The 115,565-nt window shown below is 35.9% G+C and overlaps 1 protein-coding gene across 1 annotated transcript; it reads left to right on the top strand.

Annotated features, from left to right (window-relative positions):
- Positions 1–29,866: 29,866 nt before the first annotated feature.
- Positions 29,867–98,718, top strand: LOC120627720 (ATP-binding cassette sub-family G member 4). Its single transcript, XM_039895743.1, has 8 exons — positions 29,867–30,054; positions 67,160–67,335; positions 88,523–88,828; positions 90,679–91,253; positions 91,607–91,792; positions 92,025–92,429; positions 92,774–92,874; positions 94,245–98,718. Exons 2-8 carry the CDS (start codon positions 67,187–67,189, stop codon positions 94,743–94,745), a joined length of 2,223 nt encoding a protein of 740 aa, XP_039751677.1. The 5' UTR covers positions 29,867–30,054; positions 67,160–67,186; the 3' UTR covers positions 94,746–98,718.
- Positions 98,719–115,565: the final 16,847 nt, after the last annotated feature.

Here is a 115,565-nt window from a genome sequence, read left to right as displayed (position 1 = left end):
CGCCTGCGATATTTGGCAGGGCGATGGATAAACCCGTGCACGTAGTCCTTAAAAATAATCTCACACAAATTATAATTGTAAAAATTTATAGTCAACTCCCATATGAAGAATATGAATTTTTATCGACTTTGCCGACAAAAGAATAGAGATCTAAGTTAATCTAAGGGGTTTCAATAAATAAACCAATAAGGCTCTAGATGGTTCGTGTAATAAAACACACGGTTGCTGCGTCGCCAGTTCCTCACTCAAAAAATTCAAAATTCATTTATTTCAAGTAGGCCTAATACAAGCACTTTTGAAACGTCAAGTCTGTCTGTTTGTAGTGACTCTACCAACGGTTCGGAAGGCAGATTCTACCGGGAAGAAGCCGGCGAGAAACTCAGCAGTTGCTCTTTTTCAACATAAACAATTTACATTTTACATTTTAACATTCATTTTTCTATCTTGTGAGAGATGAAACCAGAGCCGTATGCTTCCAAGCAATCTTGTCACACAGAAATTCATCAACTGTATAGTTACTGTATAGTATACTGTAATAAAAGTGTTTTAACACATTCTTTAAACTTATGCATTGTGGTAGGTCCAAAATTACCTTAGAAATCATATCAATCCCACGAGTTCCAGCCAAGAGTTCTACACTTTTTTTTATGTAGAACTCTTGGCTGGAACTTGGCTGACACGCTCCGGAGATAGGTACTTCAGTTTTATTCATTTGTATCGATTATAGATTGCAGAGTTTACGTCGTTGTTTCGTCATCAACTGACGTTTCAGTGTGACTCCATTTATAATCTACTCTATATCAAAATAACAACCCTGTTAGTAATAACAAAGTAAGTTTCGCCTGTTATGTACGCAGATAGTAATTTGATCGCAATAAATAAGTTTTATTTAAAAACAAAGAACTAATGTTTGTGAGGAAATAATTTTTCTAATCTAACTTCTTGCTTAAACAATATCTGAGGGAAAACATAAATGGTTTACAAATAAACTCTTTCTCTGATGACACAGACACAGGGAGGAAATTTGAAGAACGTGTTGCATGCTTTTTTCTTACCCTGAGATGGGCGATATGCTTGGGATGCCAATTATTAATATAAAAAAAATTGGTGAAGCGTCACGGGACGCCTGGCCGATTTGAATCAAAATTTGTTTTGTATAAGTTATATGCATAAAATAACTGATTACAAAAGATGTGGCGTAGTAAAAAGATAAAGCATTACATTGATTTCACTTCCTGTGTTATCCCTGACAGGAATATTTTATTGTTAAAAGTTTTTTTTAAGTAAGAACAGGCTATCCTCTCATTACTTCTCTCATACTGTTTCCACTAAACACACTGTCGCGTACGCAGTGGCGTGCATAGAGGGTATGCAAGGTAAGCGGATGATATAAAAGGAAAAAAACCTCCAGTACGAGTTATAAAAAACTTAAGGATATGCATTGTAAGAGATATAAAAGGCCTACCCTTATGTATTTAATACTCGTAATCGAGATTTTCTTAATTTTATATCATCTGCATACCCTGTGCATACTCTCCATGCACGTCGCTGTACGTATGGACTATGTATATTACATATAGCGTGACGATGGTTCATGTATAACCACGCCAACAATCAGGTTTACCCTCGCCTATAGATGTTTCACATAAAAAAACATTAGGTACTTTAATCAAGAAGGTATAGGCTTCAAAACATAGAAGTCGCTATCAGTGGTTTTTCGCGTAATATTGTTCAGTGCTGTAGTGCATTTTAAGTGCAAACGCACTCTAGGGGGGCGTTTCTATTAATCATTAGATATTGTAACACTACGTTCTGTATGACGTCATAGAGTAGAATAAATGCACCCGAACTGACGCAAGATGACGCCCATTCATTTACCAGCTCCTCAGTAGAAGCTGTTTTCTCAGCCAACAAAACAGCTTCCATATAACTTTATTCAACATCGGCTTTCGATTATGTTTAACTGTTCGTTTTCATTTTGTTAGCAGTACATGTTATGCTACTTTGGGAACTATGTGAATAGAAATTTGAAGAATCACAGGTACCGCATTGGCATTTACTTGTGCGGGGTTTGTTTTTACCGATTGTAACAGTAGGTACAAATTAATCAAAAGTGCAAATACATAGTTTCATTGGAAACTTGAAATCAACTATCAACCGATAGATCTACGTCTTATGAATGAGTTCTTAATTCAACGGTTTAGTGCCGCTTGCGTCCTGCGGCTCCCTGCGATGCATCTGATGTCGTCTGTCCACCTCGTTGGGGGTAGACAAACGCTGCGCTTATAAGTGGGGGGCTGCCATGCCAGCACCTTGGCACCCCATCGTCCATACAACGTACAACGTTTTATATCAACTATTTAACTCATTTAGTGTTTGAATTAAAAAAAACTTTCTTAATAAGTACAGCTCTTGGGTGTACAAAGAAGATCTAAAATTTTTAATGTTTTACGTTCAGCTGTTTGTGCTACAGTTGTCTGTCAGTCAGTATGGGCAAATACTACTTATATATATTATTATTGATTGGGTTTGAGGCCATTTTCCCGCTTGTATCAAAATCAGGTACTGTTTTATCACTTTTCCAAATGATAATTATAAAGCGTTTTCTATTAACTACTTCTTCTATTCTCTCTGTTGAGTGTCTTCGGCCTCGGCTAGTTACCACCCTACCGACAAAGACGAGCCATTAAACAATTTAGCATCGCTTGGAAACCGATTAGAGGTGCGGTTTAAATAAATCTGGCATACTCCCTAAAATAGGCTAGCCCGCTACCATTTTAGACTGCACCATCGCTTATCATCAGGTGAGATTGCAGTCGAGGGCTAACTTGTAGTGGAATAAAAAAGAAGCAGTAAGGGGCTAACTTGTAATGAAAAAAAACTTGAAAAAGAACTTTGTTATGATTGGATAGAAGCAGGCGGTACTTTGCAGAATTCCATGATGCATTATGAAAATTAAGCTTAATTAGCTATACTCCGCGAAAACAGTATAGAGTAGAGTAGAGCATTTTCGCGGAATATAGCAAATTAAGTTTAATGTTTATAATGTAGTTTGTTACATTATTCTCCAAAACCCATTTACATATCGACACATAAATGTAACATACTATCTTATATGCAACATTTCATCAATGGATTCCTATCAAATCGATACCACTACGCTATCTTAAGAACTAACGTACTAACGTAAATAAAATTACGACACAGTTCAGTGCGATCTGAGTGCATTAGCACTGAAAGGGTCGTCTACCCATTTAAGTGTTATTAAATAATATGTAAGCGGGTATCCTTTGTACATGGCGGACACCCGCATTGGAAAATAATAAATAATGAAAAACTATGGTAATACAACTTTGTCATAACATTAATTTTAACTAAAAACTGTAGTACTTTTTCTAAAATTACGCAGTGACAACCAAAATTACGTCACCGTTAACTATGGCAGCGGCAAAAAGTTATGGTCCTATATAATATTTAAATAGACTTGAATTTATTTAGAGTAGGTATTTTTATTCTAAAGTCTAGTAATTAACGATCGAGGGACCTCAGATTGCAGTCAAAGGCTAACTTGTAGTGGTTAAAAAGAATAGGGTTAAAATGGACGCCTCCTACTTCCTACTAATACTATTAATGCGAAAGTTTGTGAGGATGGATGGATGGATGGATGTTTGATACTCTTTTACGTTAAAACTACTGAACCAATTTGACTGAATTGGAATGAAGATAGATTATACCCTGGATTAACGAATAGGTTGCTTTTTATCCCGGAAAAATGTAGAGTTCCCGCCGGATTCATGAAAAACCATAAAACAGCGTACAAAGTCGCGGGCAACAGCTAGTTTAAAAATAAAGAACGTATTATGGAAACTTAATCGAAGTAAAGCGGTTGTAGGGCTACTAGCAACTTAATCATATTATTCGTAATTCACGTAATATTTTCATATTGCGGTAATACTTTATAGGCTACGAGGGCAAACGGAGTAAAAATATCTCTTCAGTCATCGAATCAGAAACCAGGATCAGATTTTCGAGAGCACCTAACTGACAAAACTATAAATTCATCATATCAACTCATTACCAGCCTACGACACGGGTTTCCTCCCTCATTTAAAAGGGGTTAAGGCGGCCATAGTCCACAACGCTGGCCCAGTGCGGATTGGCAGACTCCACACATTATGGAGAACTCTCAGGCATGCAGGTTTCCTCAGGAGTTTTCCTTCACCGTCGAAGGAAGTGGTATTTAAAACGCACAAAATAGAAAAGTTAGTGGTGCGTACTGGGATTCAAACCCAGCCTCCGCCTATCACTGCTTTTAATCTTAAATTATTTGTTACAAAAGTAATAAATATATTATCAATAAATTTTCTGACGATTGCGACATTCTATAATATTCAATGGCAAGGTTATATACGCTGATCTAACCTTCAATTTTCTACTCTCAATTATTCTATTAACAAATGAATTTTTTTATAAAATGTGAAGGTGATATTAATAAACTTTATTAGAATAGAAATAGTGATTATTAAATGAAATGTCGGAGTCCCAGGAACATTTTACTCTGTCATCAATAAATTACACGCACACAATTTGTTTTTTGTTTTTGTTTTTTTGCAGCAAGCGCTTGTCCGATCCGGACGCGGGTCGGCTCGTTACACGCGTCTCTGCGAGCTCCATCGATCCCGACCATGAAATTTACCGATCTCCGGGGAAATTACCGTCAAAACGCCGATAAAACGCTAGCGAGCGCAGTTGGTTATTAAGGTTTTCTTCGGGTTTTTAAAAATAGTGATGAAAGACTGGCCTAGCAGATTTCACGTGACGGTACGTGGAAAATCATCGCCTATAAACGGGGCAACACTTCGAAGGACTTGCAAGGAACACGTCCTTCATAGCTTCCCTGTGTCAACAATTACATGTACTCATGTACATTAAGCGGTGATAGGTGATAGGTACATAATGTTCTGAAAGGTGTGTTTAGTCCACCAATTTGCACTAGGCCAGCATGGTGGACTGCGGCCTTAACCACTTCTCATTGTGGGAGGAAACCCGTGCCATGTTGATAAGCATCAACATAAATCAAACATAATAAATTTTTAGATATAGTGGACATGTAACAAAAGTATCGCCGTGTCGTAAAAACTACTTTGCGCATATGGAATGCGACCTCTTTAATCACGAAGTTCTTTGTCCGTCGATACCGATACCGCGTGGCCAGATGTGCTCCTATTAGAACCATGTTAGATGCATCTCTATTCTGAAACTTTTTTCCTTTTTTTTTATTATTACACTACAAGTTAGCCCTTGACTGCAATCTCACCTGGTGGTATGTGAAGATGCAGTCTAAGATGGTAGCGGGGTAACCTATACTACGCGACATCGCACCGGAACACTAAATCGCTTAGCGGCACGTCTTTGTCGGTAAGGTGGTTGCTAGCCACGGCCAAAGTCTTGTAGATAAACATCAAACAATAGCGCATTTTTTGTAATTAATTTTCAACATTTTTTAATTCCGAACAACAGTGAAGTTTTAATTTTTTCAGTGTCATATTATTATTTACCTAACTCTTTATTTGTATACCACATCATTAACTCATACAAAAATAGAATAAAAAAAGAAACATGAAAAAAGAAGTATATTCTACTTCTTTCAAGACTACAAGAGGCTACTTCTACAAGGGGTAGCCTTATCGGTTAATCGCGATCTCTGCCAGGTAACATTTTAATTAGGAAAAAAGAACGAATGAATGGATACACTTTTATTGTAGACCAAAGAAAAAAAAAGTAGTTACAGAGATATAAATACATATCAAGAGAGTACAATTTGGTACAAGTAGAAGCAGAAGAGAAGAATCATACTTGGCATCCTCAACAAAGTTAAGTGCTAGTTCACGCCGGAACAGCTTCTTACCCTGTACCAAGCTCAAGTTCGGTCGTGCATGGAGTACTACAGCCATTTATCGGATGTCTCTGCCAAGTACCAGCTCGATGCTTTGGTTTCGGTGAATCGTCGTGCTAGGAGACTCATTGGCAACGACCTTGTAATCAGTAGACTTCACAGACCGTCGCTTGGTTGCTGTCTAGCTGTGTTCTAAAAGATACATTTCGGAGAGTGTACTCAGGAGCATTCCTTTTTACTATCGATCTGCGAGGCACCGAAAGTTAGATCTGCACATGCCAATATAACCTTTTCATTGAATATAATAGAATGTCGCAAGCGTCAGAAAATTTATTAAAAATATATTTATTACAAAATATAAATAGACAAGTATATTTAGAGATTTTCGAAAAACTTTGCAATTTAAAATCTATTTTTTAAAACTGTTGAATTTTTATTCAATTTGCTATTTACAATTGATCTATTTGAAAATATAGGAAATAAATAATCCTTATTGATTATGATATTTGCCACTAGCTGGCGTATAAGTCAAGAAGCGTGGAGTATATGATATATACTTACGACCAATCCAAATTATTATTTTTAAATAGCGGAAACTACACAGACGTCTGACGTAAGCGTTACTTCCGTCAGAAAAAAAGATCTGAGTTACAGTTACTCCCTAGTCGCGCCTAAAGAAGTTTTACTTAAAAAAAAAAACTTTTAAAGGGGGCGCAAATACGAGCATACCTCGTTCAGCTGCGTTTCAATTGAACTCATTGCTCGCTAACTGATGTTAAACAAGTTAACGAACGCCAATTGGAGCACAATTCGTTCGAGTCGCATAATAATGAGTCTATCGTGAGATTTTCAATTAAGATACTGAACTCGTGAACCAAGTCTACTAGTAGGAGTTGGTCGTCATCAACCCGTATGCAACTTCAAATTATCTTCAGTTACCAACCCATTACTATTCGTATTCTATTGCGTTCGGCTGGTTGCTACCTCAGAGTCTACCTGCCAGAGTAACGTAGACCAAGAGTATACTCTTTGTCCATACATTATTGAAGAAAAAGTTAAAACATAGTGTTTATATCCTCATTGCTATCAAGTGTTGATTATTTTGTGAATTGTATTTCGAAACAGTCGAGTAAAATTTAAAAGAGATATCTATTGTAAAGCAAGCCTGCCTTTCGGCTTGTATGGTAGTACTGCCACTGGTAATTGTTTACTTTATGTATTATAGTTTATGTTAATAATGATAAAAACGGCCTTTTAAAATTCCGCTTTGACATGATAAAATATTATATTTAGATATATTATTGCTTAATTTTTAGTAATTATAATTTAGTATATTGTAACTTTATATGACCTATACCACAATAAAATCATCTTACTCACATCCTGGAGTAGCTGGAAGAGATCTCTTATAGAGATAAGCTTTCATTTGCTTTCCTATGGTACATACATAATAAATAAATATATAAAATTTACCCCAACTTCACTCTCAACAATAGCATGAATATCTTTTTTCTTCCTACTTTATTTAACTAACTTTGCTTGACTTTCTTGTTGGTCTAGTTTAGTACTACAGTTATTAGAAGTTTTATTCGTGAATGGGAGCTCGCCATTCTGCTTTATAATATTAGTAGTAGTTAATATAAGTAGTTATCATGAACGCCTACATTGAGATATATTTTCCACAGATATTTTTAGTTAACCATCTAAATATTTTAAGCGCCTTCAGCGAATGTTTGCATAAACGACCTGGGTAATTTCAACAAGGATCGTCATCTACTTGCTACACTGAAATACGATTTATTTCACTTAAAATAAGTTTTAGTATCGCTTGTAGCGGTAATTATGAAAATGTATACAGGACAAGTTCATTTCTTCATCAGCATTTAAAACACATTTTACTCCTCTTGTATTCGTATTCCCGCATGTCTAAACCTACTTACGTAGCGACGTGTGAACGGCCGAGTTACAATTTCATGTATACAGGATACAGTTCCTCGCTGAACTAGTGGTTGGCATTTTAAGTATGGATATCAAGGTCCTGGGTTCAAATCCCGAGTCAAAAAATATTAAGCTCGGAGCTAGGAAGTTTAGCAAGAGAACTTGAAGGTTATTATCACTAATTTGTGATGATAGTCGTTAAAGTCCACCGTCCAACAATCCTCATTGAGCAGGTTAATGGGTCTATACGAGAGGAGGCCTCTATGTATGCCCAGGCGTGGAACGTAAATAGAATGAAGATGATGATGATGAATAAATAGTTATTTATGCAACTGTTGTATAATAAGGGGTATTAAAAAACGAATGTGGGTTTATTATATAAATATAAATAAACGACGACAGTACACAAATCGCAATCTAGCCCCAAAGTGAGCGTAGCTTGTGTTGTGGGTACTAAGATGACTGATGAATATTTTTATGAATAATATTATAATATACAAATAAACATCCAGACACTGAAAAACATTCATGTTCACCACACAAACATTTTCCAGTTGTGGGAATCGAACCCATGGCCTTGGACTCAGAAAGCAGGGTCGCCAATCGGCATTCGTTATAGGTCGGTAAAAGTATCACATGCGTGTTTTAATACCTATTTATCAAAAGTTGAATACTAGACTTTATGTATTGAACATTATATTCTTTATTTAGTTGAATACTAACTCAGTAATATCATCGAATACTGAGTAGGTGTACAAAATAAATGAAGTATTAATGAAAGTACTGTCTGTTTGTGGCATCATATTTCAAAAGCAGATGAGCCGATTTTGATTTTGTTTGTTTTTGTTTGAAAGGTATGGTAATGGTTTTTGTTTGAAAGGATGAAAAATGGTCCAAGATGGCCGCAACTACAAAAAAATAAATATACGTATTTCGATTGAAATATTAAGAAATCGGTTTATATGTTCGGTTTGTTTATTTCCTCAATACTACAAACTCACGTGGTTTGTGTCATATAAATATTTAATACATTACCGGTCCGAACCTTGACTTTTCCCAAGAACTCATCAGAGTCTGCTTGAGAATCAATTCAAACTGTACGTTGAATGACTCACAATAATTCTGTTGACATTGTATCGATACTCATTACCCAGAATTAATATTATCTCATTGTTAATATGTAGGTATGTTTGTTGAGAACAAAGACAGACTGAACAGTGGTACTTTGTACCTATAGTCTTTTTAATCGTTTAGAAGCGGTGATAGAGCTCGTAGAAGCTCGATTTCACCGTCGGGGGGCCGAGTTCGAATCCCAGCTCGCACCTATAACATTTCTAAGTTATGTGCGTTTTAAGTAACTAAAATATCACTTGCTTCAACGGTGAAGGAACGTCGTGAGGAAACCTGCATACCTGAGTGTTCTACATAATGTTCTCAAAGGTGTGTGGAGTCCACCAATTCGCACTAGGCCAGTGTGGTGGAATATGGCCTTAACCCCTTCATTGTAGGAGGAGACCGGTGCTCTGCTGTGGGCCGGTAGTGGTTTTATGTGATGATGATGATGATCGGCGCATTGCGGTCTATCATAGGCAGTGGCGTGCACTTCATACATGCACAACAGCACTGCATACCCGAATTATTTTATATAACCTGTATTGGAGGGGAATTTTTCCATTTTATGCCATGTACCTGCTTTACGCATACCCAGGTCAGAAACCCTGTGCACGCCACTGATCATAGGTCAGAATCACACAGGTTTGGGGTGCTTGGTAAGTCAAAGTCAAAGTCAAATATTTCTTTATTCAAATAGGCACATAGATGGCACTTTTGATGCGAACATTACATGTAAAATATGACATAGGAGTGTGTTGATGGCGACAAATAAATACGTCAACTTAAAACTAAAGCTACGAGGGTTCCAAACGCGCCCTGGTCTAAGAAGAAGCCCACAACAAACTTAGCCGGTTGTTATTTTATTTTTGCTATCACCATCTCACATTGTCCTTTAAAAACTATTAGGGTAGGGTAACCTCTACGTGAGCCTGAGTGCTCTGGGACCCGTTTAATTCGTCTGTAGAGAAGCTACTAAGGAAGTGCAGTGTTATGGCTGGTGTAACCTATACGGGTGTATGGTTTGACGGTCGGTCGGCGCCGTGGGCAGCATTTTATTTCAGTGTCTGGGTGTTTATATGTATATTCTAAGTAATTATGTATATTATTCATAAAAATATTCATCAGTTGTCTTAGTACCCATAACACAAGCTACGCTTACTTGGGGGCTAGATGGCGATGTGTGTATTATTCTCTTACTATATTTATATATTTTACTAGCTGTTGCCCGCGACTTCGTCTGCGTTTGATTTTGTATTTTTAAAGCATTCAGTATCGCTAAGCCTTAAATTAGTATAGTAGTATTATATATATATATAACATGTGACTGTCAATTAATTATAGAAAAATAATTTGCAATAAAATAAAATTGCGACTATAATTAAAAATCTAAATTATCCTATCTCTTAAGTTGGAACAGACTACTCACGGTGTGCCAATATAATTTAAAATCGGTTAAGTAGTTTAGGAGTCCATCGCGGACAAACATCGTGACAAGAGATTTATATATATTAAGATTATTTATTTAACCCTGGAAACATCGGTTAACGTGTTCTCTTAAAGATATTGCAAGCCGATGGCTAATGATCTGACGAGGTGGAAGGTATCTCTGCGCGACCCTCGGTATTTGAGCAGAAGGCCGTATAGATGAACTCAGGGGATCTTTGGTCTCCGGAGGTGGATAGCCCGGACAGGAATGGGGCTGACTGTAGTCTGTAGGTGGAAGCTTAACCTCCGGAATCCGAGATCCTGGAGTGCCTGGAGTATATGGCCGACGGAGGTATAGTTGCTCATACCTCCTTAAAGTATCCATGGGGATCTCCCACAAAAAAAAGGTCACCCTGGTCTATGTTTTCATAGCAAAATAAAGGCGGTGCTTACTATTCCGTCTTACTTGTATCTACCTGAATAATGCATACCTGTAGACGTTCGCAAGTTGTAATAACAGTCTTGCTTGAAAGTTTTAGGTCACAAAAAGGCCTATATGTATTGGGCCATATTTCTAGGACGGGAATCCTCATGGATACCACCGCACGTTGAGGTGTGGCTTTTATGTAGGACGCGTTATATTAGGCTAAGTTAAAATAAAACAAGTTTTAATTTTGAATTTCGAACAAACACAACAAGTAATTACTGGGAAAACTAGCTTTGCTAGGTTTTTCTTTTTGTAAATTCTTATTTAGATAAACTAAAAACGCATTATAAAGTTTCTGCGGGCTTAAAGAAAAACGACAGTTAACTCGTATCACGTGGGCAACAGATAGTAATATTGAAATGTAGCCAATAAAAACAACAGATGCGATAATCGCAGTGTACGCACTAATCAAGATGACGGCAAGGTCCCAGCTGTGAGCGCTACATTGTGTGATTCCGCCGAGTACTCTACATTGTACGCACTAAGGACATTGCACCGTGCACGTGACATTCTATCCTTTATGAGATAACTGTATGTAACCGGTCACGCATCCCTGTATTTAAAGGTAAATCTTTGCTAAGGGATTACGGCTAGGACGGTAGACAGTTTTTTTTTCATAAGAACTTCTAATTAAAATCAAAAATTTAAAGCACATACTTATGAATCCGCACACACACTCTCTGCCACACACCCATACACAAAACACGCACACACACACACACACACAAAAGGGTGTAGGCTTAGTGTGGATTGGTAGACTTAGCACGCCTTTTTATAATATTATGGAGAATTCTCAGACATGCAGGTTTCCTCACGATGTTTTCCTTCACTGAGTGATATCTTAATTAGTTAAAACGCAAATAACTTGTATAAGTTAGAGGTGCGAGCTGGGATTCGAACTCGGTCCCCCGAAAGTGAAGGTGAAGTTGAATAAAGACATTTTGAATTTGAATTTGAGCTCCTACCCAATGCACTATCACTGCTCCCCCTTCTACAATAACCCACTATATTATATCTTTAGTATAACTGACAGTCCTCTATGCAAAACGTACATGGAGTAGAGGAAATACAAACACACGTAATGTGGAGCATACAGCGGAGAGTCCGGCCAATGCAAAGCATACCTTGGTTCTCCAGCATCACTCTCTACGCTTCTGGAGTGAGCTCGGTTGGCTAGAGTGACCCAGCCTTTTTTATGTTTTTAGACGAGCGCTTGACTGCAATCCTACACCTAGTGGTAAGTGATAATGCAGCCTGGAAGATGCCTATTCACTCTTGATTTGAAGGTACTCATATTTTGGGTACTGGGTAAAATGAAAGCTGGAAGGGCATTCCAGATCCTTGCGAATCAGAAACGAAGATGCAAAGTGCTTCGTACTCGTTGCGGATTGTCAACAACGTAGGGATGCAGATCCTTACGGTGCCTAATAGTTCAATGGTAAAAAGGTGAAGGTGGAAACAGATCAAACAAAAAAGCCGCTTACGGGCTCTACGTATTACGCATGGACGGCCAAGTTAGGAGACAGGCCCAGAAGCTAGACGATTATATGGCCCTCTCTTCTCCAGGACAGGAATCCTGTGACCAGCAGTGGGACATAAATGGGTTGATGAAGCAGGATGTATTTACAGTGTAACAGTGACATAATATTGTTGTTTACAAAAGCAAAGCTATGTTCGTAGTTAAGATATGTTATCAGCAAGACGTAATGCCGGTCGTGAAAATATTATGATGATGACGCCTTCATCATCAGTGTGTTAGGTGACGATGAAAGTTTACAAATGTCATTATCATCGTCATTAACATTACCCCCTATCTCGTATAAAAATGACGGATATAGATCGGAGCGTATTTTTGAAGTTATACTTCTTTTGGCGCGTTAGGGAAAAATTATGAGAGTAAACCTTTACGATGCGCGCGCACATCGTCACAAAAAACCGACATTCTAGTTAATCAACATTTTAGTGTTCCAAAAAAAGGTTTGATAGTGTACACAAATATTGTTGACCCGACACAGATAATAAGCGATCATGAGAATAAAGAGAATGAGAATTCACTGAAACTAAAACTAAACTAAAAGTCTGCGGGCTCATTCCGATGATTTAATTGATTCAATTGTTAAGTGTATCTTGGTTGTCAGATAATGCGTTATAGTAAAACTTTCATTGTATTAAATACCTTTTTTCTATTGTTAGTGTCGTTTTTTCCACAAACGTAGAATAAGGCGAAAGTTAAATTTTTGAAAGGATTTTTATCTTGTTATGCCAAAGAAGTATAACTTCTAATGCTTGTACAAGCAACAGAGCAATACTCAAAGAACCCGTCCTACAAATATACGAATGTGGTTATCGCCATCATCTCACTACCTTGTAATTCTTATGTACGCATCAAAAGTGCCACCTATGGGCCTACTTGAATAAAGATATTTTTGACTATTGACTTTTGACTTTTGATCCTCGCCTTTACTAGTAGGGGATATTACAAATTTAGTTGTGATAGAAAAACTCAAATTTTGGCTAGTCGAGGGAGTTGAATCCTGGATTACCTCCGATCCGTGGATCATGATAACCCATAGCCAATCAACGCAGGTAACAGATATGGATATGTGACTTCCTTCATGAAACCGTCTTCAAAATATCATGACAGGGGTATGACAGCTACTTTCTAAGAGATGGTATTATCGTGATATTACCTGTTAAGGTTTTTTTAAGTCGGAAAGGGCACAAAAGGGGTATTTTGAAGACTCTGTAGTCTATACTATATACTATAATATTATAAAAAAAGATTTTTTAGAAGAAGGTTAATTGTTTGTTTGTTTGTACCTTATAAGCTATGATACACCTGTACTGATTTTAATAAACTTTTTTACACATCCCTACTTATATTATAAATGCCAATGTAAGTTTGTTTTTTAGCTTTCACGCAAAAACTACTTAACCGATCCTCATGAAACTTTTTACACATATTCTTGGAAGTGTAAGAAGTAATATAGGATACTTTTTATCCCGACATTAAGCTTGGTTCCTTTGGGAGAGGGGATGAAAGTGTTTGACGATTTTACACAATAACTCCGACAAATTATAACCGATTTAAATAATTATTTTAGTACTATAGAGGTTATAATATGTGTTTAATTTTGCCCAAACTTTGTGAAGATCTGATGAATGTGGTTGGAGATAGAGGACAGAACTCATCAGTGGACAGCAGCAAACCCCTCATTTAAGACTTAGCGTTACTGAATACTTTAAAAACAAAATCAAAAGCAGACGAAGTCACGGGCAACAGTTAGTAGTAATATAAATTAACGAAGTATTACAGGATAACTGCTTATACAACTCATTATTTAGCGTGCGCTGAGAAAACTATTCATAATGCATCATCATCACCATCATCACCATATCAACCCATTACTGGCCCCCTACAGGGTACTGGCCCCACAATGAGAAGGGGTTAGGGCCCTAGTCCACCACATTGGCCCAGTGCAGATTGGTGTACTCCGCACGGCCTTGGGGATATTATGGAGAACTAGAGAAGCATGCAGGTTTCCTCACGACGTTTTCCTTCACCGTTGAAGCAAGGGATATTTAAGTTATGCACTACAGGATTAAATTACTTATAATTGCCTCCAAAAATCCCCGGAAAATCCCAAGGAATTCTAGAAAACGGTAATTAACGCAGACGAAGGTCTTCTTCTACGATAGTCTATACTCCGTACTATAGTCTACCTCTATAATCTATATACTCTATAATCTATGGTCCATAAAATTAATTATGAAAAAAAAAAAGATTTCTTTGCTATCCTTTATAAAACTCTAATGAATAAAATGTGTTAATATATACATGGAGTACGCTATAAGGTTCGCTATTGAAAATGGCGTGAATGGAGTAAACCGATTCAAGTACGGAATGCAATAGCACGGTCGTTACGAACGCTTCAAAGCCGAGGTCAATGACCCCCGACGCTTGCTGCCTCATAGCTAGCACACTTTTCATATTTAATTTCTTTAATATTGGGATTTTTTTGCAGTTTCACAATATATCCATAAATTTTTTAGCAGTAGTAGAGGATAGAATAGAATAGAAAAAACTTTATTGCAACACAACACAATAAGAAACACACATGGAAAACAGTAATAGTACTTAGTGCTAGGATGCAAAGGCGGCCTTATCACTAACAGTGATCTTTTAAAGCAACCTGAGCTAAGCCGTTAATATATAATAATATAATAATAATATTTGTTTATTGTTCAATAAAACATAGGTACAATTTACATTACATCTGCACAATAGGTATAACTTATATTAATGTTATAATTTACACGGATATACAGAAATCAACTGTCCCTAAGCTAGGTATAAACCTGTGTTATAGGCGACAGTGCTCTCCTTATAAATATGGCTCGTTAAAAACGAAAAGGAAAAAAATGAAAGATATGAATTCGCGGGTAACGCTGGTAATCATATTTGTACTAGGTTTCATATTTCAAACGTTTTATACATATCAGTGTGTGTGTCTGTGTGTGTGTACGTGTACGTATGTGATAACATATATATATTAATTAATTGTATTACTTACTACTAGTAAAGAGTAGTTCACAATGGGCCAGCGTGGTGGACTTCGGCCTTAACCCCTTGGTTGTGATGGTTTTACAATGAAGCAGTATGTTTTCTCACAGCTGGTTCATTCTTTGGTGTTTTATTCTATCTAATTAAACACCTAAAGTAATCGTTGCGGTTAAGCACCGACGACGAAGCCCTGCGGTTTTTTCGGTGCTTTTATACGAACCCTTTTGATGTGTTTGTTTTATTTGATAAATAATTAATATTAAAAAAAAAAAAAATACCTTCAGTGGCGTGCACAGAGTTTTTGACCGGGGCATGCAAATAAAAAAAATATTCTCCTTTATCAGACAAAAATTTTAGGTCAGGCAGTGCAGTGTATGATGTGCACGCCACTGCATACCTCATTGGAACGGCGTAGCGGGTACTCTGCAATAGAGTTTCTCATTTTCTTACTATGCAACCACTTTTCCGAAAATCAGTTGATTTGAGTGTTCTTGTAAGTTTATGGTCACTTATTTCCATTTTCACTAACGGATATAATATTGTGCGAAGTTGTATGCCCTGACCCGAAATCAACAAGGCACGCTCCAAATACCATTCAAGATAGCCTCCGTAAGACAGGATGCACGAACCGCAAAAGTAGGTATAATTCTATTCATTATTACCTCTGAATTATACCATAAAGGGCACTTATAATCACTATAAGGTAGGTGAAATAAATATAATACGATTTCTATTATAGTTATAAAACTACTTAAACGGTTTAATATCTATATGTGGACCTATCTTCTAAGAACGGTAAAGGTGTATTGGAAAGAAATAATAATAATATAAGAAAGAAGAAAAAAAATAATAATAATAAATATACTACGACAATACACACATCGCCATCAAGTCCCAAAGTAAGCGTAGCTTGTGTTATGGGTTTTTTTTTTTGTTGCGGTGGAAAAGTAAAAACCACCACGGCATGTCCCTCTCGTTGGCTTTATTGGACGTCCGGGGAACCCGTTGTATACTTCCCAGACTGTGTTATGGGTACTAAGATAACTGATGAATAATTTTTATCAATAATATACGTATAATATACTCATAATATATAGATAAACAGAGTCTGGGCACTGAAAGCATTCATGGTAATGACACAAATATTTTCCAGTTGTGGGAATCGAACCCACGACTTTGGACTCAGAAAGCAGGGTCGATGCCCACTGCGCCAATCGGCCGTCAAGAAGCAGGCGTTACTTTTTGGAAATCCATGAAATGTTATGAAAATTAAGCTCAATTTCCCATACTCCGCGATAGTACTTCCCCGGACGAGCTCTGTCACAAAAACCTCTAGTACTATTAAAATTACAAAATTCACTAACCAGGTGTTGAATAGAATAAATAAATACACGTCCACTAGTAGGTATTATTCTGTAGAAATATTCCAACTAGGCATATTATATGAAGCGAAGAGAAAAATCGATTTGTAACACCGGCTTGGCAATAAGTAATGGTAATCACAGAACGGTCGATGCTATCGGCTACGGGTTATAAAACGGTCTTGATGTAACTTATGGTTTTATTTTTAAATAACTATACAACACGCTTTCGTTTACCAACAGTCAGCGGCGTGCACTTCGTACATGCTCAAAAGCATTGCCTACCTTAAAATAACTCTAATAGGAGGAGGATGTATGGCATTTGTTGCAATCTTTCCACTGAATGCATACCCAGTTTGCGCCACTGCCAACAGTAAAACTAAGATGCCCTTAGTACAAAAATTGTTCGCCCGCAACCGATAACAATTTTTCGAGTATTATAATCTGTAACGTCAAAGTAAAATGGGACTAAAGTAATCCGTTTTACAGTCGCACATCCTCAGTAGCGTGTATAGTAGGTATGTACAAGGTATGCAGATGATACAAAATGATGAAAATCTCCAGTGCGAGTCACAGATACTTAAGGATAGGCTTTTTGTAATTGTTACAAAGCCTATCCTTATGCATACCCTGGTCAAAAACCCTGACGCGACGGGTATCTCGCCTTCTTTCATATGAGAGCAGCAGTGGAACTCTGTAAAGTAAAAACCTTGAAGTCCTTTTGATTCTAAATCAGTCATATCTAAATGGATATCGATCTGCAGACGGTTCGACGGAAACATGAAAGGGGCCAGTGTGAACAAAATAAAATTGGGTTTCAACTTGCGTCCTTAGCTCAGTTCAAGTTTGCATCCAGCGTGGGACCAATCAAGAGAAACTCACTTTCTAGCAAGAGTAAGACTTTTAGTGTTCCGGTGCGATGTCGCGTAGAAACCGTTTAGGGGTACCTACCAGGTAAGCCCGCTACCAGTCTTAGACTGCATGGGCTAACTTCCTAGAAAATACCTATGTCCAGCAGTGGACTCAGGTCTTTTGTAGGTAACATCGTAAGGAAACCTGCATGCCTGAGAGTTCTCTATAATGTTCTCAAAGGCGTGTGAACCAATACGCACTTGGCCAGCGTACGGCTACGGAGAACGGCTTAAACCCTTCTCATTCTACGCACGCACATACGTTCACACACACACACACACACACACACACACACACACACATACACTCATGCACACACTCATACACACCCGTACGCACATACATCCACTTACTGCATTACCCTGTTAAATCATTTAAATCACCATTTAATTACCCAATCTCCAAAAATAAACATTTTATTTATTTTTCTTTTATATTTTTGCATGTTGCATGTTAGTTAAATCTATATCCAAAATAAAATATACTTGTCGTAGTCTTATGTTGTTGTATCAAAAATTATATAGGGGAGAGCACTGATATCTATAGTACTTGTTTTACTCAGTTTAGGTACCAGTGATTCAACCATACATAGTACTAAGTTATGATTTCTGTCATAATTTAAAAATCGTGTGAATAAATGATTTTATTATTATTATTATTATTATTATTATATTCTGCGAGGATACCCGTGTCTTTAGTGGGCCAGTAATGGCGTGATAATGATGACCTACTAAATAATCATATTTATAAATAGGAAGTAAGTACCTACCTACTTAAAGCGACCTTTTGCCTACTCAAAGCCATCTTTCAAACACAGCCTAATTATGTAAATAAAAACGATAACCTTTCATTAATTATACCTAGCTAAGATTCTCTTTTCATTCAAACCTGTTTATAGGAAATGTCATATTAACATGTGGCTCGTATACCTATGTAATGCACAAAAGTTTTCTTAAAATAGGGCATTCTTAAGTTCGAAAACAGGGCTACCATCCGTAAGAATTTTTGCGGATCTATCCCAGTTTGAAGATCGTTTTTTTTATTTTTTTTATTTCACTACAGGTTAGCCCTTGACTGCGATCTCACATGTGGTAAGTGATGATGCAGTCTAAGATGGTAGCGGGCTAACATGTTAGGGAGTATGGTAGTCATACCCCCTTATCGGTTTCTACACGACATCGCACCGGAGCACTAAGCTAAGCGGCACCTCTTTGTCGGTAGTGTGTCTAGCCACGGCCAAAGCCTATCACCCGACTAGACCGGACAAAAATTAGAAATAATAAATTCCCAAATTGCATCCGCTGGGAGTCGAACCCGGGACCTCCTACTTAAATTCACAGCGCTAAGCGTTGCGCCAGAGAGGTCATCACACCGTTCCGAGAACATACTTGAATCTTTACTAATATTAGAAATGCGTAAGTTTGTTTGTTTTTTTGTCCTTCCTTTTCGTTCTAAATAAGCAACTAAGCATCTTGATTTTATCAAGATGCTTATATATATATGATAAAAAGTAGCATGTGTAATTGTGTATATATACATGTTACTTTTTATCGCAAAATATCAGGATATCCCAAACAAGGTATAATCTTTGCCAATTTTCATCCCGATCTGTCAAGCCATTCAGATGTGATTAAGTAAAAAACATTCACCCAAACTTATATTATATATATATTTAGTGAGGGGACGCTTGCCATTGCCAGACGGGTGATCAGTCCTCTGTAAGGACTATTCCACCTTATTCCCCATGTTTAAGACACAGGTTTACTGGAGTCCCGGCAGCATCGCCCCCTAAAACCTGCCAGTCCCTTTTGTGAACCTCACGATATCCCCTATATCGAGAGGGTTTGCCAGGTCTTCTTCTCTATTCTATCCTTACCTTTTAGTTCCCATCTTAGCGCGTACATGGGGCACTCAGCTATGAAATCAAAACTGGTTTCCACCTCACCACACTCTGGACAGGATGGATCTTCTACAATTCTCACTATCGTTAGGTGTCTATTTAACAGGCAATGTGCTGTGGTTTTGTCTGCTACCAGTGCTATATTGGTTCTGCTCTGTGACATTAGTTGTTTTGACTTCTTCTTGTCGAATGACTTGAGAAACAATTGCCTATATTGCGTTGAATTGTTTCATCTTGCGTTCGATTCTCTTTCCGTGATGCCTTCTATCACTCTTCTTATGATGTTGTATGGAATTGGTAAACAATGCTCAGGCCCGTAAAATTGGATGCTTCCGCCCATTCTTGCTTTCACCCAAACTTTCGCATTTATAGATTTTCGTAGTGAAATAATTTGATATATCAAAATGAACTATATTTAGTTCAAAATTTAAAATGTTTGGATAATTTTTGTAGTTCAGTCATTTTGAGATCATTTGTCCCATATTTTTACTCTCCTTCATATCAACCCTAACCGTACCGGGTTTACCCCCATGTCTGCACTGCGCGCTACGTTAGAGCGAGACCGGTTAGCGCGAGAGCGAGATAGCGGGAAGACCGAAATCGATGAAAACGAGCAGCCCTAACACAAATACCCGACTGTTATTCCGACTTACGATCCAACCTTATTACCTTTTTGTGTTGTATGTATGATTTCCTCCTCGATATATCCATCAACAGCGGCTTTGACTGAGAATGGATATATGAACGGATTTTACTTTCGAAGCTTTAGTTCCGGACCGTTCAAGACCGGTTGTACTGCGCACAATGCTATTGGCCATCCTGAAAGAGATATACTTTAAAAGATCCTGAAAATGAGCAAATGTTATGCACGAAAAACGTAGAAGTCAATATAATTATAGACTCTTCATAGGCCCAAATATTCTCAGGTTATTGTGATGGGAAGGATAAGTATTTATTGTATTATCAGGGAAGAATACTTCAGGCATCAAACTGGAAATCAACCAATTGGATGTACTGGTTAAAGCCGTGACGATAAGCCGCAAGAAGTACCAAGTGACATAAGAGGTGTTAGTGGCAGCTTTTGGCTTTTCCTAGATTACTTAGCCAACAAAGTACTATTTAGTGTTAAAGTAACATTAAATCTTTATTAAATCGACAACATATTTTTACAGACAAGATTTGCGACTCATAGATAAAGTTATAAATACAAAAAAAAACATAAATAGGGGCTTTTTTGAACGCTTTTCGAGTAATTTTAATTCTAATAATTATTCTTAAATACTTTTTTATACACTTTTACATACATTAAATTCTATTGTATTGTATATTAAGATAGTACAGAGATAGTGTGTGAAATAAATGAAATAAAATGACTTTAGATTTTTTTTATTGGTGATTGATGTAATGTTGGCACTTAAGTTGGAAAAGGAAGTGTGTAGAGGCATGTACGGCTAGTGTAACACGATATATTGCTCTCTCGCTCTTCGCCAGTGCACGCGTACCCAATGCACTGGGCTGTTATCAATCGTTGAGGTTCGCATTCATAAAAGCGTAATTGGCTTGTGAAGTCTGATCGCCATTATTACAAATGTATTTCATTATCATTAATATTATATTTTTTTAAGGATGTATCATCAGTAATTACAGAGAATAATAGTTTTTTTTTGCCGCTGTAATATTATATTTTAGGGTATGATATGATAAAAAATATATTATGTATTCATATTATCACTTAACAATTTTTCACTTAACAATTATTCATTGTAAAGTCAACATCTCCTGATGATGCTCCGGTTTCGGAGCGAAACGTGCGTAGAGGGTATATTGCCGAAGATCTGTTTGGTGTGGGGTATAAGGATTGAAGAAATTATAAATTACACCACACAGATTCTCCTGCTTTTCGCGGAGTATAGCAAATTAAGCTTAATTTTGATAATATATCATGGATTTCCGCAAAGTAACGCCTGCTTCTATCCAATATTTAAAAACGGTGAGCTTGACCGTGCAGGCTCGACTTTACATAAAATTAACTAAATTACATGGAGTCGCAGTTCAAAATATTTGGTTCAATCAACAATGTAAGCAGTTAAATGTCATTCCAAATTATATTAATATCAGATCCAACACTCGAAGTCGAGCATTTAATATTGCAATAACCAAAGCCCAAAGAATTTGGTTAAATGAGGAATCGCGTCTCTGGTTTACGGTTAGAGACAATTTGAAACTCCATCTTAAAATACTTTACTCAGAACTCACCTTTAAATTACACAATATTGAATTTGATTTATTAGACAGTAAAGCTAGAGATTTGGCATCTTTCGAAGTCCACAAGAAATTTCTTTCCCAAAAGAAAAAACTCCAAGTCTTAGTAAATAAATCCTGCCAATATTCTCCGATACACTATGATACGATGAATACTGCAACTATAGACGCTATGACAAATATGCCCAATCATGTTTTTCATCCCCGTGTTAAGAATCTTACGGATACTATTCTTTCAGAAGACGAGACAAAGCTTCTGGAGAATGGTTTAAAATATAATATTCCCAATAATATTTCTAAAAAATCATTGGAAACACTGGCAATTGACGCAGAATTAGCAGTGTCTCTTAGTAAAAAAGATGACATAGTTAAGAATATAGTTGCGCATGAAATTAAAACTACGCCTTTAGCCCCATTATATAATCCAGACATCGGAGTATTAAGATCTTTAAAGAACACCATTGCAGATAATGATCTTATAATTTCAAAAGCAGATAAGGGGAATGCCGTTGTGATTATGGACCGCAACGAGTATGTAAACAAAGTTAAAGATGTAATCACAGGGGATGAATTCTCGCAACTATCTTCTGATCCAACTAAACATTTTGCAGCAAAAAATTCAAAATTCAAAATTCAAAATTCATTTATTTCAAGTAGGCCTAATATAAGCACTTTTGAAACGTCAAGTATGCATGTTTGTGTGACTCTACCACCGGTTCGGAAAGCAGATTCTACCGAGAAGAGCCGGCAAGAAACTCAGTAGTTGCTCTTTTCCAACATCAACATTTACAATCATTTTGCTATCTTGCGGGAGATGAGAGCGAGGCTGGCTGCTTCCATTCTACCTTGTCATTGAGGAATTCATCAAATGTATAGTAACCTCGCTGTACTAGATGCGTTTTTACACATTTTTTAAATGTATGCATTGGTAGGTCAAGAATTTCCTTAGGAATCATGTTGTAAAAGCGTATACTCAACCCCACAAAGGAGTTCTGTACCTTTCGCAGACGATATGCAGATATCACTAATTTATGACCGTTTCTGGTAAGTCGATTGTTAATTTCAGCTTTTGATTTATAAAGAGTAATATTTTGCCTCACAAAGACTATATTATTATAAATGTATTGCGAAGCTACTGTAAGAATACCTATTTCTTTAAATTTTTCACGAAGCGATTCGCGTGATCCAAGTTTATATATTGATCGTACGGCTCTTTTCTGTAGTATAAATATACTTTCAATATCTGCAGCTTTTCCCCACAGCAAGATCCCATAGGACATAATACTGTGAAAGTATGCGAAATAAACAAGCCTAGCTGTTTCAACATCGGTAAGCTGTCTAATTTTCCTGATTGCATATGCAGCTGAGCTGAGTTTACTCGCTAGGCTTTCTATATGGGTACCCCACTGTAGTTTACAATCTAAGGTCACTCCTAGAAAAACAGTGGAGTTTTCTATTTTAAGTGTTTCTCCATTTATTATGATGTTTTTATCAATTTTTTTTACGTTAGGCAAAACAAATTCCAAACACTTGGTTTTTTTTGCATTTAAAAGTAAGTTATTAACAGTAAACCAGTCTGACACATGTGACAAAGCACGGTTTACGTCGTCAAAATTATCTTTGTTTCTATCAGTCTTAAAAATGAGAGATGTATCATCTGAGAACAGTACAATCTCACAAGTGCCCCTGACATGGTGTGGCAGATCATTTTTAAAAGTTAGATTAGCTATAAATAAATCAGAATACATATTCCCTAAAACATCATTAAAGCAGAAAGTCATTGAAATGAATCCTCGGGCCCCAGCATTGTATGGCTTACCAAAGATACATAAAGGAAATATTCCTATACGTCCAGTGGTTTCATACATTGGAGCCCCAGCATATAATTTAGCCAAATATTTAAATTATATTTTTAAATTGAAGACTTCTTTTCAGCCAGAATTTGCAATCAAAAATAGTATTGAATTAGTAAACAAAATCAAAGATATAAATCTACCTATCCGTTGCAAATTGCTGTCATTGGATGTGGACAGTCTGTTTACTAATATTCCAGTTAATGAAACTTTACATATTTTGACTGAATTATTAGAAATTAAACGTCTACATCCAGGAGAAGTATCAGAATTAATAGAATTAACACAGATATGTATGCAGCAAAATAATTTTAGATTTAATGATATGTTCTATCATCAAAGAGAGGGATTAGCTATGGGATCTCCACTAAGTCCCTTAATGGCTGAAATATTTATGGATTATTTTGAAAATAAGAACATAGTAACTCATAATAATATTTTGTATTACTATAAATACGTAGATGATATAATTATATGCTGGACGGGGACAGATAGACAGCTAGATGTTTTTGTGGAAAAGCTAAATAAAATTCATCCAAAAATTTAATTCAAATCAGAGATGGAACGAAACAATTCATTAAATTTCTTGGATTTGGTAATAACTCGTAGTAACAATAAGCATCGATTTGAGATTTATCGTAAGCCTACATATACAGATAACACAAAACCAGCTTCATCGTGTCATCCTTGGCAGCATAAACATGCAGCATTTCTTAATTATGTTCATAGATTATTATCTATTCCATTAACTAAGGAGGATTATAGGAAAGAGTTATATGTCATTTATCACGTGGCAAATGCAAATGGTTACAATTCAGGTTTGGTTGATAGCATAATTAAAAAGAAACAACAGAGGCTGATTGCTAAGGAGTTATACGCCGTACCAATGGACAAACTGAATATAAGACCAGGTATAAGACCAGTCTGACTTACTTCGGATCTATATCAGAGCGTGTAGCAAGGATACTTAGATCACATGGAGTTCATGTGGCTTTTAGAACAAATAACCAACTGAGAGCTATTTGTAACGGTAAGGACAGATTGGACAATAATCACAGATCAGGGGTATATAAACTCCAATGTTCTGAATGCCACGCCACATATGTGGGTCAGACCGGACGTAAATTTGAAACACGTTACAAAGAGCATATGGCAGCCTTCAATCATAACCATCCTGAAAAATCTCATTTTGCAAAACATCTTTTAGACAGTGGACATAACGTAACCAGTAATCATTCATACGAAATATTACATGCTTGCGACAAAGGGTTGAGACTTGATTTGAGGGAACAATTAGAAATTTTTAAACATAGGAATGGGAGGTTCGAATTACTAAACGAACAAATAAACTTATCAACTTCACCTCTATTGAACATATTCAGAGGCACTAATGAGGTGGGAGGGGTTTAGATAGTTTAGGTGGGGGTCAGAAAGGTATAAAAGGCGACACTATTGGCGAATTTTTCACTTAACAATTATTCATTGTAAAGTCAACATCTCCTGATGATGCTCCGGTTTCGGAGCGAAACGTGCGTAGAGGGTATATTGCCGAAGATCTGTTTGGTGTGGGGTATAAGGATTGAAGAAATTATAAATTACACCACACAGATTCTCCTGCTTTTCGCGGAGTATAGCAAATTAAGCTTAATTTTGATAATATATCCGCAAAGTAACGCCTGCTTCTATCCAATATCCAATATCCAATATTATGTATTCGTTATTATTTTCAGTTTAGTTATCATAGTAACGTGACTATTTTATAGGCATTTACAACCTACTTGGTTTGTGTATTGAGGACTCTATATTTGTTGTTAATTTATATTTTATCTCTGAATAAACTGGGTTATGGGATAATGTCAGGAACGTACATACCTACATCTGTTTTTGGTTCGTAAGATGTTACTGCGGTTGTTTACCTCTCTGGGGCGGTGGAGATTGCTTGGTGCAGTGCTCCTGGTTTCGAATTCGAAATTGTCTCTGGTCTGGCCTGTTTTAGGCTTCAGCCTTCGCTAGATACCATTCTTCTGACAAAGACATGGCAGTCGGATTAGCTTCTAGTGTCGAATAGATACAATATCGCCTAGAAACTGATTAGGAATACGGGTTCCATAAAACTGGCATACCCCTAACAGGTTAGCCCGTTATCGTAGACTGCACCTTAACCACCAGATAAGATTAAAGTCAAGGACTGACTTATAATGGAATAAACGAAAAAAAACTCTTAGCGAATGGCACGACCCTTGCAAGGAATTATTATTTTTGATATAAATACTGAAGACTTTTCTTATAATGTAATCAGCTACTTTGTAGCGTAAACTTAATTTTATTTTTATTTTAAAACACATCTACATAAAGAAAATCTCATTTTAATTTCAAAAAATGTATTTTACGATAGTGAAAAGATTGTTTACAATATAAGACAAGTTAGATAAAATATGATGAATTTTCACAAGTTTCCAAAGAGGATACAAACTCAACGTTAGAATGATTGTTTATAGAACACCAACAGTGAGTCACGCGAGCTGAATCTGAAAGTAAAACGCTCGCATGTTGTCTCAATAATTACTAACGATAAACTGGTTGTGACTTGTGATGGAATTTCTTCCGCCAGTTTCGCGAAAAAGCAATAAGATGACTATTTACTCGACATGACGTGTCTGTACAATCATTTAAGAAGAAAATGATGATAAATCCCCACTAGTCATCTAATATTATAAGCCCGTCAACCCATTTTGGAGCAGCGGGATGGGTCTAAACTACATCAATAATTGTACTTCATTTTATTTAACTTTTCATTACTCTTTAGCGTAAAGTTTGTTTTAAAAATACAATAACAAGAGATTTTATTTTTATCATTTACGTAACAATTTTAAAATAAACTTTACACTAGAATGTAACATAAAGATAGTTTACTTTATAAGACAAGTAAGAATAAATATACTTTTATTTATAAGTAAGTAGGTTAGGTCAAGTTTAATGTCTGTCTTTTAACTATTAACAAGTAAGACAATCACACAACATTTTTTTAAGCATTTTCAAATCCTTTTTTTCTAATGGATTTTTCTGCCATAAAACTCCATATCGGAGCATTGAATTAATTCGTGAAAGATGTTCGTGAGTATTTACCATATAAAAAAATATCTTTTCTGCAGAAATTAAAGATTTTGTTGCTCAGAAAAAGAACTTAGGATTGCCATCAATAGGAAAGTTGACAACTAACCATATTACCTATTACCCGTGTACACGCTGCTGTCACTTTGTTTATTTCTCCGAATGATTGACGCCATCTTGGCGCTGTAAGTGTCACAATTATTAGTATGTGAATTAATAATATATCCTATGATCAAATACCATTATTTGTATGAGCTGTTTGAATTACAGCTCCATTACCTTTCTTTACCTTTACCAGGAGCTATTACCTAAATTTATAATTTTAACTGATCGTAATCTAAATACTTTATTTTTTTAATACACGGGAGTCCAAGTAACATAATGTAATGCTTTTAGCATTACATTATGTTATTGATATATGTACACTCGTTGCACACAAGCAATTCAAACATCACGGCATGCCTAAGAGTTTTCCACGACGTTCTCAAGGGTGTGTAAAGTCTACCGTATTTATCCAATGTGATTGACTAAGCTAAACCAGCTGAGCCGAGATGAGCCCCGTTGTCGACCGGTGATGACGTTCGTATGTCACATGGGGCTAAAAAGGCATAATAAAGCAGTTATATTAAAACCAATCGGTTTCTACGCAAATCATACCGAAACGCTAAATCGCTTAGCTGGACGTTTTTCTCGGTACTGTGGTTCGGTAGCTAGCCACGGCCGAAGCCTCCCAGACCAATCCAATGAAAATTCAGTAATTATAAACTATCAGTTTTCTTAGGAAATGCAGTCCAGTTAATAGAGGTCAGATTGCAACAGATTGTATTGCGAAAACAGTTTCTTTGTCTAAAAGCGCTTTGATCTACATTTCCAGACAAAGAAAAGTATATAAGGTAAGATAAAGATAGGTTACGGAAAAAAAATGTCTGTGAGTAACCATTTGAATTTATATTTAGATTGTACTGTTTGCAATTCGTATTAATTAGGTTATCTGAATTTGTTCGGATGTAGAGTTCTTATGATAATGTTTTTTATCTGTTAGAGCTGCGCTGAATGGCGTATTAACTTCTTTTATGCTATTTAATTGACTTGTAACTGCCTCGTTGAACTGGTAGTCTGTATGTTTTACTTCGGATAGCGTGGCCCTGGGTTAGATTCGGGTCGATATAATTTTTAAGTGTTGGTACTCTCAGTTAAAAAAAATTATTGCAAACCCGGAGTTTGGTTTGCGCTGTCACTCTCGTAAAGGCTTAACACTCGTATACGCTTATATAACGTTTTGTTCAAAGTTACGACCATTAAAAAAAGTGCTGGATTGAGCAAGATTTCTGATTGGTTGGTTTGGCACTTAGATATGAAACTTTTTTTAAAACGTATGTTGCTAACATATGTTGACAAAGTCGCTTGCAACTGCTACCTAGTGATTGATTAATGTGTCTCAGGCAGCCTATTGGATCACAAACGTAGCGACAGCAAAATAATTTGTGACGTCATGTACAGTGTACAGCAATTCTCAAAGAGCGTCAAAACTTATTGATTTCAGCTCTGTACCTTGTAAGGCTTGAAAGAGTTATCTCTACTATCTGTACCCCTAGTAACTATAGTTTTAATTTAATTACTTGTCTTTTCATGTAAATTATATTTTCATTTATTTTTTGTGTAAAGTATCTTATAACAAAAATATACCTGCTTTACACTAAAATAAAACTCATTTTTTTATTTTGTATAACGCATTAATTTTTTTTCGTTCTTCGTTCTTATTTTGAAACATACAACATATATAGATTGTTTACACGGACAAGTTCACGATCGCAATTTTAGAATCGTTTTCGAGTATTGAACCACTGCAGCATCGTCAGAGTAAAATGGATCTTACGATTTTCGTTTTAATGTTCATAATCCGCATAACTGAATTTTGTTTTCTAAACCTTTCGTTAGGGGCGCTGACGACGTACACCCATACGATTTTCAGCTTTAAGACAAAGTCAATTAGGTCAGTTTTACACTGACGTTTACAATTCATCGATACTCGAAAGCCACTCTACAGTCGTGAGCGTACGAATCACATATTAAGGGTACTATGCATTACGTCACAATATTCGACAATCGATTCATTCGCGAGACGCGAGTCTCCCGAAAACATCAAACAGCTGTGTAGCTTCGGACAGCGTCGCCTTTGTTCGGTGGAAGCCAGAGGCGTACGCAAATAATACACTTAAGACTTTTAGTTGCGAAACTTTTTGTCTTTTTAATATTGACACACACTCGCGATGAAGAAAAAAACTGATGTAGTAGTTTGTAGTAGTAATAGTAGACCTAAATATTTCGTTTCGAAGTACCTTTCGTACTTGTACATAACGTAAGTATACGCACAGACAGGCACGTACATATACATACTATGTAAAATTTAGTAAATACTCAGAAATACGCACATAATACAATTATCACTATCCCCGCACAATAAAAAAATAAAGGTTGTTTAATGAATATTTGAACGAATATAATATTCTGATTTTGATCCTGATAGAAACAATGGCCTGTGCAATATAAGCAAGCAGAGAGAATATAATCAACAATAGATTTTATCTAGCTTTTTACATTCCATATTCTTCTTTTAAAGAAGTCATAATATTTGGACGACCTCCCAGTGGCTGTAATTACGTCCGAATTTTCCCTAGTCTAGTCTGGGCCGTGGTTTTGGCTTTGGCCGTTACTCTTTTCCCCCCTACCGACAAAGATGTGCGACGAGATTAAGGCGTTCCTGCACGATGCCACGTAGAAAACGACTAGGGGTATGGGTTCGGTGTAACTTTTACACCTCCAACAATCAGGGGCTGACTTTTAGAGGAACAAAAATAAACCTAGCTGTAGCCTGTAGGGTTTTTTTTTCGTTTCAGGGGCCAGAATTGGATGTACTCTAGAAACATTTAGTCAAACGACATGTCGCTCATGTGAGCTTCGCTGATAAACCGCCGCGTATAGTATACCTATGGTACAGAGTACAGCCAACACAGACCGTGCCGAGTTCGTTGTCTCGCGGACCAGAATTGTGAATTCAGTAGCATATGACTTGTCGAGTAGGGTGGATGTATATCCACCAGTCCGTCGGTTACAAATAAAATAAAGTCAGGGCTTCCAGTGCGTATTTTTTTGTACTTATTGGGTAACCGAGTAACCCAAGGGTTACCAGTGCCGTTTGTGATTCAATTTTGGATTTAACATTGCAAATCTGGTAAATATCTATTATTTAATTTATTATTTGAATTGCTTGCATGTACTCAGTTCTGTTTGTTTTATTGTACACGCATCTATTGTTTGTTTCGTAATGAAAATATTTGATGAACCATTGAAACATTTTTGACAGAAGACAGTGATTCAGAGGCTTTGTTTAATTTAAACCATTGATTTTAATATGTTACTACCTGATTTAAACAAATTCAATCGTGCTAAATACGGTTCTTTGTTTAATTCTGATAGTAGTTAATTATTAACTCATTATGCCATTTGGTTTGAGTGAAAATTATTACAAATCGAATATAAAATTAGGATTATTCATATATTATGTATTACTCAGCTTTGTTAATTTGCAATAATTCAGTAAGTGTTATATTTTTGTCGATTTCCCAGTAAGTTCCTAGACCAATTCATTGGAAAATATTCCTGGTAATTTTCTTTATATCGGTTTTATATCTACTCATGGATACTATTGAATTTGTTAAACTCAGCGTTTCAGTTTATATCACGTTTCATTCTATGTCGAATTCTGATAGTTTGGCAATTGAAATAGATTCAATTGGAAATTAATTCAGCTAAACTGGAAATTTGGTTGGTTTCATTTCAACAACTGAATTTGAAAATTCGTTCTGTTATGAATTGTAATGGCGTTTTTTTATTTGAATTCAATAATCTTTACAGAAATATAGTATAGGTGTCCATGATTTTTTATTAAATTCTAAAATTCTTGTTGTTCCAACTTATCCACAGTTTGGATTTGCAATTCTGCAGTGATCATCATGTTGGTCCTACATGTTTTTTATTCACGATGAGACCATAATGGTTTTCAATTGTGTTTGAGTATGTGTAAGTGTGAGGGTTTCTTTATATTTGTTTTTTTATCATTTTCTTTAACAACTGCTGCGATTATTTTATTGCGGACAGGTTTTTAGATCTTAGATCTTAAAGCAACTATCAGTAATCTGTGGATATTTTTTCAATGGAGCATTTTATTTTTAATTTTATTATTTAGGAATCTACTGGCTACTCGTTATTTGACTGGCGTAAAAAGGATAGAGGTTAATAAATTTCCTAATTTGTGTACAGTCTGATTTGTACCAGTGGTGCCAATTCTGTCAAAGCATACACATCAATAACTAAAAAAAGTTTTGCTGTCCTTTTCACAATGCTTGAAAATTGCTTAAAAATTGTGCTCATTTCGAGCACAATTTTTACACATGCCAATTTAGTTATAACAGAAAGATTTAGGTTATAACAGAAGAAGCACCAACTTTCTCATAAAACCCACGAATTTTTATTCAGAAAATTACTAGAGTTCGAAATATTTATTCTTCTTTTGTTTTAATTCAAATAGGCCATAGATGGCACTTGTGATGCGTACATTTCATAAGCATTATTTACAATGGTATTAAGATTATGGCAGTAACTACATTCGTGCACTTAACACTAAATCTAGGTAGGACTAACTACGGTTTTGAACGCGCCGATCTAAGAAAAAGTCCATAGAACACTTAGCTAATGTTCTTCTCGTTATTACTCTTTGTCATTTAAAAACATTTTTGAAAACCAATCGGTTTTAACACTTTAATTTTACCCAAGTTTTTATTGATTTTTGATAATTTTTCTATTAGCTTACGATACATACTGAACTTTTTAAGAGACATCGCCGCAATATTTACAACTGGTAGGTAGTTTATTGTACAAATGTATTCTTTTTCGTACTACAAACATTATTTTTTTAGCCTAATTTAAGTCTAATTTATGTAGCCTAGTTCACTAAACTGTTTATTTTGCCTTCAAATGTTCCAATTATTACAGAAGTATTTATTTCTTCTCTTAATATACAAACTTTAACTAGATATACCAAATCCCACACTTGTGCGGGGAATATTAAAGGTTTAAGTACCTACCTACTTACGAAGTTTTCTCTTCACGCATTTGTAGATGGTTGGATGCATAGCGAAACAATAAGTGGGTACTTACTTCCTAAGCTATGTTAATTTATTATAGAAGTTGGGACTACACACATGATTTGAATACTAATCAATTATGCCATGAAAGGTCTCCGTCTTTACGTATCTTTGTATCTACTGATCTTTAATCTGTGTCTGGGGTTTTAGTTGGCTTTGATGAAATTTAAGGGGATATTTATTGCTTAACAATCGTGCAAGCAAATTGCTTAGTTTAAAAGCTAAGCAATTTGCTTTTATTAATTAGGTAATTGCTTAGCAATTGTGTAAAGTTGTGTAAAGACATTACAATGCGCAATCGGTAGTGTCGGAGCGAAACGTGTGTAGATAAAACATTTAGGAATATCTGCGTTGTGTCATGTGTCATTCCATAATTTCTCCCATCTTTGTAGAATTGAAGAAATTATGAAATCCACCGTGTAGATTTGTCAGGATTTCATTTATTAAAATAATGTTTATTGTCTTATATTATAGAATTCCTACTTCGAGATTGCCTAATTCTGTAATTTTTTTTCGCTGGATCTTTGCAATTTCCAACAATTATAATATATGTAGTGGAGAAAAGTTTGTATGGGATACTTGCATTGATGCAAGCGGAAGTTGTGGGCGACCTCGTCGTTTGCATCTAGTTTTGTAACAGTATAGTAGTTGATTGTCTTCTGTCACCATCAATCGCGAGGTAATGTTTGCAAGATTTTGCACTTAGACTCCATGGCCCCAGGGTCACCATGGCAAATGGAACAAATATAATGTTAGGTTAGGCTTTTAGTTATACTCTTTATTAGAGGGGTATTCTTACACCTTTTGCCGTTTTCACCTAACTTTTAGGTTACTTAATTTTTCTGAAAAAATATGTTCTAGTTCAATCAGATGTTTTTATTTTCCTTATGTACGAGTATATATATACTAATAAAAATACTGTAACAGGGCGATTCCGATACTTTACTTTGTTTAAATCGATAAATAAACCAAGAAAGGTTTTTATTTAAATTTTGTTTGTTTATTCTGACCTTTTGGTATATTCAAGAGATAAAAGCCTAGTAGGTAAGGCTACGGCTTTCCTTCCGTGGATACCGACCTCGATCCCTGGCTGACCAGTTACTTTTTGAAGATAGGTACCTATCTGCGTTGTTTAATTTAAGCATTATAAGAAAAACATGGTGAGGTAGCCTGCATAAGAGCTCTCTATAATGTTCTCAACGGCGTGTGAAGTCTACCAATCCGCACTTGGACTTGGTAGACTACGGCCTATGTAAACCCTTTTTATTCCGAGAGGGGGTAACCCTGCCCTATAATGGGTCGGTAATGGGTTGATGAAGATGGTGGTGGTATATTTACATACATAAGTGGCACATACGTGGCACTTTTGTTGCGTTGATTGCAAACAAAATGTTTACATAGTAGTGAGATCTGATGGCGTTAACTACATTCATAAACTTAAAACTAAACTGGTCTAAGAAGAAGCCCACAACAAATTTAGTCGTGTGTTTTTTTGTTATCACCATTGTCATTAGAAAATATTTAGGAAGCAACCTGTTTAGATCAATAGTTCACAACCAAGCTATTTTATCGTTTACGTAATCCTAATAATCCTTTAATTAAGACGTTTTCATCCATAGATTGTTAGTATATTAGTTACAATTTTTCCTTAACCACTAAGTTAGTATTGATTAGTTTAAATAACAAAAATATATAAAAAATAAACAAAATTACACTCGCCCGATTGCTACTCTCACACAGTTAATAAAAACTTTGAACTTTTTTAGAGACATCCCCAAGATATCAAGTTTGGGAATGTCTTTGATGATGATACATAGATAATACATGTACATGTATAATAAGTATACATGTACATGTATAATAAAATGGAAGATAGTATCATACAATATTCTATATTTAATGTAAATCGTAAATTATTATCAAACTAATGGTTCTCCATTATACTTCTTACCATTATTACCTAACCGTAATCTTGTTATTATGTTATTAGGTAAATAATTTAAGGTAGGTACAAAACGTCACAAATCGTCGAGGCGTAACGGAGAGGCGATGTTGAGTGCTGCTGAATCAGGATGTATAAACTATTAATAATCTATGTTTCTTAGCAAAAAAAAAAAGGATATAATGTTATTCTTGTCCATATTTCTTGTTTAAACCGCTTTGCTTTGAAGCGTCATCATCATTTCTAGAAGGGGTCAAGTTCAGTATAAATTTAAATTCCATAAATTTACCTGCAACAGCAACTATAATGTATCACTAATTGAAAGAAAGAAAGAAAGAAAGAAAGAAAAACTTTATTTGGATATACACACACTAGAATTAAAATACAACTTGATAGTCTACACAACAATTATAGGAACGGTGTGATCCCAAAATGGTCTTCACTCAGCATGTTTGCAGTGCCTGTTAAGACACAGCGCTGATCTTCCGTGAAGCCAGACGTGACGTTTGGACGGTAGGCACTGTCAGAGCGACGCTTAAAAACTATGGGTACAATAATACAATTTAAAAGTAATATAAAATTAAAAAATAAGAAGTGTAATAATAAATAAAAAATAATATAAAAGATTTGTATACATATATAATATTTTGTTACGATCGAACCGATAAAAAAAATAAAAAATAATAATAATAAAAAATAGAAATAAAAATAATAAACACCCACATTGGAAATACACATAATTGGAAAACGTCGTGTCTGCATGCCTAAGAGCTCTCCATATTTTTTTTTATTTCTTTTTTATTAACGAAAGCAATGATGAGGTCTATGTTGGAGCACGCTTGTCTAGAAAAAGGCCTATTGACTGTAGCCTTGAAGGTACTCAAATTATACGAGAGGGTGTACACATCCTAGCAGTACTTGTCAGAAACGTGGATAATAAACGTTTCGTGCGTGTTGATGGAATATCAACCACATAAAGATGCCACCGCTCACGGTGTCTCGCTGTTCTGTGGTAGAACGGGGAAGGAGGAACAAAATTGTGAAGTTCCTCAGCACACTCACCGAAGTATATCCGGTAATAAACCGATATTATTCTCAAAGGAATGTGACTTCTTATAATCCGCGAATGGCCAGCGTGGTGGACTCAGGCTACTTTTCTCATTCTTGGAGTTCATTCCAAGTGATCCAATTCCAATGGATTGACAAAACAGATGATGACTGCACCAACATCATACGTTAGATAATCTAACAACTTAAGTCGATTTCCAATAATCAATCTATCAGTGACCTATAGATTTATTTCTTATCAACGTTGTTATTGCCAAACAAAAATCCATATATATTTTAACAAATAACATCTTTGCTAAGCAACGTATTAAAGATAGATTTAAAACGGACGCTAGTGGTATCTACTGTTAATAGTATTAATTACCGGCTGTTGTCCTTAAATCTTTGGCCCTGATTTTATCTATAACATTCTAATCCATGGACTTATTATATGACTATTTACTCTAATCACTGTTACATAACTGTAACTGGTAAACATAAAGGACATATACGGCCGATTGGCGCAGTGGCCAGCGTCCCTGCTTTCTGAGTTCATCCATGGGTTCGATTCCTACAACTGAAAAGTGTTTGTGTGACGAACATGCATGTTTTTCAGTGTAAGGGTGTTTAACTGTATATTATAAGTATTTATTTATAATATACATAAAAAAATATTCATCAGTCATCTTAGTACCCATAACACTGGTGGTAATGTTTGTATTGTAGTAGTATATTTATTTATTTATAGAGGTGTGATTTTTTTTAGTTTGTTTATCGTAAAGAATCAAGGCCTTTGACAGTTTGATAACAAATATGTCACTTAAACACAACAATTGTATATCTGTCCTTATGAACGTTAATTCAAAGTCGAATTATTTGAAAGTCTTTGTGTAAGTAACTTTGATTTTATTTTTCTTAATTGTAATTTCGTTAGCATTCGGTTTATTTCTTCTGCGCATGTCTTAAACATTCCATATTCTTCGGCCTTCGATCCCCAGTCTTGCTCGTTTTCGGCCTTGTAATCCCTTAGTACAAGATTTGCCCGCTCGAAATTTAGGAGTCGTTTTCGAGCATCGAAATACTTTTTTATTTATTCAAAGCACCACTAATAGATTCACATGTAAAACATTGTTGTATAATAATAGCCTAAGATAGTAGAAACACAGTATGTTTCTACTTATAGGTAGCTACAACATGCATAATGAGTATTCAAGTCAGCGCTAAATAAATAAGAAAACTATATCAATACATAAAGTAAAACAAAAAACTTAGTATAAAAAAGGAAAAGAACCCAAATCATATGCTATATTAATTTTAGTGTGTTAGCCTAGCTTATTTTGAATATTGGGCAGTTTGTCTTTAAAATATACTGATAGACTTATCCATAACAAGAAATATTGGTATGAACTGCTTAATCTGGGTAACAAAGAGTGGCGACCAAGATTGGTAAAAAAAATAGTTCTACTTGAAGATCAAAGTAAAATGTTATTCATATCGGATTCAGCTAAGGCTTTTGGCGCAACGTTTATAAATCAGAAGTACAGAAATTGCGACTCTATATCGAGTGAAATTAAGTCCATTTTACTCTGACTATACCATGACCTGACCTGACTATACCCGAAAACATCTCCGCGATTCCGAGCGAGAAAATTTTGTACTAAGGCAACTTTGAGACGTTGTCCTTACAATTGCGGGTAAATTATTTTCGGTGTAGCTGGTTTATTTTTATGGTTCCGTGAAAAGGAACCCGTAATGAGGTGGGCTTACCCGCCTATCACTATAATTTCAGTAACTACAGTTCGTACTTGGCAAATTTAATCTCGGAAGCGGTCGCTCGTGTATCATCATGTCAAGGTCTAACTATGCATGTTATATATTTCATTCATATACCACGACTGTATAGACAAAAAAAAATTAAAAAAAAAAATTCGCCATTTAGCCCTAAAGTTGACTAAGATGGTACTAAGATGACTGATGAATATTTTTATATACATAAATACATACTTATAATTTACATGCAAACACCCAGTCACTGAAAAACATTAATGTTCATCACACAAACATTTTCTAGTTGTGGGATCCGAACCCACGGCCTTGGACTCAGAAAGGAGGGTCGCTGCTTGCTGCGCCAATCGGCTGTCAAATATGTCATCTTTGACTACTCTACGAATTCCTTAAAACTATACTTTCCAATTGCAAGTGGTCCAGTGTTCCAGTAGTAAGCATGTTTATTACGAGTACTCTATTGTGGTATAATTAATGACTTATTTTATGGTAATATGAACAGTGTAAGTCGTAACTTAGTAGATGAACTGTTGCATGCTAGGTAAACTTAACACAGTTATAGTGTGCTGCGTTTTTGCTGGGTTCTATTAGGTACCCTTGTTTATATAAGACTTATCTGTGGAAACCTGATATTAGTTTAAAGTCAACCAATTTGTTAACTATTTAGTATCTTCAACTGTTGGTTTTCCAATTAAAGAAAAATAAAATAAAATAAATTAATTGCACAGTCTTGAAAGGGTTTAGTTTCAAATATTTCTGTCTCATCACTGAAGTTTGCCATGTATGTAATAAAAAGTTAATAAAGGTATATTGTTTATAATTTAGGAAAAATTAAGCATCCCCGGATAAAATTTTCAAAATATATTAAATGTACAGAAATCTTCCAATTACAGTTTTATTATAAGTATAGATAGCTGGGATGTATTTCTTTTTTGTCCTGATTTATAGGTTTTTCTAAGGTACGGAACACTAGATGCGCGAGTAAGACCCGCACTTTATCGGTTTAAGTTTTTATTAAGTCTGGTCCGTCTTAACTTGAGATGTGTTAAGGGTTAGGCTATAAATTGAATGCCTGCCGTTGGTTTTTGTGCACTTATTTGGGTCTCTAGTACTTATTAGTCGACGGTGTAGAAGGTCGTCGGTCGTTGCCGTCTACCTTTTCTTTATAGTTATATTAGATGTGGACTTGACAATGAATAATTGTTAAGTACTTAACATCATCGTACATTGTAAAGTTTACATCTCCTGAGGATGCTCCGGTTTCTTAGAGGGTACATCGCCGAAAACCTGTTTGGTGTGGAGTATAAGGTTTGAATAAATTATATTATAAATTTGACGGCCGATTGGCGCAGTAGGCAGCGACCCTGCTTTCTGAGTCCAAGGCCGTTGGTTCGATTCCCACAACTGGCAAATGTTTGTGTGGTTGACATGAATGTTTTTCAGTGTCTGGGTGTTTATCTGTATTTTATAAGTATTTATGTATACTATTTATAAAATTATTCATCAGTCACTTCGTACCCATAACACAAGCTACGCTTACTTTGGGGCTAGATGGGGCGGGGATAGGGGCGGTGTGTGTAGTGTCGTAGTATATTTATTTATTTATTTAAATTACACCATACAGATGTTCCTGCTTTTCGCGGAGGATAGCAAATTAAGCTTAATTTTCATAATATAACATGGATTTCCGCAAAGCACCGCCTGCTTTCTTTGATAACGTGATATTTATTTATTTATTTAAATTACACCATACAGATGTTCCTGCTTTTCGCGGAGGATAGCAAATTAAGCTTAATTTTCATAATATAACATGGATTTCCGCAAAACAGCGCCTGCTTTCTTTGACAACGTGATATTTATTTATTTATTTAAATTACACCATACAGATGTTCCTGCTTTTCGCGGAGTATAGCAAATTAAGCTTAATTTTCATAATATAACATGGAATTCCGCAAAGCAACGCCTGCTTTCTTTGATAACGCGAAATTAAATATAAGACTTGTCTTTGTCGGTGGGTTGATAACTAGCCACAGCCGAAGCCTCCCACAAGATCAGACTAGGGAAAATTCAGTTATAAATTCCAAATTGCCCCAGCCGGCGAATGAACCCAGGACCTGCCTCTAATAAGACAACAGCGCTCACCTCTTCGCCAGGGAGGCTATGATGCTAATAAGCTCGCATTATGCTAATGTGACTATTAAGGTGCTTGTATTTTGCCTTCCGTAAGATTTATACATTATCCGTAGGTATTTAAATTAAAATACTATGTTATATAAGGTGCTATGTTGTACATAAGGTCAATTATTTGAGTAGTTTTATGACTTGTTTTATTTCTTCTTCCATAAACCGATGGAGAGTTGTCAGGAAATGCAGAATGTCAATTTATATAACGTATTCAGTTAAATAAGTATTTTAATAAGCGTAGAGATCCGAGTTCGAATCCCAGCACGAACACCTTACCTTTTCTTAGTTATATAATACCTGCATATATTATTGTTTTAAGCAATTAAAGGATCGCTTTCTTCAACGGTGTAGGAAAACGTCGTAAGGAACCCTGCATACCTGAGTGTTTTCCATCTCAAAGGCGTCTGGAATCCACTTATCCGCACTGAGCCAGCGTGGTGGACTACGGCCTAAATCCTTCTCATAGAAGGAGAAGACCCAGAGACCGGTATTGGGTTGAGATGATGATGATGATGAAACTAAAATTCTTATAGTTATTGACGTGACAACGTCTTATAATTCGATGGAGCCGGCTGCACCCACGAAAAAACATGACGTATGCGGCGTTACCTCGCTCTGAGGCGTTCCACTCAAGGCTCGAAGTGCAAGCGAGAGCGCAGAATGAGCGACAAAGAGGCACAGTCGGCCTCCGCGTTCGACATCTGTCTCTCTCTTCTTGAGTGAGCGATGCCTCCGCCTGGACAGCTTCTATACAATAATACATTTACATATTTTCGGCAAGGATGAAGTGCAGTGAAAAGTGAATGTGGTGTCAATTGCTTATAGCAACGATAATATCTATCAAACAAATAAAATTAAAATTTTCTTTTGAAAAATGCAACCATTCCATCAGTATTTTCATACAACGCGACGTTGTCACGTTCAACTATCGTCAGTAAGCCGACTTTACAGATAACAAATTTTTTGTCACTATTTTTGTATCACGAAAAAAACCATGGTATTGTCTGATACTTGTATGTTCGGGAACGTGCTAGTAAAATGATACCCACTACATTTATAACTAGTTAGAAAAAGGCAAATATTGACTGCAATATACAATAATTATCCTCTCAATGCCATTTACACGTTACCTACAAGCTACCACTCAAACAATATAAAGGGGTCCATACACTGTGCAATCCATCGCTTGTGGATCCGTCGCAAGCGACAGATTTCACGTGCATGGCCATAAAAGTACATTGATCTTGGATGTTATGCAAGCACAGTGCCTAATGTGAGAATTTCTACCTACATTTACTTTGACAAACCTCTTTTGTTTTTATTCCGGGTTATTTCCAGCGGCTCCCAGCAACTTTCTTGATATTGTCTGTCCATCTCGATGGGGGTCGACCTACGCTGCGTTTACCGTCCATAAGTTCTGCGAGCTGTGTCCCGCCCATTGCCACTTCAGCTTTGCGACTCGCTGAGCTATGTCAGTAACTCTAGTTCTTCAACAGATCTAATTTCTGATGCAATAATGTAGAGGTAAATGGATGCTATTCAAATTGAATTAAAGCTTAAATTTGCCTACAATTTTTCAGCTAGGGCTTTTGGCAGAGCGCTTGTCAAATGGAAATGAGAATACAGGATATTAGCGTCTCTAAAACAAGTGATATTAGGCCATTTTTACTATGACGTTATAGTGTTTTATGTGTGAAAACTCCTCGAGCGGGTGAATCATGTACTAAGCCTTCTGGGTGCAATCAATCACTTTTACGGATTGCTTGTGAATTAGGACCTTAATATTTATCATACACGTAGGTACGCACACTCATCAAGATAGATGGAACTTGCCACTATGCCAGATGAACTGTGACCTTAGCAACTATGTATACAACATTTAATTGTTTTGAATAGACATCGAACGCAATAACAGAGTTCTGTACCTTGTCATCAGCGCTGAGGTCTTATAAGGAAATACCTTGAGCTAAGTGATGATACTGCTTACACATACTCCATGAAGCACTCGGCGACCTGGGCGGAGTCTTGGAAAGAAGACTGGAATTTAGGCTAATATTATCATAAAGTTTTCCATTTATCTTGGCAGTTATTTCATGAATAGATTTTAAGAAGAAGTTAATGCAATCGTACAAAATCAGTATTTTACTTATTCATTGTTTTTAAACCTATAAAAGAAAACTCCATATTCATAATATGTTTCAACGTTCAATCGTTTTAGTAAATCTATTTACCATTATAAACTCGAACAACAATCTATCTGAACTTATAGCACACTTTTTAGTAACTACAAAAAGATAACTTCTACAATCTTCTCTTGACACTTCTATCTCTACTCTTCTGTATCTCTATTTCCCCCACCATTTTATGTGACATTCCTTTTTTATCTGGGTTCCTGTCATTTTGAATTCCCACTCCAACTTATACCGACCACAGATTATGCATAATTTTTACCAGTTTTAACTACGATACCTTTTTATCTTTAACCATTTGGTGAAAGATAAAAAGGAACATACAAATATAGACACCTTTTTTCTAGCATAGGTAGATACCTCCTATACAGACTTATATCGTGAAATTTTGTTATGGACATATTTTTATTTGCAGACCGATGTTTAACCTTTCGTCGCGAGTCACGACCTAGCGGTGAATATGAAAGTAGTCCATGTCAAACAATGTCTGCTGAATTTGGAACCGGTATGCCTAAACGGCCTTGTGAAATAAAGTCTTAGAAATACACGTAGGTACAAGATACTTTCTAAATTGAAAGTGCACTGTTCCTAACTATTGCACCACCGTTTTAAAAACTTTTTAATACAATGAATATAAACCTTTATCATCATCATCAGGTTCACAGTCTCTGGATATAATGTTTGGCCACGCTTAGTCTGCGTAAGAAAAAATATATGTGATATTTTAAAAGTTTGTATACGGTAACACAGTCTGTAGTACGAAGAAACGGATTTGGTACTTGTTAATTTTTTTGAATTGGAATCGTTGCGATAAAGTATTTGAATTGTTTAAACTTTCCTGATTATATGCCGTAGGAAAGGATGAAAGCCCAGTGGCGAGGACTGCGGCTTCACGTGATGTGCGTTATATGTAATTTAAATATATCATATATCACTGGCTTCAACGCTGAAGGGAAATATCATGAGGAAACCTGCATGCCTGAGAGTTCTCCATTATGTTTTCAAAGGCGAGTGAAGTCCACCGTCCTGGCGGGTATGCAGTAAGCGGGTAGATAATATAAAATGAAAACATCTCCACAACGTGTTATCAAAACTTAAGTTTTTATAACTTTCCGGTACGATGTCGGGTAGAAAAAGATTAGGGGTATTGGGTATTTTAAAATATAACTGCCATACTCCCTAACAGGTTAGCCCGCTACCAATTTAGACTGCACCATCACTTACCACCAGGTGAGATTGCATTCAAGAGCTAACATGTGCTATAAAAAAAAAGTTTTTTTTTTTTATTTATTTTTTTATATTAATAGCGGGCAAACGCCCATAAACATTGCAGCACCAGAGGAGCCACCGATGCGTTGCGCGCTTATAAGGAATTTGTTTATCCGCCCCTTGAATAACCCTAGATTGTATGTTACCAACCTAACACTGTCAAACCTTTTTTTGAAAAACTAAAATGTTCAGGTTGTCGGTTTGATGTGCGCGCGCATCGTAAAAATGTACTCTCATAATTTTTCCCTAAAGAAGTATAACTTCAAAAAAAACGTCCGTTTACTACAACACGGGGGTTGGTTGAAATTCACCTTCAGCCTTCCCAACCTCTTAAGGTGGATCCGCGTAAGACGTGCGCTCTTAGGAAAATGAACGTGCCCAAGTGTTTAAAACCTAACATGTTGTACGTAACCCGAGCGGAGCCAAGGTTAAGTGCTATGTTTTAATGGCTGTCCAACTAGTAAAGCTCTATTGGCACGGTATTCATACTTATACTTTTCATTTAGCGACCTCCCAGTTGTTATAATCGGGAGGTCAAGAGTTCGATCTCCAGCAGGGAAGTTGGGGAAATTTTTCTTTGGTCTGGTCTGGCTTCGGCCGCGTTTAGATACCACCCAAGTGCCCACCAAGTTTGCGTTCCAGTACGTTGTAGCGTAAAATCAGATTGGTTTTAATATATCTACTGTATAAGATTAACCCTACTATCTTAGACTGCATCCTCACTTACGAGTACCAGGGTCACATAACCAAGGGTATACTTGCAATAACATAAAAAAAATATATAATAACTATATCAGTCGTCACCCGTCTTTTTATGTATCTCGCGTAAACTGTTATATTTACCGGGTAAATAGCATCCAATGTTGGCATTGTATAGTGTATACATAACTAGGAATCATACTTAATCACAGATTACATATATTTTCGTTAACATCTATACTAAATACTAATATTATAAATATAAAAGTGTGTTTATTTGTCCATTAATAACGCAGCAGCAGAGTAACGGATTGATGTGAACTTTTGCATCGAGATAGTTTATGGGCCGGAGAGCGACATAGGTTACAAGGAAAAATGCATAGTTCATGTGGGAAGATATGCAGACGATCGCGCTCGCGCTTGCTCGCTTGCTTGCATTATTTTAGTCATTAACGATCTATATGCCAAAAATCACGTCTTCGCGAAGCGAGCGAAGTCGCGGGTAAAACCTAGTATGTACACAAAGATGGTCAATCTTGAACTTTATTTTCGGAATGTTAACATCTTGACATTAAAACCGCGACCTTTTGTGGCACACTTTTTGTGTGTAGAGTTTATTTGAATTAAAAACATCATATTTGTGTTTACTGCGATAACTGGCCCGAGAATATCTCGTTAACTAGTACTTGCCCGCGACAATGTATTTATTTTGGTTTTATTTTAAATATTAAATAATGTTAATAACAAAACTTAAACTACTATCCTAGCCTATAAGAAAAAAGATCCTAAAGGCCAAAAGTAATTTAACAAAACGAACCTTTTTATTAAAAATCGTGCACATTTGAAGTAAATCCAAAAATAGGCACTATGTATCTTGCGACAGTCTGTGATCAACCATAAATAAATCCATTTAACTTTTAAAATATTGAGGCAACGACGTGTCGAAATTATCACAATGTGTGCCCAAATTAATTATAAATAATTAAGTATATATTGATGTTGGCAGTTACCACGCTACGTATATTAATTAGTCCTTGAAGCCTCATTAACAAATAATCGTGCGATGCTGAAACCAAACAAAAAGGTTTATTGTATCGATTCGGCTTTCTTCGTGACGCAAATGACGTCACCGGGCCGATTAATTCACGTGACCTCGATCCAACTGTCATACTTAATTATGGACATGTAATAGGGCCAACTACCTAAGTAGAAAGAAGATTAGAATTTAGGACAATACCAGAGTGATAAATCATCATCCAAATACATTACTTTTACTCCAAAGCCATTAATTAAACCTATGGCTTACTACCGTGGCTTAAATCAGCAGTGTTTTATTATTGTTGATGCTATATTATAATCCTAAATAATCCTTATTTTTAAGACGTTATGGTTTGCCTGAACAACTGTATTATTTTAAAATAATAGGGCTTGAAACGATGATAGTTCCTCGTTGGTTAAGTGGTTCCACTATGGATCTCGTAGTCCTGGCTTCAAGTCCCGGGTCGGACCATCAATTGTTCTGTAGTGTACAGTACCAGCACAGAGTTAGAAAATTGGCGATGTCAGCATCTGCGCTACGGAGAGCAAAATCGTTAAGCCGTCGATTCAAATTTTTACAACTTGTTAACTTGAGATAGAAGCTGTTAAAAGCACCTGGATTGAAACTTTTGCTGCTTTGCGAACCGGTGGTAGAGTTACTACAAACAGACGTACTTGACGTTTCAAAGTGCTTATAAAGTAAGGTACTTTCTTCATCATCATCATATTAACCCATTACCAGTCCACCACAATGAGAAGGGGTTAAGGCCGTAGTCCATCGCGCTGTGCTTGTACGGGTTGGTGGATTCCACACACTTAAATGTGTGTCGAATCTAAATCTTCACTTGAAATAAATGAATTTAGATTTTTTAATTGCCCTCCTATGAGAGACAAGGACTGTGCTCACCAGTAGAATGTTAATAGTCTGCGGGTAATGAAACGATGATAGCTTCCAGGATTTTGTTCTCCGGAAACATTCATCAGCGAAGCTTTATAATATGAATGAATGAATGAATACACTTTTATTATACACCACATCAATAAAGAACTGATAAACGACTAAGACACGGGGCGGTATCTTTGCATCGTTCAAGTCCATGTAGGACTGAAGTGTATCGAAAATACACTCGGAGTTATATCAATATAGCCACCAACTCAATGTCATGAACATTGGTTGTTAATCAAATATTATTTTAAGTGTTCCTTGGAAACTATTTATTAATTAAATAATAATTACCTACTAGTGTATTTCTAAAAGTCCTTATCAATTTAATAAAATATCTGGCCAATATGAATTTATAGTTATCAAAAGTTTAAGTATTTAACAGAATATAACAGAAAACCAGAATACAAAGTCCAAGGTACACAGTAATAGTATAGCATGGAAAAAAACATAGAGAATGAAAACAAGTTGAAAATTGGGAGCATGAACTAACGAGTTGAACGATAGCAACAAAGCAACGGTGTCAGAACAAAGAAATGAGAATGCTAAGACAACAACGTCTAGTTACCGAGTCTGCGATAAAAGTGATACGCAGATATCTAAGATAAACAGCTGTGTTTTGTTTACGAAGTGCAATGTTTATAACCTTCACTAAACAAGACTGGTTTCAGTTTAAGGAATTATTACAACTAGGTACCTGTTTGTCAGCGATTTGTTCCTTAGGATTAGATTCAAAGACATTTATTCTTATAAAAGATTTCATTCACTTACATGAGAACATAATTGTATCTAAACTTATGCATAACTTATACAAGAGAATTTAAATATTGGATGGAAGCAGGCGTTACTTTACGGAATTCGATGATAATAAGTCAACCTGGCTTAACAATTACTCATTGTAAAGTCAAGAGCAAACCGTGCGTAGAGGGTACATTGTCGAAGATCTGTTTTGTGTGAAGTATAAAGATTAAAGACTATAAATTACACCATACAGATTCTCCTACTTTTCGCGGAGTATAGCAAATTAGGTTTAATTTTCATAATGAGCATTTAATTATAATTAAACTTCAATTCCCCATTATATTAAAGGAAATTGTATACAATTTTACAATAAATTACCGGTTGATTTCTTGGGGATGTCACTAAAGAAGTTCAAAGTTTGTATTAAGCGAAAGCTTATAGAAAAGTCCTATTATAGTATAAAGGATTACGTAAACGATAAAAAGCTTGGGTGTAAACAATTGCTCTAACCAGGTTGCTTCTTAAATATTTTCTAATGACAATGTGAGATGGTGATAACAACATGAACACCCGGCTAAGTTTGTTGTGGGCTTCTTCTTAGACCAGGGCGCGATTGGAACCCTCGTAGCTTTAGTTTTAAGTTTACGATTGTAGTTATCGCCATCACTACTCACTGTTATGTACACATTTTGTATATAATAACGCATCAAAAGTGCCATCTATGTGCCTATTTGAATAAAGAAATATTTGACTTTGACTTTGCGTAAAATAAAATAAAAAAAATCCCCGTTATTTACATTTATTTAGGAATTAGTTAAAAGTTGCCATCAATAACCCGTTAAATCCATATTTAGCATTCTGGAACCTATGTTTCTAACTGAATGCATTTCAATTCGAGTGCCAGATACAATTCTATAAATAATTATGTTTTGGGCTCTATTTGATAGCAATTTTACACAGTTAAGAGTGTCAACTGAGATAAAGAATAGCCCTGTTAGTTAGATTGTAGTCAAGGGCTAAATTGATGTAAAATAAAACGAAGGGCTCAGTCTGGCGGACGGACGCTGTGGGCAGCAACCCTGCTTTCTGAGTCCGAGGCTGTGGGTTCGATTCTCAAAACTGGAAAATGTGAGTTACATGAACGTTTTTGTGTGTCTGGGTGTTTATCTGTATATTATAACTATTCATAAAAATAGTCATCAGTCATCTTAGTACTCTTAACGCAAGATACGCTTACTTTGGGGCTAGATGGCGATGTGTGAACTATCGTAGAATGTTAATATTAATGTATTAATACTTAGCGAATGGGACACTTATAAGCTGATATTGTTGCACTAACGATATTTGGATGTGAAAAGCTGGGACACCGCGCGTCGATGAGACATTTGTACCAGTTGCCAGATGAAACACTGAAACGTCGTTTGGTAAACATTTGATTTATCTGCAGCAACGCAATCATTTGACCCAGTTAGCCGCTTGGCTCAATTAGTCAATTATTTTTGAACTATCAGCTAACCAACACTTCATTCGGAAACTATTTTTGTTGCACGCGGTGCAAAACAGCCGAGGACACCTTGTTTGCTCCAGTTTCATTCAATAACCCTTTTACGACCCACTATAGGAAAGCGGTTATAGCGCAGTGGGTAGGAGCTCGACTTCACTTTCAGGGGGCCGAGTTCGAATCCCAGACAACCTGTAACTTTTCTTAGTTATGTGCGTTTAAGTAATTAAAAATATTACTTGTTTCAACGGTGAAGGAAGACATCGTACCTACATACCTGAGAGTTCTCCGTAATGTTCTAAAAGGTGTGTGAAGTCCACCAATCCGCACTCGGCGTTAACCCCTTCTCATTATGGGAAGAGACCCGTGTCCGGTAGGGCCGGTAATGGGTTGATATGATGATCATGATAAGGCATCGGTCCTCTCAGACTGAGAAGGGTTTAGGTGGTAGTCCATCACGCTCGCACAGTGCGGATTGGTGAACATCATGGACTCTTAATCATGCAGGTACTTTTAAAACAAAGTTTTTCATATATTTATGATATTAAACGGTTCAGACAAACACTAGCAAGTGGTCACCTGATGATAAGTGATCACCGCCGCCCATAAACATATGCAGCACCAGAGGAGCCACCGATGGGTTGCCGGATTTTAAGGAATTTGTTTATCCGCCCCTTGAATAACCTATGATATACCCGAAATAGGAAACCAAGGCAACACTCCGACAAAGTGCCACCCTATGTCCATCAACCTAAGGCGTAGGTGTTAAGCCTCATATGCCACACCCTTCAGGCCTAAAGCATTGCAGTAATGCTGCTTTGCGGCAGAAATAAGCACTGCGGTAGTACTTTTCTGGACTCTCTAATACACCCAATATAGAGCTCTGTAACATAAAATCTACTACTACTGTACTGTACGCTGTACACTGTACATTTTATTGCTTATAACGCACATAATATTGAAATGAAAGCCTGCAGAAAATCAGCGCTGTATGCAGGTTGCAGCACAATGCTGAGCTGGCAACTTTTTTTAGGTTTTACAACGCACAAAATTTGTGGTGGCGTTGGCATAGTAATGTTCGGCGCGATGTACAGATACAACTTTTTTTTTCTTTCTTTCAAAACGCAAGAGGCGTGTGCCGATGTTCGAACTCGGTCCCCCCGAAAGAGAAGCTGGAGTACTAACCACAAGGCTATCACTGCTATGGTGGGCTTTCACCACATTGTACACCATTACTATCCCACTAACAGTGGCGTGCATAGAGGGTATGCACAGGGTATGCAGATGATATAAAATGAAGAAAATCTCCAGTACAAGTCATAAATACTTAAGGGTAGGCTTTGATAACTCTTACAATGTCTATCCTTAAGTTTTTTATAACTCGGACAGGAGATATCCTTCATTTTATATCATGTGTATACCCTCTATGCACACCACTGTCTACTAATATTATAAATGTGAAAGTGTGGATGTTTTTGGAGCCAATTCCTCATAATGGTTGCCTGGAAGAAATCACTATAAGTGATAAGGCAGCGTTTGTTACACAAATTTAATTGACGTGTACCTTTGTTCTCTTTTATTTATTTGTGTGCAATAAAGTATTTTTGATTGATTGACTGATTTGTTACTCAATCACGCAAAAATACGGATTTGAATTGAATTCGGCACAGATAGGCTACACATGGAAGGAACATAGGTGACCTTTTACCCCGATTCCTTAGAAGTTCCCGAGGGGAAATTGAAAATTGTTAGCGAGCTAAGCCGCGGGCAGACAGCTTTGAAATTTTGTATGCATGTCACCTATGCTGTGAAAAATGACATGTTCTTTCTATACCCATCTCTCAAATAGTTTCCGTGGTAAGATTAAAAATTGTTAAAGAGCGAAGCTTTAGACCCAATTCTAAAGTCCACGCATACGAAGTCTCGCGCAGAAGCTAGTTTATAATAAACTAACAACTTGTGTTTGTTTACCGAAAATTGGTATGCTAATTAGGCTTCTTACCGTTACCTACCTGTGATTGTTAAATACACAAAGTAATTTCATGTTGCTTAGCAACCCCGACGCGCCTATACAAACATGTTCTGGTCGTTCAAACGCGAACGTTCTTGGAATACCGCTATAAAAGTTATAATAAAAATAATAATTGGAATTTTGGAACAAACTGACTCCCATGTTATTTGAACTAGTTACCCAATAATGATTTACTGCCTCGTTGGTCTAAGGCAGGGGTCCCCAACCTTATTAAGCCAGGGGTTCCCAACCTTATCAAGCCAGATGCGGACTTACAAGTTAAGAGAATATTGTCACGGAGCGCCACCAGAAAGGTACTTGTTAGTTATAGATAGGCAAAAAATAAAACACCCTCATTTAAAAACTAATAATATTATAATAAATTTTAACAAAGAATTAAGAAAACTAATGTTTCCGACGGGATTTGTTAAATAATATATAAATAATAAATATACTACGACAATATACACATCGCCATCTAGCCCCAAAGTAAGCGTAGCTTGTGTTATGGGTACTGAGATAGCTGATGAATATTTTTTTATGAATATAATGCACATAAATACTTATAATATACAGATAAACACCCAGACACTGAAATACATTCATGTTCATCACACAAACACTCTCCAGTTGTGTGATGAACATGAATGAGAAAAAGGAGAACCGTACAGAAAATGGTAAGTTCGTAATGTGGAAGAAGGATGTGAAAGAGCGAGCCCAATTAAAAAGGAGTAGTAGAAAGAGTACAAGATTCATACAAGGATGTAGTGCCGAACGAATAAAGTAGTTATTGGTTGAAGCACAGACGATAGATAAAAGACGATAATGCATATTAGAATAAAATATCAAATATAATATGAACGTGTAACCCAAGTCTCAATACCACGACACCCAGTTCGATAAATTTATCACAATAACGCATTTTATGTCGCATAAAAATAAACACTAAATTGTTATTTTTAATCGCCATTTTTGAGCCTTGCACTTTACACCATGTTTTTTGTTCGCTTGGTTTGGGAGGTGATGAAAAATGAATATATCGGGACCTACGGGGGACGGTACGGCAGTTTAGGCCTATGGATATAGTAAGGTATCCTCGTGGCCAATACGTTTCCACCTTCAGTTAACGTGGGTAGAACCGCGGGCAACAGCGAGTCTATTGAAATAATATCGTGTTGATTAGGATGTTGACATTCAGTGGTGTGGTGAATGTGTTGAAATTCAGTTAAACCAAACGTATCTGTCCTTTGGATTAAAGAATTCCAATAATGTTAATCTAAGGTAATATACTTAAGCGTGATACAAACTCGTGACCCTGTGTATAATGTGACATAATTAAATGCCGAAATGAGGCCAGTATATTATAATAAAATTAGGTATTTATAAAAATTAACTTTAAAACTAAAATACATTTAAAAAGTAGATGCTATTTTTTTTATATTGATCAAATTAGCAAGTGATGTTGGGCGAAATACAAGTTCTTTGTAATTTACACCTTACAGTTCAGCAAAACATCTCTTCGCAATTCACACTTCACAATCGCAAATACAGCAGCTTTCTTTCATACCTTACAATTAAAAAGTCAGCTCTTTGCAGTTTACACCTCACAAATACAAAGTCCGCTTCAAATAACACTTTACAATCACAAAATGAACTCTTTGCAGTTGACATCTTACTCTTTGCATTAAACTCTATGTTAAAAAGTTAGCTCATAATATCCAGTAGTCCTTGATAAGTGGTAGTTAGTCCCTTTCCGGGAATGCTAGGATTAAAAAAAGGTTCTTTTTAATTTATGAAACTTATAAACTATTCCATTACAACTTGCAATAACAATGAAAAGACTTTCATTTGGAATTTGAAATCCAATGCGTGCCTTTAGCGTTCTGCAGACGGTATCGATCCATGTTTTCATTACAACAACCCACGTTGTAACATCAACTTTATTTTTTTAACAATAAGGTTCCTTTTCGTTGTTAGTTACAACCAGGTTTCACTTGACCTTCCATTGTATTATGATCTTTATTACTAGAATTAAATGGTTAGTTTTGCATTGTTATATATAACTTTGTTTAAACGCGTTTAGTTATGTCAGACTGTATTATGTAAACCAAATGTAATCTATGAATTGGACGATTGGTTTTGTTATTTTAACCGATATTATTTAATGTAACATATGAAATTCTCGTGTGATAGTGTTCGGAGATACGCTCCTCCGATTGACCGGTTCTTATGTTTTTTTTTCATAAGAAAAGGGGGGGGGGAGGTGAGGCAAGTTTTAATCCTAGCACGCACCTCTAACTTATGTATGATGACTAGGAATGTGTCCTTAAATTAGGCATTACTTATTAAGACATTTATTTTTTCGTCGTTGGTGAAAACAATTTTGTAAGACATTAAATGTTAGCAACCTACAGCTTTCAGGGAAGATTTAGTTAAAACTCTCCAATCCAAGCAGATGGCACACCTAATGGTAAATGGAGACCCGTCGCCCATAAAAAGGGCAACAGGGTATGCGAGAGACAGTCCTGCAGTGTCGAACTTTGTTCTCATCGTAGCGTGATGTTAAATAGTCCATTTACTTTATTTATTTAGTCAAAGTCAAAGTCAAAAATATCTTTATTCAAGTAGGCCCGGCCCATAGGTGGTACTTTTGATGCGTACATAAGAATTACACGGTAGTGAGATATGATGGCGATAACGTTAGTAAACTTAAAACTCAAGCTACGAGGGTTCCAAACGCGTCCTGGTCTAAGAAGAAGCCCACAAAAAACTTAGCCGGGTGTTTTTTTTTTGTTATCACCATCTCACAATGTCATTTAAAATTATTAGAAGAGCAACCTGGTAAAAGCAATAATTCACGACCCAAACTTTTTTATCGATTACGTAGTCCTTTACTATAATAGGACTTTTCTATAAGCTTACGTTTAATACAAACTTTGAACTTTTTAAGAGACATCTCCAAGATGTCAATGGGTAGTTTATTGTAGAATTGTATGCAATTTCCTTTAAACGACTTATTATTTGTTTATTTGAGCCTTATATATTTCCTAATCTCAACGTGTACAACTACTTGTCTTAAATATAGTTCAAAGGGTACATACCACGATTATATTTTTGGATTTGTCGATATTTCGACGCAGTTGCATACATTGTGGACACGACGGGACAGCGTAGGTACGAGGTACGAGTCAGGTACATGTATATCTGAATATAGTATATATCTAGTGGTAGTCCCGTCGAACTGTATTTAAGAAATGTTGATAAACCACGAACATCTTAGTTTATAATCTTTAATTCTTCTTCTTCTTGCGGTGCCTCTCCGACTAGCGAAGGTTGGCAGTCAGCTTCGTAAATTCTTGTCTATCTTTCGCGAGGCGAAATAATTCTGCTGCACTCGCGATTCCAGTCCACTCTCTGATATTACGAAGCCAGGACTTTTTTCTGCGACCAACGCCTCTTCTTCCTGCAACCTTTCCCATCATAATAAGTTGAAGGAGCTCATATTTCTCGTGCCTTAGCACGTGCCCCAGATATGCAACTTTTCTGATCTTGATGGTGTGCAAAAGTTCACGCCGTTGGTTGACGCGTCGCAGAACTTCCTCATTGGATACTTTGAGAGTCCAACTAATGGCTAACATACGTCTGAATGTCAACATCTCAAATGCTTCTATGCGTTTCCTGAGGTCTTCTTTAATAGTCCAAGCCTCGCATCCATATAGCAGTATGGGCCAGATGTAACAATGCAGGAGTCGAATGCGCAAAGGGATCTTAAGACTGCGGTTGCAGAGTACTTTTTTCATCTTGGTAAAGGTACTTCTAGCTATTTCAATCCGAGACCTAATTTCCTGATCACTGCTCCTAATGTATGTATCAGAAACCCTCTCCGGTGAGGGCCTCCTCCAACGCTTGCCATCTTTCTCTATCCTGAGCTGTTTGGATCCATTGTGGACCCGCAATTTTCTCAATATCCTCATTCCATCGAGTGCACGGTCTGCCTCTCTAGCGCTTGCTTAAATAGTCCAAAACTTGCCTTAAAGATTGAACTATAGAATTAAAAAAATATAAAAAAAAAACTGAAGAGTTTTATGAATAGAATAGATTGTGCTTGTTTTAAAAATAAATTATTTATGCTAATTTGTAAGTAATCAACGATAATGAATAGATTACTGATGACCACTGACTATCTGATATGCTACTTAGTAACTGCTACCGCGCATCCGAATCAAATGTAGGTAGATTAAATTAGTTGATAGCAACATTGTAACGTATGTATATAATAGGGATTAAGTAGGTAAAATATTATGAGAACATTCAAGAACAAAAAAAATATAAGGATAACTTAAATAAGTACTAAAATAATCTCGTGCACTGCCCCCTTTTGTATTTTTTTAGGGTTCCTCATAATGAGGAAGCCAAAAGGACTCTATAACAAAACCTTGGCTTTGTCCAGCTGTCTGTCAGTACCACATTAACAGTTAACGATACAGGAGAAAAAGTAGAGACAGGGCTCCTACGGGGAATTATCTACTAACGCCCTGCTTATGTAATAATAATAATATAATAATATTTGTATATTGTTCAATAAAACATAGGTACAATTTACATTACATCTGCACAATAGGTATAACTTATATTAATGTTATAATTAACATGGATATACAGAAATCAACTGTCCCTAAGCTAGGTATAAACCTGTGTTATAGGCGACAGTGCTCTCCTTATAAATATGGCTCGTTTAAAACAAAAAGAAAAAAATAAAGATATCAATTCGCAGGTAACGCTGGTAATCATATTTGTACTAGGTTACATGTTTTGAACGTTTTATACATATGTGTATATATATGTGTTTATTTCTGCGTCTAAGCAGCATTTCTTTTTTTTTTATTCATCTATTATATTTTTTGTGTTCAAATAACGAGTATAAAAAAAATTCTGTGTTCCGGTCAGAAGGGTGTGGATTTTGAGTACAGTCATATGAGGCTAAACGCCTACGCCTAAGGACATATCTATATTTATTTCTATAACAACAAATAATATGGTAGAGTCACTACAAACAGACATACACGAAGTTTCAATAATAATAATAATTCTTTATTTTGGTAATTTATTATGACCCGATTTTAAAATCTAAAATGTTTATAGAACGTAATAAATAAAAATACAGTAATTACCAGCATTTAAATCCAAAAATTACTTTAGATGTTAAATATATAAACTGGTTACACATTAGAAAAATCCTATTACAATGTTCAGGATAACTTAAACGATAAAAAAGATTTTGTATGAATTTCTCTAACTTTATAGCTTAGTATTAATTTACTGTGTAATGGTGATAACAAAAAAAGTATATAAGTAAGCTAAGTATTTTGTGGGCTCTTCTTAGACGAGGCGCGTTTGGAACACTCGTAGCTTTCGGTTTAAGTTGGCGAACGAAGTTATCACCATCCCCTTACAATTCAACGGTTCAACGGTTCAACGACGCAAACTCACACACGCACAATCATACACTCAATCATCGGAGACAACAATTTAAGGAGAGCACTGTCGCCTGTAATACAGGTTTTTACCTAAATCAGGGACAGTAGATTTTAAATGGCACCATTACATACATTGATTACATACACACCAATATAATTAGTGAGGCACGCATTGTTTGTATAAATATTATAATAACTACTTTACATTATAAAAACTCTATGTACCTACATTCTTGTGAATAAACTATTTTATTATAATTATGTGAACATATATGTATGAACGCCAGTGGCGTGCATAGAGGGTATGCACAGGGTATGCAGATGATACAAAATGAAAAAAATCGCCAGTACAAGTTATAAAATACTCAAGCGTAGGCTTTTTATAACCCTTACAAAGCCTATCCTTAATTTTTTTATCATTCTTACTAGAGATTTTATTCATTTTATATCATCTGCATACCCTGTGCATACCCTCTATGCACGCCACTGATGAACGCTTCATAAGTGCCTGTGATAGGCCTACATTATGGAGGGTAGAGGTAAGGAGAGTCATCTGTGTATATGAAAAAGTGTCGTCAAAATGTATTAAATTAGGATGGCGCCACATTTGCATCAGGGTAACTCTTAAAAGAAGCACCAAATATAAATATTGTTAGAGTAGGCTTGAAAAATAAACAAGGAAGTATGGAGATACAAGGAAGTAAGGTTATATTTACTACAATATTTTGTACAACGTAAGTTGTTGTAATTCTCAATAATTAACTACTTTAGTCGATAATGACATTAAATTTTTTAACTCGGCATACTTCAATTCATCTACGATTGCTACATTCATACCATACCCTGTGCATCCACCAGCGCCATTGTGGAGGATTTTTGAACTGTTATTTAGCGCAACAACTGGACACTTTTTCAACTTTTCTCCCATATAAGATGACTCTCCTTACCTCTACCCTCCATAGCCTACATGAATAAATATTTTTTAAATTTGAATTCCGAATTTGAATTTCTGCCTCCAGCCAGCCCTAAATGTGGTTTGATATAGAGCTTGAATTTTGGTGAGTCGTCTTTATGAAAGTATTTAAAGTATCATCATCATCACATCAACTCATTACCTACACTACAAGGCACGGGTCTCCTCCCATAATGAGAAGGGGTTAAGGCCGTAGTCCACCACACTGGCCTTGTGCGGATTGGTGGACTCCATCCTTCGAGAAAATTATGTAGAACTTTCAAGCATGCAGGTTTTGCTCACGATGTTTTCCTTCAGCGCTGAAGCAAGTGATATTTTAATTACTTAAAACGCACATAACATGACTTGAAATAAATCAATTTTAATTCATTGTATTTTATATAACATTAATTGTATTTTTTTTATTAAATTAAAATAAATGAATTTAACACACTTATCTACGTTTGTAATTTTTTATTTGACAACCAAAATATTTACTAGAAATAATTTGTATAGCAGAATAAAATTCAAAATTCATTTATTTCAAGTAGGTAGGTAATATAAGCACTTTTGAATCGTCAAGTGTGTCTGTTTGTAGTGACTCTACCATCGGTTCGGAAGTCAGATTCTACCAAGAAGAAGCCAGCGAGAAACTCAGCAGTTGCTCTTTTTCAACATCAACAATTTACATTTTACATTTTAACATTAATTTTTCTATCTTGTGAGAGATGAAAGGAGTTGCTTCCAAGCAACCTTGTCATTAAGAAATTCATCAAATTAATAGTAACCTCGCTGTAATAAATGTATTTAACATATTCTTTAAACTTATGCATTTGTAAGTCCAAAATTACTTTAGGAATCATATTATAAAAGCGTATACTCAATCCCACAAATGACTTCTGTACCTTTCACAGACGATATACAGATGACACTAATTTATGACCATTTCTTATAAGTCGACTGTTTATGTCCTTGTGAACATTTGGCGAGTCAGCTAGTTATTCGATATTAAGCAAGGGATGCAATATTTGTCAAACAAAAATTACGAAATTATACTCTGTATATATCTGTACTAAACATCGTTGCGCGTGTTAAACTTCGAAGCAATGACCTAACCTAGTTCGGTTTGGTGTTTGGGCTAAAGACATTTAGCGGTTAAGCGGATCTAGAGCGAAATAAATTAAGATAATACCCTAGATAGGCTTATAGACTGTTGAATACGGATAGTTTTTTTTTGTGAAGTAAAACTTCTTTAGGCGCGACTAGGGAGTCACTCAGATATTTTTCAGACGGAAGTAACGCTTACGTCAGACGTCTGTGTAGTTTCCGCTATTTTGAAAATTTCTAAATATACTTGTTTATTTATTACTTTTGTAATAAATATATTAATGAATTTTAAATAGAATATAAAATAAAATAGTGAATATTAAATTGAATGGTGGAGTCCCAGAAACATTTTATTCTTTCATCAATAAGTAATAATAAAAGTTTTACTTTAATCGAAAGGTAAAGGTTACACGCACACACTTTTTTTTAATTATAATTTATTGCGCCCAACATACAAATTTATATGTCAACTTCACAGTAGATACGTAATATAACTAATGATTATATAATTAAGATATGAAAACTAAGCATTTCAATTGAGCTGGTCACAGATAGCAATACTTTACCGTTTTAAAGTGTATAGAACTTTTATTGTTTCCAAAAATGTAAATAAATATTTTTATAGTAATGTACATGACACTACTAAGAACATATATAATTACAAATAAATTTGTTATCAAATTCTATTACGTCAAAATACCTATGTAATTGTTTTTATCTATTTATATCTCGATTGACGATCTTAATTTTTATATCAGTGTCTTAAAATGTTATCTTCTAAACTAAGCGATTATTACGTAGGTACATCATTCAGGATTTGTAAAATAACTACTGTGCCCGTCTCCTAAAGCAATCTACGAGCAAAGCTGAAAAATTAAGAAATGAAAACTAAAATACCAATTATCATGTACAAAATGAAAATACCTTTCTACTCATTTAATCCCCTATTTAACATTTCCAGGGGTGGAATTTTCAAAAACAGTAAAACACGTGTTTGTTATAGTTATAGGTATTGATTATGCCACCAGGCGATAAAATGTTCTCGTAATTATAAAAATAATATAATGTAAAGTAGATTAGCGGGCGATGGACAGAGCTATGCTCGGAGTATCTTTACATGATCAAATCAGAAATGAGGAAATCCGTAAAAGAACCAAAGTTACAGGCATAGCTCAACGAGTCGCAAAGCTGAAATGTCAATAGGCGGGGCATATAGGAGAACTAATAGACGTTGGGGTCCCAAATCGTTGGACCCCAAACAAGGTGGACAGGCAACATCAAGCGCGTCGATGCACAAAACAGTGGAATTTGGACTACATACGAATTACCTACCAAATTGCTCTCTTGCAAGTACTCTCTTGCTATATGTTTTTTTTTTTCTTTGGTGTACGATAGAAGTGTATTCATTCATTCATACTTATGGACATCTATCTGTCTATATAATTATTACGATGACGTTCACAATAACGTTACTAAGGGTCACCTGGTCATCGTAGTGAAGTTTGTCCGACATCTAACACTTATGCGTAGTTGGGCCCGGTTTTAGTCAATGGGCCTGCCACCATAAGTCTGGTCATGAGACCGTCAGACCTGTAAGTTATCTACCAACAGAGCGACGCCCAAGAAGTGACAACCCAAAAAACCGCCAGGGGTTCTTTTTATTTAAGGTGCTTCTAAATCTTGTTAAAATACTTAAACTAATAATAATCTATTTAGTTCTACACAGTGAAAAAAATTTATGTCGTTTTTGACCATATCATAACCGTTTTACACGATAGAAAATGATTACAAAGTTACCTCTAACGAATCTTAGAACTATGTTTTTCTTGGTTGGTTATAAAAAAATTGGTAAAATACAAAACTAGGTACTATAGCTTAATGTGGACATTAATGTGTTTTTTGTGGTTTAAATTATTTTTTATTACAAGTAATTTATACTGATATATCCGCCGAGTGTAGTTAAAAACACTTAAAATATGATAATTTAAAATTTTATTTATTGTGGTCTCGACGACTCTTAGACTGCATTAAAAATTGCAAAAAAATTTAATTACAAAATGCAACGTTGCATATTGAAATAGGTCATGACACGATCTTAAAAGTGCTGGCACTAATTGCCTTGGTAGCCCCACGGTAAGGTCAGTCTCAAGATCCACAGACCCCCGATTAAACACATCACAGAGAGAACTAGCAACTAATCGACCTAGTTCCATTGCCTTATATGTCTTTATATAATTAAGCGTAGACCAAATAATCAAACAGTTTATAATCCTTGATTTCGGTTGCCAACTATCGAATACGTAGGCACTGATAAAACAGAGTCGGTGGAAAATCATAGATTTGAAAATCAGTGTTAATTCCATCAAGCTGTTCAGTGGTCGTATCGCGTTTTGATGTTTGCTAATTTAAGCGGAACTTTAATAAAGGTAAGGTTTTATTTATTTTTAAAATACTTTACCCTTGGGTCATTTTACAATGGCTTTATTAGCAATTTTTTTTAATGAATCAACGAAAAATATATCTTACTAGGGAGATAATAATTACTATAATTAATATTTACAATAAATATAAGCCGTCTAACTGTTCACTTATGGGCATGGTAAAAAAATGCTGAAAATGCCCAAATGGCGCTATTGCCCCTTTGAATTGCTAGACTTAGCCGTTGGGCTAAATACTTAATATTATTTATATATTGGCACGCTAAAGCTACTATTGATACACAAAAACTATTGAAAAATTATTTAGTTTTTGTGTAAAAATTATAAAAAAACCAATATCTCTTGTCTCAAACGTGTCTCATTGTAATATGGACCTTTGAAAAAGTAGATCGAAACTGCAATGAGCGACTAGATGGCGCTACAGTCGCTATAAGACTGAGGTAAACGGCATATACTAATTTAAAGCCGTAGCTTAATTGGTTAAAGCGCTCGGGCCGTGTCAGAGAGTTGCAGGTTCAAATCCTGTCGGTTCCGAAAATTTGTATATGCATGTTAATCGCCCAATAAAGTCGCCTTTTTTATCCCACGTACCTACTTTAAGTGTCTGTTCTTTATTTGTTTTTCTGACCTTCTACTTCTTCTGTTTTTCTCTTTCTTGATAGAAGTTGAATCTCTTAAATATACCTACTCTGATTAAAACCATTGTCACATTACTGCGACGTTGACTGTTATAGCAATAAAGATATACTATATCTCTATCACCTCCTATTTACGTTTGTATAACGAAAGTGCGTAGATGTGACCTAGAAATCTCACTTTCGATTCTTCCCCATAAATATACCAAATTGCCCACGACTACCCAATTTTAATTTCGAAAATGTTACAAATAAAATAATCATAACCAAAGTTGGATGCACACATGTATGTTATCAACTAACATACAAGATGTGTACATAGCAGTGAGTAGTGAAGGCGACAACTACATTCGTAAACTTAAAACTAAAGCTACGAGGGTTCCAAACGCGCCCTGGTCTAAGAAGCCCACAATAAACTAAGCCGGGTATTCATTTTGTTATCACCATCTCACATTGACATTTGAAAAAAGCCTGCTTCTGTCCACGAATTGAGGATTGGGGATACGAACTGAATGATGGCATTTATTCCACGAACGACTAAAGTCTGCCAGGTCATCAAACCTAACAAAATAAACCTATTTTCCTAACGCATACTGACCTAAGAAAATGTCCACTAAAAACTTAGCCAGGTATTGTTACAATATATTAATATGTTTACGTAACAGTTGTGTGCGAATTTGTTAACATTTCCGTAATTTAGCCGGCGGTCGTTGACACCAACGGTATCTTTAACTGCGCTGATTCATCCTTTACTTGACGACGAGTAGGTATAAGGCGTGCAGTAGTCCTTTAAAGGACCTGTATTTTATGTACATATGGTGTGAAAGCGGAGTACTGACTTAACAGTAAAACCAGAGAGGTTTTACTGTTATGTCAGTACTCAGCCTAAAAACCTAGTGAAGAAAGAGGAACTCTACAATTTGATGGCCGATTGGCTTAGTGGGCAGCGACCCTGCTTTCTGAGTCTTAGGACGTAGGTTCGATTCCCACAACTGGGAAATAAATGTTTGTTAGATGAACATGATTTTTTTTTAGTATCTGGGTGTTTATCTATATATTATAAATAATTATGTACCTATAGTATTCTTCAATATCTATTAGCTATCTTATTACCCATAACACAAGCTACGTTTACTTTAGATGGCGATGTAATTTTTTTTTTTTTTTTTTTTTTTTATTCTACGACAATACACACATCGCCATCTAGCCCCAAAGTAAGCGTAGCTTGTGTTATGGCTGCTAAGATGACTGATGAATATTTTGATAAATAATATATTTAAATACTTATAATATACATATAAACACCCAGACACTGAAAAACATTCATGTTCATCACACGAACATTTTCCGGTCGTGGGAATCGAACCCACGGCCTTTTATAGTCGTAATATATTATTTATTTATTTTCTTACTAGCGAACCCTCGCGACTTCGTCCGCGTATGAGTCATTCGAGAAGCTAGAATAGATCTGATGCTACCATCATATAAACGTCGTGGCCTAGCTATGTACCTACTATTATTTTACATATACCACGTAAAATAATAGTACTTACATAGCTGAGTTAGTAACTTGTCATTATTTAAGTTGACACATACATCCATCCATACATCCATCCTCACAAACTTTCGCATTTATGATATTAGTGGCATATGCTCAGCTTATCTTCCACTATCGGTCTAAACACATTAAAAAAGCGGCAAGCCTCATGGAAGCTAATTAATTTTGATCGGAGGTTACAGCTTCACAGTGCGCAAGGCCCCCAACCCAAGTCATAAATCAGAAAGTAATATATTTCACTATATATCACGAAAATGTAAATTGTTCAGCGACTGAAACTACAGATTGTTTTCAAGTTTATAGCCACGACCTTGTTAGTTTTCGAATTGACTGATAAGTCATGTGATTACGTTGGTATGGTACAGTATTATTTATTGCTAAGCATTTTTCCACGACTATGTCCGCGTAGAATTTTTAGTAACGTAAGGTGTTTGCAAGTTATATAAGCCGCAGCGGAGGGTCAAACAAAACCAAAATTGTCCAATACTATTATTTTAACTTAACAACTACAATGGTGTTTAAACCTTACTTATAACTAAACTGGTAAGGGTCCGGAGAGGATTCCACCCGAACACCAGTTCAGGTTGTAGAGCAGTTCTAGGTCATATGCTGTCGGGATCCTTGAGCGACGTTCTGGATAGAGAACGGGAGCGGAGGTCGCTAGCCATTCGGTGTAACATGCTCGCTAGTAGATTCGCTCGGTGCTCTGAGGATGTAAAATAACACTGTTTAAAGCTTATTGTTTAAGTTTTTATACTTTGCAGTTATGGATCAGCTACACCAAAAGATCCTTTAACACCCTCAGAGCCCAGTACAACGACGCGCTCCGCGTTAAAAAAGGCGAGGTATTGCAGTGCGTCGGGCATGTTTGCCGATGCCGGAGTCCCCGAATTCTACGCTTTGATTCGTAATAGAATTGCGAGTTTCTGGGAAACCGTCGAAAATTCTAATAATTAGCTCCTTAGAATCGTCGCTCAGGCATCCCCTGACAACGTATTTTTTAAACATTGGCAAAAAGTGCACCAGATTCCAAACATGAAATAATATAAAATATTTGAATTTTAATTGTAATTTAATCTATTCTAATTTAAATAAATAAATAAATTTATTTTACGTTAACCACTCAATTTTGTATATGGGTCCCCGACCTGAAATAAAATGATTTTATTTTATTTTTATTTATAAACGACACAATGTGCGGTCTGATGTGAGGCTACCGCGACATTGGCAAGGGGCAGAAGCAGTCAATCTATTTTTTTTAAATCCATGTGACGTCATCCCCATGATAGGAAACCCATAGCTTGCTAGATGTAACATCGTTTAAATATTATATTTTGTAGTGCGTTAATATTTATTACAGTAGTAGTTATATTATGATTATAGTATATTTTGTATTTTGCGCCCATACTCTTCATCGTTTGATTTACTTTACCCTAGGGTTGTCTGGAAGAGATTGCTTTAGAAATAAGGCCGCCTTTGCTAACCAATTTTTGTGTAAATATTATTTCACTGTATCTATATAAATATGTCACTTTTCATGCATTTCCCATACAAACTTTTGTATATAATACCACCCCCTTGAGGGTGGTTTTAAAAACGCTTTTCCAGATATTTGATTGATAACTATGCTCAATTTAATCACCTTACTTCAAAGATAGCGTAAAGCCTAGTGGCTAGGACTTCAGCCTCACTTTCGGGGGCCCGAGTTCGAATCCCAAAACGCACCTCTAACTTTTCTAAGCTAAGTACGTTTTAAGTAATTAAAATATCACTTGTTTCAACGGTGAAGAAAAACATCGTGAGGAAACCTGCATACCCGAGAGTTGTACATACTGTTCTGAAAGTTGTCTAAAGTCCACTAAACCATACTGGGCCAGCGTGGTGGACTACGGCCTTAACCCCGTCTCATTGTGGGTGGAAACCCGTGGAGCCTGAAGGAGCTGGTAATGGGTTGATATGATGAAGTACCGTATTTACTTTAATATGTATCCAGCAAAAAAAACGTTGTTGTTTATCAAGTGTAAATTCCCAATAAAGTCACAAGAAATAGCAAGTGTGTATAAATGTACTTATAAACTTTTATCAAGAAAAATAAACTCATACCAAACTCCTAGAAACTTTTGTTTCTCCAAAGTACCTTAAACTTGTCGTTCTACTTGAGTCGTTCAATACAAGAACACTTCGCTATTTCATACTTAATGGCTCTTTTCAATTTTGCTTTTTATGTCAAGTGAGTAGTTACTGAAGTGTTCTTTTCTTTCTTACATTTCTATGGTTACGGGCTGTCTGTGGTTTTTCTACTAGAAATTATATCACGGTTTTTCGAATACGCCTATATTCATTATCAATAGCCAATAAAGTTTATTATTATTAGAATTATTTGAAGGCCGATTGGCGCAGTAGGCAGCGACCCTGCTTTCTGAGTCCAAGGCCGTGGGTTCCATTACCATACTTCTCACGTCTTTGAGAATCATGGAGAACTTCTTACGATATATTTCTTCACCGCAAATGATATTTTAACTGCATATATATACAAATAGCAATAAAATACATTCCTATTCAAGATATACTTCCTACAATTTCTTAAACTGGATTGATTAGACTGTTTTGCCAGTAAGTCAGTTAGTTACAGTACAATATTTTTATAAAATAGCAACAAATCTAGCGTATGTTACTCTCCGTCCTTTAAACTAACACTATGCCAAGAACCATGTCGCTTGGTAGCTTAGTTAGGGCGTAAAGAAAGAGAAAACAAAGAAATAAACACACTATCGCACTTATAACAGAAGTATTAATTACCGTAGTATCCGAATACTATTAAAAAAAAAAAAAAGCAAATGAATATTGAATTTGAATAAGTATAGGCAGATGGAACACGTTTGGTTCGTGAATGTATAAAAGATTGTCTGCTGAAATAGAACGTAGCTAAAGATAGAATAGGAAATACACCAAGAATCACATAAAGGCGCGTTCCCACTACGCTTAATCGGATGGAAAGACCAAAGCCGCTTGTTCACACCTAAGCAATTCATTCAAATAAGTAAATAAAATAAAATAAAAATAAAAAAGCGTGAATTTCTAAAACGTATTACAATTATAAGATTTTTCGAATACGGGTCACGAGACTTTCGCAGTAGCTGCTCATAGTTAGTAAATCAGCGTTGTCTCTGAGGGTAAGCAAAGTATTCAACGGTTAAGTCTGCCATCTCGGATTGGGGAGCGTGTTGAGCTCTAAACTCAACTATCAGCGGTCAAGCTGAGAATGATAAAACTTTCTAAAGCCCGAGAGTTCTCGATAATGTTCTCAAAGGTTTGTGAAGTCGACCAATCTACACGTGGTCAGTGAACTATGGATTAAACCTTTTTGATTCTGAGAGGAGACCCGTGTCCTGAAGTGGGCCGAGAGTGATGATGAAGGATTCAAAATAAGTCTGGGGGAAAATTTCTTAAACAAATGTCTAGTGAACCGTTTGGGGGACACCCGCATGTGCCTTGCAAAATCTGTAATTGATTGACATTTCCGTCTACTTAAGATCTATCAGTTCAGATGGTCAGGTACTAACCCCGGGTCCGGTGTAGTGAGTGCAGGCCGTAAGTGCTGCGGCGGGTTTGTGTCTTACGTAAGCAAAGCCCACACAATAAGGTCGAGGCTTTCTTTAGGTCTAGAAAGTTCCAGGAAAAATACTTTTAATGAAATCCGGGCTCAAGATGGCCAATCATGATACGTGGTCTGACATTTCATATACGCCGCCTACTGCTGTTATTACTTTTTCCCCAATATTTTTCAATAAAAATCAAAGCAAGTGAAATGAAGAAATTTCTAATATCAGGGCAAGTTTTTTAGTTTTAGATGGACATGTTTAAAAATAGTTCTAGTTATTCTTTTCCGTGCGTGAAAAGGTTAGCAATACAATTAAATCTGCCTATTTGGTTTTCTGTAAAAGATTTGGTACCTGATATTTGACGACCTCCCTGGCGCAACGCTGAGCGCTAAACTTAAGCAGAAGATCTCGGGTTCGATTCCCGACCGGTCTGAATTTTCTCTGGTGTGGTCTTTGTCCGCGGCTAGTTACCACCCTACCGACAAAGACGTGCCGCTAAGCGATTTTGTGATCCTGTAAGATGTCGCGTAGAAACCAATTAGGGGTGTGACTACCATACTCAGGTTAGCCCGCTACTATCTTCGACTGCATCATCACTTACCACCAGGTGAGGTTGCAGTCAAGAGCTGACTTGTAGTGGAATAAAAAAAACCTACCGTTATATCTAAAAAGACTTTATAGATTAAAATTCTCTAAAAAAACGTAAAGAAAACAAGAAACCTGTTCATCTTAATTATTTTATGTTTTATCTTTGCAGTGACCTTCGAATAAGGTTTTTTTAAAAATATTTACTTAAATTCCAATTCATTTTAAAAACCTATTTGACTATACTTACATAACAATAAAGGCGTTAGGTATTGGATTTTCAACGAGTCTGTTACAAAGGAAAGCTTTTTCTAGTAAACAAAAAAACTTATGAAATATTTCATTAAATTTTTTCACTAAACCTACGTATCTAACCTGTCAAATATGAAAATAATTACGAAATTTCGCTGAAAACCTGACAAAACGATATCGATTACTTTTTATGAAAGCCTACACAAAAGGCATTGTTAAATTGGGTATTTCAGCTCTATAATATCGTTTATAACATTTGCTTTGTTATACAGTACCTACACGTATTTTTACAGCTAGTCCTATGACTAGCTTTACCCGGCCTCGCGTTTTTGTACTCAGTCTGTTACAAATACCCATTCCCATGGGAACTTAGGAATAAGACAATTTTAAACTATATGGTAAAATACATTTAATACAGCTAGACTATTAAATCAATAATTAAATATACTACGACAGTACACACATCGTCATCTAGCCCCAAAGTAACCGTAGCTTGTGATATGGGTACTTAGATGACTGATAATTATTTGTATGAAATAATATACATAAATACTTATAATATTCAGATAAACACTAAAAAACATTAATGTTAATCACACAAAAAAATTCCAGTTGTCGGAATCGAACCCACGTTCTTGAACTCAGAAAGCAGGGTTGCTGCCCACTGTCGGTCGAAAAAATACAATTGAAGAATTTTTTATACTAAGACAAGGTTGCTAAAAGGCATCTCACGAAATAGAAAAATTCATGTTAAAATGTAAATTATTGACGTTGCAAAATGGCCGAATTTTTTGCCGGCTTTTTATCAGTACAATGGGCCTTCAGAACCGATGGTTAAGTCACTACAAATAGACAGACTTGATGTGTCAAAAGTGCTTATAGAGCAAATCCACTTGAAATAAATGAATTTTGAATTTTCAAAGTTAAAAAATATATCTCAGGATTCAAAATTCATTTATATCAAGTCGGCTTACTCTATAAGCCATTTTAGTTATATTTGTATTTGTCACACAATAAAATGCAAACACGAAAACCTACGAAAACCTACAAAAACCTAGGAAACCGTGGAGAACAGCTTGTATTTAGATTATTTATAGGTCTCACGGTTTATAACGCCCTTCCGGTTCGTAAAAGATAATTATGTAAATGGCATTAAACTTTATTTTCATTATTTCCAGGGTTTTCACCAAGATGGCTACGCAGCGATGACGACTGGTAAGAAAATGGAGTCCAAAGGCACCCAGATCCATCTGCCCCTGATAGGGCGTGGCAGCCGGGGTGAGCTGAGCGACAAGGTCATGTTCTCCCAGGTCAAGTCTCCCCCGGAGCAGCTCAACAATGGTCAGCTGTTAGGGTAAGCATCTTTAGTTTGTACGTAGTTTGGTTTGGTGGTAGCTTCGGTCGTGGCTAGATACAAACCCGGATGTGATACAAAGTGATTTAGCGATACGATGTCGCGAAAAACCTGATTAGGGATATTGTTTTAATGTAACTGCCAAAAGTGCTAAAAATCCCTCAGTCAGAAGAGAGAAGACCAAAGTCTTCGTACTGTGCGTGTTGCCAGTGATGACCTATGGTTCAGAAACATGGTCGCTAACTATGGGCCTCATAAAAAGGCTCAGAGTCACTCAGCGTGCGATGGAAAGAGCTATGCTCGGAGCATCTCTACGTGATGGTATCAGAAATGTGGAGATCCATCAGAGTTACCGATAAAGCTCAACAAGTCGTGAAGCTGAAGTGGCAATGGGCGGGGCACATAGTTCGGAGAAAGGATGGACGTTGGGGTCCCAAGGTGCTGGAATGGCAGCCCCGCACGGGTAAGCGTAGTGTTGGTCGACCCCCAACGAGGTGGACAGACGACATTAAGCGCATCGCAGGTAGCCTCTGGATCCAAGCGGCACGGAATGTGGAATTCCCTACAAAAGACCTATGTCCAGCAGTGGACGTCTATCGGTTGATATGATAATGATTATGATCCCAAACAATGAGAGCTACGAGAGAGTCACGTCTACCCATTATCTCGTTTAAATCTATAGAATAAATATGTTTAATACTCGCGGTAATCCCAGATTAAAATATTAAAATATTTTAAACCATTTTCCGTAAGTGTCTACAAGAACAATACTTCCTTTTACAATCCCATCGTTCGCATGTGCCGCCTTTATAATGATTTAGTATCAAGTAATCATAATATAGACATTTTTAACAAAAGGATAAATATTTTTAAAATTCAAATTATTAAATTCCACATAATTCTTTAGGGAAATAATATATATATTATTAATTAAGTGTTTCTTTTTTGTTTCAACTTTAATTTTATCTTTACTTTCTGTTTAATTCAATTCCAAGTTGTGTACACATACTTTGGGTTGTAGCTTAGAACAAAACTTGTTATTACTTATATTTAGATCTACTTTTAGTTATTACCTGTTTTGTGTACCTAATAACAATAACCAATAAACAATTAACGGGTAGAGACAATAATCTCGTGGCGCGCATGATAGCCCTGCTGGTGGTAAGGCGAGGTTGCAGTAACGGGCTAACGTGTAGTGGAATAAATAATAATCATTTTATTGAGTGTAGATAGTGTAGATATTGTAGTGTAGAAATACATACATTTGTCTGTATTTCTACACTACAGTAAAGTAAATAGGGAATAAGGTTTTTATTTTACAGGATATTACAATTTAATTTAAACAACGTAATAGCCGGTGCGTAAACGATGAAAGCGTTATTTGCTTTGCGCGGTCTGGTAAAAATATATTATAGTACTTAGAGAAATCTGTATAAAGTCAGAAAAGCGGTAATAGCCTAGTGGTTAAGGCTTCGGCTACATTTCGAGGAGACGAGTTCAATTCTCAGAACACACCTCTAGCTTTTTTAAGTTATGAATACCACTTGCTTCAATGGTGAAAGAAAACATCTAAATTTGATGATGATGACGATGTCGAAACAATATACAGCTTTTGACGATACAATTTAGCTTTAGGCGTTAAACGCACTGCTCCAATTTTGTTTAAGTAGAAAGAAACAGTTTCAGTGGTATTTGTACCTCGATTACAGAATTTTATCATAGCTGACTGAAAGCCATATATAATTATGTATATGGCTATTTTCATAATATATGGCTATATAAATCGACATTTCAACTCTGCCATAATCCTAATCATTTTACACAACTTATAGGGTCTCATAGAATTATTGTAGCAGAAGACGATCGAACACATTTAGCAGCGCGCTTACGTGAATGTTAGCATGTATTGGGTAATGGGTTGGTTTTAAATGAAACCCCACAATATGAGATTGATTTTAAAATAACTATTAAAAAGAATGTTAGGTAGGTACGTAACAAAGGTAACGAGTTTAACGAGCGCGATTTATTCCGATGCGTGCGTGCAAGCTCCCTATGTCAGAGTCCTGAACACACTGGTGAATCCAGACAGCCGAACGAACGCAAAAGACAGAAATAAACCAATGATATATATTTTAAAGGCCTATTTGAATATAGAATTTTACAACTGTCGGGCGCCAGCGTATCGATAAACGCGTGTTTTATACCTGAAGTTTATGGATGAACTTGTTAACACAACTTGTCAAAACGCGCGTTAACCGCGTGCCATGGACATGGAGGCTTAGACGCGCTAAATTTAAGCACAGTCTATATATAAATTCAAAATTCAAAATTCATTTATTTCAAGTAGGCCTAATACAAGCACTTTTGAAACGTCAAGTCTGTCCGTGTGTAGTGACTCTACCACCGGTTCGGAAGGCAGATTCTACCGAGAAGAAGCCGGCAAGAAACTCAGCAGTTGCTCTTTTCCAACATCAAAAATTTACATTTTATATTTTAACATTCATTTTTCTATCTTGTGAGAGATGAAAGCGGAGCCGGATGCTTCCAAGCAACCTTGTCATTAAGAAACTCATCAATTGTATAATAACCTCGCTGTAATAAATGTGTTTTAACACATTCTTTAAACTTATGGATTGGTAGGTCCAAAATTACCTTAGGAATCATATTATAAAAGCGTATACTCAATCCCACAAATGACTTCTGCACCTTTCGCAGACGATATGCAGATGTCACTAATTTATGACCATTTCTTGTAAGTCGACTGTTTATATCCACTTTTTGTTTATAAAGACTAATATGTTGTCTTACAAATACTATATTGTTATAAATGTATTGTGAGGCTACCGTAAGTATACCAATTTCTTTAAATTTTTCACGGAGGGATTCACGTGATTTAAGTTTATATATTGACCGTACAGCTCTTTTCTGCAATATGAATATAGTTTCAATATCAGCAGCTTTGCCCCATAATAAGATCCCGTAAGACATCACACTATGAAAGTACGCGAAGTAAACAAGTCTTGCTGTTTCTACGTCAGTAATCTGTCTAATTTTCCTGACGGCGTAGGCAGCCGAGCTTAGTTTACCTGCTAGTGTATCTATATGGGTACCCCACTGAAGCTTACAATCCAAGGTCATGCCCAGAAAAACTGTGGAATCTTCCATTTTTAGTGATTCTCCATTTATTATTATATTTTTATTAACTTTCTTTACATTTGGTAAAATAAATTCCACACACTTAGTTTTTTTTGCATTTAAAAGTAAATTATTGACAGTAAACCAGTGCGACACATGCGACATAGCACGGCTTACATCGTCAGAGTTGTCTCTACCTCTATCAGTTTTAAAAATTAGAGATGTATCATCTGCAAACAGTACAATGTCACAGGTTTCACTGACATGGTGTGGTAGATCATTTATATACACCAAAAATAGAAAGGGACCCAAGATTGAACCCTGTGGGACACCCATTGACGTAGCCGACCCCTGCGACTTAATGTCTTTTATGCAAACCCTTTGGGTTCTGTCACTGAGATAAGAGGCAACCAAATTTAGTGCAACGTTTTTGATACCATAATGGGCTAGTTTAAGAAGCAAGGTTTTATGATCGACACAATCGAATGCTTTGGATAGATCACAAAAAACACCAATGGCATTCTGCGAACGTTCCCAGGCATCGTACACATGTTTTAAAAGTTTAGCGCCTGCATCCGTGGTGCTACGACCTTTAGTAAAACCGTACTGCTCCGGATGTAGTAAGTTATTTACATTGAAGTGATTCAAAAGTTGATTTAATATAATTTTTTCAAAGACCTTACTAAGAGCTGGTAAGATTGAAATGGGTCTGTAATTGTTTATGTCGTTTTTATTGCCAGATTTAAATAGAGGTATAAGTTTACTATGTTTCATTAAATTTGGAAAAGTACCTCTATCAACACATTCATTAAAAAGTATGGCTAAGTAAGGGGCAATAACGTCTATAATGTTAGATATTACCATTACAGACATACCCCATAAATCACCGGTTTTTTTCTGTTTCAACAACTTAAAATTCTTTATTATATCATATGCAGATATATGTTTAAAATTAAATAAAACGTTGCACTCATTAACGTTGTTCCTCAATAAACTCTGAGCTGCAGTAGGTGAAGAATTAAGTGAATCAGTCAACAAAATAGGAACACTCTGAAAAAAGTTTTCAAAGGTACTTGCAACCTCACTGTCAGCGGTAACTTTATTATCATTAATAATTAATTCAAAGTTTACGTTGCGAGATTTAGCTTTCCCAGTTTCATTATTAACAATTTTCCAGGTTGTTTGTACTTTGTTATCCGATTTTATGATTTGATCCTTAAAGTATAGCGACTTAGCATGAAAGCAAACGTTCTTAAACGTTTTAGAGTACATTTTTACGTGTTGTAGGAAAGCTGGAGTATGGTTATATTGTTTTTCACCATAGAGCTCATACAAATTATCTCTACTTTTGTATATGCCAATAGTTGCCCAATCGCTAAACTTTATTTTTTTATTGAAATCTATATGTTTGAAATTGAATATTTTGTTAAATTCATTTTCTATAATATTAAAGAGCGTACCATAAATGCTGTCAGGATGACCGTTCTTAAAGACAAGGGCAGGAATTTTGGATGATATTTCACCTTTGAATCGCGTCAATTTGCTCTTAGTTATCGGCCTACACTTGACGATATGTTTATCTTTGTTTATATTATTCAAAACAGTAATTTGTTGGCCACAATGATCTGATCTTAAGTTGGTTATTATCGATTTACCTAAGATATCACAGTTGAGAAAAATATTATCTAAACACGATGCTGAGGTTGCTGTGATTCTAGTAGGTTCACTAAAAGCATAATTTAAATTAAAACATTTAAATAAGTTTAGCAACCTAGTCGTAGTTGCATTACTAAGTAAAATATCAACATTAAAATCCCCGCATACTATTGCTTTTTTTGTGGATACAGACAATCGCTTAAGCACATCTTCCATTACATCCTCAAAAAGGCTAAAATCACCTGAGGGGGGACGATATACACACACTATTATAAATCGCTCCAGCTCCACACAAGATAGTTCTACAGTGCGTTCAACAGAAAGACTAACTATGTCTTTTCGCTCCTTACAAGTTATATTATTGTGTACAAAAATTAAGGACCCACCATGAATTGCAGTCCTTCTGAAGAACACACTTGACATTTTGAAATTCCTTAAGATAACTGCTGGATGTGCACCAGTGAGCCAATGCTCAGTAATACACAGAATGTGTATATTGAGTTTTTCCACAAACAGTTCTATTTCAATTTCTTTGCCGGTTAAGCTCTGTATATTTTGATGTACAATGTTCATATTGGAGAGCTTCTCCGTTGTCTGGCTATCTAGTTTAAATAATTATAAGAAATTTTCTTAGTACTTGAACAAGTACTTGGGTCATTATCAGAAATATTGGTACCTAAAGTACAATTTGTAAAGTTGTCAATAGACTTAGTTACAACACTTGTAACTGTATCATTTAAATTGTAAGCTAATAATGAGGCTATATGTTGCTTACATTTTTTTGACAGATAAAAAGTATCCCTAGTCAATAACAGTCTTGAAATAAATTTATTCACATCAAAATAAAAAACTGCCTCACTATGACGGCATGTCAAGTTATAAATTAATAAATTTAAATTATAAATTTGCTTATTTCGCTTAGAACTAAGTGTGCCACAGTACGGAAAGGCACACATAACAAATCTACATTTAGATTTTTCATGCAAAGCCAGCAACTTTTCTACACATCTTATAATTTGTGTCTTTTTGACATTTAAGCTGTCTCCTAACAAAAATATAACATTTTTATTTACATCTAAACTGTCTATGTTCAAACTATCAATAAGATAGTCTAAATTAGCCCCCGGTGAACATCTATTAGTCACTGAGTGATCTAGGTAACAGTTCATAATAGGACCAAAACCTTTACCTAGCTTGTCTGAAATTACTAAAGTGTGTTTTTTAGGCTTACTTGATAAATTATAATCTAATGATAAATTATAATCTCTATAAGATGTTAACTGTGGCTTGCTGTAAATCAAATAGGCCAAATATGTCATTTGATAGGTTTTGCTTTTAGGCTATTATAATATCACTTGTGACAACGGTGAAGGAAAACATCGTGACACAAAGGCGTTGGAGTCCACCAATCCACACTGGGTCAGCCTGGTGGACTACGGTCGAAACCCTTTTTATTGTAAAAAGCAAAGCCGACCAAATAAAATATTCTTTTACATAATAAGTATTCGTGTTTCTTTATAATATGTAGTTGTTTAAACCATATATACCTACAAATAAATTGCGTAAGAACAATATGTTATTTGAAATTGCAAATATTGGTGTCCGTTAGCGACGGATACCGGCATAACGGAGGTTATCCGGACGTCATACGAATCTGAAATTCAGAATAAATACATCATAAATAGTGATTTTGACTTTTGGGTCGCGACTTAGGTATCTATTTTCCACGATCAAGGAGAAAATTGCTATAAACACATACTTTATACTTTACCAGGGTACTTACTTTCTTTATTTTTATAAAGTCAAGTGTCAATCCATAGTATAAAAGCGAAAATGTTTTGGTTTGTCGCTACTTCACCGTCTAACGAAGCAAATTATTAATAGATTTTATTTTTGACATAGAGTAAGTTAAAATTAGTGTACATATATATTTTTTTGCTTACTATCTAAGGCGGATTTTTTGTACCTATATTTTTATCTACCAACAATGTAAAACCAATCTGCAAATAAACGATTTGAATTTGAATTTTGAATTTGAAAGGAGAGTAACATAGGCTACTTACTCACATCCTGGGGTAGCTGGAAGAGATCTCTTATAGAGATAAGCTTTCCTTTGTACACTTCATGTATCTTGTTCGTGTATCATGTTCACAATCACAATTTATGGTACGTAAATAATAAATAAATAAAAAAATAAAAAATACTTTTTATCTAAGGAAACGAAACGTTTGCCGCAGGATTTGTGAAAATTTATGAATAAAATTGTATGGATTTATGGTTTCAAAAAAAACAAAATATTTTTCATCCGTCAAGTGTCAGTTTACAGTCGCCTAAACTTTTCGAAACGCCGAATCGGTGTCGTAACTTAAGAAGGCGCCTAATGTCGCTAGACATTAAGGCTTAAGAGTTCGTGAAATGTATATTTTCCATAAGCAGCACGCCCAGCAGACGGACTTAGTCGCCTCGTACGAGACCCGCGGGAAGAGAAGGGGTGGTTACTACTGTACACTGATCTGCCACCACAGCATTACACTATGCTCGTGTTATCAACCATTAAAAATTCTAATGCTTCATACCTTTCCTTACTCTACACATATTAAAATAGAAGGCGCCCTTGACGCTAATAACAAAGGGCTTCTACCAGCTCTACATACTATTTTAATACGTATTACATGACAGCAAAGTTTATTTTTGCATACGCGTAAAACAATTTCATTGCGTATGGTGGTGCCGATATTATGTTGAGTAGTACTAGTTCCAGTGCAGGCAATTTTAAACTTTAATGGTTAAATGTACAGTTTGTAATTGCTTGTCAGGGAAAAATATCATTGTGCTTATTTTCATGGTGGTGTATGACTAATCTTAAACATTCCTGATCCATTAGCGATTTTTTTATAAATAAATAAATAGCGAGCATACGAGCAAGCGGTTCACTTGATGTTAAGTGCAAACCGCCGCCCATGAACTTCAAAAGCGCCAGAGGAGAACTAAAATTGTGTTTTCAGCCTTAAGACGCTTGTTTTTCCGCCATAATCCCATATTAAAATGAAGTAAAACCAATGCGGATGGCAGTTGGTTCTACAATTTACATGCTAAAACGGACAGTCGAAGAACTCCAGCCATCCAGTTGCCCGAACAGCGATATTAAATTAATAGGATAACTAAATACATCTAGGAGATAAGTGGGAAGTCCCGGGTTCGATTCCCGGCAGGTGAAATTTGGACTAAAATTAAAAAAAAAATTAAAAAAAATCAAATTGATGGACACAGGGCAGCATATCGCTGGATGTCCTGTGAAGTATAGCTCTATATATAGGCGATGGTATTCCACGTATCAGGTGGGCCATTTACTGGAAATTTTTACTAAGTATATATAAAATTGAGAGATAAATTTAAAGATTTTAAAATAATGACAGTGTATAGTCAGTACATATTTTAAAATTTAATGTACGTTCATAAAAACATTTCTAAATTTAAGAAAAAATGTGACTGCAATAATTTAAACATTAGAAGTAAGAATAAACTTACAGTGCAATATACTAGGTTACATAAAATTCATAATTCGTTTAAAGGAAATTGCATACAATTCTACAATAAACTACCAATTGTCATCTTGGAGATGTCTCTTAAAAAGTTTGTATTAAACGTTATAGAAAAGTCCTATTATAGTATAAAGAACTACGTAAACGATAAAAAAGCTTGGGTGTAAATTATTGATCTAACCAGGTTGCTCTTTTAAAATGAGATTGTGAGATGGTGATAACAAAAAAAAACACCCGGCTAAGTTTGTTGTGGGCTTCTTCTTAGACCAGGACGCGTTTGGAACCCTCGTTGCTTTAGTTTTAAGTTTACGAATGTGGTTATCGCCATCATCTCGCTACCGTGTGGTTCTTATGTACGCATCAAAAGTGCCACCTGTGGGCCTACTTGAATAAAGATATTTTTGACTTTGACTTTGACTTTAAAAAAACTTGGTCGCATAAATCATCACATCCATCTATTTAGAAATCTAAAGAATTTACTCTGTACAAATTACTATCCATATATAAATCAATATACATAGGTTCATACACGAATAGATGTAATCTGTTTCTATCTATCTATTAATAAATCGAAAGAAAATGCCAACAGGCGTCATAGCGTCTCAAAATAAAAACACGTGGAGATGCGGTATTTAGCTCCACGGTAAGATTCCATAGTTTTTTAAAATAATAATAATAAATAAAATAATAAATAAATATACTACGACAATACACACACCGCCACCTAGTCCCAAAGTAAGCGTAGCTTGTGTTATGGGTACTAAGATTACTGATGAATAATTTTATGAATAATATACATAAATATTTATAATATACATATATACACCCAGACACTGAACAACATTCATGTTCTTCACACAAACATTTTCCAGTTGTGGGAATCGAACCCACGGCCTTGGACTCAGAAAGCAGGGTCGCTGCCCACTGCACCAATCGGCCGTCAAACCAGTAGTATTTGTATATCGAGAGAAACTTCTCTGTACTCACGATGTCTAAACACAGATTCAGTTTAAAAAAACATTCCGTTGTTTATTGGCGTTCTGGCATTAACCAGATACTCGTAGACGCTATAATACATTATATTTTGCGATTCAGCGTGTAATGTTCTTTAAACATTAATTAAAAAAAAATCATTGATAATTATTTTGAAGGTAACGCTAAAAGAAAATTTATTAATAAAACGTAACGTAACATGAACTGAAAGCTAAAATACATATATTCGTGGATGTAATTAAAAACCAATGAAGAACTTTCATATAACCTTTTTTTAACGTTACATGAACTTTTAGCCGCCGTGCAGTTGTAATCCAGACCGTCTGTCTAAATCTTCATATCATAGTATAATGAAATGATACAGTAAGTCGACGCTTTTGATCTTGCAGTAAATGACTTACAACGTTACGACAGTGTAGTGTAGCGTATAATTGTTATTAATATCATGCTTAAAACATTTGAAGATAAAGAAAAATATCCTAATATTATTAAAGTTACAAGAAGGCTATCAACCACCTGTCTTAAGAGGATTCTCGAGTACTTCGGTCACATTGCCAGAAGAGATGGAGACAATCTTGAAAAGATAGTGGTCACTGGCAAAGTGGAAGGAAAGAGACCTCGAGGACGTAGCCCGATTCGTTGGTCGGATCAAATCCGCACTGCTCTCGACACCAAAGTGCATACGGCTTTAAACGTTGCTCAAAGCCGAGTCAAATGGCACAAAATCGTCCAAAAAGTTGTAAGTGGAAGGGGTCACGACCCTCAGCAATGAGGAACACGACGTAGAGAGAGAGAGATTATTAAAGTAATTACCACAGTTACAAATATATCTAACGATTTAGTGAATGGCCGCAAACTCAGCCTGCATTTGCGACAATGCCCAACTCTTAATGTCAGTTCGCTTTATCTCTAAACGCTCGTAAACCGCACCGCCCGATTATGAAGGTCCCTTACTACTGAGGCCATTACGGGTCGTTTCCTCGCTTCGCACTCACCGTACGATTGCGACCGATAGACTTCGGACCCCTGCATGGCTATACTCACTCTGTGCGACATTAACTACACTGTACAAACAATACTGTACAAATGATGTGATGAGATAAGCATTAGCGTTGATAGCTCAACGCTTACGGTTTCGGCCTCTCTATCTGACTTAGATCCTTCCTTGGTTAACCTCTAATTTTTCACAGTTATGTGTATTTTTACTTTGTGCAGTCAAATATCTGAAAGATAGACAGTGGCGTGCACTGGGTATCTTATCAGGGTATCCAGCAGGGAAATTGCATAAAGCTGCAAAAATCCTCCTCTCACTACCCTAAAATTTATATATAACTGGTAGTTTAACTGGTAGTTATATATAAATTTTAGGGTAGCCAGTGCTTTTGTGCATGTATGAAGTGCACGCCACTGAAGATAGGAAAAGAAACGCAGATCGCAGGAGAACCAAAGTCACTGACATAGCCTAAACTATCAGCAAGTTGATACGGCAATGATATGATCCTTGTAGTAGCTGCGATGGCCCTTGGATCAGGAAAGTTCTAGAGTGGAGACCACGAACAGCATGATGAACCGACGACATAGAGGGGAGAGGATGGATAGGGAAGGCTCAGGTACGCTTCTTCCGAAGGCTGATGATGATGATGAATTAAATACCACTTGCTTTTATAGCGAAGGAAAACATTATGAGGAAACCTGCATGACTGAGAGTTCTATAATGTTTTCGAAGCATGCATAAAGCAGATACATGGCATAAAATGGAAAATTCCCTTGCAATACGAGCTATATACAATAATTTGGGTATGCAGTGCATTTGTGCATGTATGGAGTGCACGCCATTGTCTCTAAGGTGTTGGAGTCTAGTAATCCGCACTTGGCAAGCGTGGTGGTCCTGAACGCTTAACGCTTACGCTTCGTGGGCTGGTAATGGGATGATAAGCTAAGCATCTTTAACATCCAGCCTATCATAAATCCTTAATTTTATAGGAGAAACTGTTTTCGATCATCCACCCACCACGCTGCTCCAATGCGAGTTGTCGGGCGGGCTTGTTGGAGCATCTTTATCATTCTACCGATTCTATTGTACCTAGTCTTGTTTGCTAGTGACCTACTGCTCTACTATCCATTGGGGCGGAGTTGAAAAAAGCTATTTAACTTTTCCGCTGGCAGGTATGTTCCAGATACTCCCAGTCAACGTTATTATGCCTAGGTCATACCCTACTTGCATTGGAATTCACTTCTAGAAATCTCTATGGAACAATATATTTTAATCTAGCTGATGATCGTAACTTCAGTCGCGAGGAATTCTAGTTTGAAAATTAATTTCCCGAGCAGGTTATTATTACTGAAAATCGTTAAAGCTCATTGGAGCGGCATGGTGGTACAATGCTCTAAAACCCCTTCTCCGAAATTCTTCAGAAATATGATTATAAGGTTCAACATTGATATTCAGTAATTTTTATTTTTAAGAAAGGCTACCTTACCTTTACATGGTTATATTATGAACTCGGATATTAAAAAGTAAAAATCTTTCTAAAACTACGTTGTTTTTTAGTCAGACAGTTATCAGTATCAGTGGACACATTATATTTCGGGACATGTGTAGCCTATAGCCCCAAAAAGATATCGCATAGGATGCGCCAATATCACCAATTTATGTCTCTCTGTCTGTGTTTGGAGAGCCGATTGTTAATTCATCAGCTTTTATTGACGTCTTATATAATACTTTTGTTTATAGGGTTATAACTTACAATGAGTTATTATATAAAAGCTTTTCCACGACCATACCTATAGCTAGAATTTATATCTACATCTTTAATACCTACCTTTTGAATGAATGAATACACTTATATTGCACCCCATGAAGGTAACATAAAAAGAAAAGTATTAAAAACAGCCGACTTGGCGGCCTTATCGCTTCATAGCGATTTCTTCCAGGCAACAAATGGTAAATACGAACAAATATATAATATAGGTTGTGCATATAAATATATACCTATAGAAACTAATACCGTAGAAAAATATTTAATTACTTAAATAAATATATATAGAAAGAAAGAGAATACATTTATTCATGTTAAGTGCTACAATAGTAAATCTTATAACAATATAGTGTATCTGTGTGTAACTCCAGACAAAAAGGGTGTACAGCTTTTTATTAAATAGATATAAACAAAAAAAATATAGAAAAAGTGAAGCATAGGTTATTCCCATTACAGTAATAAAAGTGATAAAAGTAGCAAAATTTTAATATATAATATATACAAATATACTTGTAATATAATGTAACTTCCATTTTTATTTACTTTTATATATAGCATAAATTATCTGTATGTAATTTCAACATATTTGCCCATCATTATGCTTGTATGGTTACTTTAATAAAAGCTTATATCAAATCCGAGTAATGAGGGAAATCGTCGCTAGACACTGGCAGATTACTGCCTAAACATTTCTATTGGATAGAAGCAGGCGTTACTTTGCGGAAATCCGTAATATATTATGAAAATTAAGCTTAATTTGCTATACTCTGCCAACAGCAGGAGAATCTGTATGGTGTAATTTATAATTTCTTCAATCCGTATACTCTACAATGTAGGGTACATTATGCTACGCACGTTTTGCTCCGAAACCGGAGCATCCTCAGGAGATGTTTACTTTACTATATAATTATAATTATAATGAATAATTGTTACCGTCCTTTCTCATTTTGAAAGAAGACATGCGCTGTAGTGCTCTTTTAAAGTGTTCTAATTTACTAGCTTACCGTACATATACCGTCTTGCCCTGAATAATTTAAAACTTAATTATGTAACACTTATTGAAATACCATCATCATGATATCAACCGATGCACGCCCACTGCTGGACAGGTCTTTTGTAAAGTTACAAATTCCAAGGGTCTTGACTAGTGCCGCATACGTACAAAAAGACAAAAAAAAAAAGACAAAATCACACAAAACTTTCATAATAGGTTGAGATCAGCATTTTACTTTATTCAGTTTAACACCGAATAACACTCTTGAATCAAACGACATGTCACTTAAAATATAGATGTTTTTTTATTACGAGTTTCGAAGGTATTTTTACAGCGTTTTGCCTTATTAATACATTTGTGTTATCCTAGAAAGATATTCCATAAAAACCCAGGTTTCTTCATTTGCTTGGGAAGTATAGACCACTGTACTCGGATTATACCTTGGATTCAAGCCAATAGAGTGAAATTGTGGAACTAGGTTAATATTTAATTTGATATACTTCAGACGTATCTCTCCATGCGCCGATTCAACTTTATACCTCTATCTATATCACATAATTGATATTCCAGAGTGATTTATATTCGAATTGAATACAATCAATGATACTGGAAATATTTTTATTGGAATAGAGTCTAATTGGAATACCAAACTAAATAATTTCAAAAATGACTCAATTTTAAGAAGGTTTATGTTTTCAGCATTATTAAACTGCAAGTATGTTTATAAATAAAAAATAAAAATAAAAATAGTTTATTTCGGTAAGAAACAAAGTGGTATCAATATATCGCTGAAGCCTTCTTTTAAGAGTAGTATTACTTCCCCTGTATCAGAAGACTGACCTGTAACAAAATACATTAAAATGAAGGTAGGTAAAGAAACAAAACAAGAGATACAATGATATACAAAAGGACAGACATGTTATAAAGAAATTTAGATGATAATAAAAAATTACAACCTATAATATACAAAATAAGAATGCGTGTTTGAAGCGACTTTAACAAGTTTACAATTAAAAAATTATGTTATGCTTTAGTAAGAAGTAATGTTTTTTTTATAGTAATAATTGACTGAAGAAACAGATGGCCCACGGCCCACCTGATGGTAAGTGCATATCCATCGCCTATAAACAGAGCAACACTTACCAGGGCATGAAAGGCGCATGTCCTGCAACATGCCGCTCATGTTAGCTAAAATAGGTTTCATTTGCCTGTAATTACAGCGGCAACCAAGCCTTTCAAACCGGAAAACAGCATTGCAACAATGCTGCTTAGCGACAGAAATAAACAACAAGCAGGAAGATCGCGTAAAATTGAAAAATTCTCCTTGTATACAAGTTGTATGAAATGTTAAGGGTACGCAGTGCATTTGTGCATCTATGAAGTGCTCACCACTGGACCAATAAGAGATGCCGACGGTCCAACCAACTTATGTACGGTGCCTACTGCTTATATATTTTTTTCCATTTCCTACAACTACTGAATCTTTTAGGACGAGCGTAAGCGAAATAAAATATAATCACTACAATAAAATAGTTACAATAATACTTCCCCTGACAAGCTCTATTACAAAAAGCTCTACTACTTCTAAGTCAAAGTCAAAGTCAAAGTCAAAAATTACTTTATTCAAGTTGCCCATAGGTGGCACTTTTGATGCGTACATAAGAATTACACGGTAGTGAGATGATGGCGAAAACAACATTCGTAAACTTAAAACTGAAGCTACGAGGGTTCCAAACGCGTCCTGGTCTAAGAAGAAGCCCATTACAAACATAGCCGGGTGTTTTTCTTTTGTTATCACCATCTCACAATGTCATTTTAAATTATTAGAAGAGCAACCTGGTTAGAGCAATAATTTACACCCAAGCTTTTTTATCGATTACGAAGTCCTTTATACTATAATAGGACTTTTCTGTAAGCTTACGTTTAATACTAACTTTGTACTTTTTAAGAGACATCTCCAAGATGACAATTGGTAGTTTATTGTAGAATTGTATGAAAATTCCTTTAAACGAATTATGAATTTTATGTAATCTAGCATATTGCACTGTAAGTTTATACTTACTAAAAGAGTCTCGTGGTTAAGGGCGTAGGTCTTAATTACAATGGGAACGGGTTCAATCCCCAGCACGAACCTGTAACTTTTCAGAGTTATGTGCATTTCAATTAAATATCAGTGAATGCGTTAGCGGCCTCTATAATTTTCTCAAAGGCATTTGAAGTCTTTCAATCTGCACGTAGCCGTACACTGTACTGAACCGGTAATCTGTCGATAATAATAAAATTCTGTAGTTGAAGTGTAGCAATGGAGCAACTTTATTAAAGCTTCTACCACCCTCTTGTGCAGGACCTACAATGCTTATGTATTCCGGAAAAACAAACTGTTCGATCTATTTAAAATAAACCTGTAATAAATGCTTACCATATCGCAGGAAACCGTTAGTATGCCACATTGAATAGTACAGAGCTAAACTCGAATAAGAGTTTAGTCTGAAATATATAGCTCGACTAAAACAGCTCTGGTATTTTAATTAAACTCAAGGAAGAAGTTAAATGGCTCCAGTTATTTGTTACACATCGTGTAACAAATAACTGGAGCCTAAGGCTCCGTTCAGATAGTATTTATCCAATAGTAGCTTAACTCGGGCGAGCTCGACAGTTCCGTATTCTAAAATATAAAGAAACACTCTTATAAAATTCAAATACAAATTCATTTATTTCAAGTAGGCCTACTTTATAAGCACTTTTGAAACGTCAAGTCTATATGTTTGTAGTGACTCTACCACCGGTTTGGACAGCAGATTCTACCGAGAAGAGCCGGCAAGAAACTCAGTAGTTGCTCTTTTCCAACATCAACATTTACAATCATTTTTCTATCTTGCGGGAGCTATATAGAAGTGTTAAATCTTGTGAAGAAATAAAATCTATCCATAGACATCTCTTGTTTTGCAAACACTATACATTGCACTATACAACACAACTTAGTCCATCCATAGTCGCCATTGAAACTAAAGATCCACAGCACCGGCAAAACCCGCAAAACAGCGCAAAAATTTAAAACGAAATCTCGGATCATGTCTAAGAAAAACAAAATATAATTTTTTTTTTGCAAAATTCTTAAAAAAATAATAGCTGGAGAAAGCTTATTGTATGTTAATGACCTTCTCAATGAATATTTTTATTATTGATAATGATAATAATAAAAAGTCCGCATCTAGTTACAGCGCTCATACATGGTTCCATTTCAAATGAATACAATATTTTGACATTCATTTTTTTTAACTATTTCCTATAATTAAATAGAATTGTAACTGTATAAATAAATAAATAAACTAATTCATGAGGTAGGTAACAGGCTATTTAACTTAATATCAAGCCACGATTTTGCAAAGCACACATCCCACATCCACCCTGTGTCTGTCAACCTTAGGCCAAAGTAAATATATTAAAGCAGTAGAAAGCTAGAAAAGACACACCTAAACCGATGCACGCACCGATGAGACCCCAAAGCTATTATCGCAGGATTTTAGTCCGAGGCCTCGTCGATGCGTGTATCTATGTGTCTATCTTATCGTAGTTTCCCCACTGCTATAATATATTTACTGTGCTCAGGCGTACATGTTAAGCCTAATGTGCCTGTAATAACACCGGTAACCACGCCCTTCAGCCCGGAACACAGCAATGCTGTTTGACGGCAGAAGGAAGCACGGCGGTAGTAGGTTCTCCCCCGGACGAGCTCACAAAAAGCTCGGCACTTCAAGACGTATTTTATACGCAAAAAAAATTTCATAAATAGCACTTTACATACTAGGGGAGCAGCATTTGAAGCGTGGTGTGAAGCTAGCCTAAAATAGGTTAACGTTACTTATTTACCTATTCCACTTTGGCTCGACGCCAAGATGTTGTGTCCAACCCAAATACGCTGTGATGGACAACGTTGTTAGTTAGGACCCGTGCTACTTGCTAGCAGAACAAAACTCAATTGCATCTTGGAAGTAGGCGTTACTTTGCATAAGTATATGACAATATGAAAATTGAGCTTAATTAACTGTAATCTAATTTTACCAGACATACAGACAGAGTGTAATAGTATAAATGCGAAATTGGGTTGTTTTGTTTGTTTGTCCTTCCTTCACGCCCTAAACAAGCAACCAATCAATTTGAATTATAGCATAGAGTTAGTTAAAGGATGGAGAGCAACCTAAGCTCATTTTTATTCCAGGAAAGCAAACGGGTCCCACGGGATTTGTAAAAAACCGTAATAAACGCGGGCAACAGTTAGTAAAAATATGATACACCCCGTCTGCGAATCATCATAAGTAGCCTTTAAACCAGTACTTAGACCTGCACTAATGCGGGTTCACGGGCATTGTGAATACGGTTATTAAATTACAATATATTATGCTTGCTGAATAGGGGTTGTTACAGCAGATACAGAATATTGAAAATGCTCCTAAAACGGGTTGACGCTCGATAGTCGAGATAGATTAAAAAAAACAGTAAAGTTTTTAGATAAATAAGATGTAAATTTGACTTTTGACTTTGACTTAAACATACTTGATGTATGTTTAAGTCAAAAGCTGATCTGAAGTTTTTTCTGAACATAATATTATAAGATTGTACCTATGAGTGATTTTACAACAGGTACATCTGTTGTATTCGTTCATTTGGCCGATTGGCGCAGTGGGCAGTTTTCTTTTCTGAGTCCAAGGCCGTGGAATCGAATCCCACAACTGGAAAATGTTTGTGTGATGAACATGAATGTTTTTAGTGTCTGGGTGTTTATCTATATATTTTAAGTATTAAGTATATTATCCATAAAAAAATATTCATCAGTTATCTTAGTACCCATAACACAAGCTACGCTTACTTTGGGACAAGATGGCGATTTGTGTATTGTCCTAGTATATTTATTTATTTATTATTTATATATATATAATATTTAACTCTTTTGATAAAGAGTATTTACGAACAACGCTGACGAGCCGCAACGTCTTAATGCGCGGCAATAGTGATTATTTACTTAAATACAATTTGAAGTACCTTAAAAATGCACAAGTAGCAATAGATCGCCGTTGTTAAATGTCAAATATGATAAACAACGACATGGATAGGTTAAATATAAAGGTAGGTGTGATAGCTTCAAGTAACTTCTGGTGTCAAAAGAAACCCAACTGGTAATTAAATTCAAAACCCACGACGTGACGTAAATAAATGTTTGCAGCACCCCTTAGAAATGCATCTCATCATTTTGTGTTTTTGCCCTAACGCCAAAGTCCAAACGCTTCGTCGTAGGTAAAAATATAATCGCACCTTATTTATAATATCATATTGTCTACAGTTGTCTCCTGCCTTTTAATAATATGTCTTATTAAATTAGGAATACTCCATACGAAACCTATGCATGGCCAAATTCCCGGTTTGGTAAAAATCGCCACGTAAGAAAAAAGCGTTAAGCCATATACGAGCAAATTGATATAATCTAGGTGCCAAGCTTGACATCAAAAATTTATGATACTCAGTGGTCGAAACCCAGGAGTCAGATGTAAGCGAAAGTAGAGTTGGGTATTTTTTTATTTTACTAAAAGTTAGCCTTGTCTCACCTAGTGCTAGGTTTAGGTGGAAACTACCCACGTTCAATAGGAAAATTAAATACGGGTCAACGATTTAAGCAGGTGATACTTTCATTTCGGCTATCCATGAATGAATAGTTTTAAATATGAATTCCAAGTAAGAAGTATTATACCGGCTTTAAAAAACAAATAAAATATGGATGAATTTGCGAAATATCAATAGGCAAGTATTCAGGGGTCTACCAAAACCAAAAGTTACTATAAAGTGGGACACAGGACGGCACTTTACAGGACAAGCTCCTAACATGTCATGTGAAGTGTTGCTCTGTTATAATATACAGATTGTTTTTTGCAATTGCTTTCGTCTTACCATCAGGCGGGCAATTTGCATGGTCTGACAATTAATACGATAAAAAAGAGGAAATCCTATTTGCAATAATTCACACACATCCGATGTAAAACGTCTGAAAAGAAGCCTACGAGGGACGTCAGGAGTATTCTTATAAAATAAAATTACCAAGCTTTAAAAATAATTTATATTATATTAGCTGATACCTGCGACTTCGTTCGCGTGGATTAAGGTTTTTTATACCCACGGGAACTCTTTTATTTCGCGGGATAAAAGGTAGCCTGTGTTCTTTTCCATTTCAAAGGCTACATGCATGCCAAATTTCATCCAATTCCGTTCAGCCGTTTTTGCGCGAATGAGTAACAAACATCAGTAATTTCACATTTATAATATTAGTAGGATTGTGTAGCCATGGAAACTGAAAATATTACATATAAAATAATTTTATTGTTTTTTTTGAATTTGAAACTTACACTTAAAAGAAATGTAACATTACAGAAATATGATGTTTGTAGATCGCCCTTAGGACGCTCGAAGTATGGAAACAGTCCAAGCGTCACGTTCTGCTACTTGTCCTTGAACTTGGAAGATGCTTATGTAACTCTAGGCGTACGTAATACATGCGAACGCATAATGTGTTCCTAATTATTATAGGTAGGTACTTAATTTTAATAAGATTCTGTGCTACTATAGCTTCATAAAGGAAAACTTTAATACGCGTAATCATTTTTTTGCTACTAAGGAAGGTTATCTATCGATACCTAGTATAAGAGCAAAGATTCGTTTGGCTGTTTGTAATCGATTAACTCGTACTGTATCTGGCTCTGACCTAAAAAAAATGTTAAAATAAGAACTTTTATACGGTTTTTTTGGCAAAAAAAAATGACATTAGTTGCATTATTTGCATGATGCTTACATTTTGCAAAACATTGAAATCTAAAACTTTTTTATAATAATAATAATAATTTATTCACAAGAATGTAGGTAGATAGAGTTATTATAATATTAAATCGAATCGTGTACATTCTACCAGTTGGTGTATGAACATTTCACAATATCAAAAATGTTACAGTAATGAGATTAAAAGATTCATAATTTACTTTCATATTATATATTTTTTAAATAAATCAAATTAAATAAATGTTAGCACTGAATTATGAACTGTCTTAATATTAGCAAAAAGATTATTATAAAAATTTACGAAAAATAATAACAATAATAATAGTATAATAATATCACATTAGTCATTAAAGTAAACTAAGCATATATGTCTAATTAAAAATAATAAATTCGATATTAACTGTTATTACGTTTTTTTTATATATGTAACAGTTTTAAAACGTGTATTTTAACGTGCAAAAAAAGATATTCTTATTTCTATTGTTATTCTTTTTCAACAAATTTAACCAAATTTTACTCCATTAGAAAGCTATTTTACACGTTAGTAACATAGGCTATATTTTATTTTAGTAATAATAAAATTTCAGCCTGAAATAAAATAATGGTATTTGTAAAGCAAGCCACAAGAAAAAACGCTAACAAGATGTTTATTCTGTGCAATCATCCACGAATACGTACTACCTACGTATGCACTACAAAAAATATTGATCTTTAGACTATCTAAAAACTGTGTGCCTCGATCTACAGGAGGATGCTAAGGTTTATGTATCACAGCCACGTTTTTTATGTCGAAGATTATTTTATATAATACGCATACAAGATTTAGCCTTACTTAAGGATATTATTTGGATGCACAGTTGGTATATTGGTATTTGAGGGGACGCCTGCCATTGCAAGACGAGTAATCTGTCCTTTATTAGAACCATTCCATCCTATTCCCCAAGTTTGTAACACAATAAATAAATATACTACGACAATAGACACATCGCCACCTAGCCCCAAAGTAATCGTAGCTTGTTTTATGGGAACCGAGCTAGCTGATAAATGTTTTTATGAGTATAATTCACATAATTACTTATAATATAGGTACAGATAAACATCCGGACACTGGAAAACATTCATGTTCATCACACAAACCTTTTCCAGTTGTGGAAATCGAAGCCACGGCCTTGGACTCCACTGCGCCATCCGGGTGTCAAACCGGCACAGTTTAGGTTGTACTGTAAAATAAATAAATATTAACGTAGTTGCGAGAAATAAAATCTAATTGTACACTTTTCTCTTTACAGAGGCTCTCAAATGAATCTTTGCAACGGCGGGGCGGGAGCTCCGATCACAGGGTTGGTACCCAAGATACCCAATGGTTACGGCGACCAGAAGAAACCCATGGCGTCTCTCACCCACCTGCCCAAGCGTCCACCAGTAGACATCGAGTTCTCGGACCTGTCTTACTCCGTAAGTGAGGGCAGGAAGAGAGGGTACAAGGCGTTATTGAAGTGCATCAATGGAACCTTCCGGTCGAGTGAGCTGACAGCGATAATGGGGCCATCTGGTGCTGGGAAAAGTACCCTGATGAACATATTAGCTGGTTACAAGTGAGTACTTTTAAACCCACCGTCGAAATATTTGTTTGATTAAGGGTCTGGGTCACATGACGCATAAGGCTGGACCTTGATGCCGTTTACTGAATCATCATAGCGTGATAATTAATTCATTGTTGCGTCAACTATGATATCAATTAAACATGTTAGCAAATATAATACTGATTAACGGCAAGGGCATCCAGAAAAAGACTTTTATACCTACCTACTTGAACTTCTCAAATTCTGTGCCTTTTTGCTTTTTTGAGAACTGTACTCTCGAAAAAGGGTAGTTCCGCCTATCAATTAAAATAGGCCTTAGACTTTTATTCTTCTCTCATCATCATCATCATCAACCCATTCCCAGCCCACTTCAGGGACTTGTGCTTGGTCTCCTCTCAGAATGAGAAGGGTTATAAAAACCTAGTGGGTAAGGCATCGGCTTTCCTTTCGTGGAGACCGAGTTCGAGCCCCAGCATCACTAACTTTTCGGATTTATGTGCGTTTTTTATTTAAGCAATTTATATATCACTTTCTTTAAACACTGAAGGAAAACGTAGGAAACCTGGATGCCTGAGAGTTCTCCATAAGGGCGTATGAAGTCTAACAATCCGCACATGGCCAGCGTGGTAGATTACAGCCTTAAGCCCTACTCATTCTGAGAGCAGACCCATATTCTTCTCTAAACAAATATATTATATACCTACAGAATATTTTCATGAGAAAAAGTAAGACTTTTTGCTCGACTTGGCGTAGGATTGTTTCGTCCTTCGCATCGAACCTTAGGTATTATCAAACCGGCAAAAAGGGAAAGGAGTGTTTGATAGCCCGTGCATGATAATAGCGTTTTTCGTAACGCTTCGGGAACTTACTTGCAAAAGATATAGGCAACGGCTAAAGATAAAAACGACGCGTTGCTATAATTTTTCTAGCAGGAAACTTATTTAATAGTCGTCATAATCGATTAATCACGAATGCGTAATGCTTGTGGAGATTCCCATACGCACTTGTGTTAAGTTACTCGCTCCGACTGTTGAGACTGTCTGTCCAACTTGGATTACGCCAGGATCGACATTCTGTCTATCGGTACGCAATGCATGCGTTCTGTTACAGAATGCCTTGTTTTCTTTAAATCACGAAAAGCATAGCTGTTTACAGACATGAAAACATACCAACTGTACAAATATGCGATTCAGCGATGCTATGTAAAATACCTAACGATGCCTAAATGATTTATGACCATTGCCTAACTGTTTGTGGAACGTTGATTTGGATGGGCGCCAAACATATTTTTGATGGGGCTTGTTCGATAAAAAGGGCTTTGCTGAAGTTTGAACACTAGTTATTTCAGTACTGTACCTTCGTGATTTTGGTTAGAAAATGTACGCAATTGGTAGTTATTTATTTCACAATGCCTCCTCACGAAACGCCTAACATTCTGTAAGCTTGAAAATGTGTCTTAATGCCTTGGAATTAAGGTTAAAGCAGCACTAGATACGAACGAGTATAACAAAATGAATCAAACAATCGTTTGCGTAAAATACAAAAATTATTGTAAGGTTTGTTTTATACGCTGTTTAAGCTATTATAATATTCTAGAATAAGATTTAAAAAATTACGAATTTGTAATGAGATTTTGTATCACGGCACGCACCTCTTACTTTTCCAATTTATGTAAGTTTGAGCCACTAAATATGACTTTAATGGTGGAGGAAAACATGTCCTGAAGTGCAAGTTTAAAAGGCCAGCAAGGATGACTACGACTCTTCTAATTCAGAGGGGAGACCCGTGCTCTGTAGTGGGCCGTTACTGTGTTGATGATGATGTATAGTATCGATAACCAAACTTGTTTTTTTAAATTCCAGAACGTCGAACGTCAGTGGTTCCATCCTCATAAACGGAAAGGAGAGAAACCTCAGAAGGTTCCGAAAACTGTCGTGCTACATAATGCAAGACGACTGTCTCCTGCCACATCTCACAGTAAAGGAGGCAATGCACGTGTCAGCAAACCTGAAACTCGGGAAAGACATGTCAGTGAACGCCAAGAAGATTGTCATTGACGAAATCCTAGATATGTTGAGTTTAGCTGAAGCATGTGATACAAGAACGATTAACCTTTCGGGCGGACAGAAGAAACGCCTGTCTATAGCTTTAGAATTAGTGAACAATCCACCTGTGATGTTCTTCGACGAGCCAACTTCTGGATTGGACAGCTCATCGTGTTTTCAATGTATATCGTTACTGAAGTCTTTGTCCAGGGGCGGCAGAACGATTATCTGCACCATCCATCAACCGTCCGCGCGGCTTTTCGAGATGTTTGACTTTTTGTACACCCTGGCAGAAGGGCAGTGTATATACCAGGGACTTGTGCCTGGTTTAGTGCCATTCCTATCCTCGATGGGACTGCATTGTCCGAGTTACCACAATCCAGCAGACTACGGTGAGTGAGATTGAATTAATTTTGACGAATTCTTTAATGAAACGTACAATAACTGTTTACACTTAATTTTTTCCACTACTGCAACTTGAGGTGGATAACTGATAATAATTATAATTCGTCGAGGAATCGTACAGTTTCTTGTCGGCTCTTCTCGGCAGAATCTGCCTTGCCGAAACGGTTGTAAAGTTGGTGGTTGTAAAAAAATCTGGACCTTATCCGGTCTTAGGTAGAGTACTCAATAAATCGACAAATTTGATAGTTCGCAACTACCCGGCAAAACCTTTGTCAGATTATCGGGGGTCCACGGATGGCTTTACAAATAAATCTTTTGACGATAATTATGTCGATTACAGTGATGGAAGTAGCAACTGGAGAGCACGGGGACTGGGTACACAAGTTGGTGATGGCGGTGAACAAGGGCAACTGTGGTCGAGGGCAGTCCTCGACGTCATCATCCTCGTCCTCAGTACCACAGAACTTCAACTACAACAACCAGAATAAGAACAACGTTAAGAAGGAGGCTCTAGAGATTGTGATAGGTCAGTATGGAAACAATAGCTGATAAGATAATAAATGTTTTTGAAGTAAAACTTCTTTAGGCGTGACTTGGGAGTAACTCAGATCTTTTTTCTGACGGAATTAACGCTTTCGTCGCGTCTATGTGCTTTGGTGCATGTATGAAGTGCACGCCACTGCCTGAGCACTCACCGCTGCACAAAAAATGTTGTTATAATGTGATGCTTTGAGCTAACCGCTGTAATATTGTTTCAGATAAACCAACCTGCACTGTTATAGACATGTCTGAGCCAACCCTCAACACTGATAAGGAGAAGCAGATCGCTCTGCCCAATGCAACCAACCTGGCGCCAGTAACGTGCACCACATCCCTTTTAGATTCCAGCGAGAGTTTCACGAAGAAACCCGTGAACTCCGGCTTCCCTACGTCAGGCTGGAAGCAATTCTGGATCTTATTGAAGCGGACTTTCCGGAGTATTATGAGAGACCAGATGCTGACGCACTTAAGGCTATGTTCGCATACAGTAGTGGGACTTCTGATCGGGTTCCTGTACTACGACATTGGCCAAGACGCGGCAAAGGTTATGAGCAACGCTGGCTGTATATTCTTTACTGTGATGTTTACTATGTTCACGGCTATGATGCCCACGATTCTTACATGTAAGTATCTGATTTGTATTACTCAGTCATCATCATCACCATCATATCAACTTATTACCGGCCCACTACAGGGCACGGGTCTCCTCCCACAAAGAGAAAGGGCCCATTGGTGGACGCCACACACCTTTGAGAATATTATGGAGGACTCTCAGGTATGCAGGTTTCTTCACGATGTATTAACCTTTACCTATAAAGCTTTACATAGAAAAGTTATTGGTGCGGGATTTGAATTCAGCTCCACAACAGTGAACCTGAAGCCCTAACAACTAGAAGTATTTTGAAACATTTGTAATAAAAATAAATATCTTTTTTTTTCAATAGATTTTTTTTCTTTTTGTTTTCAGTCCCAACGGAGATGAGCGTGTTTGTGAGAGAGCATTTAAATTATTGGTATTCGTTAAAAGCGTTCTACTTTGCGAAGACTATAGCAGATCTACCGTTTCAGGTAAATATATCAGTAGGCTAATAACATCACTTATATAAAAAATATAATGATAAATGGTGAATCACTAAACATAGAGACCTCCACAGTTTTTCTGGGCGTGATCTTGGATAAAATGGTACAGTGGGGTGCCCATATAGATACACTAGCGGACCCCGAAGCATCCGGCTCCGCTTTCATCTCTCACAAGATAGAAAAATGAATGCTAAAATGTAAATTGTTGATGTTGGAAAAGAGCAACTGCTGAGTTTCTTGCCGGCTTCTTCTCGGTAGAATCTGTCTTCCGAACCAGTGGTAGAGTCACTACACACACACAGATTTGACGTTTCAAAAGTGCTTATATATATAGTAGGCCTAACTTGAAATAAATGAATTTTAATTTTTTTTGCTTAGAATTGTTGTTTTCATATCACAGTTTATATAACAAAAGTAACTTAAAGTCTTTAATCTAAGGATTATAATTCTGAATAAAATGCAAGCAATAAAAACGTGGTACTGCTTTATTTGTGAGATTATAGTAGACCTCTAGATTCATTTATAATGAGACGATACGCGATTAATTTATACCTGTTTCTGTTAAGTCGATAATTGTTAATATAAGCATTGTTGATTGTATATTATGTAAACAAACTTTTCATTACTTTTTATTATAAAGTTTATTTTAAAAAAGAATAACAACAAATGTATTAAAATTTATAAAAAACATATTAAATAAAAAGAGGTATTGTTTAAGTATGTTTGGTTTTATTATTTTTACATAACGAAAATATTATTTACATAATAAGACAAGTAAGAAGAAATACATGATAGTTATATTTCAGCGTTAGTATGAGGAGAATTTAAATTTTAATTCGCGTTTAAATATTTAATATATATATAAAGCAAATACAACATTCTAATTTTTCCATTTTATTCCATGTATCTGATTTATGCTTACCCTTTTTTTTTTTTTTCGTGGCGTGGTGGAAAAGCTTTATTGCGACCTCCATCCCTTGGGCAGGACGGAGGTTATGTGGGACTCCCTCTAAAGGGACCCAACCTAAAACCCAAACCAAAAACCACCACGGCATGTCCCTCTTGTTGGTTTTGTTAGACGCCCGGGGAAGCTTTATGCATACCCTGGCCGAAGACCCTGTGCACGCCACTGCGTCCTAGACCCTAGTCATTCTTAAGCAAGGAAGGTGCAAGTCGCTTCGTGCAGGTTTTTGGGATACTGACAATACAGGGATGTGAACCCGCCCGGTGTGCAATGTGAAAATGGTGAAGACATCCTCACTGTTCCACCCGTTTTAGGGCTTCTCACCTCACTTGTTATAACACCGTGCATGTCTTTATTGGTAGTGAAATAAATGATTTGATTTTCTCCATTCCAGATAGTCTTCAGTGGCGTGTACGTGATAATAGTCTACTTCATGACGGGGCAGCCGATGCAGACCGACCGAGTCCTCATGTTCACAACCATCAACATACTCACGGCGCTCGTCGCACAATCCCTAGGACTCCTCATCGGTGCCGCAATGAAGATAGAAACCGGAGTCTACTTAGGACCAGTCACAACCATACCCGTAGTCCTCTTCTCCGGCTTCTTCGTCAACTTCAACGCAATACCCAGCTATTTACAATGGCTGACGTATTTAAGCTACGTCAGATACGGTTTCGAGGGCGCCATGTTGTCGGTCTACGGCTACGGGAGGGAAAAACTCCATTGCTCCGAGGTGTATTGCCACTTCAGAACGCCGAGTCTGTTCCTCACGGAGATGAGCATGGACCAGGCCAACTTCTGGGTGGATGTGGGAGCGCTAAGCGGTTTCTTTGTATTTATTAGAATAATCTCCTATCTAGTGCTAAGGTTCAAACTGAAGATGATGCAGTAGATTCAAAGGCACAAAAAGCGCTTCGTGTTTTAAAGGTGATAATGATTTTTTTCCATTCAACCCTAACACGGTTAGCGTCATGGGCGTAACCAGTAATGTATCACATAAGAGCCTTTAAACACGACGTTGCACGGGCGGTTGAAACGCTGAAGATGCAACTGAAACGATAAAAACGAATTAAACTGTCGCAGCCTGTATAGGTTTGCACGCGTTTAAAGGTCTTGTTAGCAGGTTTGCATCCATGAAAACGTTGTGATGAGTAAAGGGAAAACTAAGAGAAGCGTTAACGTATGGAATGAACGTCTGCTCACAGAAATTGGCAAGAGATTTAAGATTGCACTCATGGTATTTAGAGATTGTGTTAGAAATTGCTACAAGTTTATTTTAGACGTGCGTCCATAGTACAAAAGCAGCGTTTTAATGTACAAGAGCCAATCTCTAAGCTCACGTTACCAAAGTGCACGCTTTTAACCGCCTAATGTATATTAGCTCTAAGGGATGAAAAGTTTTAGAATTGCAGTAGTATAAGTATGGGCGGTAACATACTTTTTAGACGTGATATTTGGGGAGAATTAAGCAAATAATTTCGACGTATTTTGCTACCGGGCACTACATAACAGGACACAAATACCCGTCATTACACACTACATGTGTCCGAAACTATAGAATTCCAACATAACAAATATCCGATACTAGGTACAATTGGGATAACTTTGATAATATATGTTGTTTCTTCAAGTTTCAAAAGTATGTTTCCGTCATGACTATGTATGAGATAACTATGAAATGGCTGTCTTATTGTCGAATTTCGTAATTTTTCTTCTGACAGATTTGAATAAATATGTATCAGAAGTAAAATGGTTGAAACAGGGAATGTCTGGAAGAAAATGCAGCATGGATTTAGAAGGGATAAACAGGAGGTGTCACAGTGTAGTATTAGAATACTGGTAGGTTCATATAATTCCAGTAGCTCGATCCAGTACAATTATTATTGTAGCGGTAGACTGGAATTGTCATGGTGCGTGTTTTTGTAGTAACAATTGTTACTTCAAACGATATCTAAAGGTCTATTCGCCTTTTTTTAAGTAATTATATCTACTAATTATTAGAAAAGCTTTGCGGTCCACTGGACTGCGAGTGACAAACTATCAGTGATAAATCAATGTAGGTAATCGATCGCGCCACGTCCATTGGCCTATAACAATTGCAGGCCAATGGTCGTGGCGTGATCATGGCTACTCATATCATAAATTATTAGTCAGTATATAATAGGTTACACTGAATCAAAAGGTAGCCAGTCCAGTAACTGGATTTGTTGCTTCAAATACGAATAACACTGCGGGAATCGAAACCATGTTAACATGTTTCCAGTTGCAATATCGGTGGAATAAAATGCTACTGAAACCATATGAACCGACCGGATAAATATTACCAATATTAGCGATATTTTTATAGGCTTAATACTAATATTTTAAATTGTGATGATGAAGATGTCCACCAGGCCACTTACGGCAACTGCTTGGTTTAGACTCCTAGTGTGTAGGGGGGCTTAGTTAGTAGGCATTGATATGATAACACTATGAGTGCGTTTTGACAACCTTCTTAACGCAGCGGTGTGATACGAGGCTTCGGCCACGGCTAGTTAGTAACATAATAGTGCAGACATGCCGCTAATATATTAAGCGTTCCAGTACAACAGCGAAACTTCAATGTGGTATAAGAATGCCATGCTATTTCAACGGTATTGACCATCAATGGACATCGCTGTCTTTGACTAGTTTTTTTTGATCCATGAAAGCAGTCCAGCGCTGACATGTCTGTGGGAAAAAAAGCGGGAGACCATAAACATTACTGAACGTATTTGTGAATTGTGATAAACAATAGTTGCCTAATTTATTTAATATATTGGAAGGTTTTGGGAGGCGATATAAAGCTTCCTTCGGTTACGCCCATGGTTAGCGATAATGCCCGACGTGTTTTGCTAAGGGGCAATTCACAAAAACGTGGCAGCTTCCGGCAGCGAAACTTAGTATAAGAGGGCATAACTTTTATTGGATTTTAAAGTTTGTCTACTCAATGACATACACACCTACAGAACATATTAATTTGCTTGATAAACCAGAAGGTTGAGAAAATAAAGTCATATTTACCTCTTACAAGGAATCTTTCAGTTAAGAGTAAAAAAATCTTAAAATCTTGGTTCCATGAGCAGTCAGACTAGCGACATAATATCAAAGCATTATTACTTACCAATTTTGTCTTAGTGTAAGTTTTCAAGTAATCTAGTATGATAACGGGGTAAACGTAAATCGGTCATTTTATACGGACCGCTACCGAAAGCTGCCAATCTGCCACGACAGTGAATTAACTCTAAGCGTTATTGTAGACAAAACTGACAGTTTTTTAACAATACCCGTGTCCACGGAACATATATTTTGTATTGTTATCATCTGTCAGTATTGCAAATTGTTGAGAAATTACGCGCCGGCGCAACTAGTTGTTACAGTAGGTTTAAAATAGTTTTCGAAATATATAGCTTTATAGAATGCAGTTCGACTCAGTCGATATGTTTCAGGCAAAGTTTTCATGGGTGGGCAAAGTTGACTCGGTTTGGGTGCCCAACTTTGCACAAAGCCTGTGTGTAGAGTTGCGCACCGTGCCATAGTGAGACCTTACTTTATCTTTTTTCGGTATTTCGACTAATGTACATTACTTTGTCTACTATTGGACAAAACATTAACAGTAGCCAGGTAAAACCAGCTACAAGTAATGCCTACACATATGTTGAATGCGCTTCCTCAAAGCACGGATATGTGTTGACGTCATCAATAACATAATGTCTGGCTGTAAGTCGTAATGTCGGTTGTCATTTAGTATACATATTTATTTGTATATTATGTCCTTTTAGTCTTTTATTATCAGTTTTGAGTGTGTATCAATATTATTTAATTGTTGTGCTTTATATACTTGCAATGAAGTTGGCATTGAGTATGACACGCGTAAGGCGATATAGTATATGAACTTTGCCCAGAGGCACTGTGCTTTGCCCGAGCAGTGCTGACTTTGCCCACCCCGCGGTATTTGCCCGTAACTGATATTAGTCTTTATACATAATTATTATAATATAAAAGTTAGGTTTAAGGTTTTTTCTAGATCGGGCCCATGACTTAATTTTAAGTTACTTAAATGATATTATTTGAATTATTATGTATTTATGAGATCACAACGTAGGCTTTTCTACTCGTACTTGTACGCTTGTGTGGGTGAATTCGTTGAGTGGTACTTGCGGTCTGTCAAAATTATTTTTGTGTGAGTGAGTGGTAGGTAAATTTAGTAAGTTTTTAGAGGGGTTATCCGTAGATACAGCTCTTATTAGCCTGCTATGTATTATAAAGTCCCCTTTATATAATAAAGGGGTCTATACAATATAGACAAAGATGTGCGATTTAGTGTCCGGTGCAATGTCGCGTAGAAACCTATTATGGGTATGACTACCATACTCCCTAACATGTTAGCCTGCTACTATCTTAGACTGCGACCAGGTGGGGTTGCAGTTAAGCGCTAACTTGTAGTGAAATAAAAATAAATATATAATAAATAGCAAAAGTTATAGTGAATGGACTGTAGTACACATATTTAATTACTTACATTGTACTTGCTTGGAAAAACTTAGTGTAGTGGTCAGCGATCGTAACGACACGTTTAGCATATTACAGCCCCTCTAACTTTAGTTAGTTAATATTACTAAAACACGATTTAATTTAAATTTTGGATTAACGGCAGCTCTTCTTTCCAAAGAAGTAACTTCGTTACTGGGCCAGCGTGATGGACTACGGCCTAAGTGGGGGGAGATCCGTGCTCTGTTATGGGCCGGTAATGGATAGATATGATCAACTTTGTTTTTCAACTGGCACTAAAGTATTATACTTACTTGAAAGATAAGGTTTAAACTTTAGGAAACTTATTTTGTTTTTTACAAACTAAGGCTAAAGTTTGTTACTGGTTCCACATCGCTTTATGGTGTATAATGATCTCACACTTACGTTTAGTGAAGGATTAGTAAGGTTCTTGACTTTCGATATATTTGTATCAGACAAATCAGCATCGGTGTTTAGAGTTTGGTCTCACATTTTGACGGTTAATACTTGAGTGGGCTGAGTTTTGCAGTGGTTCCAGATTTATTGCCCACCCGCAAAACAATCACCTATATATTTTTTGATTTAATACTTATGACTTTTGTTGTCAAATCGTTGTGTGCCATTGATGACGGCCGATTGGCGCAGTTTGCAGCGACCCTGCTTTCTGAACCCAAGGCCGTGGGTTCGAGTGGGTGATGAGCATGAATGTTTTTCAGTGTCTGGTTGTTTGTATGTATATTCTTAGTATTTATGTAATTATATTCATAAAAAAATATTCATTAGTCATCTTAACACCCATAACACAAGCTACGCTTACTTTGGGGCTAGGTGGCGATGTGTGTACTGTCTTAGTATATTTGTTTATTTATCATTTTATTTTGTCTCCGAAATAATAAAGGTACTTTCACACAGTCTTAGTTCTTACACTAACCTTGTCTGGATCTGTACCCTTTATATGCATTAGAATCGTAGTAAAGTTGATAAAAATAATAATTCCTTTCTTTTGAATTTTATTCATACACACTTAAGTCCTTCACATCATATCAAACTTAAAACTTTTGGTCCGTTTTACTTTGACTTTATACAGTTCTAAAACTAGATAACGACCACTTGCTTTTTTAACAAAAAGGGTACTGAGAGTAAAACGATATAGATTATTGTTAGGGTTGGGTAAAAAATTAAACTGTGGACTGTGGTTTATTGTTGGCTTGAAGCCAAACTATGTTTTATGGTTTAGTTGACTCCTGTTTTACTTACTTATTGATGTGCGCATTAGGTTTGTTTATATGTAGAGAGGGAGATGTATAATAGAGAGGGACAGGGATATATCGTAATTCACTAATACTACTATCTCTTTCCTTCATCATCTAAACATAAAGGGCATAATTAATAAACGTGACACAACGTCGGAATTGTTGTGCAGTATGTTGTCACACATCAAGTAACAGGGAAAAATCACTACGTAGCGGTAATAAGTTTTAAGATTGTATTTCTTGAAAATATTACATAAATTCCTTTGATAGAGAAAACAATCAACTATTTCGTAGTTATGCTGCGTTTATTAATAATTGGCCTTTTTAGCTTAGCTTACAGGTATTGTCGCGTATTATATAAGTTTACAATGCCTGGCTATGCTTTACTGATACTTATTGGTGTTACAGACAGACATTTGTATTCTAAGATAGAGACTAATTTTAGGTATAACGTTGCCTTTAATTCCGGTAACTGGTTAGTTTAATGTATGTTTGGTTTTAGATATTAATTGAAGTAAAATATTTTTGTGCTAAGTTTCATAGTTTTGACAGATCGTAAAGTATTGGCTGGCGTACCTACATATCTACTCAATTTACATTCTAGTTTTTAATTAGGAATTTATAGTACCTTTCATTACGCTAAACAAGTTTTGGTAATTCTCTATGTCTATTCTTAATTACCAGTATTTATTAATAATAAACGACTGTGATTTTTATAAAAGAAAAGCGTTTCTCTGTTGTTACCTTTTCAAGTTCGTCTTTTTCAGCAGACTTTAAAAAGGGAGGAGGTTCTCAATTCGACTGCATGTTTTTTTTAATATTTGTTACTCGATTACTCCGCCAATTATAAGCCGATTTTTATGATTCTTCTTATGTTTGGTAAGCTATACCTCAGTGGTGGTCTATTTTAATTTGGTAAAGATTTGTTATAGGGTTCTTGGACAGGTCGAGGGAACCCCTCAAATATTATATGCACACTTGTAGCAATTTGAGTATTTTTTAAAGGAACTTGTGCTAAACTTAACTTGTGGAAATATGGTCAAGTGGAACAGATGATGAAGACTACGGATAGACACCGTTACTATATTATATAGGAATAAATATTTTTTAAATTTAAGCCGGTGACAAATAAATAAAATGTGGAAAGTTACTATGTATAGATCATATACCGGCAAGACACTCAGCAGATTGCTCTTTTCCAACATCATTATATAGTTTAAGTTTTTTTAACAATCTTTAGATTTTTTCTGTTTTGTGAGAGTTGAGAGCGGAGTGGCCTGCTTTGACCTTGTCTTTAAGGAATCGTGTAGTAACCACGATTTGTTAAAAGTGTTTTAATATATTGTTTAAACTTGGGTAAAGGTAGATCTAATATCACCTTCGGTATCATGTTATAAAAGCATATACCCATCCCCACAAAAGATTTCTGTACTTTTCTCAGACGATATGCAGATATCAGTAATTTATGTCCGTTTCTAGTAAGTCGGCTGTTTATATCGAAAAATGAAAAATGTGAAATTACAAACACAATCACACAAATACATTGGTGAACGTCGATTTGTGAAAGGTAAGTGCATGCCAAGGAATCTACATTGATAAGGCTTAACTTACCAATGTCTTGTCCGTCATAATGAAAATTAAGATTAATTTTGCTATACTCCGCGAAAAACAGGAGAATCTGTATGGTGTATTTTATAATTTCTTTAATTTTTATACTCCACAAATCTTCGGCAATGTACCCTCTACGCACATCTTCGGCAATGTACCCTCTACGCACGTTTCGCTCTGAAACCGGAGCATCTTCAGGAGATGTTGACTGAAGTCATCATTGTAAAGCCAACTCCTATACAGATTCTCCTGCTTTTCGCGGAGCATAGGAAATTAATGTTAATTTTCATAATATATCTTGGATTTCCGCAAAGGAAATCCAATGTCTTGTCCTTCATTACTGAGAACGGGCATAAGACTGAGTTAGTCAGTTTTATGTTGCGTTTTGTTTCATCTTCATCATCTTAAGTTCAATGATACATTTTACCATCTTTGAATGCCCAGGTCTCCTCTAACAAAATACTTTTAAATAAATAATAAATCCCTATCCCTATCCCTACTAATATTATAAATGTCAATGTAAGTTTGTTTGTTACGCTTTCACGCAAAAACTGCTTAACCGATCCTCATGAAACTTTGTACACATATTCTTGGAAGTGTTAGAAGTAATATAGGATACTTTTTATCCCGACATGAAGCTCGGTTCCTTTAGGAGAGGGGATGAAAGTGTTTGACGATTTTACACCATAACTCCGACCAATTATAACCGATTAAAATAATTATTTTTGTACTATAGAGGTTATAATGTATTTAATTTTGCCCAAACTTTCTGTAGATCTGATGAATGTGGTTGGAGATAGAGGACAGAACTACTCAGCGGACAGCAGCAAACCCCTCATTTAAGGTTTAGCGATACTGAATACTTTAATTTTTTAGAACTACAAATAAATTTAAAGCCACATCAAAAAACAATATCAAACGCAGACGAAGTCGCGGGCAACAGCTCGTAATAAATAAATATACTACGACAATACACATCGCCATCTAGTCCCAAAGTAAGTTCTGAGCCGCTTGGAATGACATCCACGGAAAGAGGACGGGGGGTGACAAATGTATGCTGATCTGCCGACAGGACATCATTATCATATAAACCTAGTACCAGCCCACTACAGAGCACGTGTCTCCCACAATGGGAACTGTGATGACGTGTCCGTCGCATACCTTACTATTATTATCTGCATATTATAAGTATTTATGTATATTATTCATAAAAATATTCATCCGTCATCTTAGCACCCATAGCACAAGTAATGCTAACTATGGGACTAGATGATATTATGTCTCTTAAATTAGTATATTTATAGTATTAATTGGATATTATAAGTCATATGAATAATTTAAAAGAATAAATATTTAATATTCGTTAAATATATGTAAAACATTTTAGTAAAAAGGTTGATAAACTATTCAAAATATGTCGGCTAAATGTGTCGCGCTTAATGTAGTCTGTCCACCTCGTTGGGGGTCGACCAACGCTGCGCTTACCAGTTCGGGGCTGCCATTCCAGCTATGGTGCAAGTTTTAATTGCAAGCTCTGGGTAAACTAATGCAAGTAACTTGCACCTTAATGTGTCGTCATAGCAGCAAGCCTGTACCTACTTGCACAATGAAAACGCGGTTTTAATTATAAACGGTTCGCTCGCTTGCAGTTTGAATAGCTCTTCAGCACGGCCACCCCTGACGTCGCGCGGAAATTATAATTAGCATTAATTAAAAAGTTTGTTACATTTACAATTATTTACTACCTTGAAGCTGTGATAGCGCAGCGGATTGGAGCTCGACTTCACTTTTGGGGTGCCGAGTTCGAATTTCAGCTCGAAGTGTGTTTCTGAGTTATGTGCGTTTTTAGAAATTAAAAATATAGCTAGGTTCGATGGTGAACGAAAAAATCGTGGGGAAACCTGCATGTCCGAGAGTTCTACTTAATGTTCTCAAAGGTCTGTGGAGTCCACCAATTCGCACTGGGCTAGTTTGGTGAACTACGGCCTTAACCCCTTCTCGTGCCTTGTAGTGGGCCGGTAATGGGTCGATAAAATTATGACTACCTCGAACTAGGAGTATCCTCGGTCTATATTATCTCCCTCTGGCATAGGTCTTCTCTTTCATGGGATGGAGGGTTTTAGGGCATAGACATAGCATGCGGATTAGCGGGCTAACACGTTGGCATTAATAATTGGGACTTACAGCTCAACGTGCTCTCTGAGCAGGTTAAGCGAATCTTCCAAGGGGAAAATACCAATGTCAGCAGGGGGCAATAATATAGTCAAGGTCTAGTTACTATAGCCTCCAGTTTATAGCCTTCAATTTTTACTAAAACTTACCTACGTGTGAGTTTCTTAATAAATAAATATATACGACGACAATACACACATTATTGCTGGCTTCTTCTCGATAGAATTTGCTTTCGAAACAGGTGTATATAATGACTACACAGGCATACATACCATACAGGCTAGATATTAAAAAAGTGCTTATACTTGGTCAACTTAGAAATATATGAATTCATACACCTAATCGCTTTCTACGCGGCTTTTCTGAATTATCCTATCGCTTTGGCGTCATGTCTTATTAGCTACTAGCAAGAAGACCAGAGAAAATTCAGAAATTTATTTATATGTATAATATATATTTATCTATCTATATATATAAAAGAGAAAGTGTGTGGGTATGTTCCGTATAGGCTCCCAAACGGCTGGACCGATTTCAATGAAACTTTCTGGGAATCTCCGGATTGACCTGGCAAGTAATCCTGTAAAGTTTGCTGACGATCGGAGCACTCCTATTTTTGAAATGTCAAACTGTCGAATACTGCTTTGATGATATTCTATTGTTGGGTGTACATGGGTGTTGATAATGATCTTCACCCGCTCTAGAAGAGAATAGAAGAAAATGAATAAGAGGAGAGTAATAAATGATTTAATATATTATGAGACTTAAATTAAAAATTTAATGATGTAAGTTTATTGTTTAAATAAAATAAAGCAAAATCTAGCCCGGCGAAGCTGGCTGGGTACGCTAGTATATTATATTTTATATATATATATTTTTTACTTCATTTAGATGATTTGGGATAAATTGAATTTGCCCGGGATTCAACCCCGAACCTACGACTTATAAGCCCAAACCAAAAATACAAGTAGACATTATTAATGCCTCTATAGCTACTTTTTGGGATGCAACGAAAGCGTTCAGCTAAAGTATTCTTCGTCACAATGGAGAAATGTAGGTCCGATTTCCCATTAACGAGTATCTTTGTTGGAAAAAACGAATGGAATACTTGCAACGTATTGAAGTGGGCACAATTGGAAAAATCGGCGCTATAGCTCGCCTTGGGCATGTATGGAATTTTCAGTGCGAATATATTAGCAAATCCAAAATAAAATTCCGTTTACTAGTTTGTTTGCAAAAAGAATTACATCTTCCAGCTGCTTTTGAAAGTATAATATATATACATATATGCACGTCTTGCATATACCGGTTAATTTAGGTTTAGAAGAAGAAGAAGAAGAAACACTTTATTGTACGTATAATATATAGGAAAAGAAACAGTAAGGAGTATACAGTACACAAAGTTGACATGCAAAGGCGGCCTTATTGCTGCAAGCAATCTCTTACAGGAAACCTTTGTAAATAGGACTCACAGCAAGAGAACGGGATAGCGCTAAGAGTGTTTATAGATATAAATAAACACCAAAATGAAATGATACAAATACATAGATAATTTCAATAAATATACATAATATATAAATATACAATATACTTAATATATATATAAATACATAACAAACATAATCGAAGAGATTGCGGTCAAGGGCTAACTTGTAGTGGAATAAAAAAAACTTCCTTTGTGCGTGAATGTTTTTCATTGTCTGGGTGTTTATTTGTATTTTATAAGTATTTATGATTATTATTCATAAAAATATTCATTATTCATCTTAGTACCCATAACACAAGCTAAGCTTACTTTGGGGCTCGATGTCGATGTGTGTATTATCTATATATATATAATGAAAATGGTCTTCGTTTGAGGCTCAATCACGCCTAAACCACTGATCGTATCGACATGAAACTACCACCATTCGATGCGAAATTTTTCCTAGATGGTTTATGGCTATCTATTTTTTGAATTCCAACATTCCTTCATTTTTTTATTGCTGTTTTACTTTTATGAACATGTTATTATCCCGCTAATAAAAACAAAAGATAAGCATTTTCTCTTGATTCTTTTGTTTTCATGGATTTCAACAGAGTGTATTAAACGGATTATGGTTTTTTACATTCAGCTAAGAATCTACTCACGGTAGTGGAGAACGGCTGGACCAATTGGGCTTTTTTTTTATCTTCAGAATTGTCAGGAGAAAGTTTTGTATGTAAGAAAATTTTAAAAAAGCCCGATAAAAAGATAAAAATTTCGATGATAATCGATGAATTCCCATCTATATAGTCACTCACCACGAAATCTCGGGAACCATAAGACTTAGAAACGTGAAACTTGGTAGGATATTACTTTTGCTATGTAGAGGTCAGCTATGAATAGATTTTAAGAAATTCATTCCCCAAAGGGGATTGCGGGGGCGTTAACAATGAACAATTCCCGTTTTTAAACTATAGCTCCTATAGACTTCAAATTTGGTAGGAATCTTCTGTAAGAGGTGTAGAAATAGGCTATGAACGAATTTTACGATAGCTCACCCCACAGGGGGTTGCGGGGGTGGGTATTAACAATTAATATTTTTAATTTTCCAGCTAAAGCTCCTACAAGCTCCAAATTTTGTAGGAATTTTCTATAAGTGATGTAAAAATTATTTATGAACAAATTTTACGATATCCCACCCCAAAGAAGATTGCGGGGGCGTTAACAATAAAAATTTTCAATTTCCAAGCGATAGCTCCTATAGACTCCAAATTTAGTTAGAGTATTCTATATGTAATATAAAAATGATCTTCGAGCGGATTTTACAATGAATCACCTCCAATAAGGTTCGCGGGGGTGGGTGTTAACAATAAAAAATTTCAATTTCGAAATATAGCTTCTAAAAATTCTAAATATGGTAGGAATCTTTTATTATTCACATAAAGAACATCTCAAAATGGATTTAAATAAAGTCTACTTCCGACAGGAATTGCGGGGGTGGGTGTTAAAATCTAAAAATTTTATTTCTAACCAGTAACTTCTACAGACTCCAAATTTGGTGGGGATCTTCGTGTATGTAGGGATATTCGTGTATTTCCTTACAACAATCGTCTTTTTGGCAGCGGAGAAAAAGTCATTGAGAGGTTTCAAAAACTTAACTTTACATGTAGCTATCCAATCAACGGACTAAGAATTTTACATTCATTTTACTTTTTTTACTTTTGCAGACTACATAACCGACGAATTCTTTTATTGCGGGATCGCGGAAATGTAACAGATTAAAATGAATGCATTTTCCAAGCACATGAGATGTGGAAAAGAAATTTAGTTACTTATTCCAATAGAATTCATAAAAAACATGCACAATTAATTTTCTATAAAAAATTGATGTCACGGAGAAAATTTTAGTTAACAGAAAATTCGTCGCACTTGAACCTAGACAGATTTCAACTTCACATATGAGACTTGCAATGACTTTAACTTAAACTTTCAATGCTCATTTCAAATTTTTTTCTTCATGTCAATTATTATTAATTTTTGGAAGAAAGGCACGGAAATGTTATGATTGCACATTGAAAGTTACAATGAATATTAGTGAGAAAAATCACCTGGATGAAAGATACAGGCTAAATCGATGGAATTTGGAATTTGAGTAAGTCTAAACAATATCGATGCTTACAGTTCTATCCGCGGGGCCTATTTATGTTCATACAAAAATAAAAAAAAGGAGAATAATAAAAATATGAAAAAAATAAATTTTTTAATTCGCCCAGCGAAGCGGGCTGGAAACGGCTAGTCGTAGTATATTTCTATATTTAATTTAACGGCAAGCAAAGGAGATTTTTTCAAATGCAACGAACAATTATAAAAAATAGTTTCATAATATCAAAGTTCATCGTTTACAATTATGAAAACACAACTCTATTCTTTAGAATATAACGAAGGTTTTGATTTAGGAATATTTTGAAAGAATAGACCATTTTGAGGCATCGACATTTTTGCAAATGCAACGAAAACGGAGAGTCAGCGTGTTCTCGGCCACAATAGAAAATGTAGGTCCCATTTCCCATTAACGAGTACATCAGTGGGAAAAACGAATGGAATGCTTACGTCCTATTGAAGCGGGAGACAATTGGGAAATTGTGGCCCTGAGAATATGTGGAATGATTAGTGTGAATAAATTCTCAAGTCTATATACAAAAGGCTTACACACCCCCGAAGTAAAAATGTTCATCCATTATGTAATTTTTTTTTTAAGTGAAACTTCTTTAGAATCGTTGTCACTAGGCGCGCACTAAGCGTCACGATAAGGAAATAAACCCAATAGAACCCAAATCCATTATATAAACCATTGGCCTTCTATTATAATCTAGATAATAGAAGTCAGTGATATATTCATTATTTCACTTTCGGAAGGACGAGTTCGAATTCCAGCACGCTCTACCTCCGCGCACTTCTAACTTTTCCAAGTTTTTTTGCGTTTTAAGTAATTAAAATATCACTTGCTTCAACGGTGAAGGAAAACATCGTGAAACCTGCATGCCTGAGAGTTCTACATAATGTTCTCAAAGGTGTATTGGATAGAAGCAGGCGGTACTTTGCGGAAATCCATGATATATTATGAAAATTCAGCTTAATTTGCTATACTCCGCGAAAAGCAAGAGAATCTGTAAGGTGTAATTTATAATTTCTTCAATCCTTATACTCCTCACCAAACAGATCTTCAAAGTAAGTATAGCAAAGTAAGCTTAATTTCCATAATTTCTCAAAGATGTGTGGAGTCCACCAATCCGCACTGGGCCAGAGTGGTGGGCCTTAACCCCTTCTCATTGTGGGAGGAGACCCGTGCTCTGTAGTGGGCCGGTAATGGGGTGATGTGATGGTGATGATGATTATATATCATCATAATCTAACAAGATTTTTTTTATGCCACTACAGATAAGTCCTTGACTACAATCTCACCTGCGGGTAAGAGATAATGCAGTCTAAGATGGTAATGGGCTAAACTGTTAGGGGTCTGCCACTTATAATTAACTCGTACTCCTAATCGGTTTCTACGCGTCATCATATTGAAACGCTAAATTGCTTAGCGACACGTCGTTGTTGGTAGAATAGAATAGAATTACTTTATTTGCTAGAATGTGGTACGAGTATATATTTTGGTGTTACAATAATTATTTGTGACTCCTAATAGTCTAACATCCCGATATAAAACGAACTTCACCGAGATGGTTATTTGATGAAACGTTATAAAATACGTTTCATTTAAAAGCCAGAAACTGGACTGAAATTCGTTAGACAACCCATATGCAATATATTTATTGACATATTAAATAAAATATAAAATACGTTTCATCAAATAACTATCTCGGTAAAGGTCGTTTTATATCTGGATCCTATACTATAAACACTCAACTAATTTAATAGTAATTATTTATTTATTTTTTTTATTTATTTCATTAGATATACCACTGTATTATCATTATTAAACAAATGAAAATAATAATAAATAAAAAAAAAAAAAAAAACAATTTAAAAAATATTACTCTAAGTTTAATTTTGCCCCAAAGCTAAATAAAGTGTTATGAAAAATGTCAATATCATTGTTTTTTTGGGTTGCTAAAACATTAATCATTCGGTTAATAGGTGAGAATTGTCATAGGTCAGTATTGGAAAATTTAGGAGCGAAGGTTTTCGACTCTGGGTATCTCGGAATACAAAGGGGAACATAGGTACTTATCTAATAAAGAAGCTTCCTACCAGACAGAAAATTCTGAAATTGCAAATTCCCTAATTTCTCCTGTGGGGGTTCGAACCCGACCAGGGAGGTCGTCAAACTTTCTAACTCCGGACTGGTATGTACTGAAAATTCTTTAGCAGAAACTAACTAATAATTTTTGGCTCGACACGGGATTCGATCCCAGAACAACGTGATATATAGTTGAACATGCTAAACTAGACCAACGAGGTCTACTTATCTTGTACAGAAGAGGAACTGTTCCTGTTAAATAAAACGCATTGCATAACGTTATAAAATAAGTCTTCGCTCAGCAAAACCCCGGTCGACTCTAGCTAGGAGCAACCACTCCCCCCGGCCGTATTAACTTTTATTGCACATAAACTACACACACCGAGAATGAATTCTTGCAACCACTGTATGGTTTTATAAAGCCTTTATTTCCGTCTCGCGTACCTACTTTTTAGCCCTATTTGCTGCCTGCGCTGTCCGTCTATTCGTGATATAAAAATTAAACTTAATTTGATATACCTACTCCGCGAAAAGCAGGAGAATCTTTATGGTGCTATCTATAATTTTTTAAATCTTTATACTCCACACCAAACAGATCTTCGAAAATTTACCCTCCACGCAAGTTTCGAGTCAACATCTCCAGAGGATGCTACTGTTTCGGAGCGAATATATCATGGAATTCCGCAAAGTAACGCCTGTTTCTATCCAATATTCAATGTTTATTCGTCTGTCTATGTACGTACTATGAGATACATAATCCGTAATACGTAGATAGTTGAAATTGTCACAAAAAGTGTATAACTAGAACCAAAAATAATAAAAATAAGAATAAGTTGAAAACTATGTAAAACAAGTTTTATTTTCTTAATATTCTATACTAAGTGGTAGTCCAGTGATTTGGACTTCGAAATTTCTTTAGGGGAGACCGGGTGCGAAGGACGCACCTCTAACGTTTTTTAAGTTATGTGCGTTTTAAGAAATGAAAATATCACTTGTTTCAACAGTGTAGGAAAATATACTGAGGAAACCTACATGGCTGGGAGTTCTCTATAATGTTCTCTAAGAGTGTGTGGAGTCCACCAATCCGCCCTGGGCCAGCGTGATGCCTTAACCCCTTCTTACTCGTGTACGCTTCGCAGGCAAAAGTTATTAAAAAGTTCATACTCTAGTCTTCTAGTCTTTTCACACGAGGTCATTGTTATGCAAAGGTGAAGTGCAGAAATGACAAGCGTTTATAAAACGAGCGTTTCCGACCGCATGTGATGTTCTTTTGTACGGCACATTGCCAATAGCACATGCATTCGAAATGCCGATGTGTTGACGGCTGCCGCTGGCAGTTGTAGACAGCTAAAGTTACCTCTGCCGTTTGCTATTTGCCGCTCGTGTATAGATGCCTTTAAGTATCAGATTTAAAGAACAATTTTGTTATTTTAAAAGCAACGTGGACTGCGGCTTTTTCAGAAACCGCGCAAAAGATAATTGTGATTTATAACTGTAATATTTTAACGTTTATAAAACGCGCGTTTCAACCGCGCGTGCCCGTAGTCATGCTCAGAGAAACGGATGCAATGTTATTACAGGTTGTTTATTAGTAGCATTTGAAATAACAGTATTTCTCGTGGCACTAAAACTATAGCGGCGAGACTCTTGAGTAATGGCGCACCCTTAGGTGGCTGTCAATCAACAGTAGCCTAAAGCTCCGCGAGGTGCTGTTTGTAGTTACTTCAGTTTTACGAGTTGGTTTATACCTGACTCGTAAAAATATGTACCTTAGCTTTATAAAGTGATAATTTATTGTAATTTTCACTATGTGTTTGGTTTTTATAGTTCAAAAGTAATTCAATACTCCTGCATGTTTGGTGAAAGCCCAACAATTTTCCAAAACCACAGTATTAAAACGAATGATTTAAGAATATTTTTTAATATCAAAAATAGGAGAGGAAGAAGAAAGGAATGCGGGTAGTGTAATTTTTTGTCGCAGCAACGGAGCTAGAGATGATTGTGAGTGTTTACTTATTTATGTGAGTGTTTATAAAACGCGCGTTTAAACCGCGCGTGCCCGTCGTCATGTGCAGAGGAATGGACGCAATGTTTTTACAGGTTGTTTATTAGTAGCATCTGAAATAACAGTATTTCTCGTGGCAGTAAAACTGTAGCGGCGAGACTCTTGAGAAATGGCGCACCCTTAAGTGGCTGTCAATCAGCGGTAACCTAGAGTTCCGCGAGGCGCTGTTTGTAGGTACGAGTTACTTCTATTTTACGAGTTGGTTTATAACTGACTCGTAAAAAGAGAAAGCTCGCGTACTTACTACTATCTGCAATCAGGAGTTAGAGTTTTGCCCCTTCTAGGTACTGGCAAGTTGTGCCGCTTCAAACAATGATTATATATAATAATTTACAATAATAACTAGCTATTGCCCGCGACTTTGCCTGCGTTTGATTTTGTTTTTGATGTGGCATTCAATTTAGTTGTAGTAAAAAAGTTTAAAGTATTCAGTATCGCTAAGCCTTGAATGAGAGGTTTGCTGCTGTCCGCTATCTCCAACCACATTCATCAGATCTATACAAAGTTTTGGCAAAGTTAAACACATATTATAACAATATTGCAAAAATAATTATTTAAATCGGTTATAATTTGTCGGAGGTATGGTGTATAATCGTCAAACACTTTCATCCCCTCTGCCAAAGAAACCGAGCTTAATGTCGGAATAAAAAGTATCCTATATTACTAACACTTCCAAGAATATGTGTACAAAGTTTCATGAACATCGGTTGAGTAGTTTTTGCGTGAAAGCGTAACAAACAAACTTACATTGACATTTATAATATTAGTAGGGATTAAATAAATAATATACATTCCCCCGATTTTCATTATAGTGTGCATTATTCTACTAGTCAAGCCAAACACACAGACGCCTGCGGCCGTCGGCCGTCTATTTTGTCTGAAAAACTCTCCATTTAAGTCAACTATTTTTTTGTTAAATAAAAATGGTGCTTATACATGGTTCATGAAGATGATTGATTAATTTTCAGAGTATCTAATGCGGGTAATGCTTAGCTTATCCCAAGCCGCCTCGACTTTTATTAATTTTCCATGAACACATGGAGAATTCACTTCAAATTCAATAGTGCTTTTTCGGAAAAATTTCCAATTTCTCTCGACAATTGAACGTAGGCTTTCCATTTCCATTCATTTCTTCGACAATGAACGCTCGATAATAGGAAATGGAACCTACATCCGCCATTGTGCATGAACAGGGCCGCGGTTTCATTTTTGTAACAATTCTCTCAAATCTCCACAGACTTGATGACCTGTTTGGCGCAGCAGCGTGCACCGTGGCCTCTTTACTAAGAAGTGTCGAGTTCCATTCCCGGCTGGCTAATTTTCATGTTTACAAACCTATTGTAAATAAAAGCTAATTTACACAAGGATGGCTTTAAGTTTTAATAAGTGTCTTAGTTTCCTTCCAAGGTGAGCTGAGTCCATTTAGCTTTTTTTTAAGTCTTATTTTTCATTTGCCAGTTTTAAAAGATCGCCTAAGATTTCAGCTCGATTTGAGCTGAAATCTTAGTTTGCAGTGCCGAGGGTTAAAACACTAGTGAGGTGTTAGTTTTTCAAAACACTTTAAAGCCTTTTTAATAGCAGTAGTAAAGCTTTTTGGAACAGAGCTCGTTCGGGGACGCACTACAGCCATTCTTATTACTGCCTGCCGCCAAGCAGAATTGTGTTATAATAACCACTTTTGCCTCAGGTTGATTGTCACAGAACGGCAGTCAGTGACACAAGTCGTGTATACCCTGCGTATCATCATCATCATCATATCAACCCAGTAACGGCCCACAGGGCACGGGTCTCTTCCCACAATGAGAAGGGGTAAAGGCCGTAGTCCACCACGCTGGCCCATTGGTGGACTCCACACACCTTTGTATAGACTTTTAGGCATGCAGGTTTCGTCACGATGTTTTCCTTCACCGTTGAGGCTATGGATCTTTTAATTGCTTCAAACGCACATAACTTACAAAACTTAAAAGTGCGTGCCGGGGTCGAACTCGGCCCTCTGAAAGTGAAGTCGATCTCTTAGCCACTAGGCTACCATCACGTGGCCCATCGCCTTTGTCCGTCAATTTATAAAAAAACTTTTATGCAGTTTTTAGCCACACTTCTCCTTCACCGTTGTCACATGTTTTCCTTCACCGTTGAAGCTAATCTTTTAAGAAATTCTCAGGAAGTTGCTCTTTTCAAAAAACAACACGCTTTAAAATTCGTTTTTCTATCTTGTTAAAGCGGAGCCGGATGCTTCCAAGCAACCTTGTCATTAAGAAATTCATCAACTGTATAATAACCTCGCTGTAATAAATGTGTTTAACACATTCCTCAAACTTATGCATTGGTAGGTCCAAAATTATTTTAGGAATCATATTATAAAAGCGTATACTCAATCCAACTTTTCTGCAATATGAATATAGTTTCAATATCAGCAGCTTTGCCCCATAATAAGATCCCGTAAGACATCACACTATGAAAGTACGCAAAGTAAACAAGTCTTGCTGTTTCTACGTCAGTAAATAATGTACTTATATTACGTTTATGAAGAAAAATTAAATCTAAAAACAAGCTATATTTTAATGACGAAATACCTATGGTTGTTCTATTGTTTTTAGTTTTTACTTCTCTCGTCGTCCTTATTTATGACTTCCAATTTTTTTATTGAAGGATATGCTTTTGAAGTGATAGGTTTCCTTCGTAATATACGAACCAAAAAAAGTAAATATAAAACAAGAATACCAGGCCATCAGAGTTGGCAGAGAGGCAAAAGTTTCCAGTTACTTTTATCGAAGCAAGCGCTATATCAATTACTACAATAAATTAAATTCCAGCTACTACTTTTTGAAATTTAAACTCAAATACTCTTTTATCTGTGCTAGATTTATTACGGCAACTTAATGCATAACTTTGTCGGAAGTTACTTACTACAAATCAAGTTTTTTGATTCGACTCTGTTACTCAAACTATTAAAAAGCGGTAGCTTCTGTGTATACGTTTATAATAATTTCGAAAAAGCGCAATTTCCCCATACTTGTATCCTCTATCTTTATCTATATAAATTTATACATATAAACCATCGTAAACTAGCAGTGTCTGTATATAAAAGGTTTATTCCAAAAGATAACTGGGAGACGTTAGACACATATATAAATAGATAGGTTAGCAATAGGACGTAAAAATGCAATTTTTGGAATTCTAGTCTGTTTGTCTGTGTGTCTGTTCTGTTTTGCTTGGAAGAGATAAAGCTGCCTGTTGTATTCTACTTCTTTCTTTATATTTCTGTTCTTAATTTATTTTTGTATATGTTAATAATGTGGTATAGAAATATAAAGTTAAATAATAATAATAAGTCGAAAAAAAATCTGCTTCCTGATAGCTATATTGGCGTGGCTCTAAAACAGTTCTAAAAAGTCCGTACGATGTTTTAAAGTTAACTCTCTTTAGCTGTATTATGGTAATCAAATTTGTTTTAAAGTAATATATTATTTGCGAAGATATTTTTATTATCATTACACAACTACAACGTATTAATACCTATGTAAATAAATACGTATTTAATTTATAACTTAATTGCGCTTGACATTATTTGATTTCGTTAAGACTTCGTTCCGGACATATTCTAACAAATAAATTTGCCTAACTCATTCGAAAAAATTAAAGTCTTATTTATCACGTTGTGTTGGAATGAAAAACTTAGAATACTTTTACTAGATAGTTATTTAAGGATAGTAGATTTATTAGCGTTTCCTGTTAGATCAGAATCAAAACTGATATATAAATTAGTTAGAACATATTTTAGATTAAGAAATAAATGTCTGTACATAATATATACACATTAAGTGACTAAGCTCTTAAAATAAAGAGAAAAAAAAATTATTACAATGAATATCTTACCAGATATCATTTGATGGCAGACTGGCGCAGTGGGCAGCGACCCTGCTTTCTCCATCCTAGGGTCGCTGCCCACTGCGCACATGTTTGTGTGATGAACATGATTGTTTTTAAGTGTCTGGGCGTTTATCTGTATATTACAAGTATTTATGTGTATTTTAAAAATATTCAACAGCTACCTCAGTACCCATAACCCAAGCTGCGCTTACTTTGGGGCTAGATGGCGATGTGTGTATTGTCCTAGAATATTTATTTACTATTATTATATTTATTTATATACGAGTATATATATGTATGGTACGGCGTGTGACCTGTGTCTACTCTTACCAATAAAGGTCCTTCCAAAATCGGTTTTAGCGGTAAGAGTAGCCCAGACAAACAGACAGACAGACTGTACCCAGCAATGGCATAGAACTCAGAAATGAAACCAACATCACACATATACCACTACAAATATACCTTCTGACAGATTTTCCTTGATTGCTTCAATCCGTAGTGTG

This window comes from Pararge aegeria, chromosome 11 (assembly GCF_905163445.1).
Source record: "Pararge aegeria chromosome 11, ilParAegt1.1, whole genome shotgun sequence".
Classification (NCBI taxonomy): Eukaryota; Metazoa; Arthropoda; class Insecta; order Lepidoptera; family Nymphalidae; genus Pararge; species Pararge aegeria.
This window is presented reverse-complemented; position numbering and strand designations above follow the sequence as displayed.

Coding starts and splice junctions, on each gene's coding strand:
- LOC120627720 (XM_039895743.1), top strand. CDS start 67,187: ATGACGACTGGTAAGAAAATGGAGTCCAAAGGCACCCAGATCCATCTG. Junction 91,254..91,606: donor CCACAATCCAGCAGACTACG/GTGAGTGAGATT, acceptor TGTCGATTACAG/TGATGGAAGTAGCAACTGGA. Junction 92,430..92,773: donor GATGCCCACGATTCTTACAT/GTAAGTATCTGA, acceptor TTTTGTTTTCAG/TCCCAACGGAGATGAGCGTG.